This window comes from Aplidium turbinatum, chromosome 1, assembly GCF_918807975.1.
Source record: "Aplidium turbinatum chromosome 1, kaAplTurb1.1, whole genome shotgun sequence".
NCBI classification, from domain to species: domain Eukaryota; kingdom Metazoa; phylum Chordata; class Ascidiacea; order Aplousobranchia; family Polyclinidae; genus Aplidium; species Aplidium turbinatum.
The window spans coordinates 53,774,363-53,918,541 of record NC_137472.1 but is presented as its reverse complement, the minus strand read 5'-3'; the positions used below and the strand labels follow the sequence as shown (position 1 = coordinate 53,918,541).

The following is a 144,179-nucleotide window of genomic DNA, read 5'->3' as shown; positions in this document are numbered from 1 at the left end:
CGTGTTTCTTTAAGAACAATAACATAATTATCGTATTTACTGATAATTTCAGATAATTTTTTTTGTTTTCTTTGTGAACACCTTCATTAAAGCAATGGCAGAACGCTGAGTTGTTGAGATAAGAATTACAATAGGCACTGTATTAGTGGGAATAAAAATATTTGATTGAGGTAGGCTAGGTCGCATAGGTAAATGAGAAAGGTTATACTGTATTTAGCATAATTTTACCACGCAACTCGATGCGCCTATTGTCATGCAAAAACTACTACAAGATGCAAAAAATGTGATGTCGGTCTGCGTGTCAATTATCAAATGCTTCAAGCAATATCATATTCCGCAATGACTTGTTTCAGTGATATTGTAATACTTTGCTAATTTTCATCTTCAAATTTTTTGAACTTCTATTTTAATAAAATGCTCGATGACAATAATGACATGACAAGACATAAACAAGACATTTCCCATTTATCACTTTGAGCGATAAGTAAAATGTAATAACGCTTACGCATTACGCACAAGAAACTTGTGAAATTTGATAACGGATTTGCCTAGCGTCTTATATATAGGACGGTTTTTTCTCAAAAAGTACAAACACAATTAGGAAAAAAATAATTGTGATATGTTCTTTAGGTCATAATTATGCAATATTTAAATTTTCCGAAAATTTTTTTAAGTAGCCTACTTTCACTTTCGGCACAAATGGGTTAACGTTTTAAGTTAAATGGCACTTACGAATTTGGTTATTATTTTTGGATTAAAGTTATATCGCCAAGCTAGAAAAAAAATTGATCTTATAGTCTATAACAGATCTTGTGTTGTTATTGTGTGTGAATTTTGTCTTTTAAACTGAGTTTGTGACATAACCGCACGTCTCAAGGCAAGTTCTTGCAATTGCGCTTAAAACAGTTAGTTTCATGTTTTGACGAGAGGGATTTTATTTTTTTATGAATATTACTAAAAACTAACACTTCCAACGAAAAAAAAAAACACAAGAATAAAATAGTTGATCGTGAGGTGGCGCGAAAGACCGTGTTTCCGATGTAAAAGCGGCCTCGTATTGCGACACTTTCACAAACCACTTGCCAATTTCTTTCGCTTCGCTTCAAAGGAATCTGTATAGCCTACTGTCTGTGCGCTTACATTTTAATTGTAAAATTCACTCGCGATTGCCGATTGCAGCAAAACAACAAGAGACTTGTTGCATGCATTTCATTGCATTGCAATTTGCAACTCTAAAAATTATTGTGTTGTCAGGGCCGTCGCTGCAGGGGGCGTGCCCCCTCCCTTGACAACGACCTGTGCACACACACTTCAGCAAGGGCGGGGGAAGTAGGGGTGCTCAAGGGGCTGCAGCCCCCTCTAGAGCTATTTCAGCCCCCCCTGGAAATTTCGATAATTGCTTCAGCCCCCCCTAGAAAATTCTGACAATTTCAGTTACATAACATATTTTCAGTAATCGTGTTGCAAAACGTTTTTCTTGGGTTTTATAATGCTCCCGATTCGAAATCGGAAACGTTGTTTTCGTGTATTACCGATTTGTTTTCCCTGCTGAATTTGCCGATTGAACGCCTTCAAGGCTACTGTCTTGACGGTGCAGCAAATATAGTATGTCTGGTTGCTAGAAGTGAGTGCGGGCCAAACTTAAAGCATTATGCCCTGGATCGGTATACATTCACTGCAGTAATCATGCTCTCGATTTGATTTTGCAAGACGTTGTAAAGGAAGCGAGGCTTATTGCCGATGCCTTAAACTTCGTTCAAAGTGTTGCAGTTGTAATTCGTGAATCGTCTATGCGTAAATCTTCATTCATGTCGCTTTTTGGTTCCGATGAAGTTGCCTGCAATTTGCTGGGTTTGCGTCCTACTCGTTGGTGCTTTTGCCTCGCTCGTGTTGTTAAGTGCTACCCTACCCTGTCGCAATGACTGACCGACATGACAGAAGATATAGTGCAATGCGAGGAGACGCACGTGCAAAAATATTCGGCTTTGTAAAACAAGTACGCACGATGCGGCTTTATATTGCGATTACCTGCAGTGGTGAAGTTTATCAGCCTGCAGAAGCCGTCGCAAGACAGCTCCAAAACAAGAAGATTTCTGCTTGTTCAGTTTTGGAATCCATCACCATTCTCCGCGAACGGATCAAAAATCTCAGAAAAGATGAATCCATTTCCAAGCTTATGGATGCAGCGAACGTCTTTACGTTTGCCGATAACCTAAAAACGCCAAAGGATCCCCGAGTGGGCAAAACTCCAGCAAGGTTTCGAAACACAGAAGAATCCGATGGTTTGTCGTCTGCGGGAGAAAGAGCGTGGAAACGGTAATAGGCTACATTGAAGCCCTTGATTTGGTTCAATCTGAGCTTGATCGAAGATTCGACCAGGCGGATCTGCTTACAGCAGCCAACAGATAGAAGGCCCTTCTGAGCTGTGCAAATGGTGAGGAAAGATCTGATAGGCTACTGAGAACAGCTTATCCGATGCCATCAGAAAAGATCGCCTAAAAACGGAACTTTCCTTGTTCAGCGAAGTTGTAAGTGGAAAAACCGCAAACTCCGTTCAAAAGGTTGCTGAGATACTATCACAACTAAATCCAGGACCGGATTTAGATGATGGGGGGCCCGGAGCACTTTTACATCGGGGGGCCCCCGGCGAAAAACTACTACGTCTACAGTAGCATTAATCCTGCACTGCACAGAATTCTGTAGAAACATCAAAGGCTAAAAGAAAAAAATAACACAAAATCACATTTTTTCCACGTCGGGGGGCCCCTTCATCCTCTGCCCCACCCAAATCCGGGCCTGACTAAATCCTCAAACACTAGATCTTTTCAAAGAATTGCGAAAATTTGTGGAGCTCTGCCTTTGCCTCCCTGCATCACCAGAACGTTCTTTTTCTGCTCTAAGACGCTTGAAAACGTGGTTGAGAAGCTCAATCACACAAAAAAGACTTAGGCTACTCATCTTGCGTTGATGCATGTCCACCAAAACATTTTGGACACTGTCGATGTCAAAGAACTCCTGACACAGTTCATAGAGAAAACACCTGAGCGAAAAGCAATCTTCGGAAGCGTGTGAGAACTCACTTCCACAAACTATCGTTTTCAAATCACTTTCTAATTTGTACGTTTTCATTTGAATTTTCTGAACAGTTGCTTTGTTGTTGCCGTTTTTCATTTGTCATAATTTACAATGTATGTGTTTTGGCGTCGTATCTTACACCGGAGGGGACCGAATGCTTATAGGCTACTACCACTTTTAAATGCTGACCCATATAAGGGGGGTCTGGGGGGCGAAGCCCCCCAGAAGCTGACAACACTACGGCATCTTCAGCCCCCCCTAGAGAAAAATAGTTCCCGCGCCACTGCACTTCAGGCACTGAAGAAGAACTGGTTATTAATTTTAGTTTCATTAACTAGGTGGCTAGTAAAAATATTACTTTTCATGGTCTTTCCACTTGTGCGTTGATTCGAAATAAAATTTATCGGCGATTAATTATCGGCGATAATCAAATATTGCCTTTGGCGATAACGATAAACGATAACTGAAAAAATAATTGAGCGATAACGATAAGCGATAAAAATTTATCGCCGATAATTATCGCCGATAATGCCCATCACTGACTGTAGGTGCTACTGAATGGAGAGCACTATAGAACACTGAGCATTCCTGAAATGATTTGGTCAAGCGCATAGCCTACCCCGAGCACCGAGTGCTTAATATAACTAGGCTACTGATTACTGAATTAACACGAAAAACAGTTTACTCCAAACAAGGCAACTTTCCAATTCAGATGAGTGGGTAATTAGTTTTGAATCTTTATCCTCAAGCTGACAAAGCTTCTGATAGATTAATTATTGTTGGCAGTTTCGCATTGCTACTCACAGAGACTTTAAACCACCGACGCAAGCTGAGGCGGATCAAGCAGTAGCGCACCCAGAAAAAAAAAGAGGGAGGGGGCTAATTCAGAAATGTCGGCCGAGTGATTTGCGACAATAGTGACAGTGACAAAAAGCCTATGCCCATTGCCTATCCCTTTGATTAATATTTGAAGGCAATCACGGCCCACAACTCACCGGTTGCCGATAGGCTACATCAAAATTTGTTCTCTCAATCAGATTAGAAGTTGGCCTAGTGGACCCCATGCCACTAGCACTATCAGCATCCTCATCCCTACGTCCATTCACGCCATCTTTTATAGATCTCGACTTTTTTTATCATGTATGACAAAATAGAATTAGCTTTCCGTTTGCCAACACAAATCACTGCGAAAACAACAACTAGCACGAAAACAGTTTGAAACAAAACACTAATTTTGTAAACAGGAAATTTGATGTGGACGTTTTTCCTACTTACAAAACATTCAAAATTAGTTCGCATTTTCAACTAAAGTCCCAACTAAATGTCGTATGCAGTTTTACATGTCCGTATGATTCGGCATTGATATAGCCTACGGTAAATCGATGTGTCTACCAGACATTTGACCACGAGAGTAGGCTACGGGAGCATCTGAACTTTAGAGAGTTAAAGAAAAGTTCCATTAAAGACCATATCATGGAGCGTTCTTTTTTGCACAAGTCGAAAATTCTCTGCTGACTCATTTAAAATGTTACGCAAAGGCAAATCCCAATTTGACACCAAAATTCAGGAAGCACTGTTTATCAAACGCTACAACTCAAATTTAGACAAACAATTATTTGCTGGAGACGCGTCCATTCTCCTCAACATTTAGCCTACTTGATGTAGGCTACCGGTATCACTTTCCCTGTGGTGCAAATTTTTTTTGTAGTTATTTATGTAGTTGCCTTTTCCAAATGTAATTTTACTTTCAAGAAATTGAAACTCATTGCATTTTTATAAATATTTTCAGATTCCTGATGAGGGCTTAAGTTAAACCGAAAACGTTCGACTGTTAAAACTAGGTCTGTTTGTAAATATATAAAATATATTATTATAATGCTCAGCCCTGTTGTATTGTTTTGTCTTTGTCTTATTCATATCTAACCTGCAAGCAAAAGGTATCAATGGGCCTTGAGAAACATACAAAAACTTCATTTTTGGCGGCGGGTTTGGGAGGCTTGAACCCCTTAGCCCCATGCTGGGTGCGCTACTGGGATCCAGCAACTAGTTTCAGGCAAAGTTTGGCATCCGTTACTTTAAAAGTAACGCGCTATCTGCTCCTCGGGCTAAAGTAGCGCTAGCTACCATTACCCGCTACCAATCGATAAAAGCAGCCCGCTACCCGCTATCTCTATTCGAGCTAAAGTAGCGCGCTATCGCTACTTCTCCGGCTTCTTTTGTCTTAATTGAATTGACACACGAAGCACTTTGTGACATCAAAATGACCTTGAAAACAAATAGGCTATCAGTCGTGTAGCCTACAAAAGCAGGTTTTGGAGCGGGAACGATTTTTGACTGTGGTCACAGCGGTAAACCATAATCTCTTCGTGGGAAAATTGTAACATAAGATTCCCGGATCCGTTCGTCTGTATGTAATGACCGAAAGAAACACTCTTTTGAAACCGTCTATTCAAAATTTTATTTCTGTAAAATTAGCCACCTGGCTGTCGAAATTGAGATGCAACACCGTACACCACTAAAACTTGTCACTACAACAAACTACTTAAATAAAAGACGGAAATTTTGTCCAGCTGGCAAGCACTAAGCAAACAGTTAAATATGCGGCCAACTTTCAAGCAACCATTTTACAAATGAGAGAATAAATTTCAATACGTATTTCAAACGCACGTAGACAGTTATGTGACGCAATAATGAAAGGAATTGTGAAGCAATTCAAACAGGTGTTCAAAAGTGATGATGCAATGTTTCATCAGGTCTTACGAACGATGGTGCAATATTGGCTCATTTTTTAGGAAAAATTCCATGACGTAATACGCTAAGATTCAGTAGACCTAAACGGTTTTATATGACGTTTGATTTGGTGAACAAAATTGTCGGGAACAGACTGGGAGTATGATTATGAAAAAAGGGCACTTTTGTTGCTGATAAAGCCATATTTTTTAAGTTTTAAGATAAGATATAGCGATAATGCTGATCTATCAGCTCATTATCGAGTAATGATACAATGTTTCCGTTTCCGTTATAGGTTACATTGCTACAAAGAACAATGGCACGAAAAAGCATCATGTTAGGTTATAATGATGTAACCTACTGTGATACAGAATTTTGTGTCGTGAATATTATTTTGAGGTAAAAATTAGAGATTATAATTATATTAATAACAAATAGCAGAAATTGTTATATTGCAAAATGTGCAGTAGCTTGCATGAACTTAAAATGGCACCATTAAGCCTACCCCCTTGCCCTCCATCCACAGAAAAGTTGAGGGCAGGGGATTATCCGCCTCCCTGCCCTCAACTAGAAGGAATGGCACCTTACATGGTGTTTTAAATCGGCACTGAGAAAGCTCAAGGACTTGCTTCTATCAGGAAAAAAGGCCTCCACAATTGACTTTTTTCTGTACCGACATGCGACGTTTCATGCGATAGCTCCAATTAGGCTACACAGAAAACATTCATCCCCAAACTTTAAATTCAGATCCAGAAATTACATTGTAGCAATCCTCCTTTGAATAAACGGTTAGCATATTTTATCCTTGCATTTCCTTTTCTAAACATTTTTTTTCTTAGTGTAAATTTACTTCTTGTTTGTGATTCAATACCCCCCTCCCCAAGCATAGATTTTGCTTAGCCTAATTGGCTATTTGTGTTTCTGTTGACAAGTTACTAGGCTACACTATAGTTAGTAGGCTACTGAGTTGTAACTGAGTTATTCAGCTTACGTGCAACTTTTTGTGGCTGAAAGTAGGCAACCATAGTTTTATAGCTTGCGACAATTAAACTTCTAAGTTTACAACATGTTCAGATTCTTTACGAAAGTACCCAAATCTAGAAGTAGTTGGACATTTTATAAACATTGAACGAAACCGCATTTTTTAAAATGAACATTAGGCGTAAGATTTTCACTCAGAAGCTAATTTATTGGGAGAATGTTTTTTCTCGGAATGAGAAAAAGTTTTCGATAGCTTGGAAGACGTATTCGCATATTTGCAGAGCCTTTAAACTGCTGACGCTATCGTCATAGATTCTTTTGTTGAACGGTTGTTGACTGCGAATATTCCATCCACATGGTGCCGCTGCATGAAGAGCTGTCCTGAGATTGCGCTGCGGTTATTGATCTTATCGCTTCTTTTTGCAAAATGTGCAATTGGTACTTAAATGACTGTTAAAATGGGCTGTTAATTGAAAAGTGATTTTTTTTTATCAAAATTGAAGCCAAATTCTTAACAAACGAAAAGACATCAATAGAACAAAATTTGTTTTTAAACGAAGCAAACTATTTTAAACATTTAGCCTAAACCTTGATAAAAGTCTTTTTTGTGTTGGGAATTTGTAACTCTCAGCAAGTCAAAAATCTTTTGTGTGAATTTCATTTTCGTTTGGAGTTTCCGAAAAGCAAAATTGCTTTTTTCGAAACTAAGCTAAGGCAAAGACTTTCCAACAAAATTTTTTTGTTTAAGAAAATTCCCATAATAATAAGTAGCTTCCCGGAAGACGTTGCCTGTATTTAAAGTTTAAACACTGTTACTTTACAATAAAGGATGCACTGAGTGGTGTGCACGAAGCGCTGTACATACAATGTAAAACAACTGAAAAAGTTGCGTCGTGATGGTGTCCATATAAAATAATATAGCCTACAGTTGCTTTCAGCATCATTTTATGCATTAACATGTGAGTTTCAAAAGTATTTGATGAAGCGTCGAGTTAATAACGCATTTAATGATTTACTTTCTAACTCTTGTAATCACTTGCACGTATTTTCAAAGAAACTCAACTTTTTCACTTTAACTGGTAAATTTTGCCATTAGCTTAATAATAGAAACGTGTTGTCGCACTTCTAAGAAACACGTCATTAACTTATTAGCAATCAACCGTATTCAACCGTATTTACAACATGCTGTGTATGTGTATCGTACCACGACAAGCAACCAAGTAAGAAAATTGAAGTGGTAAAGCAAAGTGAAGACACTTAGCTTTTATTTTATTTATTTAAGTAGCCTACAAGTTTAGTTAATGGTATGGTATTAGTATTAAGTATTGATATGTTAATACTTTGAGCCTTAGCTTCATAAATGATCTGCTTTAATGTCTCAACTATCTGTCAGATGTGGATATCAATCAGTGGCGTACGATAGCGAGTTGTTTCATGGAACAAATAAATAACGATTCGATTGTAATTCAAATTTCGTCTTTTAGCTGAAAATATCCAAACTGTGATTGTTGATTTGATTTGCAAGTGTTGGTTTTTCTCGGTATCAGTAACAATCACAAAATAAATTATACCAAACAGCTACCTGTCTTTTTGAAAATAAACCCAATAAGTAACAATAGTAAAAAACGTTTAAATTTTTAAAAAAGTGGATAAAACGATTTTTTATCTTCGATCTAAGTTAATATTCCTTTCCTTTTACTTGGATCCATCATTAGGCTATATAATGCGGTAATTTAGGACTACGGTAGACCAAATAGGTGAGTAGGTTTGATTACACATGGCCTACATATCTTGTGAGTTCATTTCTTGTGAGCTACTGCTTCCGATAGCAGGACATTTCGAATCAACTTAATTTGATCTTTCACACGTGAGCGAACTACATGATGAATTACCATGCAAATTCTGTTTGCAGACAATTGATCTATGCCTTTCAGAAAAGATTCAGAATATCTATCGGTAGATTCGTGATTCACGGACGGCTTGGATTATGGTAATAGCTTAGATTCAATGCATTTAGATGAATAAAAAGAATCTACTGTGCAGTAAGTTACCAAAGTTTGTTTGAAATATTTTTTTTTAAATATATGAGTTCTGATAAAAACAGTATGATGGTAGTAGTTCGGGCGTACGTAAGGTAGAGCAATCTGGATGTGTGGTTTATTTTGCATTTCTTGCCTAAAAACTTGGCTGTCGTAAACAACAAAATAGATCAAGGATACCGTATAATAAAGTGGTTTGACGTTCCAGAAAGTTATAACAAGTTTCATCCTGGTTTCGTCAGAACAATTACACAAGATTTGAAATTTAAAGAGGAAAATAAGACCACAGCTTAGAATTAGATTTACCACAGCTATAGCTATATGAGGACGGATTCTGAAATTATATCAGGTAGAACAGCTCCAACACGCTCTTTTTTGGTTTCTCGAAGATCTTACTGATGGATACATATTACAATATGCAATAATATCATTAATTATATTTGTACCAATGTAACGTCATCGAAATTTCACGCAAACTCGAATTAACACAACAGAAGTATTTTCAGTTATTTTTTGTTGCTGTAAACTTTTCAGCGTTGAAGTTTATTGTCCAACAACCGAAGTTACACACTGCTTAGCCTACAATTAGACTAAATGGCAGGTAAGAGTTTCAAACCAGTTTATTTGTTTAAAAAATACTACTTCTGATATGGCACTAATCTAATAATTGCTATTTTTGGTCGCCAGTTTGCAAAGTAGTTCGCAGTTTCACTTCGAAAACATGATACAAACAAGTTGCAGAATTTAAGCCGGTGTATTGCGGCTGAAGCCTGGAGAGCTGCATATGAGATTTACATTTTGTATAACTTTGAACCAAAAATCTCAATTAACCGGCAAAATATACAAGACCGATAAAACGGGAGCACCATTGTCGGACAGTTGCACATCGAGGGCTGCAACAGCTATAATATAGTTATAGTAGGCCAATAAAGAGGCAAAACTTAAGCAACTGACATGAAAAATAAAATTTAAAATAAAAGTACAGTATATTGATAAACTAATTTGCAGAATGTGGTATGAATGGAAAAACTGAAAATCTATTTTTTTTAACAGCATTTATTTATAGTGAAAACAAGTTTGTTTTTTTAATATCATTTATTTATTGTTTACTCTAGTGTAGAGCAGTTTTGACAACTCTTATTTATTCAAGGGAACTTGATCTTGGGTTAAAGAAATACTGTATAATTAAGCTAATAGCATTAGAAAGGATAGTAAGTATAGGTTAAGTGTTTGTATAGAACACCTTTCTTTTATGGTGGAAGCTGACTTGGTGACCTCATAAGGTCTTTCGCTTCCTTCCTCTCTCACTTCTATGTAATGTACCAGTGTATTTGTCGTGATATTTTGAAAAAAAATATACTAGTGATTGATTCCACCATTGTTGGAAGACTGGGTTCCGAGCTAAAAAATTTGCCTTTTCTCGCCGAAATAGGCAAAAGAGAATCTCTGGACCCGTTCGAAAACAAATTGTTCACTTGTTCAGTAACTTTCTGTAGGTCAGTGCAAAAAATATATATTACAGTAAAAATACGACCAGTAATGCCGGGAGAGAAAAAAATATATTGAGAACAATTTAGCGTGGAAAATAACCACAAGACTGATACAGATATCTTCATACTTTGCTCATTGTGGAGTTTGCCATGATAGATCCATTGGTTAGCGCGCGACTTTGCGAACGTAGAAGCTTCAAGATCACAAGGCGCTGGTTCGATTCTCAGAGTGTGCGCTTGCATGAGCAACGCATTCTAAGAACCTCTCCATTCCACAGCACTTAATTGATAGAATAATTCTCCGGCAACAAGATTTCAACAATCGGAAACTTTACTCCGTCAATCTCGATAACCGATTACCTCTGCGTCAAAAACCTTTACAAGTTGGCGAAACTACCAGGAATAACCTATCAAGGCTTTGTCAGTCCGTGAATAAAGATGCAAAACCAACTAAATCTATTGAAGTTTCCACCAGCTCAAATTCCCAAACAATAGACGTTAAAGAAGTCAAACTTACAAAATTTTGCAAACTTGGAAATTGAACTCGAACAAAAACTTTTCGAATGCTGTAAGCCTATAGTAGCCGAGCTAAACAGTTTGAGGCGACACACTTGCGTCATTTGAAAACTAATGTCAATAAAAACGTCAGCGAAAAGTAAAACAGGTCGTTGAGAATTGATGTCGTTTACGCACAACTGGTGATCATTATTCAATACATTGCACACCTCTACAAGGTAGGATCTGTGGGTTATGTTTTATACTATATTTAAAATGTTGTGCTATGCAGTATTCTATAAATTTGTAGTTTATATTCTTTTTAGTAGTATCACGCAAACGCTGTTAAGAATATGAAAACCGTCTTAAATTTTTCAAGATTGAGATGATATAGCAAAGCATTTGTTTTGCATAGTCCACATTTTCGTTGAAATAATAAAACGTCGCGATGGGGAATTTTGTCACCTTTGTTTCACTCTGTATCTGCAGATTAATTATTTAGCTATGCGAACAATGGTAAAACAACATAATTGAAGAGTTCGCGAAAAAAACAGATTTCTGTCTATTTACGTATAACTTGAAAAAAAATCTTTCAAAGCAAAAGGTTGCAGCCCATTATTGTGTTAGGTGCCTGGTGAAATGAGTTTACTTTACGACAACTCATACAACCGCTTTTGTCATAAAATGGTGCCGCAGGTCAGCGGTTCATAGTTTTGTCTTTTGGGAAAAAGAATGACATAATCTAACATTTTCAACTAAATTTGCAGCGGGCCTAATAATTTAGCAAAAATATATCGCACCCAGGTTTAGCATGTTTACTGGTAGAAAATTTAGATTTAGGCTAAAGTAGACTGGAAGGCAATGAAGACAACCATCATGTCCATCTTCAAGCATGTCATATAAAGGACCTTTGGCATTATAAAATGGTGAAGGATGTGCGACTCTTATGATTTCTCATCTGCTTTTAAGAGATAAGTTGTGGCCTGTTTCATAGATGAGCTGTAATGAAAAAGATGATAGAATTTTTATAATCAAGTTAAGAACAATATTGGTTTTGGCTTGCTCGTGTTACTTGTGTTACTTATAAGCTTAACAGGCAAAAAAACATCCAATGAAAAATTTATATAGGCCTACCTTAGCAATTTTAATTTAGGTCGTATTTTTGAGCAAAAATTTAAAATCATAAACCGTTCTTCCGTTGTAAACTAAACTAAACAACTTTAAGACATTGAAAGCAGAAGACACTGAACACAGAAGACATTGAGCACAGAAGGTCAAAGCCTAAAGGTCAAAGCAGTGGTGTGCACAGAAGGTCAAAGGGCTACTTTTGGATCGGGCTGGAATGATTTTAGTTGCTTGAAATTGAACAAAATTGGACTGAAAGAAAGTGATGCGATGGACAGAACGAGATGGAAAATAAGAGCAAAGACAATCGCCGCAAAGAAAAAATCGGCCATCCCCACTAGTGGGAACAAAAAGGAATTTAGATGATGATGATAATGAGAAATTTTTGCAGAGACCTAGAATATAAAGAATCATTACAATTGTTCTTGTTTCAGGCAAAATCATCTTAACGGCCACCGTTACGAATGATAACTTACAATATTTACATTTGTTCCAACATTATATCAGTGAGACCCAAGTGGTTTCTTAAAGAAACTACAGTAGATCAGGTATAAACTGTCTGTCTAGCATATAAAATGCAAATTGAAAACCAAATGTCGCTTACAATAGTTGGAAACATGCTGGAGAAAATAAAGTTAAACGTTATGAACTAACGTGCAAAAGGAATTGGTAGAAAAGTGGAACCTCTGAAAATGTCATATGACGATAAGAAAATAAATAACAACACAGGCTGTCGGTAGATTACATTCTAACGTGACTGTTTGATAAAAATCTCATTTCCGTGGAATTACTTGAGTTGACTTCCGGTAGACTTGTTTAGTTTTATTAGGCAAAAACACTTGCAAGCAGACTACGTTACCACAGTTGTAAAGGTAAATGAGGTCTCATACTCAGCTATTGAGCTTTGGAGAATGAAAAGAAAGGTTTTCATCGCACTACTATCCCTTTGGCAATAACGAGAGTAGGTCAGCCAGTTCCTTTAATCCTTTCTTCTCTCGGCCGCTTTTTCTTCAAAAACTATGCCCACCCAATTTATTACATCATGGGTATAAAGGTGATAGAGCGAGAGCCAGGTCGATTTATTTGACTGTCTGGGTCAGTAAGGTTTGACAAGTGTTTCTAGACGGAAATTTTGTGTAGATTTCAAAAATAAAACTCTTACTTGCACTAGCCTGACCGTTTTTGTTATATTAAGCATTTTCCGAGATGATACCTGTCAATATCGCTATATCTGACTAAGGGTGCACCATTTGCCCCGGATCTTTAGCAAAAACCCCGAACATTTTTTTGCTTAGGAGGTTATCTTAGAAAACAACTTTTGCAAAGTTTCATTTTGATTGGACAAAGTTTAACCCCCCCACCCGGCCATTTTCTAAGGGGACTAACAACATTTTCTTTACATTATCGCTACTAGATGTAGCTGCTTACAAGATACAACTGCATATTTACTTTGAAAACATACCCCTCTTCATTCTGCATAATTTAAAACAAAAATTATCTGAATTGGCCAATGGGAAGCAGAAATATGGGCAGTTTTGTACTCTCCCCTAGCGCAATACTGCCTCTAGTGGCCAAAACATAACAACAATTATCTCCTTAAATGTTCATCCGATTGAAGCAAAACTGGTGTCTCACCCCCCATTTTCAAGGGTGGTGAGTTCATTTTTGCTGCTAGTTTTAAAGATTCTAGCCACTAGGTGGCAGAAGACCTGCTTTTCATAAGTTTAAGCTAACGTAACCGCTTGGACTTGACTTCAAATATGCAAAGTCTCAACAAATGCAACTCATTGAGATGTACATCATTGAAAACAAACAAAGAAAAAACAGTGCAACATCTATTGTAATTGTGATAGATATTGTACAGCAATAACCTTACACGAATTTCACATCATAAAGGTCACACAGGTAATGAAACAGTAAACTCGCAATTAGATTGTCAGATATCATGACGCTGAATCTATTTTCCTATTTCTTTGGTTTGGTAATTTTTTTTGGGAATTCTCTACTACTTGTAAAATGTTTTGGTATCGTTCTTCCTTGAGAGCAGTCCCATGAAAATCCAGGACCAGTTTGACTCCTCGCTCTGCTGTGTCATTAACCACACTGATGTTATTCACAATTTTTTTTGCAATTTTGTAAGTCTCATTGTCATCCCAGCTTTCGATAGGTTCACTTAAAAATGCTGAGTCAATTTTCAAGATTTTAAAAAATGACCAAGAGTCTTCTCCAATATAGTCCTGGAGATCCCTGGATGTGTCTGCTGGGAGTTCAGGGAAACAAGGTTTTCCAAATCCAGAGCCAAACCTTTTTGTGCACACACCGTCATTTTTAACTAAGATCATTTTTTGTGCCATCAGTTCTTTGGTTGAAGTTTTCACACTCTGACTGAAAAAATCCAACGGTACAAGCTCTTCTGTCAGATACCACATAATGTTTTCCAAAACTTTTCAGAGCTACACCCGCAATGACACCATCAATTGCTTGATAATTAAGGAAGGAGTGAATGAACAGTTTGTCATTTTTTGGAGCAGTTGATCTTCAGGAGCAGTTAGCCACCACAGGATATAACAAAATACAACAAATTTTTTAAAATCTTGAAAATTGACTCAGCATTTTTAAGTGAACCTATGGAAAGCTGGGATGACAATGAGACTTACAAAATTGCAAAAATAATTGTGAATAACATCAGTGTGGTTAATGACACAGCAGAGCGAGGAGTCAAGCTGTTCCTGGATTTTCATGGGACTGCTCTCAAGGAAGAACGATACCAAAACATTTTACAAGTAGTAGAGAATTCCCAAAAAAAATTACCAAACCAAAGAAATAGGAAAATAGATTTAGCGTCATGGTATCTGACAATCTAATTGCGAGTTTACTGTTTCATTACCTGTGTGACCTTTATGATGTGAAATTCGTGTAAGGTTATTGCTGTGCAATATCTATCACAATTACAATAGATGTTGCACTGTTCTTTCTTTGTTTGTTTTCAATGATATACATCTCAATGAGTTGCATTTGTTGAGACTTTGCATATTTGAAGTCAAGTCCAAGCGGTTACGTTAGCTTAAACTTATGAAAAGCAGGTTTTCTGCCACCTAGTGGCTAGAATCTTTAAAACTAGCAGCAAAAATGAACTCACCACCCTTGAAAATGGGGGGTTAGACACCAGTTTTGCTTCAATCGGATGAACATTTAAGGAGATAATTGTTGTTATGTTTTGGCCACTAGAGGCAGTATTGCGCTAGGGGAGAGTACAAAACTGCCCATATTTCTGCTTCCCATTGGCCAATTCAGATAATTTTTGTTTTAAATTATGCGGAATGAAGAGGGGTATTTTTTCAAAGTAAATATGCAGTTGTATCTTGTAAGCAGCTACATCTAATGGCGATAATGTGAAGAAAATGTTGTTAGTCCCCTTAGAAAATGGCCGGGTGGGGGGGTTAAACTTTGTCCAATCAAAATGAAACTTTGCAAAAGTTGTTTTCTAAGATAACCTCCTAAGCAAAAAAATGTTCGGGGTTTTTGCTAAAGATCCGGGGCAAATGGTGCACCCTTAGTCAGATATAGCGATATTGACAGGTATCATCTCGGAAAATGCTTAATATAACAAAAACGGTCAGGCTAGTGCAAGTAAGAGTTTTATTTTTGAAATCTACACAAAATTTCCGTCTAGAAACACTTGTCAAACCTTACTGACCCAGACAGTCAAATAAATCGACCTGACTCCTGGTCTATGAGCGCTGTTTATCAAAAAACCTGCTTAAGCCAGGTATCGAAAAATTTGTTTGAAAGCTTCAAAAAATTTTAAGTCCGTAGTTACAGTGCAAACACATAAATAGTTTAATTAGGTGGAATGAACAAGCTTTTGAAACGACTATAGTAGCCTGCAGTCCTTCTCACAAAGGTTTGTTAAAAAAGTAACACGTTTCAGACCTTTAGCCGTTTAATGTATATCAGTATTGTGTCAGGTATTTAGAGAGCTGAGCAAAACAACAATCTTAAATTTCCTTGAATGTAGTCTTGTCTAGACCAGCGATATTCAACTTAGGAAAATCGTTTTTTCTCAACGATATGAGGTTCACACGAGCTTGTCCTGTTGTCTGATGTTAATTTGCATTGAATTTTGATGACTGACCATAAGAAAGGAAAAAAACATCAGGTAAAATATTGTAAATTTTACACACTGAAGATGTTTAGTAAGACATTGCCAGAAAAGCGATTATTATGGCGATTGAGAGAAAATTAGAAAAAATGGCCTAATAACTTTCTCTATAATTGTTATCAGTTTAATCACGGCTAACATATTAATACTGCTTGTTTTTATATAGCGCTATATCTATCGCAAAATGCATTGCTCCTCAACGCTTCCGAAAGCAGACAGTGTCAGTGCTGCCGTATGAGGCGCAGCCGAATATTATTGAAGATATTAGTGAAGAAAAAATTTATATTCCTGCTAAATATAATTTTCTTTGTAATTGTCATGTGGAAATGGCCTATTAAGTTTTTTCTTTTGCTTGAGCATGCCAAACAAGAGCGAATTTGCAACAGAAACAATAGGCCACTTATACTAACAAGTAACAATAACTAAATTGTTATCAGATATTCTAAGTGATTATAATTATTATTTACAAATTATTATTTACGTTATTGTATTATAATTATTAATAGAGCATTTACCACGCAAGTGTGGTTTCTTCAATATAGCCATACTGATTTTTCTGATTTAGTGTGATACTGTCTACTTTGTTTTAAATATTTTATCACACTACATATCCTATTGGATCATCAGTTAAATCATAAGAAGATTTGATAAAAAGTTTAATAACGAAGTTTTGTTTTGGAATATCATTCTATTTGTTTGAATTTAGCCAGCCATTGCGTGAAAACGTTAAAGTATAAAGGACGTGATCCACATGGACACGTACTGTCCAGATGCGTGTTACGTTTGAAATATGCCACTACAAAATTTGTTTTCAATTCTTAAGTTTCGTGATAATGCGGCCGACGCTGTTAGAATAAACACAATGACAAATCATGTGCTATACCTTTATGCATAGAAGCAGAGATCGAAGAATAACGAACCCTTCGAAACAAAAATGGAACGTTAAAAAACGAAATGTATCTACTTGCCAATATGTTGCATGCATCTTGTCTCTTTTTACTGGTGGTGTTCAAAGACCATTAATAGGAAACGGTTGCAATTCACGCAATATGCATTTTTTCGATGTCGGGTCACGTCTTAGCTATTGTTAGAAATACATCGTTTTCTTAAGATTTACTCTTGCTCAGTATTTTTTGTGGTGGACTGTTATAATTAACACAAAGTTATTTGCAGGTTGCAGTAGTAGGCGGTGATTTGTGCACTGCATCATAAAATAGTAAGTTTTAGCAAAATTCAATAATATTCTGGATTTTAGAATGATTTTTCCATCTGATTCCGACTTCAGCAATTTGAATGGTAAGTGAGACCGATTTTCATTATTTGTCTAACTTAAAGTTTAGAAACTATAAATTCAAAATAGTCAAATATTTTTTGAGTGTTTGTTTGTTGAGTTAGTTGTTTAGAAGCCGCATTAGCATGCGGTGTTAAAACATGTTTGATATATGCTTGTCATGCGTTGTACGAAGTAGCCGAGCTCTGTCTGCGCAAGTTTGGCACCGGTTGTTTTTTTTTTGCACCATCAATCATTATTACCAGAGATAAAATAGTCTTCATATTCAAGAATGATGATTGTCAAAGAAAAACGAGTAAATCAGTGACTATTCAGTAAAACGCTTCTCGAAATCAACAAATAACTGCCTAAACTGAGTTAAAAATCGGTTAAATGTGTTACAAAAGTGATGAGCTATGGTCTGATAAAATGCGTAGAGGCTAAACTCATGTTCAGCAAACGTTTCGAAAACTGAAATTTTTCATCTTTAGTGGTTTTTAATGAAAGAAGTCCATGGTGCCTCCTCATTTTATAATTAATTGCCCTTGATAATATATTAAAATTCTGTGCTGGCTGATATAGCCTACATATCAACGGTTGCATCTTCATACACCGGTGCCAGTAATTTTTGTAACAGCAGTGTGGGTAGGCAAAATAATCCAATCAAGTTCTTCTGTCTTAAAATATCCGAAGCATGAATTGTCGTTTTTTTGAAAAGCTGATTGGAAGTTTGTAAAGACTCCAAGATATTTATGATTTTATCACAAAATGAGAGAAATATGTGCTTGCTCATGAACCTGTTGTGCAATTGACACGTTGCTATAAGTGTTTTAAATAATATGATTAAGCGTGCTGGTGACCATTAAAAGAAGATGTGACAAGTAAACTTTCTGTTGTCCTGACTGTACCACTTTCACCTTTATACAAAGCCAGACAGCAGCACCAAACGTTTTCCCCTCGGACGGCGAAAACAGTCAGAGTCATGATGACTTTGAAATACAATTATCAAATATGTTTCCAAAGCACATGCACCCAAGATAGATAAAAAAACATAATTTGATTGGTTTAAAGCCGAAAGCACGCCGATTTAAGCATTGCACATAGCCAAATAAAATATAGCGTGCTTAGATTTCAAATACTTCTGCAGACAATTAAGACATCTTCCGGATATAAAGGATATTGGGTTTTTGCAATGACTCATTAGATTTGCTTGGTCTTTTCATTTATTTGTGTTAAGATTTAGCGCATAATGTCAAACAAATGTTTTTTATTTTGTTAACTGCACAGTGCGGCGCTGAAAAGCAGCCCACCTACCTTATGGGTAATCGCGTCTATAGGGTGCCGTTTGATGACGTCTGTGACAGACAATATAATGTAAAACGCATTAATCGAGACATATGCTCTACGTAGTTCGGTATTACGTATAAGCATCTCGCAGAAGATAAAATAACCCCCGGTCGTGATTCGGCTAGTTCTTCGGTTTGAAATCTTGTTTACCCGTTCTCGCGTTAAACACGGCAAGATTATGTTTTCAATTCTGTTTTTCACCTTTTGATAATACTAAATGCCTCAAGACTAACGCTCTCAATAGAAGTTATGAAAACGCACTTTAACAAAACAAAATCATGGCCTGGTGCTTTGTTTATCGATCACTTTGTATTACTTCATGCAGATAAGCAGAGATATTTGCTTCGTTACGTTGAGCAACAGCTCTTGGTTTCCAATAATTGTTTTGGTTTTAAATCCGTGATATATTTTGTTTATAGCGTTTTATAAGAACTTGACCTTTCAGAGAAAAAATTAAAAAAATTTTTTTGTAACATTACAAAAATTTGATATAGCCTATATTCTTTGCCGTTTTACAAAATAAACTTCAAAGAAATAATCATTTTCAAAACCAAGCTTCAAAAAACGTAATTTTTTTGAAAGATTTACACATTCAATTCTCTAACATCTCATTAATCAATTTTCTTTGTTTAGGTCTAGGGTCGGCTGCTGGTGGACCAAGACTCCCGGGCTATGGTAAGATGATAAACTTATTTTATCGTTTAAAACTTATCATGAGTTTTAAAATTGAAAAAGTATGAAGCTTAAATGCATAAAAATGAATATCCTATGTTAAAGTATTTATTTATCTAAAAAGCATGTAAAAAGCATTTTAGTTTGCACTTTGTGATTTTTGGAAGATATTATGTGATATGCTTTGTTGTAGCATGAACCTACAAATTTTCTTGTTTTTAAGCGTTTTAATAAACATTTTGTACTTTCCCTGTCACTGAAGCAGCGTCTTCTCAAAGCGATATTCGAAATTACACTAGACAATTTAGAAATTTCCGCGCCAAATTAAACTTTAAAACTTCCATCGAAAATCTCTATGTGTAACAAAACACTCATCGATTTTTTTTTTCTGCTTCGCTTCGAAGAACCGCGGAGTAAAATTCGTGGATTTGCATCGTTCACGAAACACGTAAAATACGCATATGTACGTATACATACACACGTAGGTAGAAGCAAGGAGTTCAAATGACACTACCACAAACCAAGAAAATGGTTATGAGCTGTTACAGTACCTTTAGTATAAAAAAAACATGTTTCTGTTATTTCAGAGCATTAAAAATAATGTATTTATCATAACCTGCGGAATTGGTTTTAAAATTTTATGCATTGCACATTGACATCAACTTTGTGTTTATCTTCAAGTGTATTTCACATTATGTCAAAGCACTTTCTTCAGAGGTTTTGCTACCAATACTTACTGTATTACTTAGTGCAGCTAACAAACCTCTTCACAGATTTGTTTAAAACTGTTATTGCTTTTTTTAATCGTCATATGAGGTGCCAGACGTTACTCACTTGTTAATAATACTTTGTAGTAGACTTCCCTTCTCTGGTATATTGACATAGCTTTTTATGTTCAGTCAGTATGCAGGCAATTTGATCTGAGAGTAGAAAAGAAAATGAATAACAACAAAGTAATGTTTTTTATCAACAAGACAAATTTATAGATATTTTTAACCGCTTGCATTTGTAGCTGATAAAAATACACCATCCTTAAATATTCAACAATCATTAGTGAAATGTTAAAAAAAAACTCATTTGTTGCGTGCCAAGGCATGCTAACTGACCAATTAAATATCATGATCTTTGAGAACTTACATTAACTAATGGAAACACTGCATTCTTACAAAGCTCTTACGTGATGCAATTTCATAATTTGGTGATGCATCAGCATTCTTTATTTTATCTAAATCCACATCTGAGCCCAAATCAAATTAACCTGATCGATGCAAGTACTTCGCAAGACAAACATTACAAAGAAAAATGAATTAGTTGCGGCAAAAAAATCTTTCTATTACCATGTCTGCAACAATAGCCAACAATAGCCGCTTTTACATCATTTCAACGTCTATAGGTAAATTTTTTCTGATTGGATGACCGGTGGTCCTCCTGGTAGTTGCACAAATAAGAGAATATTGATTGTATCTGAGTATTTGTTTTTTGTGCAGGTTTGACAGCAGTCTGCAGGACCCAAACCGAATCACAGCCGGTATTTGCAGCTTTCATTATTGCCCTTGTTGTTCTTGGCTTATTTGGTAACCTGCTAGTGTTTTTCATTATCATGGTTTTGCAAGAGTACAAAAAGTCTGTCACTAATTGGTAAGTACGCATAGTCTTTTGCACATTTGAATGACAGAACCATAATTATATAACTTGACCTTGTGAGCGCCACTCCGAATTGAGAACATGTCATTAACTTTCCAGCAAATTGTCACTATTTTGCAGCAACAAGGTTATTTTGACATGACTCAACGTGCTAAAATTTTTGGAAACACAAAACAAATAAAAAGATTTCAAAGTCTAATTGGGTAGACCGGGAGCCGAAGCGTGCTTTTTTGTTTGTTGTCAATTCAGTTGCAAATAATAAATTTCCAATTAGGTAAGATTAAAAAAAATTCTAGGGACGTTCTCAAGAAGGCATTGATATTACTTTCTTTGAATTAGTTTTTGGTCTGAAAAATTGTAAATGCTTGTCTGCTTGATCTTTTCAGGTACATTCTCCAGCTGACATTGGCAGATACATTGTTTCTGCTGATGCTACCATTTACAGCTCACAGTGAAATTACAGGAGGTTGGAAGTTCAGTGTTTCTCTGTGCAAATTTAAAGAAGCGGTTTTATTTATCAATTATTATGCAAGCATCTATTTTTTAGTGGTAAGAAAAAGTGTTTTTGAAAAGCAAAATTACCTTAAAACTAAACTGTTGTAGGCCTAACATTAGAGCCCTACAAAAAGACACATAAAAAAGAAAAATCAAGAGATTTTAATAAAATATTTTCTTGTGTTCTTCTGGTGACTACAGGTGAAATTTAAGATATTGAAAATGATAATAACCAGTTTTGGTTCTGACGTTTTGTCAGTCAGCACTATACTATGAAGTAAAAACTAGCTGTTTAGCAACAAAATGACACTGGTTATTGAAGTTGGTTATCATTTTCATCATCTTGGGATAACTTAACCTGCAATCATCGGAGGAGCGCAAGAAAATCTTTAGCAATTAATGCCTGGTGAACAGTTTTCATTTGGTATTTCAATTTAATTCATCGCAAACAAACATTACTGTGTCTTTTAATTTAATTCTTCTGTCTCTTTTATCTCAGATAATGAGCTTCGACCGCTACCTTGCTGTGACGAAAGCTTTGGCGTCAAGCTCATGGGCCCCCACACTTCGCAGCCCAATTGCCTCTTACGTCATCAGTATTCTTGGTTGGATACTGAGCATGTTGCTGTGTATCCAACTGTTTCAATACAGCAAAATAAACCATTGCGGTTTTTGTGGTTATCAATTTCCTGTTGAGAACACACAAAGTCTTCGAATTCCTGATTGCGTAAAGGTATTTTTCTAAGATGTTTAAAAATGCGATCATCGGCATCATAAACGCAACTTGTAGTAATACAAGTTATGTAGTGTTCTACCTCGATAACAGATAATAATGATATTTTATACTTGCGAAATTTTGCAAAGGTAATTGCACTGGGAAATATGGAATACATTTAAAAGTAAAGGGAATTGAGTTAAAACTTACCATTTAAAAAATTTAAAAAATTCATACTCAATACAGAAAATTTTTGGATATTCGTCTGGATAAATATCATTTCTACCACTAATTGCAACGTTCCTCTGTTGTTCATCTGATTGGATTTTGTATTATATTCACTCTGAGGATGCGCATTGTCATCGTGTGTGAAACGTTAGTAAAGTAACAAATCATCTTAATTGTCTTTTGTTTTAATTTTCACGTTCATCAGATGAACGTTGTAACTAGTGCTAGAAACGAAAATTCATACTTAGTGCAACTACTAGTCTGACATCATACTTTTGCTGTGAATTGATAACTTACTTGTACCTAGACTACGGTGAATAAAAGAAAATTGTAAACCCCTTCTGTATGTGCAGCATCTAAATTTCAGTGTTTTGTAACATGAGATTTTGAATTATTAAACTTTCTGAAATATTTCCTTTCAGGAAAACTCCACAGGTTGTTCCATTGGCAATTTTGATAGAATTGAACAGGAATTAAAAGACGTGGAAGAGCCGGATATGTATTATGGTGACATTGACTATGGCGACTTTTCATCGGAACAACTACTTGCTATATACAGGAGTTACATTAATGAGTTTAGTGTTGTCGATGCTGAACAGCCAAATTCCAACCATTCAAATGGAAGTGTTCGGAACACCAGTGAAGGCGTAAACGCCAGTTTCATCGCGCCTTTTGAAACAGAAAGCTTGTGCAGGTATCACATTACTTCACATGGTGTCATGTACTTCTTTTGTTCATTTAACAAAATTTCTTATCAAAACTGGGAGTGTGAAAGTCTGAACATAAATAGTCTTTCGACGATTCAGTGTTCTAAATAAATTTTCTAGAATCTTGTAGAAAATCTTGTCAATAGAAGATTCATATATTTTTGTTTGATCACAATGAACAATACATATATATTACATATACAGTACTGAATTAGTCTATGCAATATTCCGTTCATTCCATGATCGTATTTCTAAAATCTGAAGTCCATGAATGCCTTAGGGGTGCGTGGAAAGCATGGCTGGATTAACTACGGTACAAATTTTAAAGAGAAGGTTTTGAAAGATGCTTGGTACTATCAGAATTACTATCAGACTATCAATACTATCAGAATCAGAACCTCTGGCTAACAGTTCAATCCTAAAAATTCCGTATGTAAAACTAAGTGGTGCAAAGCAAGTGTTTACAGTTATCAGAGTTGGCGTCATGAGAAACTGATTTTTAGCAAACGTTTGACTTAATCGGTTTCGATCCAGTTGACTGTGCTTCCACATGCGATAGATCACTTGGTTTAGGTTTACGTGTTTAAACGTTAGTTTGAGAAAAAGATGACAGCGACTATGTTGCTTTCAATATCAACAAAAAAATCAATAAAACGTCATCATTAACGGGCAATGTTTTATTTAGGGGTCCTAACAGTCGCACTTACTTGATATGGATTTACGGAAATTTTCTTGGTGCATTTATTTTACCCTTTTTGTTGATCTGTTTCTTTTACGGAAAGATTATGAACACTATTATTAGCGGAGGTTCCGTAGGAGACAATGCAAGACAGGTGAGAACAGATTTCATTCCTACACTGCTTTGTTAATTTAACCTGGTGTACTGTTTTTATTAAGTTATATCGATTTTGCAGGGTGGTTTGACTGTTAAAATGAAACATTCAAAAATAAAATACGTGAACCATGATGGCCCAACAGTGGTCAGTGGGTCATACGTGGCTCCATCCAACCACTTTGTAAAAACCATTCACATCATCAACTATAGCATCATAATAAGGATGCAAAAAAACAGGACGAGGGCCTAAAGCGGCTCTAGTTTGCGACCCGGACAACATGCGTTGGAAAAGTTGGTATATTAAAGTTAGACAACAAGGAAATCACGAATATTAAAGTTCTTAGTAACGAGGTTAGACTGTGGCCCATTGATCTACCTGTGCCTTTTAATTCTTACTAGGCCTACGTCTTTTATTTCTCTTCTTTTTTTTTAGCGAAAATACAGGAGACGCGTCACGATGATTGTAATCGCGCTGGTGACTTTATTTGTCGTCAGCTGGTTGCCTTGGTTTGTGGAAAAACTTATCAAAATTAATGGGATCTCTCTTTCTTCCTCGGACTGCATCACACTCAACAACGCAGTTAGAGGAATCGCGTACTTGAGCAGCGCTTTAAATCCATATTTTTATAGGTAAGGCAAGACAATAGGAGAAAAATATTGGAATCCACCATTTGACAATGTAAATCTACAATAATCAAAGTGCTATGGAATGATTTTAATAATATAGTTTACAAAAATCGAGCAATAAAAATTATGTTACAAAGAATGTTCGATAGGCTGCGAGCTTATTAATGATTTGATGGAAAACACAAACAAGTGCGATATATTCCGCGTTGTAGAAAGAGCAATGTTTCTAGAAAAGATGGATCTAAAGAACTTCTACATAAAAATTACTTAAGTTTGTTTCATACAACAAGACCATATCACACAACTCTTTCGGTTTAACACAAGGACATGTTCCAAGATTGTAGGTTTGAAACTTAGACTAATACCTTCAATGACTGACATTTGGTGGCATTTTTACTGAATCTGAAATAATAATTTATAGGCCTATAACTGTTTGTGATCAAAAAGCGGTTATAATAACGAAATCATGTTACACGCGATACTCTATTAATTCTTGTCCAACAATCAAGATGAAAATAGAACCACAGTGTGCTAAAAAGTCGAAAATTTGTTCTTGAAAAGATGTTGCCAGAAAAAATTTAAATATCACACCAAGGAGATGTTTTTCTTGCAAACCTAACCACGAAAATACTATAATTACAATGCACGACTTGATGGCTGGTTCTTGTGCGTAGGTCTAATTAATTAAAAATTGAGCATTGCCTAGAAATCAGTTCCTCAAAGCCTGCATGATTTTTCTCAATACAAATATAACTGAAATTTACACATTCTTGTATCGCAAACGTAAATTCGTGGTGAACAAATCGCAGAAATAATATTCTATTAATAGGCTACTAAACTGACGAATAACCATGTTTCTTAATGAGATCAATGATATTTATTTGATGCCTCATTTTGATTTTGACTCACATCTGTTGAATTGCATGAAGCCCAAAATTTAAGTGCCAAAAAAGAGTAAAATCTTTCCCGTATTTTTTTTTTTTTTAATATGTTTAATTATAAGAAAGCGAAGATAGCTTATGTTTGTATTGATTTTCTAAATGAAATGTCTTTGTCTTAGTTTTCTTGGATTTAATTTCCGTGATCGTTTAAAAGAAGCAACAAGCAGAGTCATCATGTGTCGGTCCATGCGCTCGAAAACCAAGCGAGATATCAATAAAGGGAGAAGACGAAACACGTCCAGCAACAGCATTGTCACCAACCACCACCATCAACAGCAACACAATCCTACCGTGGTGAAAAACCCACTGGCAGGGTTTAACCGCGATCAGACTGGCTCCGGTAAAAGCGAGAGACAAACAGAAAAGATCCTTTTGTAAACTCTTTGAAATGAGAATCTCAAAATGTTGAATTGTTTGTAATCTTTTTTTTTTATCTACAAACAAACCAAATTGAGTGATCATACAGGAATTGTGATGACGCTGGGTCAAGCAGGTTTGTTCGAGAAGTGACAGCTGTGATACGCAATTACGTGTATATTTTAAAGTAGCCAACGTAATAAAGAAATGTTGCCACAAGATTTTTCGTGGCGTGATTAAGTCGATAAAATGTGTAGGCTATGTATGATGCATTGCATAAATCGTACGGTACGAAATAACATACTGCTCATGTCCTGTTATACTGTAAGTAAGCAATTAAGCCGTAACAATAACAAGACTTGCGTTTTCTTAATACGTGGCCTACATAGTAGGCTAACCTAAGCCAGGCGAAGAAAAATAATGTATGTTGCAGCACAGGGTAATAACTAAATTTGTTTAAAACTGAACTGGCAATGGCATAAAATAAATTTTGCAAATTATGTATTTAAAATAATAAGATTGTCATTTGTTTTTTTATTTTATGATTCGGAAAAAGCAAACAGTAAAAATTTAACTTTTGTAAAACAATCTCCGCTTTTTAGATTGTCCCATCGAAATATCCAAATCATGTTTGCAAACTTTTGCGTGTTTTTAGCACAGAAAATCATAACAACTGAAACCAGAACAAATTTAATCTCATATCTTGAACAGCAGCAAAGACTCTAAAGGGATCAATTTTTTGTGACTTTGCATAAAAAAAATTGTGCTCCAAACTTCCCCTGGTTGTTTATGAAGACATGAATTAAAGAACTACTGTTGGTCGAAAATATGACTTTTGAGAGAAATGAAGTTAAAATTTTTTCAATGCTGTTTAACTTTTTTTATGCAAACACCAGCGTGTGTTATAGTAAAATGAAGCCGGTTTTTTAAATCAGATTTTGCTCGGGGACAGTTCTACAACTCTGGTCTTCAATTTTTCTCGCTCATGTCAACATAGTTCTCGTTCTCGTGTGTTCGTAGGTTTGTGAAAGTAACTTGCCTCACATAGTTATGCTAATTTACCCGATATGTTTATTTTTTTACATTTAGAATACGGTGGACGCTGTTAAGGCTATATCTTGCTTGGCCTGTCTACACATTCTCTGAGCCTTGTACAAATGTTATCGTTTTTCAATATTGTAACATTTAAGCAGCTTTTTATTCTTTGAGGAGAAAAAAATTATTACATAAAGTGTAAGCTTTAATCGTTGAACAACGCTAAAGCATAGAGTAAATAAATTAGCCTATTCATTTTTTCGCAATTACGCATTAGTACAATTGAAATCGTTTATCAAGCCTTATAGGCAACTTTTGTAATTGCTATATAATTTTAAAACCATATTTCACTTAGTTGCCAAAATTATTAAATCATAAGGCAGAATTTTACTATTTGAGCTATATGAAAAATGCTTAAAACTTAACTAATTTCTAGAAGTGTGAAATTCTTAATTGCTGTTCAATAACACATTGCTGATATATTCCTCATTTATCATTTGCACACGGAGTGTCCATAAATTGTTTTTACAACATGTGAAATCAAGCTTGTCGCGTTAGTTGTTTTGTTGGGGCAAATAGGCTGATCAGCACCAGAAAAGATTTCGACTAATTTAATAAGATGCTTACTCTCATTTAGAGTTGATCGTCCCATCATATCAATCTTGACAGATGAAAATTTGCTCTAAAATTGATGCTAGATCAATGGTTCCTATGTACAGGATATTGGGTAATCAAGGAGATAATCTGTTATTCTATTTTTCAAAGAGTTTACTTTTGTCTCAACAACCCCATCGTGCGGTGATTTTCAATCAGTGTTCGGTGGAAGATTGTCTTGTGTTCTGCAAAAGTTTTTCCTTTCACGCGATGGACTATTGTCATCGAGATGAGGCTTTAGTTTTTCAACTAATAATGAAAACAAGCTGCTAAAGAAATGCATTTAAATTCTCACTTGGTGCCATCGTTAAAGAATTTGCTTGGTTGCTGGTTTAAGTACAATAAGTTTCGGAAAAGTATTTTAAGCCTTATTGTAAACAATTACTTTGCAGTGTTCACTTTACAGCAACAACAAACAATCCCACATATTGCATTCAAAAAATATAAATTTTATAGCCTATAGCTCACACTGAATGATTTTACAATATTCTACTTTTTTGCTTGGTTTGAAATTTTTCAACATTTACTTCAACGAGAACAGTGTTTAATGGTGCGATAAAGTTTGAAAAATACTGGCGCAAGAATAGTGCCCTACGCATAACCTGCAGTTTAAATGGGCTGTGGTCGACAAATTGGGCATATATTTATGTTCTACAGCAAACGGCAGATGCGTAAGTCAAAAAGTGATTCATATCAACCGGATCGGTGGATCTTCAGAGGATCTCAGTTGGTAGATATAGGTTTGACGCTCGGGGTAAAAGGTCATGGCTATTACAGTTTTGTCGCTTCTACATTTTTTTAGACCTCTGCTATGTTTGGCATACCGTATATTGTTTTTTGTTGTGATGGTCAGAAATCAACATAGCAGTTTTACGCAGTAGCCTGCACCTGTAGCGCACCCAGCATGGGGCTAAGGGGGCTCAAGCCCCCCCCCAAACCGCCACTAAAAATGAAGTTTTTGTATGCTCCTCATTTAGCCTATACATTTTGCTTACAGGTTAAGTATGAATAAGACACAACAATACAACAGGGCTGAGCATTATAACAATATATTTTACATATTTAACTTCAAAATAGTTTTAACAGTTGAACGTTTTCGGTTTAACTTAAGCCCTCATCAGGAATCTGAAAATATTTATAATAATGCAATAAATTTCAACTTCTTGAAGGTAAAATTCCATTAGAAAAAAGCAACTAAGTTACATAAATAACTACCTACGAAAAAACTTGCTCCACAGGGAAGGTGATAGGCTACATCAAGTAAATGTTAAAGAGAATGGACTCGCCTCCAGCAAATAATTATTTGTTTAAATTTGAGTTATAGCGTTTGATTAACAGTGCTTCCTAAATTTTGGTGTCAAATTGGGATTTGTCTTTGCGTAAAATTTTAAATTAGTCGGCAGAGAATTTTCGATCAGTGCAAAAAGTACACTCCATGATATGGTCTTTAATTGCACTTTTCTTTAACTCCTTATAAAATTCAAATGCTCCTGTACTCTCGTGGTCAAATGTCTGGTGGACATACGTACCGATGTACCCTACGTCAATACCGAATCACACGGACATGTAAAACTGTATACGAGTTTGAGCAAAGAGACGAAGGCGTCTGGGACTTTAGTTGAAAATACGAACTAAATTTGAATGTTTTGTAAGTAGAAAAAACGTCCACATCAAATTTATTGTTTACAAAATTAGTGTTTTGTTTGAAACTGTTTTCGTGCTAGTTGTTGTTTTCGCACTTATTTGTGTTGGCAAACGAAAAGCTAATTCTATTTTGTCATACATGACGAAAACGTCGAGATCTTTAGAAAATTGCAAGAGTGGACGTATAGGGATGAGGAAGCTGATGGTGCTAGTAGCATGGGGTTCATTAGGCCAACTTCTAATCTGATTGAGAGAACGAATCCTGATGTATCGGCAACCGGTGGGTTGTGAGCAGTGGCGTAGCCAAGGGGGGGATTTCAACAACCCCCCCCTTTGGCACGCGTGTTAAGTCACGATATTGAGAATAATGCTTTCAGTTTCTTTATGTCTTTAAGACAAAGTTTGCATAATTTTAAGCGAAACTGCATTAAAAGAGCGAGTTTTGCCAATACTAAACATTCAAATATCTCAGCCAGGAATTAGCAACAAAAAAACATAGAGACTTAGTTTTATTTCGGAAAAATGCCAAAGAAAACATGATCTTATCCTTTTGCTATGCCACCAGACAGCACCATTTTACAGGAATATTCATACCCACATTGTTGTCGAAAATGCTCTTAGAATGCACCAATTCAAAGTAATTTTTCAAAATTTTCTGGGGGCCCCCCCAAACTCCCCGCCGCTGGGTGTCGTCTTAGGCGAACACGCCGTCGGGCTTCGCCCGCCGGCTGTCACCCCCCCCCCCCCCTTTCAACATTCCTGGCTACGCTACTGGCTGTGAATGCCTTTAAATATTAATCAAAGGGATGGGTATTGGCCTATTGTCACTGTCATTATTGTCGCAAATCACTCGGCCGACATTTCTGAATTAGCCCCCCCCAAACTTCTTTTCTGGGTGCGCTACTGGCCTGCACACTGCTGGCATGAGGATATTTATTTTCATTTTTTATCATGTGTCCTGGCTGAGAAGAATAACAGTTAGTTTGAATAAGCAGCATAACGGCATACCAATAAATGGACAAATGTGGCAAAAAATTGAAAATTTTAAAACAGAGGTTTTAAGCCAGGAGTAGGCCTACATTTACCTCATAGTCATGCGATTGCCATTCAATTATTGGGAGGAAAAACTTGTTCAGGATAAAAGATTATGAAATGTCCAAATTCTGATAAAGCTACTTTAAGCATTCAAAAAAAAGTAAACAGGAGTAAAAAACGACAAAAGAAAAACAGTTGAATGTTGGCATGGTCCATGTTTGCAATCAGCACGATTAAAAAAAACGGTAGGTGAAGACAAAGAGTTTAGAAGTCATTTCCATCAATGACAAAGAACTTTCCACGTTAGGCCCATCCCAATAAGGCATAGGCTTACTCTCAAGATGTTTCAGGAAGTTTATGGTAGAACTACAGCAAAATAGCGATTGCTTCGGCTTCATCTGTAAAAAGCTTTGATAGAGAGTTCGCTTTGTTGAACCATAGACAAACAAAACAAAGTAACTTTAAAGTGATACTAAAGGAAAAACCTGACTTGGCGATTGTACACGTTCTTTGTGTTTAAAACATGCTACCATAAAACAATTTTCAATAAAATTTTGCCCCATTGCGGTCTGATCAGCATTCCGCGCATGCTTTTGTCAGAGCTTTCAAAACGGGAATAGGCGTGAGCAGCGAAGCGTGCGACTGTGCAGTCTACGTCACTATAGACTAGCAATCAACTGATCAAGCAATAGTTGTGACTGCAGGAGATTTAACTGTAGGCTATGTATATATGTACATCAAAACATCAGATTTCAAAATCAAAACATCAGACAGTTTGCTCAAAACATCATATGTGGTAACGTGGCTTTTGTTATTGCTGTCGACAGTGACGTATTCTCGAGCAGTGTTTCCACTTTTTGGTCATTTTTAAAAAATTAAAAATAAATGAAACATTGAACTTTGAGCCTTGCCAGTGCCATTGAAAACAAATTTGTTTCGGTAATTTTTTTTTGAAATGTATTCTTGAATGTTCAGTTTACGCATTTTAATGCTCAGTTCCCGTTTGAAAATTTTATTTAGTATGCCTTTAACAGGTTTAACATAGTTTATTACAAAGAGGTATAATATAATTAAAAAATCAATTTAAAAGTTTTTGACACGTACGTGTGCCCTCATCAGGAATTACTTAAATCTTCAATATACATAAAATACGGTACGGCGGGAAACAGTTTGCCGCCATATAATTTATTCGTAATCACTCTTGAATCACTTGTTCAGTTTGTGCTTTTCAGTCCAGAGTGTCGTTACAGTGCATAGTCAGATTTATCTTATAATTTTCACTTTATGTATTATTGCAGATTTAAATAACTCCTGATAAGGACACACGTACGTGTCGAAAACGTTTGAGTTAATTTTTGAATTATATTATTATCTCTTTGTAACAAAGCATGTTAAACCCGATACAGTTACTTTGTTTTGTTTGTCTATGGTTCATCTGTAAAACTTGGAAGGAAATGTTACCTCACAATGTCAATAACGATAGTTATTTTCCTTTTGGACATTCAATGAATATTACAGAATATTATAAATACAGTTCGAAAAATTTCTTTTCGTATTCAGTATTAATTCGTGGTGATTTAAAAATGATTTTAAGTTTTAGTAGGCTACTTGTGTAGATTTTAGTAGGCTACTTGGGTTACAGTCTTACAGATCACAGTTACACAAAGCATCCATGTTATTTGTATCTGTAGGACTCGAGGGTTGGCGGCCGCCGTTACGTTTACATTGTATCATTTAATCTTTCATTTTAATCACATTTAAATTACATATTGGATGAGAGATGCCATGCAAACTTTCGTCGTATGGAAGAAATACGCTAAGGCTATTGAAACATACTTGCTAATTGCTGTGAGTGGTTTAGAGATCTTCACAATTTCAAACAGTGGGCTACAATAATTGACAACATGCATCAGAAAATCACAGGTCAAAGCACAACAATGATTAAATGTAACTTAGCTAATACCTGAGAACAAATATCATTGAGAAAAAAATTGACCTATCAAACAATGTCTGCTCCAATTTTGAATTTACAGCAAAATGTTGATTTAAAAGCAACGAAGTAATTTAAACTGGGCGAAAAAATGTCAAAAACAGCAATGTCATTGCTTTTTTATTTTGGTCACTCAAAAAGAATTAAAACAATATCCATTTTTTTAAACTACAAAAGCACCATATCAGAGAGAAGAAATAAATTAAATTGTGCAGTAGGTTTTGTAGCTGGTGGAAAATATTGTTCAGAGTTGTTTGCAATAAGCTACATCACTTTATAGGACAAAAACTTTTTAAAAACTTTTAAACATAAAAAAAGTAGCTAAATTATTTCTTCCTGAAAAAGGTTTAAAATGAATGCACTTTGCAATTTAGACAGAAAATACTTTTCACTTTACGCATTTGCAATGACTTGCCTGCCAAAAGTTTTACTGGTTGTCTAGAATTTTATAGTAAAATGACTTACCTTATTTTTGCAATTAAACTTTTCGGTCACACACAAGGCTAAGACACTTGAGTTGACGCATTGCAACTGCAATCTTGGCAATATTTGGAAAACTACGTGAGTATCCAATTTGATGAAGTGCTCGGGTAATTAATTTGAAGTGCGTTTTGCATGTTGTTAAACTCTATCAAAACAATTTTGATAGACTACTTTCCAAATATAGGTTAGAGTATTGGGGAGAGCATAATTATGAAAAAATCTTTAAAAATTTGGAAACGTTACGCAAAGCTGAAAAAGATATATTCACTTCAGTGTAGGCTTCTTCGTTTGAATCAATTTAAAAAAACAATAAATTGCCTTTATTTCAGGAGTTGTTTTCCTTTAACTTTGAGATATAAATCGAAAACTGTTGGTTTTGCCTTGTCCTTATTTTTGAATGCAAATCGGTGGTAGGCCTATGCCTATAAGGATAGTTTTGCAAAAAAACGCAGACATTGATGATGTAATCGGCTGCCATCGCTCAGCTCCATAATCGCAGGAAGTAAAACTTTCCATTCCTTATTTAGGCGTGGTTAGGCGCAAAATTGAACACCAATGGAAAAACGAGCAATGTAGTATGCCAACGACTGTCCCGACAGGCAGGGCATGCTGTGAAACAAAATTGTCCTGCAAGGCATACCGATACCCTTACTCTGTTCATAATCCGATTCTGATGGTATTATGTTGTTTTGTTATCGGGAACATCAAGTGATCAATAGTGTAGGTTTTGTATGGTACTTTCCTGAATTTTCTACATGAATGTGTCACACATGTAAGCTACCATCATTTAAAAGGTGAGTGGAGTCATTTTTATCCTCCCACTTACTTTCTCATGCAGCAAAGATTCTCTTTTTATACTAAAATAACACTGTGTAAAAGATTTGACAAGAAGAAATAAAACAGCAATAGTAGATTATCTTTATTGCTAACTTACATGACCAGGCAATAAATGTTTTGAAGACCAATACCAGCATATAGCTTGATGATTAGCAGCCTTTGACATCAATTTAGTATATCATTAATAATTTTTCCGTAACACCTTCATTCTTCATGTGGAAGAAAACAGGATGGTTTTAATCGGGAAATTAAGTTTATGAGCTAAAATATTTATTGAGGAAATAGTTTAATGACTGCTTGGCAGTTGACGATCTTTATTTTCTGTCTTGTAATTGAACAGGGTGCTTAAATTTCAAGATTAAGAACTTCCGGACATGTTGTTTTCAATTTCGTGCTCAATCTGACAAAACTTTTTTGGCGCAGTTACATAACAACGCATGGCAATGCAAACTACTAAACAACAAGTCAAATACCAGGAAATGCAAAAAAAAATTACTTTTATACAGTGACCAACAAGAATCTAAATATAGTAGTTTGGTGATTTCATAAAACCACTTTGGCGGAGGATGTAAGAGCCTATCCTATAATCAACAAGTTAGACATCTATCGTTGTATGCCCGTGGCACATAGCCGTCAAGCAAGAAAATAATAAAATAAGTCAGAAAAAGTTATCCTCGTTTTTTGTTTCAGCCTTTCCAGACGTAGGCGTATGCATGTAATTCTATTGTGGAATTTACCCTAATTTCTTTTATTTGGATGCCATTTTATACTATTCTGTTTAGAAATTCAGCTTCTTCAATCCACAACCTTAATTCCAAAGTAAATTTCATTTTATTTTAGGTTATTTTCATTGTTAGGTTAGAAGTGTTTGTCAACGTCGCGTCATGGAAAAATAACAAGTAGGCTACTTTCTATCATCCGTCATTTCCACAATGTCACTGTTGGATGTGCCAGCATGTCAATTAGTGCCAAAAGACAAAAAAAATTGTTTTGAAGCTTCATATCTGCATGTTTATCTGTTAGGCAAGGAAGTAGCTCACTAGCTTGTCTGAAGCAGTCACGACCAAAACCAAATGAAATCAGAGTAGCCACTAGCCATGCCTGCAGATGAATTTCACCAATTTTACCAATGCCGCTTTAAAATTTTTTTATCTGCAATACCATTTCACTAGCAAATTTGTCATTGCTGAGAGTTTCAAAAAAGGTCTTAAACGAGTTTTGAAGCATTTTTTTGCCAAACTTTATGTGATCTCTAAAGCGAAGTCTTGCTTTTTTATTCGCCGGTTTTACCAAGTGCAAACCGCTTTCTCTGCTCTATTTTCTGGAATCTCAACTTTTTAACCTTATCACAAATTTTTGTTCCCGACGACTTTAAATTTTTTTAAATTGAGGAAGAAATTTTGCATTTTGCTGATTGAAGTGAAGGAACATAAAGTTGTCAGAATTAGAATTCAAAAAAGTAATTTTACAAATAAACAACCTGAAAAAATCGAACAGTTGCAGCTTAAATGAGACGAAGCATTCTATTTTCAAGAAGGCAGAACTAAGCAACCTTATGACCTCATTGCGTGGATTTTTTTGTAAATTGATCTGGTTGTGTTTCTTCGAAATTCTTAGATTAAATGAATGTGAAAGGTTGCACTCAATGAGGTGTTGAGACTGCTGGTAGTCTTCTTGTGATGCGTGGTATGCTTCTTAGGCTGAGAATTTAGTGATGCAATAGCTTCTTCTTCGTCGTGTGAGCTTTATTTTGGACTATAGTTTGAGCATGAAGTCATCAGCCACTCGACAGTCTCGTCATGCAGGGCTATCAGTCCAAGCGTTCCATGTGGTGGTTGATGGATTGGGCAGTCATGGACGACATGGTCTACTGTCTGGTCTGTGGCACCACACTCGCATCCCGGTGAGGGAGCCAGGCCCCATCTGCTTTAGCTGAGTTTGGGTAACCCAGCACCATCTCTTTGCGCCCTTTGATGACAGTAGAATAAATCTCAAATCTGCTCCAATTTTTAAATCTTTGAACAAACGTGAAAGTCCATGTGGATGCGTTAAGCCAGTGTTAACTTATTACCAGTCAGTCTTCCCTTGAAAGTAAGGCTTTATCAACGATGTGACTAACCTCAAAGTTGCGAAGTTTAGGCCATAAATCGTGGAACAGTTGTCTTGTGTCTTGATCACTTGACATATGTTCAACAATTAATCTTTCAACCAACTGACATTTCTCACTAACTAGGAAACATTGGTCGTTTATCACGTGTTTGTTTTGCCGCTCAATGCAGCACAAACGGTGGCATGCAAGTTATTTACCGTCGCTTTCTAGAAGCAAACAAATTTTTAACTTTAGGGCAAGTTTGATTACTACAGAACTCATGTCGCCAAGACGTGTTGTTTTGTTTCTGATGTGCATTAAAATACAAAAAAAAGTGAAACAATCGCAAAATCAAGGAAAGTTTCGATCAATTTGCAGAAAGCCGCAGTTGTGTTACATGCACCAGTGTTTATGGTCGGAAATTTTACAAAAGCTTGTTAAGACTGATATGACTACCTGAGAGCAAAATTGATAAAATGAAACTTTTTGGAACTAACCTAAAAAACTAGCCGGCAGGCTATAGTCTCAGCTAAATTTGCGAGATCAAACAATAATTAAATGATAAACCAAAGTAGGTATTGTTTTTTTAAAAACAAGATACGAGTTTAAGGACTCTTATTTTCCATAATTCTCTTGATAAACGCTTATGGTAGTCTAATCACGGAAGTTAATCTGGAAGTTAATCATGTCTACATGCCGTTTTTGATGATTTAAGCATGCATCATCCAGATTAAAAATAGTTATATAACAGAATAAGAGCGAAAGATGCTCTTTCAATTCAAGAAAGGTGTTCATTGCCAAGAACGTATTAAAAATGGTAACAAAACACTGGGCTAAACTTTTCTTCCATTTAGCATCAAACACGGAACATTTGCAGCAAAAATGTAGCCAGTGGATGCTTCTTAGGAATGCTTGCCTCATACCATGGTATAAAACTTTCATTGCGTCACTGCTCATTACTCAATTAGCCTAATTAGTAATTAGTGACGAAATAAACATTCGACAATTTTCTTTTTCCTATGCTCTTCCAGAGTTGATATTTCAGATTGTGTTGTTATCCGAAGTCGTCAAATGAAGAAGAAGCTGTACAGCACACTGAGCATACGATGGAAGTAGGCCTAGTTTTCACATTGAATGATAACGTAGTCTACAGTTTGCGCTTCATCTCACTTCATGAATCAGGTCACGTTTTACGGTCTTCTATTACCCAAAAGAGGCAGGCCGATAGACGAGGCCTATTATTATTAATAAGCAGTATAGGCCTATATAAAAGTGTGGTATTCAAATGTACTTTTTTATTTTAGCAATTGGCTTATCATAGTGTACTTTGCTTCTAAAAAATTATTGGAACGTGAACTGGACGCAATGGCATTTGCGGAGTTATTATGGAACGCGAGTGAGTATGGTGATTTTTTGAAAGCTTTGAGACGTTTCACGTAACCTCTAACTCAGTCAAAACTGCCATCGAAAACGAACTGTGGTTCTGACATTGTTACGTGTAACTTTATTGTCATTTTTGCGGGTAACATATTGAAACCTACTTTGTCATGTCTCTAAGATACATGGTGTAGGCAAGTAGCCTTAGCTGGCAGGCATATATTGTACAACTCTCTAAAACTTGTGGTTTTCACCAATCGTCACTGCAAAATTAAAATACGAAAATCGGTTTGAAACATAAGTTGGCCGCTTTCATTCCCGTGCGCAATTGCACAAGTGGGGTTTAGTTCTTCCAGCGTCCGGCAAATGCGGTGCGGAGGAACAAACTTCTGACTGTGGCATTCTTGAGTGTCCCATGTACAACACAACATTTTTATGAAATACGTGGTATTGCAGTACGAGAGAGAGAGAGAGAGAAATAACTTTTATTTGACACTGAACGAAACTACTTTGACCTGACTTTCCACCACCTGCCTTGAAATTTATTCAATCTGTCTCTTACAAACGAAGAAGATCAATGCTAAATACTTAATTTATAACTTTCCTCCCTTACAATCAGTTTCGCTCAAAAAATATCTTACCAATCAAAGGCATAATCAAGTAAAAAGATATAATAAAGAAGTAGTTTGAATTTGTTTTGGGCAGTCACAATTTGTATGTTTCGTTCTCGCAGCTAACAGAGAACTTCAATGCAGTCATGAAAAAAAGCAAATATTTGGTGGAATAATAATAGCGCTGGTTGTAATTGGATTGGTTGGAAATCTGTTGGTATTTTCTACTATTTTGATCCTTCGTGAATACAAGAAGTCTGTGACAAACTGGTGAGTAGTTTTGTAAAAATTACGTTTTCTTCGAATCAAAATGGTTGAAAAGGGAATCATTTTTTGTTCATCATTTCTAAAATCCGACGACAAACAACTACAAACACTGTCAAAACAAACTAAACACATTCAAAGAGGGGATGGATTTTTTTTAGTTTTTACCAAAAATGTAAAAAAGAAAATTGATTTCTCGTTAGCCGATTGTAGCAAGAATTGACAGCGATAGACACCATGTTTCGCCCATGAGGCTGGTTCGTCAATGTCGCACCACCAATTCTTGCCACAAGGCTATTCGACCGCCGCTTTTATAAGATATAATTGATTGGATGGTTTAACTGGCTAACGTGGAAGCTACACGTCCGTTATGGTTAGCGAATCACAACTGCTCACTGTACTAGTGAGTGCTCAGCCTTGTGCTGATAGCCAGGAAGAAAGCTCCTTTATTCACAAAGAAAATTGGTTTAATTTTCATTTTACATTTTGTATTGGTTATGATTTTCATCACCAGCTTGAAGTAAATTATTTATCTCCAGCTAAATTCAATTTCAATTTATTCTTTATGAGAAGCTATTTTTTCAGGTAGTTTTAGTCTTTCTTTCGTTTGGTTGGTAAAACCTAATTCAATTATTTCCTTCCATTTAGGTATATACTACAACTGGCCTTAGCAGACACCCTCTTTCTGATGATGCTCCCTTTCACGGCTCAAAGTGAAATTTCTGGAACATGGAACTTCTCCACGAGTCTTTGCAAGTTTAAGGAAGCCGTTATTTTCATCAACTATTACGCCAGCATTTACTTCTTGGTGGTAAGAATGATACTTTTTTCGCTTCCTTTTCGACGGCGCTAGTTCGACTTTCGGGGTGTGCGCTTGAGCAACGCATTTCAAGACTACTCTATATTCAGCGGCACCTAGTGAATGGAATAATTCCCCGGCTACAACACTTCAACAATCGCAAAACTTCACTCTGCCAATCTAGGTATCCGGCCCTGTGTCAAGAGCCTCTACAAGTATGCGAAACTACCAGGAATACCCAATCAAGGCTTTTCCAGACCGAGAATAAAAATTCAAAACTAACCAATCAATAACTATATAGGTAAAGCAAAAGTTTGCCCATCAACGTAAATAAATATCGATGGCAGTAGCTTGTATGGGCTGCTTTCTTCTTTTGTCTCCGATACTGTATGATGAAAAATGAATTTACAATACGGTATATGATATATGAATAATGCTTTTTGTATCCAAGTAAACAATAGGCCTACGTGACTTTTTTTATTTAAAAATTTCGCCAACATAATTTACGCTGGCTGAAATTGTAACATGTAGCAATTGTAGCATTCCTACACAATAACGCATGTTGTTTACTCGCGTAGAGCGCTTCCATGCGTTGGTTTAGGCTACTCACTCTAAACCTCTATAAAAGCTCATCTATAGTCAAACACTTGTTTACATCTGCAAGAATAGAAATGCCACCATCTCGAATCATAGTTAAGGTTTTACAACATCATTAGACCCATCTTTATCATTGGATAAACCTGCATTTTGGTGTAGCCTAAAGAAAAAAAATCCATTAAAAGAAGCAAAACAAATCGAAAGCATCTGTTATCATAAGTTTCATCACAACAGGCAACTAATAAATATTATTAGTCCTTTATAAAGCAACAAGCCTATTTTTTTTCTTTCAGATCATGAGCTTTGACCGGTACCTTGCTGTAACAAAAGCATTTGCTTCCAAGAAATGGGTCACGTCTCTTCGTAGTCCCACTGCCTCGTACATCATCAGCATTGTTGGGTGGATGCTGAGCGTTTTGCTTTGCACTCAACTTTTTCGCTACAGCTCAATATCTGGACCCTGCAAAACATGTGGCTATAATTTTCCTACCGTAAGTTGATGGTTATGTGTCGTCATCATCATCATCACGTGCCGTCTCCGTTTCGAAGGTTGGCTGCCATTTTCTTCCACATGTCACGTTCTTCCGCTACTCTTTTTGCTTCTCCAACGCTTGACAAGTCAGCCCACTGTTTTATATCATCTCCCCAAGTTCGTCTCCCTCTTCCCCTGCACCTCTTTCCTTCCACCATACCTTCAATATTCAATTGATGTATCTGTCCTGCCGATCCTTTCAAAATGTATCCCGCGAATTTCATCTTTTGTTTTCCTACTGTAAGTTGATGGCTATGTGTCGTATAACTCTCAAAGAACTCTACAGCTTCTTGTGTCGTTTCGTCATCGTTTCGCTTACGTAGATCCTAGCAGTTAAATGAGTAACCGCTGTAGACCCAAAGCATAAACGAAGTGGAATGATAGCCTATAACACTGTGTAGTTAGTCCAATGAATTTCTCCGCTCACTGATAAGTTTAACCAAGTTTCAATAATAAGCATAATTTACTACTTGCTTTATTCACTCTAACACTGCTTTGAAAAATTCTTGTCTCTCACTTCAATTTTTTTGCTGTTGTTTTTAAGAGAACAGCCACCTATTTCACAAACATGCTGAAGAATTATAAATATATTTGCATTTAATAAAAGTCTTACGCTTGGTACGAACGTTTAACCGTCAAGATGCCAACTTAACATTTTTTTTCTGGGCCATATTCTCCGAAATACCTACAGCTCATGCAAAAAAGAAGAAAATTTTTATAAAATTTGGACGTTTCGAGCAGTGATTGCAGCAATTTTGGTGTATTTCAATGACAACAAAACATCCTAAAACGATTCTACGACAGACATAATCAACTACATCTTTTTAACAATTGTTTTTCAATAGGATCACAAGAGACGTGAAGAGATATACGGTGACTACCGGGACGTTAAGGTGGAGTATTTGGAAAATTTAGTGAATTTTTATAGATTACAATTTCCACAGTAGAACGGCTCAAACCATTTCGAATTTTCAGGCATAAATGTTATGAAAATGATATTGGCACAATATTATAGTTTTATATTCGATAGACCCATTAAGTTTGGAATTATTGGAAACTAGAGTCAAGCCTACTTTATAAAAGTGAACAAATTTTGCTATGTCAAAATATTTTTTTCCGTACACCCTCTTTAAAAGTCCGATCACGCATCTCCAACAAATCGGAATTCTTTGTACAATTATGACGTAGTACGTGGAGATCATAGGTTAGGCTAAAAACGTGTGCGCGTGTGTATGCTATACTAACTTTGCTACCTATCCCTGCACTAACTTTGTTTAAAAATTGTTTCAACAGGAACTAGCACCACGCGAAGACACTTACGGCGAATTTGGAGAATATGATATGGATTATCTGCAGATTTACTTGCGTCTTCAAAAGTCACATCTTCCACAATTGAAAGGATTAAATCAATTTGAACTGCCATGCAGGTAGGAGATCGCAGCATCAAAGAATAAAACAATGAAATAGTGATTGCACTACGTTTTTTGATGTCTGTTTTTTTGCCTGCAATTTACTTTGATGCTTGTGTAATATTTATAAATCAAAAATATCGTTTAGATATAATTATCTTCATTTTTAAATATTATTATGTTTACAGTAGAATTCGCCTATAACGGCTTCGTTTATAACGTCAATTCGCCTATTACGTCACATTTCGCTCGGTCCCGGCAGAATTCCTATATTTTACGTACATTGTAATTCGGCTACAACAGCATCGCCTATAACGTCAATTCGCATGTAACAGCACCCTTTATTGGTCCCCAGACGTCTTTTGTTCGTTTATAACGTCACTTTAAGCCATCACCTTCACCACGAACGGTCAGTCTTTTAATCCAGTTAGCGCTGCTGCTTGCAAAATGTCTTCCCTTTATTTTGCTACGTCGTTCTCAGCAGGGACTCTGAATTAACTTTTTTCCCGCGTGAAAAACTATCACGTGTAAAAAGCAGCTCTACAGCTGACCTTTAAACAACTCAAAGCAACAGTTGTTCGTGCAGTACTGTATAAACTAATTAACTGAATTAACTTTTTTTTTCCCGTGCGTGAAAAACTATCACGTGTAAATGCAGCTCTACAGCTGTGTCAAAACCGAAACAGCTCAAGACCAATGCCTTTTTTGCTAATAAACAATGAACTTCTCTACTACTGTATGTAACGAGCTGTAAGTTATTGCGCAAATTTCCTGTACCTTTCGCTGTAGGTTATTTTTTTTAAACAATTTCTTTGTTTACTGTATTTTCTGCGTGCCTTTTGTCAGTTTGGTGGTACACAGTAACCCTGATTGGATTATACACCCCTTTCTTTAATCAAAAGACAGTTGTGGAATAGTTTGCGGTAGTTCGTCTATAACATCAATTCGGCTATAACGTCAGTTTTTGCAAATCCCCTAGAGGTGCCGTTATAGGCGAATGCTACTGTATTATGGAACAAACCTAAGCAACGGAGTATGAGCGACAAAGTTTCAGGGGTGCATCAATCATAAAAGTTTCAACGTAAGTTGTTACTGAAAATTACCACAGGAAATGGCCTACTGGCAGTGAGACCAAAAATGTTTTTGCAAAAATTGATAAATACGGCAAAATACAAAGGTAAAGAATCAGTTCTAAAATTAGCATGCATAACGAGCCAATGAAAGAGCTTTGAAATGCTACCAAGAACTAATTTTGGAAAGGTTAATTACTATTGCACGATTGAGAGCTGAACCATTTCTTTTGGAACATGAATATATATAATCAAGAATGATTAACGTTATAGCGTGGTATTGTGCCAAAACAAGATTTAAGAAAGTCCTGTATCTTGCAAGCTTGCCCACCGATAACCTGATAACAGACAAAATGATATTGTTGTGTTTTCACTTTGTACAACCAGATACATACACTGAAGTGAAGTCATTTGTTCAGCTACCGAAAAGTGAAAAACTTTTATTAAAACCGTTAATGGAATATATAGTGCAATGAAAATTCTTGATTTAGGTATAACTAAAGAAATGGCAAATAAGTCGAAACGCTGCAGCATGTCTGAAGCGTAATTAGAAACAACGCAGGTGGAGAGCTACATAAATCTAACTTTAAACGTAACTGAAACAAAACACATACGGTAGCCTACCTATCAAAATTATCGTTTAAAGGTTACAAGGCCATTTTGTTTTGTCGAAGATAAGCACTGCCTCTGATTGCTAATGTTAGTGAGCTTATTCCCAAAAGTGTGAGACAAAGGTCTTACCCTTATTGAATGCATACATTCATCTGATTTTTTTGCAAAATAAAACTCTATCCTTGTCTAGTCTAAGATTTTTAAAACTCAACACAAAAGCTTACATTAGACTGATAAACCAGCCCAAAAGTCTTCTGTACTTTTCATCCATGAAAATCATATTAATGATATAGAAAGTATGTTTCAATTCCCAAATTATCTTTTTGTGCCTTTATTCGGCCCTGTGGTTTATTGAATTAAGATAGTACAGTACCCACTGTTCAGCACCTGTTACGTTATACTAAATACTTTATCAAAAATGCATTGAATCTTGTTCTTGCCTAGAACTCAAAATTTCAATTAGGGTAAAAAAGTAACCTACTCGGCTGTGTTTCTATAGGGTTAAGCTGAAACGGTCTACTTTGTAAAGCGCTAAAACAACGTAGGCTATATCTGCAATGGATACTGCGCTAGATGAAAATACACATTATTATTATGACAATCCACTACAATTTGAGTTGCAAACACATTTGTAATAACTATTTGAATCATAAAAAGGTCAAATACTTTCATCACTCACAGTGTAAATAACATGTGCATGACTGCTTGATATTTAGTGATAATAAAAAATAACTTGTCGCAATGGTATCGCCCTTTAATCGTCTAAAATCTAACTTAATAGTAATAACGTTATGGTTTTATTTACTGTCGCTCTACAACAGATAAGGTCTTTTAGCGACAGCGCTTATTTTTAATTGTATATCAAGTTAACGATGTCATCACATTATTACCCGACTTATTTTCACTTTGTTTTGCAAGAAAGAACACAATCGTTACCGTTTTTGAAATCTTCGGTTCGACCCGATCTGCAATTGATCTCAGATCTACCAGCACCAGAGCCGAAGATGAAACCACTCGGCCACTGAACTGTCTTAAAATCTAACCTTGACGCAGTGCATATTTTGAAGCCAGTTAATCAGTTTCAATAATATTCTACAGGCTTCCCACTAGCCAATCTTTGACCATTTGGTTTTATGGAAACTTCTTCGGAGCCTTTTGTCTTCCGTTCATTTTGATATGCTTTTTCTATGGAATGATAATTAAAACTATAATATCCGCCAGAGGGGTTGGAAATATTGAAAGACAGGTAAGATTTCTTCTAGTTTTGGTAATCTTATCTTCTTTGTTACAAGTAATTTGGCCTAGTGATAAACAAAACAGCAACGTTTAAATATACTTTTGCAAATTTGTCACTAACGCCAAAAAATAATGGTGATTGTAAAATCAAATGGATTTTTTTCAAGTTGGAGTTTTGCAAAAGAGTCGAATATTGCGATACCGCAGTCCTTAGTTTTCTGTAATGACAACTTCTCTACGACTCTTTTGAGTGCGATTATTGCAGTTTACCAAACGATGAAAGCCCTGGCAAAATAACAAAAAAAGAAATAAAATTTCCTGACCAGAAAACAAAATAGAATGCAACCATTTGACACAGAAGTGAAAACATTTTTGTTATTCGCATTTGAATAAAGACCAAAGTTTTAATCTCTTTGTTATATAATTCTTTAGCGCTCCTACAGACGGCGCGTAACCATGATCGTCCTGGCTTTGGTCTTGTTATTTTTAATCAGCTGGTTTCCTTGGTACATCGAAAAATTGGCAAAACTGAACGGACTAGCACTTTCATACAAAGCCTGCCAAGATCTTGGATATGCTGTCAGAGGCTTGTCTTACTTGAACAGTGCGCTGAATCCATATTTCTACAGGTATGACACTATATTTAATGCTATTGTTTTTGAACCTTTATTTTTTATTTGATTTCAGAAAGAACTAATGGTGGAATAGGCAATATATCAGGCGTTTTAAATTTACTAAGTTAATGACAAAACTTTCGTTTGGATATTCTGTTTTATTCAATGATAAATTCTATTTAAAAAATTTAACAGTTTTTTTCTATGTCTGACTACTATCTCATATAGTCAAAATTACCATATCTTTTTATACGACAAATAAACTAACAAACAAAAGCTACAAAACTGAGCAACAACACAACATTTAACATCATCAAAACAAAAACAAAATAGCTAACGTTTTCGGCTATGCATATAGCTCCTATCAAGCCTTTAAAAGAAAATATATAAAAAATTCTACAGAAACATACAATAATTTATTTAAAGGCTTGAGAATGGCTATATGCATAGCCGAAAACGTTCACTATGTCTGTTCATGGTTTAAAAAAGTATCCTTTCTACCCAAATAAACCAATGTTGGTGGACTTTGATCTTGAAGTGAACAGACAATTTTGACATGAACACAACGAAAAAGTTTATCCTCGCCCTGAGAAAGCCAAGTTGCAACCTCAGCTCTGGCTGATACGAAATTACGCATAGGTTGCAAAGGCACTGAACTTCTGCCATAAAATCGGTCATCGAAATTGACAGAACAAAGATTTTAATGAAGCGGTGCCTGCTATGAATTAGTGCATTTAGTCATCGCTTGTCAAACTCATTTTGCTGACTTGTGACATATTCCAACTTTCGGTTTGCTCAGTTGTTAGCTAATTTCAAAGTCGACTTAGGCGTGTTATACTGAACGTAGGAGTCGCAAAACAGAGCTGAAGAGAGAGTAAATTGATAGCCCAAGCACACATCTCGAGAGTTGAACAACTTTATTATTGCTTGATCTCCTTGTTTTCAAAGTTAAGTGTCAATCATACAAAGCTATCTTTGAAAAAAACAAAATTCATCGTCCCTGGGTGGGCTCGAACCACCAACCTTTCGGTTAACAGCCGAACGCGCTAACCGATTGCGCCACAGAGACAGATGCGATAGTTTAAGAACGTTTTTATTGACTAAGAAAACTGGTCATATTAACTGTCGGAAAAAAAATACCTTGTTTGCATAACCACTTTCATTATTTGATAAGATGCAAAGTTTTTGGAAACCTACAAGTAGCCTAAAAGTTGTTAAATTATAAGTAGAGGTTAGGCTACACAGTATACAGTATATTGTCTATTTAAAAATACAGATGCGACTGAGCCAAATTTTTAAACTTACTAAAATTTATTTATTTAGCACGTCTTAATGTTTGTGTTTTGTCGTTTCTTCGTTTTTATAAATCTTCTATATGCTGATATGTATTGATTTTACGTTGATGGTCAGAAATAAAAACAACTGTACTTAAATGATGTAGGCCTATAAAAAAAACTAATAACCATGAAATACCGACTAATCATGTTGTTCACTCAGCTTTCTGGGGACCCATTTTCGTGATCGTCTGAAGCGAGCAACCAACCGTGTCGGACTGACGACACTAAAGTCGAAAGCAAACCAGTCTGTGGGAGGAAGCGTTCACAAGAAACGTAAATACAGCACCAGCAACAGCGGAGGAAGCAATCGATGCTCAAACAAGCAATGCAGTGCCAATCAAAAGCACGACGGAGAACGAAACCACGATGAGTTCTGCGAAGAGAAAACCATGGCTCAGAAAACTGAGAGAACAGTTGTGTAATATTTTGTCTGATAGAGAACTTCTTCGTTTTCCGACAAAAAAATAACACTTTGTAGCCTTTTCAGGGTCTTTGTATCGTGTAGATTTATTTCTAAACTGAAAGCCTATTAGCGGTGAACATTAAGGCACGAGTTAGTCGGTGGAGGGCGTCAATGGTTTCCACTCGTTTTGGAAATATTGTGATAGTTGAAACTTGTATGAACTGAGACCGTTTTTGAAGTTTCTTGTCATGCTCAGCTTACCCAGACACCATGCATAGAAATGTTAAACAACAATCACTTAGCATCACTTCGTAACTTCTGTATCAACGTGGGCTCCCTTATCCATAAAGGCTTCAATTAAATAAGTAACATAAATAGAAGTTACTTTACCAATATGTGTGAATCTTAATAAACCTTTCTTTGAAAATAAAGTACAAGTCGTCATTGTGGCTGATCCAACGCTGTCTTTGACGAGATCACATGAGCACGCGTGTTATCAAGCTCCGCCCCACAGTGTTTTTTTGTTGTGTAATTTTTTTTTTGATATCTGTAGCCTAAAGAGAAGTGGCCTAATCTTTTGGTATAATTTTTTTTGTTGCAACAGGCATGCTTGTCGAGGCAATAGCAGCTTCCGCACACATTTTTTGTATATTTCCTCTGTGGTTGTTTGTTCAACAAATACAAAAAGCCTAATATTCAAAATAAAAAATTTAACCCAGCTGATAATGCGCTGATCCTTGTCGAATGTCGAGAGACGATAAATCAAGTTGTGATTGATTGACAAGCGACATTTTTTTCGCACTTTCTACGTCACAATTTTCAACGTACAGTACGTTTCTAAGCATTTTTAGTATTCTTTTAGGAATAGTCATGATTGAAAGTCATGCTGCAAAATGTAATTAGTTTTATCTTTGCTCATGCACCAACTTGGTCTTTTTGCGTTTGTAAAGTAGCAGGCCACGTTGTTGATTCCATACTTGTGTTGACTTTTTTACATCTCAGGTTGAAAAGGTAAAATCGTTTCATGCATGATTGCAAATTGATTTGTCTGCAACAATGAAGATTTATAGTTTTAAAAATTCAACATGAATGCCGCACTTCATATCTAGTAACTGATGTCATGTTGAAAGTATATGTAGGCTACAGCATCAAAGCCAGGGGGTCCAAACTTAAACACGCTGGGTAACTCTAGCCTGCGTTGTATTTTTATGACCTCGCCTGGCACTAAAACTGCAACGTCACATGGTTTGTTAGCCTCCTTGTAAGATAAAATTGTTCAAAAAATTTTTTTTTAATTTTTGAAAAGTTACTTGAGCTAAACAGGTACAAGTGTTATTCCAATATCTTTGTTTGAAGCAGCCTAAGTATTACACATTGATTCACACTAGTAAACGCACCTGCATAGAATTTAGCTCGTCTTCAGTTTTCGTTGTAGCAATTACTAGTTACAACTTCGGTTAATGTGCTTTTATTTTTTCAGTTATTTTCTGCGTCTTAAATTGTAGAAAAGAAATGTGGCTACTTTTGCTTTCAGTTAATTCACAATCAATGAATGGCAATATCATGTAGCCTTCATATTTCCTCTACACGTGCAATCTGTAAACATTGATATTCTAACTCCGCTGCTATTGTATGTATGAGAAAGGTCAGTCCCAACCGCTCTTTCTTGTGAAAATCATCCAGAACGTTGGTTCATTCTGGGGAATGTAACCTTCAGAAATATTTTGAACATCCATGATTTAAGCAGTTTGTGTTTGTACAGAACGTCAAATTAATTTGCTTGTCCTTTCTATTTTAACGTTGATTTTGTTTTTAAGATCTGTTTCTTTGTAAATTTTGCAATATTCATTTTTGAGTAAACAAATACAGCCTACTAGTCTGCGTTATGTTTTTTAGCATGAATTTTATGCTGTCACAAAGAAAGTAATGTTACCCTAGAGCAGTGTTTTTAATTTTTGATAGCTTTTTTCTCTCCCCAGGCAACTTATGGACGACCAAACACGTCCGAACAAAAAAATCGAATGTTGGTATCACTCATTACTCACAATAGAGTTATTTACCAGCTCAGTGGCCGAGTGGTTTTGCCTTCGGCTCTGGTGCTGGTAGATTTTAGATTGACTTTAAAAACGGTACCGATTGTGTTCTTTCTTGCATAACGCAGTAAGGATAAGTCGGGTAATAATGCGATGGCATCGTAAACCTGATATAAAACTAAAAATGAGCCCTGTCGCTAAACGACCGTAGCTGTTGTAAAGCGACAATAAATGAAACTATAACATTATTATTATTAGTCCAGTGAGACGAAAATCTTGGATTTCATTCGAGAAAAAAACGGTCTTACATCACCCAATCTAACCACATGTGCAAATGGTCGATTACGGCATCAAACAGACCATCATTCCATCAAGGTCGATCAAGCATAGATCGGAAAAAGTAATGGAAAAACTTTTGATTCAAATGCTGTGCGTGAAAAGATTCTTTTTCAGTTTTATTCAATGTCCACAAGGATTGATACAAGTTAAGCGAATGAACTTCGGTTTTAGTTCAAAATTGCTTACAATATCATAACCTCCTCTGTACGAATTCCATGTCTAAGGATGTCACTGCGGGCGCATTTCGTATAAAAAGGAATGGAAGCAAAAGGTGAAGTTTGATTAAATTACAGTAAGAAAACTAGGAGTTATGATAACAGCAGGACCAACAGAGCAGGAGATAGAGCAATAACCTACAATACAAATAAGTGGGTTACGAATTGAAGAAAAACGGAAATTTGTAGAAAAAGATATTCAAATAAATTATACCATGGCACTCTTTCTATAGTTAACTTAATTATTGTTCATGTTTCGTTGAGGCTTCCACAGTGGTTCAAAATCTTTTCACATCCGCTAAGCAAAACTGCCAAGATAAGCTTTTCCAGTCCGAGGATGAAGATTTGTACAATCAATCACATAAGTTTAAGCTTTATTAAATTCTCAGCTTGTCCAAAGTTCACTTTCACCAAGAAACCTAGTTTGCACATTTACATTACAGTCCCAAGTTTTCATCCCTTGTATTTCTGTATTGACAAAAAACAAATAAAGCATTTGAACAAAGAGGCGTTTTTAGAAAGACAAGCAAATAGACCGGACATTTAACGTCATTACAGACATTAACAAACCACATGAAAATGAACGCACAATAAACTCAGTTCTTATAAATACTGTACATTTACGAATAAATAACAAGCCACAGTTTACATAACTAGATCAAGAGCAAATATAAATTATGGTGCGGTTACCCACTCAGTGTCAGTACAATATTTGTTAACCAACACGTTTTACTTTACAAGGCACTGTCTTGGAAACACGAAGACAAAGCTATATTTCAAAATATGATCGTGATCGCGAATGGCTAGGGTACTGCGTTCCGAGATTATATTTCAAAGTTGCACAAAAGGCATTTGCTCGTGATCGCGAATGGCTAGGGTACTGCGTTCCGAGATTATATTTCAAAGTTGCACAAAAGGCATTTGCTGACAAAATGCCAGACGAGCTTTTCATCAAATCTAAACTTGATGTAACTTTTAACCTTTGTCGTTTATAGTCTTATAACTATATTGATTTATTAAAATTATTTTTTTTTTTGTCACCGAAACACAACTTTCGCAGCTTTGAATTATTGCTTTTTGTTTTCAATCATGAAGGGCTAACAATACACCTGGCCTACTATGGACTTGTAAAATAGAGTTTAGTGGATATTTGGCCCGAATCACGTTGTCTTGCTTTCCGATTGCATAATCTACCCAGCCTACAATATGCTGAATTATGCAAACAAAAGCTTACAGCAGAGTACCGTGAAAAATAAAACAAAACAACTTCTGACTGAATGTAATTTTTTTACATGCTATTAGTGGCATCATGTAGGTAAATTTTGAAACGTTTAGCATTGTCTCAGAACTTAGAACCAGTGCAATATTTCATAGGAAAAGTTTAATGAGACAGTTAAGTCATGCTGGCCCTTCTTTCAGTCCGGTGAATTCTCACAGCATTTGCTACTCCTCGTTTAAGAACACTGAGTACACGATCAAGGTCATCAGACACTTGTTGAATTCCTTGAGCGTTGTGCGGGGAGTTGATAGTGTCAAGATTGCGCAGATTGTTCTGCACTGGCTTCACATCGGACAGAAATGCTTTCAACGCTCGTCCCAGTTCCGCTTGAACTTTGCTACAAGAAGCCGATTTTTCTTGCACGTGAAGTCGAGAATTCTCTTCTTTAGTTGGTGCTGTGAGGAAGTCATATAGTTATTATAACACATAAAAGTTAGTCTATACGCAAACGCGCGAGCTGGACCAATGAATCGTGCTGTTAAAAAGAAGATGAAAGAATGTTGGATCATGGCAGCAAAATTACGATGTGAAGAAACATTACCGTCAATTAAGTTGTATAGGCTACAATTCCGGTTGAAGCTGATAATAAAGACACCATTACAACATCAAAACGACATTTTAAGCTCATGATAAAAAATACTTTTCAAATAGGTCGTTGTTATATTTGTTTATACCTCTTATAGCACCTATATAGCACCTTTAGAAACAAAGCCGACCTACCAATGTGCATTTTGGTTAAACAAGAAGAGTGCTACTTAACCCTGAATTGTTGGTAGGCCACCAAGTCTGTTAAGCAATTTCTCAAGTTTTAGCGTCATCGCAACTAGGCCTGCATGCAATACGTTATAAACTTTTTAAAATATCCATCAAAGTTTGTAATTGCAAAGGTTGTAACTATCGTATTCAGTAAACAACATCGCTCACCTTTTTGTGTTGCTTTTTGTAGTTTGGTCTTCAAATTGTTATTTTCTTTCTTCAAAACCTACGACACAATACAAGCAGCATTTGTAATGAAATTTATAGCCATCAGCAACAAGAGGCACATGGTTGTCTCTTTGTTTGTTTTTTTATTTAAACTAAGCTACAAACTAGAAAAAAAAATTCTGAAAACTAGTGCTAAACAAATACTTAATTTATAGAGTTTACAGAACTGCAGTTGAAGGAACTGTGTATGCTAGAATCTATACTTTTCGATATCACATTTTCATATGGTGGAATTTCGTAAAAAGCAAGACTTGAGGTCAAAATAAACAATCCGAACAATTACATTCCCAATGACTTGTTTGGTCAAAAAATCCAACGCAATTTTAGCGAACCACACCTTTACAAAGTTACAACTGTATGTATATTTATCAAATGTCATGGAAACACTTACCCTGCAAATCTTCTTCAAGTCCTTGTGGTTGTCGTTAACTTCTTCAAGTTTTGTTTTTGTTTCCGTTAGTTCTTTTTCCTGTAACAAAGCAAAAGCTATTATTGAAGAAGTCATAGGCTAATTTTTTTTTGGCGATTAGTCAAAAGGATGGCATATTTCAAAGTGATCTCGTTTTTCAGTTAAAAACAACCTTCCCAACACATATGATAGTTCATAAAATATTTGTATGTTTTTTTGTTTATATTCAGTTATGTAAGGCCTGTCACAAGTGATCGATGGACAATTCCGAAGGGTTTGTCTGTTTCGAAGAGAAAAGATGACGTGACACTAAACTACAATCTGTTTCGAAGATCTTTCATATACTGTATACATTCAATAATGGGTAAAGTCAAACGCTATTCAAAATACCCTCAGTTTTCCGGAGCACTATGTATTAATCAGAAGTTTTAAAGCCATAACCATAACACGAATTACCAATGCCTCAACATCACTGCTGTCTGTGGAGAATGCTGGAGATGGAGGAGGTAAAGAGTTCTTGTTTATGGAAAATATCCCGTTATCTTGAGGGGAGCTAGGACGTTTTATTCTTCCAGCTGAAAACGAAATAAATCAGGTAAAATTAATACTTGTTCACATCGGTAACAAAACATGTATGCTATTTTAACGGCTTTAGACGTCCAAAGATGTTGAAACAATGTAAAATGGTCAAATTTTTGGACAGGAATTTACAAACGTAAGTTCTTACGACGTAAGGCAATATTTTTTACCTTTAACACTGTTAAAAACTAACTAAACTATGTTTTTCATTTTCAAAGGTAAGTTACTTGTTTTTACCTTGCAAACCCCACAGTTCTATTACCAGAGCAGACGTGTGCAGGTACTGTAAGAAGAACCTGTCCACCCTGTCCACAGTGATGCGTTGTTTCATTGATACCTTTGGATTCAAAGAGTGCCACGCAGATCGAGATTGATGGCCATATTTTTCGTTGTAAAACTTATATCTATAATTGAACAAAATAAAATGGTGGCTTTTGTCGTCAACAAAGGCTATAAACTAATATCTACATCAAGGGTCTCAAACTCAAATTACTCGGAGGGTCAAATGAACACTTGCAAATTTCCCTAGAACCGCAATAGGCCCTTGCAATAAGAAGTCAATAAACAAAATAACACCGTTAAAAAGCAATAGAAGTATAGCAAGAACATTCCATCGTAAGAAAAAGTGGAAAAAAAGCAAAGAGATTGAAAAACACTACACGAACCCATAAAAAAGTAAACGAAAAACAAAAAACAACAAACAAAAAAGAACGCAAATGAAAGACCTGAAGAGGAAAACTCTAGCAATTAACTTTCAAAAGCGCGCAAAAAACTAAAACTTTGAAGAACTGACTTCAGCAAATACCAAGGTTAGCCTACTATTGCGAAACGACACAATAAGTTAATAGGCAATGAGATTGTGATGTGACAATACGAGCTTCTCGCACGCAATAAAAAATGGGGCGACAGTAGTGCCAAATAGTCGTGTGAAGTTTGGGTGGGAATTTTCAAATTTTTTGAACAATTTTAAAGTTCATTTTATTTTTCTAAATCTATAGAAAAAATATTTGCAATGGTTAATTATTTTACAGTTTAAGAATGCATCGCGAGCCGAGTGTTTGAGACCTTTGATCTACATGTACGCTTGATGGCGCAAACAAAACTAACGACCACTTACTATAATACCAAACAACTTCGAAATATTAAATTATGAACTTGAAGCCTCACTTTCATTTGGTTGAAAGCACATTCCAATTTCACTTCAGAGCAGTCGATGTCTTTGTCAATCGAAACTATAATTTGCCAAGAAATGTCAAGAATTAGTGAAACATAAAACCAATTTACCTTATCATTACACCCCTGGTACTGTTTTCCTTTATCCAGTGCAAACCGAGACATTGTTGTAAATCGATGATCAAATCAAACCTTTGTCCTAAGAGCTCGCTTGGATCAATTACCATTGTTTCTTCTGGTTTAGCTCTAATCAAAACAACAGCTGCTAGTTTAAAAATGAAGTGAATTTGAATCCGTAAAAAGAAGCAATTAAGCTGAATCTGTTAAAACATTTCAAAGTTCAGAGGGTTCATAAACTTGCGTTCAAATCTGTGCCGTAGAATGCCATTCTCCACTGTAGACTCCAGATTTTACAGCCAATAAACGCATTCCTGCTGCGACCGCCTGCGCTATTTATTCACTTAAATTGTAGCCTACTGCAAATAGCTGTTGACACCACACACAAAGTTGGTTAATAGGAGGTCGGTTTGAATCTTTAACCTCGGACTGAGAAAGACTTTGATAGGTTACCTAGTAGTTTCGTATACTTGTGGAGGCTTGTGACGCAGGGCCGGTTACCGAGATTACAGTAGCAGAGTGAAGTTCTCCGATTGTTGAAGTGTTGTTGCCGGGGAATTATTCCATTCACTAGTTGCCGCTGAATGGAGAGCAGTCCTGTAATGCGTTGTTCAAGCGCACACCCTGAGAGCCAAACCAGCGCCGCTTAATCTTGAACAATGTCATAACCACAGACTGCTTTATTAGAGCACTCCATGGTTGGAGACCACTGATAACTTAAGGTTTGCTCAGGCTATAATGAAACATTTTAACAGTAATTAAACCTTTAGTGTTAATAAACCTTAAGCAGTAACACTGTTTATTCAAAATGAAAATAAAATATGTATATTTGCAATATCTAATAAAACGTTTATTGAAAATAAAAAAGAAAATTATGTATTGACTTATTGATACTGCTATTAAATGTATTGATTAAAATAAAAATGAAAAACATTGCAAATCTACATATCTACAAAAATCAGTAAATCCTCAAATCTCGTATATTGGTTTAAGTTATATTGATTTTATTTAATCTCACTTACTCTCCGGTCGATGTACAAATTGACACAGAAACTTGGATCAAGCCTTCTTCATCTCCGATGTGGTTGAGTATGGGAGCTTGGTCCTCAAACGACATGCAGTATGCTAGGCTGTGCAGCCAGACATGGGCACTGAATGAAAATAAACACAGATGAGTAAACAAAATATTACACCTTTTCTGCGGGCACGACACTAAAGATAAACTTAAAAACCTATCTAAACAGTAGGCTACAAAAGCTAAAGAATTAGTTGGAGTAGTCCGGAGGTAACCTTCACCTTTTCAAAAATATAAAAAAGCATAAGTGAAGCATGCAGAAAAATCATAAACTTTATAATTTGCCTACTCACTTCTTACTATCATATTACAACGTATTGTATATTATGGAAATTACAAACACTTTCTCGGTTTAACTTGCTTATAATGTGTCACGAACTTGGGTAATGTTTTACTACGTCAAAGTCTCATTGCTTTGTAATCACCCACCATCCCACGTAGACATCCTCTACAGGGTCCCAGAAAGGATCTTGTTCCTGTGATAAATGGTCAAGCACAGTGGAATCTTCTTGGAATTTCATGTACAACTCCTCTATCAAATAGCGACGGTTGATAAACTTGCTTTTTGACCATATCCACACTTGATGTGTGATCTTGATTAAAAGAAAGGGTAAAATCACAACACTGCTAAAGCAATAGTTGAAATGTTTTGTTGCTTTGAAGAACGGTATAAACATGAAAAGAAAATGATCGAAACAGAAATGAATGTTTTGTGCAAGCACTGCGAATTTGCATGTATAGCTTTGTTTCTAACCTCGGGTGTGTGTACACTGTACAGTAATCTAATTTATCGCATAAGAAACCATTTCATTATGTGTAGCTGTTTTACTTTAAGCTTATTCAAATAGAATCCAGCCAAGCTACATAAATTTAAATCAGTCACGCTGAAAAGTTGCGTATCAAACCAAATAATCACCTGATGTTTCACTTGAATTGCCACTTCTTTGGTCATCATTCTGCCTTGTGCGTCACAAGTGGCTAGGTTCTTGACAAACAAGGTGAAGAAAATATTTCGTCTAAGTTCTCCGCTGATTGCGTTCACTCCAGCAACCAAGGACATCAGCTCAATATATTCCAAGTAGACAGGATTTGTTGTTTCCTGAAGCAGAAAAGCAAAATATCATGATGTTAATTTCTGCACTGCAGTAAGTTTCGAGTGCAGCATGGCTTCTCCGAATAAACTTAGCTCGAATATCCCAAGAACTTGAGCTATAGTCAAAGTTGTTCTTCAAGTATGAACCGATTGAAACCCATTCTTATAACCCTAGCCAGCGTACACTTAAGTAAAATCTCTTAGTCAGAGTACGTGCGACTTTTCGACTGAGCTAAATATAGTTATGATGATTAAAAGTGCTATTTATGCATTTTGTTTTATCACCGTTTCTCATAGATTGTATATATCGCTGATACGACATAGGGTAGCAAATAAATATTTGACAGTTTTTTACCTCACTCTGGGAATCTTTACCAAATCCATTGATGTCATCGTTTGTTGAAAGGAGTTCTTTTTGAAAATAATCATAATCGTATCTTTTCCTGACGTCATTCTTATTACTCTGAGGAGTTCTTTCCCGAGGAAAGCCAATGTAAAGAAACAAGGCATTTGAACCAATTTTTAATCGATCCTGAAAGCAAATATTATTTTTGACAAATAAAATAGACGAAAGCAAATATGAAAATGGACTCAGAGATGTCGTAAAAATGCATAGTGGATTAACAAACATGTAAATCTAGTTAAAAATAGTTTTTTTGAACGTTAAAAAGCAAATGATTTGAACAATCGGTCAATTTCTCTCTTTGGCTCAATCTAAAAAAAAGAAATCAGTTTAAAAATGTTAAAAATAGAATCAGTTTAGTATCCAAAGCATCTGTTGAAACCACGAGTTTCTACATTTAGGGCATAATTATTATTACACAAACTGTGCGAACAGTGTTGAAATGCTCACGTATAGCCTACCATTAAGCTATGTTTGGCGTGTTGTTGCTTACGATTCTCATACAGTGGAGTCTGGACAAGGACTACTTTTACCAACCGTGTACCAAACACATAAAATGGATGCTATTTTCTCTATAATACAGTAGATACCACATCAGGTACCGGTAGGTAATTAGTTCATTAGTGATGTGTGAATTGTCTTTTGAACAGTTTAATCCTTTTTATAATTTTCTAATCTAGAAACATTAGTTACATGATAGAGCTTTAAGTACACGTCAGCTTAATCTAGTGAGCAATAAGTAGGCTATAACGTACACCATGCTTTAAGGTCGTTTTATTCTGAATCTTCTTTCCATTAACAAACACTTCAGCTTGCTTCAGAGGTTCAATGATTAAATTCTGGTCAGCTGTGCTTGAAATCAAGCAATGCTCTTCTTGTACTCTACCAAAAGAAACATCATTGATCAAAAGACAATAACAAATTATTATGTTTTTTAGACTTAAATTGACCATCCTTTGCTTTTAAAGTAGCTTGCTTTTATTAAATACCAGTATCATTGACAAGGGGTCCAAGAGATACTTTTGGACTTGGGCTCACCGTGATTTTATTGGCCCTTAACCTTTCCAATTGGCCGAGAAACGACAAAAGTACTGATTGATCGATTGAATCTTTATCCTCAGACTGGGAAAGCTTCTTTGAGAGCTTAATCCTGGCAGTTTCGCATACTTGTAGAGGCTTTGAATCACTGACGCAGGCCCGGTCACCGAGTTTGACAGAGTGAAGTTTTCCTATTCTTAGGATATAACAGTCCGTTTTTTTAAAATGTCTTGATTTGGGGCCCGAAGTTCTCATTGGTATTGGGCTTAAATAATCCCCTCAACGGCCCTGCTGGCAATTACACATTAATGGCCACAAATAAAACCCTAAATAATAGAATCATTCTGAAAGTAATTAGTTGATAGTAAAAGTATGAACTGCTGTTTATATATTGGTGAAGGCAAAGAGACCAAATCATTCGGAAGTTCCGTTCTTTACTTGTTTAAAACAACACGAAGGCTATACCGATTGTTCTGAGTTTGTTTTAAATGAATTGTAACATATTTCATACTATACAGTAACTACGTAGCCTACTAAGTAAATCTTCTATTTTTGACAAATAATATCTGCTCTTGCCATGGATAGGTGGAAAACAACATAAAAACAACGTAAATAGAGTTAATTTCACAGTTGTTGATAAAAAAAGAGCTTGTTTATTACAAGTTTGTTCAAAGATTGGCTGAAACATTTACGAAATTAAGCTTACTTACCCAAGTCCGCGCAATGTAATGCAGTGGACCCCCACTGTGTCTTTGCTTACGGAGGAAGAGCATCTTCCTATCAGTGTCTTTTCATTGTTGATGATGTGCTTGATGATACCGTTTAGTTGGGGGTCTTCATTAACATTCTACACATTAAACCAGAGATATACTTTTTCCACATTAAATAATTTGTCTCCTAACAAAAGGTGCAGCTGCACATAAAGTAGTTGCATCTTTCAATTTGTAATCACATATCATTTTTTTGTGTTATCAAAATAACATGTAAGCACTAGCACTATCAAATCCCTAACGTTCAAATTCTTGTAACTTTAACAGAATGACACTATCGTTAATGTAATATCCACTTATTTCCAGGGGTGTAACTGCAATACGAAGGTGAACCAGCCACACATAAACTTTATGTAAAACATGAGCCCTTCACCTTAAATTTTGCGCCAAACATATGAAATTTTCATCCAAAATGGGGTTAAAAAATTCACTTGAATTAAATTCTTTGGTCAAATACCGTAGTTAACTCATTTGGCATACCTGCAAATACGGAAAGAACTGATCCATTAGTTGTTCTCGTTTTTCTGATTTTCGGAGTTCCTCTTCCCATTTCTTCTTCTCTAATTCAAGCTTTTGCTCCCACGACGTCGTCATCTCTTTCATTTGAATTTCATTTTGAGATATCAGCCGTTTCACTTCAGCTAGAACGAGAAATTAAGCACCAGGGATAAAATTCCTTAGTTACTCAAAATCGGTAATAAAAAATTTTGACTGGAGCTTTCGAGGTAGGCCTACCAAATGTTTTAAAGTGATCGAGAGTTTTGTATTTATTCTAAGCAGACAAAAGTATGGTAAATTATTATAAATTATGTTATTATGTTAACCACAATTACAATGTGGTTTCACACAGTTGAACATGATGAAGATGTTGATTTTATGCAACATGTAATTTGGGTTTTAGGGCAATTTTTACATGCTTACAACAAGATAAGTCCACGCTGCGGTATATCAACAGTTGGGAAACGCAGTATCAGCAACACAATTACAGCACTACGTGTACAACTGTATCCTACATACCATTATCTACAATGCCACCAGTCAACGAATGCCCTGACAATTGGGCCAATAGCTTGGCATTTTCCGCCTTCAATTCTCGAATAAGCTTGTCAGTTGGACTTTCATTGACAACCGCTTTGTTTTTTATCTTCTTGGCCCGATTTGCATACCGCAGTGTCGATAAAGTCTCACTATAATTTATGTCAGCGGGACTCAGTGCGGCTATCTGTTGAGAAATCAAAAACAAAACTAGATTTAATTTGATTTAGATCACATTTTTGATTTTTTTTTTTAGCTCTGAAGTTGTTCTAACTTGTGATTTGGAAGCAATCGGGCTAATGTAATCGCCGTGCGAGCATGCCATTTCTCTGATCGTTCTTGGTGGCAATCGCTTTCAAGCCCAAATATTTTAATGCAAACACTCTCAAACACAAACAAAGAAAGACTACAAATACTTTATAAATGCGTTGTTACGTCACTATAGGACATTTAAGTTCTTCAAAAAGTGTCTATAACTTTTATTTTTTTGCAAAGGACAATCCATATAGCGTTTATGAAAATATAAAAGGCACTCACCAGTCACCAAGTCAACCAAAATACATCATTAAATAAAAAATTTAGGTCATAAAAACTATGTTTTTGTTTTACGTACCATGACAGTCTTGCTGTTGCCTCCGAGTGCAGACTTTAGCAATTTTGTTAAAACCGAGGCACGGTATGGGATGACAACACCCGCTTCATCTGCAGCCAATTTCTCAATTACACTTCCAAGCATCAACAGACTAGTGTTTATGGCAGATCCTTCTTTTAATCTGTCACCTGTAAATAAAATAGTGGGCATATTATACCAAGGGATGTAGCAGGTTGCTATAAATTTTGAAAAAAAATAGATGAAAAGAGTAGAAAGGTAGGTTAATTTTTAAGTCCGTTTTCAAACATGCCATTAAAAAATGTCTTAAAGTGTGTTTTTTAAATGCATGATTTTGCAGGTATTTAAAGGACTATCATTAAACGTCAGGTGTATAATGCACACCAAAGCATACATATAAGTGGTGTTCTAATATACTGTACATCCATATTAGTGGGTATCCAATTTAAAGTCGTTGGAATCTCAGTTACACACCGTCACATTTGGGTTCCTGCACCCAACGCAACGACTCAAATGACGTTTCATTATAACAATTGCCACAGAATGTGCAATTTTATTGACAAAATGACAGTATAGGCCTAGGCTATATGTTGACAAGACTAAGCATCTTTTAACCGACCCAGTCATCACACATATCCAAAAATTAACCAAACCTTTCATAAGGTATCAGTGTCTGAGCTTTTTTATTCTTGTCACTCTTTTTGGAGTGAAACAAGTTATCAATGAACCATAAACTAAAGCATCACCTGTTGCTCCTGTTGAATCAGCTCGCTCGCTACCGGCCAAATCAACTAGGTTTATTTCGCTTGTCTTCGTCGTACTTTCTCCAACGTCGTTGTTGAAAATCTGTTAATAAACATTACGTTTCACATGGAAGAGTTCACATGATCTTAAAGAGACTTTTAACTAATACTGATACAAATAATTTCTGAAATTTCTGAATCCTTCTTTGATTGATACGCTACTATTAATGACGAGAACAAGATTTTCTAAATAAAGGTTCAACATCTTATTCGATTTACAATACCTGCTTAAACTTTATGGTGATAACCATGTGGGACCTGCTGCTAGTGGCATTCATATTAGTAGAAGCGGTGGTTCTGCTAATTGCTCCGGCTTCCATCAGCCGCTCGATGGCGCTGTAGCCTCGACATGGATGTTGACTTAACCCTTCCACATAAAAGCCAAGGTTGCTTTTTTCGCGAACCTGAATAGCCATCAATAAATCTGTTTATTTGGTTATAAACCAGTAAATTATGTCCTAAAAGATACAGTTTCAATTGGGAACAACAAAAATTAATCACACAATCAAATTCAGCAGCAGCTGTCTTGGCCTACGTTTACAAAAAACATGACAATTTGGAAAAAAAAAAGTTTATTCATCATTATTTTACTCTTAAAAATATCAATATCTGTGTCTTCTAAACTGAAACTTTTTCTTGAGCACGCATAAGCCTATTGTTAACTTCAACTTTATTGCAGCGTAGGTGGTTTTTAGGTTAGGTTGCAGAAAATATTAAATTCATAGACAGATGATAAGTCATCTGGGACATTATTTGCTTGACAATGCACAAAAATAAAACTTACAGTTCTAGTTCTTGCTTTTGAAGACAGTATTTTTTTATTTTACTTTTCATGTTTTTTTAGTGACTGTGATTGAAAACATCTTTGATAGATTAGCTTTCTCACTTTGGCTATAATTATTAAATCTTCTTGCATTCTTCAAAGCCATAAAGATTTTATTTGCAATCTTATGCTTTCTGAACTGCGATCCAAAAAGTAAGATCACGTCTGAACAATATTTTTGTTGCATGAAAAAATTTTGCACTTTTAAATATTTGAGAAAAGGAATGAAAGTTCATCATCATCATCATCATCGGCCATGCCTGAATAAGGCGTCGGCTACCGTGAGTCTCCACAACGATCGATTGTCCATACTTCTAATTAGGTTTTCAAAATTTTGGTTTGTCCATGTTGAAAGATTTTTGAAGATTTCCAAACGTGGACGTCCCCGGTGCCTCTGACTAGGAAATCGCCCCATCATTACCGAGTGTTCAATTCCGCGTTTGCGGTAGACATGCCCGATAAATGTCATTTGCCTTTTTTTGATAGTTGTGATGAGGACGCCAGGGGTGCACCCAGAGCGTCTCCACACTTCTTCGTTAGTGATTTTATCCATCCAGTTAATTCCCATCATTCTACGAATGAACCAAATTTCAGCACTGTTGATCTTCTTCTCTATCCTCGGGCATACAGTCCAGGATTCACAGCCATATAGCAGAACTGACCAAATGTACACATGTAAAATTCTTATTCTAGTGTTTAGAGAGATTGAATTAGATTTCAGTATTTTGTCCATTTTGATGAAAGCTTGTTTGGATTGTGCAATTCTTGATTTTACGTCGCTCCAGCATCGACCATTCGAAGTGACCATAGAACCCAGATAGTTGAAAGTGGCAGTACAATGAAAGTTACTATGGTGAAAAACATTGGTAGCGTAACAAATTCCAGTATATAAAATATTTAATAAATATTTAATAATTTATGTGAAATATTTAATTGATATTTAATTGAAAATAAATATTTAATTGAAAATAAATGTTTAATTGAAAATTGAAATATTTAATTGAAATATTTATTGAAATATTTAATAGCTATGCGTGACGTAATCACCTTCAAGTTTGCTCCTTTGCCCTGGGATTTTTCTTGCAGTAAATCACGGATCTGTTCATTGTAAATTTCAAGCATGCTGAAAGTTACCTAAGCAACAGACATAATAGTTAAATCCCAACAGTTTAGAAAATTTATGAGTTTGCTTACCACTAAGAGTAACTGCTTCAATTTTTCATAAAAACAAAACAAAAAGTTCTTATAAAATCATTAAACAAAATACAAAAATCCGGTGAGGTTCGAAATTGTTTTGATAAATGTATATTTTTGTGCAAAAAAGATATGCTTTTTTGTTTTAAATCCAATAAAGTAAGTGATAGAAAGTGAAACAATGCACTTTTCGAGACTGCTCATGTTACGCCTTACATGATACAGCGATTTTAAACGCAATAAATTTCAATTAAAATTTTAAAGCGCTAAGGGGTTATGTACACAAGTTGTGTTCAACAAGCATTTACTTAAAACACACACAATTCTTTTCGAAAATTACCACGACATAATGTTTTTAAAACGGTCGTAAAATTATAACCTTCAATTGGTGTTTGTTTTACTTAACAGCTTCGGGGTGGTTAAATCATTCTGGATAACCTTATGTTGTCGGCAAATAAATAAAGCTAATTAAACTAAAAGAGAAAAAGATAAATTGAAACAAAAAGTGCAATAGTTAAATTTTTATTAACCCCATAGCGCCACATGTTGCACAACAAAGAATTTTGGAAGCACGTGATTATGGGAGAATAAAATAAACATTCCTGAAAAAATGAAACAAAAAAATACTCTCATTTGACCCTTTTATAGCCCAAATGTTGCAAATTGCAATAAGTTGTAGCCTACTGCTGACTATTTTGTGTTGGCTGTACGACACTACTCCTTTTAAAAAAATCTGAAAATTTGATTTTTTTCTCAGGCGCTACCAGGTTTTAAGTACCGAAAATAAAAGTAATTTAGTCGTCAGAATAGTTTTGAATCATCAGTTTAGTCTCCACCTTTTTAAAATGTCTCTTTTAAGTTCGTTCCGATATTCACGCTTCTGCAAGTAATAACCACGTTTGTTTATTTCGAAATACATTTTTTATACATCGTAACGCGTTGGCGTAAATGGCCTATCGTAAAATGTTATTGCTACTGTATCACGAAATCAATTCTCAGAAAATATATGTTGTTTACAGTTTTTGTAAATACCAGCAGTCAGAAGGAAAGGGATGACTGCAAATTACTTTGGCCATACTATTGCGAAATAATGTTGCCATTTCCATTCCTAACATATTACGAGGTAATAACAAATATAAAAATGGCTCACTTGAAGTTCTTTCTGGAATTTAACTTTTTCAATGGCGGCAAATAATTGTCCACATGTGATGGGAACAATTCCTTTATTATTGCCAAAGCCAATCATGGAATAGCTTTTTCCACTTCCCGTTTGTCCGTAAGCAAACAGTGTTGCATTGTAGCCGTCCCAAGCATTTTGCAACACGCCTTTACCCAAGTCGTTAAATACAGTTTTCTAAAAAAGAACAAAGTAGTTAATTCACTGTATACAGGTTAACGTATCTGCTTCCATTGTCTCAAGCATCAAATACGAGTAACAAAAGGCGTAATAACAACCAGCCAAACAAGTAATGAAAATCGAAGATGTAGATTGTGATATAGTGGCAATACAAAAGTTTAGAATATATGATAAAAAATGTACCTAAGTTATACCACAAAAATGCTAAAATCTCACGTTGTATCTACAAAATTCAATGATCTCGGTTTTCAGTTTTGTTGAGTAATTTTGCTGTACAAAGCTCGACAAAACGATTAATAGTGTAAGATTTGAAGTAAAGAGTAGGCTATACTCACACCGCCAAATTTCAATTGCATTAATAATTACTGTATTTATGGTAGAAATTGTGACGATATTGCAAAACAAGAGACATGTAAAATGTGCATCACACAAATGAATTCATACCAAACATGGTGGATGTAAAACGGTACCAATGAACGTATTCGAAGTTTGTATAAAAGGTAGACGGCCAAATGGCAAGTGAATAAAAAGCAATATTTAACGATGAAAGCAATTTGTTGTTAAATTAAAGAAATGTCTGTAATTAAAGAAATGTTTTTAAATCTTTAAATTAGGCGTAATAATATATATGAGAATGTGTGGAAGAGACTAAAAGACTTGGCAAGAGACCGAAATCTTTAAATTTAACTATTAATCAAGACGAATAGTAATTTTCGTCTACTTCAACAGCAATTTTTTTTTTTATTTACCGTAGGCTAGGTAGGCTGCAGTAGAACAACAAAATCTCAAAAACCATCTGAAAAGGGGGAACAACATATATACTCGACAACGGGATAAAATATGTTTTCATGAAGATTTTTCACTTTTTCCCCAGATTTTGAAAGATCGAGAACTTTTTAGAGTTGTTGTGAAAGTTGGAAATATGTCAATTTACATTGCGCTGCCGCCAGGGAGGTTGTATCCTGCTGACAGACTGGACGAGTCTATTAAAGCTATCTTGTCACATTCACTCGCTTTTTGTTTACTTTCGCTTTTCATTGCTAAAAATGTTGTCTGCTGCTATACAGAACGTAAGAGGTTAATAGGCTTCAACAATTTTAAAACGGCAAAACAATACTTCAACAACACGCAATAAATCACCATCAACAAAAGCGTATAAAAAGTATCTTTACCACTTTCTGCTCAGGGTACTACATAGCTGTGTCGGCAAATTGTGTTTAAAATTTTAATTCAGTGAAGGTTGTTTATTGACAAAGACAACCGAGTTATAAATTTTCTGCACACTTTACGCCCGTTGTTGAGCAAATAACATGTAGATGTCTCATTATTTGTAACACCCATTTCTCATTAATATGTCAAAAAATAGGTTGGAAAATATATTGAAAAGCGTTGTACACAATGTACAGTACCGACAAAACATGCCACTATGTGAAGCTTTAAAAATGTGGTTTAATATTAGATGACTGAACAATAGTAAATAGAAGAACAACACCTCAAAGTCAGGAAAACAACATGACACACATATGAACCATTTAGAATCTTTTTATTTTCTTGGTACGCTTTTATTTTCTGTCAAAACTGTGAGCTAGTCTACTTTATAGCTGCCACTGTCAGTAATTCAATCTTTTTTGCGTTGACTCAACGTCTACAGACGTTAAATCAATGTAAAAAATCACTGGCAGGCTGGGATGACATTTTGTTGTGTGGGATGAAAAGCTGGTTGCCAACATAGAAGAAAGCAGATATCTATTGATATTCACAAATATTGCGACCTTGAAACAGCATACTAAAAATAGTTTCTCTAAATTTGTGTAAAAATAATTTCATTTTCTCTTGCAGGCGTTAAAAACTTATATCAAATAAAAACTTTCCTACCTGATCGGCATAGCGACTGTTGCTGTTGGTAGCATCCAGTCGTCCATCGGGAAGCTCAGTGTAGCCGTCATGTGACCAATAGGAATAGTCAAAAGTGAATTGCTTTTTATCACCGGTCAATGGATGAGTTATCGTCGTCGCATTGTCTTTCATAGACACCACAACTTTGGAACCTTTCTTTCTTTCCCTCTAAAAAATCAAAAACATGTTTCGTTGAAGCCGAGCAGCTGAAGTTGCAAGTTTTTATTGGTAGATTTTATTCTGAATTACGCATTTTTTGAAAAACTGCTTCTTGTTTTAAAAATAGTTGAAAGTATTGTCCTAGACTTGAGGCAAATTAGAGTTTTTTTTATGGTATTTGTGGTAATTATTTTCTGTAAAATCTGGATTGAGTCTCAATTTGAAACTGAGGGAAGTGTTTGACGTTTCCAAAAGATTCAATTTTGAAAAGTGTTGAAGAAAGCTCTTCTTGAAGTAATCTTGGTGGCACCAGATGAGGTTATCCCGGCATATACAACAACCTATTTTGACAGTCATCTACTCAAAGCCGTTGAGAGGCTAATTTGGTCCGCCCTGTGCCGATGTCCTTTTCAGGCCCCAAAAACAAGACGCCTCCAAAACTGCACTATGATAAAATTTAATGCGACGTGATGACGATAATGACGACACTTCCTATGGTCTGAAGAAAAGTTTCGGGCACCGAAAATTTTTCCGGTATGAGTCCAAAAGTACCTCTGAACCCCCTGCCAAAGCTAGTCATCCACCGACCTACATTAGCAATTGATCGCTATCAGATTACAAGTTTCTGATATTAAAACACAGGCTTTAGATTTCCTACCGTGAAGGTACGGAAAGTACCAGAAACGTGTACAGTAATGTATTACTGATAGCTTATCAATTGACCTTTTAAGATTGCCTAGTACAAGGTTCCTCTACAAGGCAGACGCTTGAGTGGTTAAAAGTTTATACAAGTTAAGGAAATAAGTATTAGGCTACTTTTAGAACCGGATACAAAAGAGTTGAATACAGTATCATTTCTTAGCTGAAAATCATATCACAAAATACGTCGTGCCAACGTCCAGTTAATGTAAATTAAGGCGGTATGGATTTGACATCATAGATGAACGCTGAAGACTTTGTGTGGACATGAATGTTGTTTGTTCAAGCATCGCTCTTGATGGATTAAACACAACTTATTCCGTAAGCTTCTTAGACAACAGTGTGAACCAAGTTCAAAAGAAAACACAAGAATGACAAGCCAAAGCTTAACCGAACACAACCTTTTTTATATCAAATCCCAGAGTTACAAAATTTTCAAGCACCATATTGATATTCAAAGTAGTCAATGACGTAAAGAGGTTGTGACAAAGAATCCATGCTGTGAGAAAATCGCTGTTGTATTTTTCTCGGACAAGCTTAATGTTGAGAGTTTTGCTTCCAAAATGTCTTCGAACTAAGCTCCGAGTGCTTTTATGTTTTTTCACGTTGGTAGCATGTTTTTGATGCCCCGCAAGCACCATTAGAGCTTTTCATGACGTAACAGTTTCTGTTTTTTAGAATATTCAGGTTAGTGAGGAGCATGAAAATTTTAAAGCAACTCCTAAACATGCACCTCACCGGTGTGTAAATTTATATTGTTTTAAAATCTACAGTTCTGTTTAGAAGCGGTTTAATGATCACGTTGAACCCCCATTTTTATTTGCAAAGTCCCAGTGTGGTTCCATTCAGGCCAATGTCCATTTGATTTTTTTCCAAAAGGACTTGAAACATGAGAATTAATTTTAATGTTTTTTCAATTTTTCAGCCCCGAAAGGTCGGTCTAAATGAAGACCAATGTCACCAAACAAAACAAGCAACGATGTCTTATTATTGCCAACAAATCCTGAAATATCCAATTATACAAAAATGTAGTCTTTGAGTTCATTGGCCATACGATTACGTCACAAGCAAACTTCATTAATTCGAGCTTATTTTATGGCAAAACTATTGTCAGTATTTCTGCCAATTGCGTTTCTTTTATTAAAAGTCGGAATTTTACTGTTATTGAAACTTGTAAACTTATTCTCAAAAAGCAGTGGTAATTGCTAACACAAAAATTAATAGAAAAATAACAATAAATTGGAAGTTGCAGTTATCGTTAGACGCCTGCTGTCGCACCCAGGTTTGCTTAAACTTTAAAGAATAATTTGGGTAAGGCAGGCTATTTATAACACCTCGGCCCCCAAATCAAAACACTTGTAAAAAAAAAAACTTTTACTGCATCCAAAAAATATGCGGCGGTTTCTTTAAATTCCTAGGCCTTTTGGAAAGGTTGCGGGATACGGGCCTTTGAAATCATCTCGGACCTGGGTCAGCAAGTACCTCTTGAACCACCCCTGTCAACGCCTAGTCACACCCTACGACATGGTCTTTGAGCTTATAGGGCAATGGTCTATCCTTTCACCTCTACGATTTCCGATTTTGCTCCAAATTACAACGAGAAAATACTAAATAGCAGCAAGGGTTTGGTGTCATCGTCCTAGACTAGACAGACAAGCTTCTCTTTTTGGTGAATGAAGGATAGCATTACAATGATAATTATCATTGATATTGTTGATGATAATGTCGGCTTTATTACCAATAAACAACTAAATTGTACAAAACTAAACTTTAAACTGAAGAGTAAAAGGCCAGTGGGAGACGATATATCGATCGGCATTTAGGCATATATTTTATACTCTGCAGACGAAATCCATTGCTCATGCTAAAAGCTACGATGAGCGGTAGACAGATAACTTTGTTTGCTAAATTCATGGCTACGGTTATCATCTGCACACATGAGATAAGTTCATTAAACGCAATGTCAATGACTCTCAGCATGCCTTGCCATCATGCCGTACAGTCAAAGTAGGTCTAATCTGTTATGAGCTGCCAGAGCAATGCAAAACCTTGCCATCGTGACACAGGATAACAAAAGCAAATTCTTGCCACGGTAAAGCATCGCAAGGCGAATGCAAATTGCAAGGGAAAAATTTAGCAGAAAAAGGCAATAAACACTTTTTGGATTCTTTGAAACATATTATGGGCTTTTTGTTCCTTTTGTTTTACGATCAATAAAGTTGCTTTGTTCCTTTGAGTTGGTTCGGGTTTAACAAAAATTTGAGCCACCAATAAGTTCCAAATACATACAGTACTTTGTAGAAACAATGTAAGAAATCTGTATGCTACTGCATGGTACTCTTTTTATATGGTACGATAAAACCAATTATTATGAAAACCCTTGTTTTGAATCAAGGTCATCGTTATTTTACGTCCGACAGACGAAAATAATTCTAATGCGATGATGGTTTTCAACAGCTTTCGAAAACTAGATTTAAACAATTCAACAAATAAACTACCGCTTGCTCATAATCTTACACAATGAAGCTATTTTATAGCACAGCGTTTGCCGTCAATTACACAAAGACTTGTGTATGCGGTAGCCTATGTGGTTTGTTTTCAATATAGTTTCTGTAGCAACTGTGTAAATTCACGCCGAAGCAAATGCCTACCACAAAATCCTTTCAACAACTTCACATGAGAAAGTTGATGTTTAGTTTAATTAACACAAATTTTTATGTTGCACATTTTGTGTAGCCCAGACCAAGAAAAAGGTTAAATTGTTGACTAACTCGTCTTTATCACTTGCTTGTTTCTATCAGTAGAAACCAAAAGTCAATACAATGAAAACACATTGTGAAAAATAAACGTTCTGACCATGGCCAGCTCTATATGAGGCATAAACATTATACAAACAAAACGGAAAAACCTATGACTGATGAAAGGTTTGCGTGAGGTCTATCAGAAGCTGTTAGTAATATGCCACGAATGCAAAAACGACACTCTTTTACGGTTTTCAGTTTTAAGTAACTTAGCATCTGAGCACATATTGAATGATTGAATGCCCTTAAATTTGAAGAAAGTTGATTTGTGAAGTTTAAACTTTGCCTTATAGACATATTTTTGCGTTCATGTGTGATGTGTCGCTCTCTACTGCAATAACCATCACATTGTTTCAATACAGTGGTGAGATCCATCAAGCCTTTGTGCTACCAAGCAGACGACAATGCGAAGTGCGGGGCCGTTGAGAGGCTAATTTAAGCTCTGTTTCTTTCAACTTTTCAACTTTTTGGGTTCTGTGGAAAGGTTTCGGTCCCTAAAGTCACCCTGGGCTGAGTACAAAAGTCGCCTGCTTCCTGGACCACGCTGTCAACGCTACTGGTAGTGTACCTGGTAGAAAGCATACAAAATCGATGCATCAGATCGGCTATCTTTCCATAAAACAATGCTTTCCTAATGGCTTATAGCGGTTTCTGTAAGAACCGGTCCTTTTGGTTTCAAAAAGAGAAACTTTTGCTGACGTAGGCTATATTGAGTTGAATGACACAACTCTCTGGCCATCGCATGTATTCCTACTCTAATTGATTTCATGTCATTATCAGCGTAATTAACGAAAAAAATATCTTTTTTTCAGTAAAGTAAACTACTCCTTACTGAAAACAATGCAAAACCAATCTACTAACCTCGTTGAAAGGCCGCACACGGACAGCGACTTTCAGGCTGTCGCCGGTGGATGTCATCGCTAATGACTGCTTGCAAATGAACACAGCCAAAGTGTTACAAAGTGTTCAAAAATATTTAAACTGGCTTTAAAAGATAAATTAAGCAATTTACTTCAGTCGTAAATGAGACATGGGATTAGCTTACAGTCCATAAACTTGCCGTTCGTATAAACAAATAATCCGATGAACAAAACAAACAAATATGACAGCTTGAAATATAACTTTGGTCATAAACTCCACCATACGCGGCATACCCATCAAATAAGTCAATAGTAACTGGTCAACTTGTTGTAAAAATACGTTTTTCGTACCTACCAACCACGACGCCTCAGCAAGGGGAAGGCTACAGTTGAACTTGCATGTTAAAAAACGTATTGAAAGTAAAAAGGAAAATTTAGTTCGGTCATAAGAATTTAAACTTGAAATTTTAGTTGATTTATACTTTGAAATTTTTTTAAACGAAAATAATTTTTTTTTAAATCTTGTTGGCTTTTTCAGCTGAAAGTTATTAGTAAGTCTACTAAGCGTTTTTTAAATGTTTAATCACAAGAGTCACCTTGATTTCATCATTGTAAATATTTGATGTCATTTGACATGTCGCTTTTCCTGCACTTTTGCATGCTCAAATATGCACATTTTTGTTGAAATGTTCCAGAAACGCTTTTCGTTGTCACCAGTGTGATAAATTTAATTTAATTGTAAGTTATAACGATTATTGCTATCTGCCCATGCAACAACAGTAAACACTAAATTTTCAAATAGCTTTTATTGCATAGCGGCATATTTCCTTGCCAACCTCGCAATGATAAATTGTAATATTCATTGCAATCACAAGCATTTGTAGCAAGAGACACTCCAAAAAACACATAACTCACAACAAATATTTACAAAATTCACTTAAAAAAGAAACAAATTCTTTTTGAGAAATTTTTGATCGAGCAAATTTTTGAAACAGCTTTCTCTTTTGGTCACGGTGTAGAAAATGTAAACAATATTTTGACCCATACAATTTGTCATAAAATATTCCGAGCAACCGAAACTAACGCGTCAGTGGCCTGCTATGCATTTGATTCTGCTGACTATGTCATTCTTGAATGTCCCATTTACAAGACACCAAGTGGAATGCATGGAAAATCGCTTGATGTTGACAACTAATTAGCCTACCAAAATGAACGGCAAGACAAAGCGGTTATACTATGTCCGTTTTGTCCCACGGCCGAGGCAAAAGAATAGCCTACCTAGAATAAAAATCATTTTTTTGGAAATAAACAAAGAAAGAAAAACACATTACGTTTCATACTCTGGGCAGTTGTTGCTACGTGACATGTTTATTCAAAACAAAATGCAATATGTCCATGACATCTGATTTGTTTGCTCAAACCGAGCACTTCAAAGTTAGCATGTCCGTTTTGCCAAGCCTTCCCTGCACTTTGTTATTATTAAATGTTCCTTTTCCAATGATGTTATTATTGCAACAACTTCTTTTTATGCAGCCTGAACCAATTCTAACTTCTTAAAAATATTTGTACTACAAAATTTGTAATGCTTTTGCAATACCATAGGCCAATTCTTTTATAACTTAATTTGACGTATCTTCTTTACAAACTGCCCATGGCATACTGTCGCACGAAGTCGTTCGTGCTCGGAGTTTTACGCAACTTTCTCTTGCTCTGTGGTGTTTTCCCTTTCAAGCGCAGAGAAAGTCTCTTTATATCGACCTCCTTTTTTTCCATTTCACAAAGAGAGTAGGCCAAGCCTTGGCAGTAAAAACAATCTTGTAGGATTGGGAGAGTTTAACATACTGCACAAAACCCTAGGTGAATTGTATAGGCTTATTGTTTCACCCCATTTCGTAGCCTACGTATGGATAAAACATTTATAAATATTTTGCGAGGTAGGCCTGCAACTTAATAATGCCTTTTTTCTGACTACAAGATTTTTACGGTGTTCCTCATCGTTTTCACAAATATAAGAAGAGAACTGACAATATTCTGTTTTAGGGTATTACCGCTTACGTTGACTTTTATCCGTAGTCTAAGGTTTTATTGCGCTATCAACCCACAAAACAATATGCTACTTTGAGGTATCTGACTACATAAAATTTTATGTTGGAGCATATGGGCTACCATTTTCATATCTTCTTTACTACATTTTTCATCATTTATGATCATCACTTTAATATCATGTTCAAACAATTAACTTAGTGTATATTCCTGAACCCATCAGTTATCGATTCCCATTTTAAAACTGCACCAATGTCATTGCTGCGAACACTTTACTTCATTTTATTTAAAAGCGAAGCACTGTACATAGTTTTTTGTATAAGCTCACAGTACGTTTATTCTTAAATGCTCGTATTTTTGATTTTTCTTTTTTTGTATTGGTTGTAAGGTTCAGTCGTCCCCGCATGGCTTCATCAACTGCCAGACCTCCAGTTGCTTTAGGTATGTGGAGCCAACTGATTATTTCAACTATTTTAAACTGTTAGGTTTGGTGGCCGTGCTTAAATTTACTTTCATCGACGTATCCTTTAGCCTAAATTTACATCGCATGCACGTTTTAAACTTCTTTGGTTTTGCCGCCGTTTCCTTTTGTTGGTTTTATTCCCGTAAACTGTTGGTAACTTTATCATTGCTGTTGTTTTCCGACAAGGAAAAATAAATTGAATTGAACTGAATTCCAACGCAAAACTCGATATTGAGAAAGTCTGGTATGAGATATTTTCATCCCTTTGATTGAACCGACTTTTTATTACTTCTAACTTAACAATGCCCTCTGCTGGATAATCAGATTGTAAGATATTCTAAGTTAGTCGTTGGCAAGCAATTGTCGGCTGCATAGCCGAGTGCTAAGAGAGCTCTGGTATGGCGCTCGAAAGAGCGCTGGTTCGACACTGCTCAAGAGCATGTGGCTATATGTTTGACAGTAGGCTACACGTAGACAAGCATGAAGTTGGACAACAAAGGCTGGCTTCCTTGCCTTTCCAATAAATCCAAACCTTTTACCGCCGCTTTAACCTGGATAAGTAAAAAACGCAACTAGGCATGACTCATTTCAGACTCAAGAAAGACGTATGAATGAAATAAAGATAGACAAATGATGCAACTGAACCTGAAGCAAAAGACAACATCTTGCATTTAGGGAAAATCACGTAGGCCTACGTAATGTGGTTTCACAAGCTATGTTAAGGAATGACCATCTTCTCAACCAGATTGTTTTAAACTCGCGCTTACAAAGGCCTCTGCACTTGAAATCGCGACGCCTTATTTTCCACCATGCTACAACTCCAACTTCCACATTTCTGAAGTTTAGAATAGTAAATGAAAAGTCGCGAGATCAATTCAATTCACAGTCCTTCCCAATAACAATACACCACCACATAGCCGTACGAGCCAGGGGGGTAGGGGGGCATCCGCCTCCCCCCTGTTGTTTCAAAACGTCACGAATTCGGGCAAAATCTTGCAATTATTAGGGCAAAAATTGCTATATGAAAAGCTACAAAATTGCATGAATTAAGTAAAAATTATAAATTAATATCTTTTACCTATCAAACTAAGTACAGCCTCTTATTTGCACAAGAAATGTGCTGCAAAATGCTCATTTGGCACACCCGTGTTGATGTATTGTATTGCATGGTGATCAAACTGTAGTACGAAATGCATTTAACCAACTGCATCATGCCAATTTGGGCAGCCACCAAAATATGTCTCTAATACTTTTGTGAAGCTGCCCAAATCAAAACGCAAAATTTGCTACATAGCTAATTTTATTAATTTTTAAAAATGCATCGTGTTGATTTGGGCAGCTGAAACCATGAAATTATCTGATGAAACTGATTAGTTTCTTTATGCAACTGCCCAAATTAGCGTGAGGCAGTTTCCCCAAACTGAACAAATTCACTAATTTTTCCCATTTACATAACTGTATCGTTTAGATTTGGGCAACAAAAAATATGAAATTATCTGATTATGGTCTACTTATAAAACTGCCCAAATTGGCATGATGCAGTTGCCTCGCATCAAAATTTACAAAGTCTTTAATTTTTTTCATAATATCCATAAATGCATCATTTTGATTTGGGAAACTAAAAAATGTGAATTTATATAAATCTGGTGAATACTTTTATAAAACAATTCCGGTGGAGAGGTTACAGTACTTTTTTAACCATAAACGGACATAGCTAAGCAACACCACAACATTTAACAAAAAAATGTTATACCTGTTAAATGTAATGTTAATATGTTGTGGTGTTGCTTGGCTTTGTTTGGTTACTTTTATAAAACTACCCAAATTAAAATGATGCAGTTGCGCTCCAAAATAAAAAAATATATTTAATTTGATGCAACTGTGCCATGTTAATTTCATCAACAATTAAAATGCTATTGCTGAAATATATAATCTCAAACCAATCATAATATATCCATTTATTGCAAAGCTTTCCAAACTCAAAACCTGCCATGCAAGCTGGCAAAATATTTGTTTTGCAAGATCTTGTGTGAAACATGGCAGTTCCACTTTTTTTCATTAGTAGCCTATCTTGACTTAAGATAGTCAGTCTCTTTGTGTGTCTCAAGGCCGTTGCCTCAAGCATCACGTATGGTTTGCTCTGTTGTTGAACTTGGCCAAGTCTCAAGCCGAGCACTCTGCTTTCATTCAAAAAGATGGCTTTAATTAGGGTGAGACATCCTAGAATCTAACGTAAAATGTGCAAACTTGGGTTTTATTATATTATCATGAGTGCATTTATATTGTCCAAATACAAATATATATAGGCCTACTCAATGTCAAAATTTCCTTTCAGAGAATGCTGGGTGTAATATTAGAAAATTAGGTGGATATATTTTCTTGCCTGTAATTCTCATAGGATTCTTGTATGTATTCCTACAGTAAATACAAACAACAATACATAGTACATTTTGGTCAGATTTTGGTAGGCCCAAGTACTAATATATTTCCTGTTGCTGATTTTCATGATATGATTTGTGCAATCATATAACTGCAGACAGGCTCCATTGTTTCAACTTCAAGGTCTATTAATCAGTGCACTTGGTCTATGTAGGTCTAATTTCAACCAGTAGCCTATCTTATACTTTTTATACCGTACAGATCATTTAAGTGGGGTTGTTTTTTTATTTGTGGTGTGTAAAACAATATTTGTTACTCCTACCTACCATGCCAAAGTGCAGAAGCATCGAGCAACGCACAAGCAAGGCATCTTCAAAGATGAATTCAGTTGTTCTATCTTGATTACTTTGGTAAGAAATTCTAGCTAGTTGGTGATCTTGTTATGTTAGTTTTTCACTGTCATCATGCACCGCATACATTATATTTGGGCAATTTCTATAAAACGGTGCAGATTTGAGCAAATTTACGTTCTGCCCCCCCAAAATGGTTTAGTCTCGTACGGCTATGCACCACCAGGAGCAGAACTACCTTGAAAGAAATGGGTGAGGCTCAATCTCTTGCGAACTGGGGTGGACCGTTTCAACAGTAACATGCTGCAATGAGTAGCCACTTAAATATGACAATTCTTTGTAAGACACCGCCAACAATCAGAACATACGTTTAAGTGACTACACACCCGCACACCGACCCAGGATAGATAGGTGGACTTGAAAACGCTCGATGAATACACAATCTATTGGCTGCTGTACCTGAATTTAACATGACCTGTGGCGGCCATACCGTATCGGTGCTAGTTTTACTCGATGATATTTGTGTTCATTTAGGGTGGAATTCAGATTTGCGTCTCAAAATAAGTCAGTGTTATGCGTAAGTCAGACTTATATAGGCCAGGCTTATACGAGAAGCTTATTTGCGATGCAGAAACTCGACTTACGCGCGACTTATATAAGACCGTATTAAGCCTCTTGTTTTCGCGCGAAAGAGAAATTGCTATAGCAACTCTTTGGTTGAGGTAATGGAGCGTGAAACTAAAGGCTGTAAAGCTGAGCTACATTCCTGCTGAACCACCAAATAAGGCAATGTTGTGCTTTAAACTCACAACTAGAAAAAAGCACTTTTTTTATGATGTTGAAATACGTTATAGTTGCATCAGTAAGTCGTTCGTTAACTAACGTAGATGCCAAGTAATCCATGACGCAACAGATCTAGCACAAAAGTTCATTCACAAGCAAGGAATACTCATTTAACAATGAAACAACGTAAAACAAAGTTATGCCAATATGCACATGGCTTTCGTTTACAATAATTCATAAATTTGAAAGAATCAGGTTACTCAAGTTATTTTTGATGCCTAAATAGGAAAGTTTTGACTTTGCTTGCACAATCATGGCCAGGATTGACACATGATGCGCGGATTTTTGACAACAGCATCATTCGAGATAAATTTGAGAATGGAGAAATTGATGGAATCTTACTGGGTGACAATAGGTATGCACCGAGAAGTACGCGCTACAATTCTGCAAACAGAACTTTGACTAACCCCGGCCAAGTCGCCATCGCTTCTCTGGAAATGGCCAGTTGCAAAAAATCGAAGGCTTATCAATAGCTGCAGTATGGGCGGTATTGCATGCGATCGGGCTGTCAACGTTTCGTCATTTTTAAACAATTCAAAGAGTTCCATAGTTGCAGTTTTGCTAAGACGGAAACGTTGACAATTAACTGCTTGTCGCTAAGTTGATTAAAAGGATCTGCTTGATCGCGAACAGGCCTTTCAATGTGAATATTTGCATACTCTTCACCGAAGAGTTGCCTGAAAGCAATGGTTTGCAAATTTGTGAGAAAACGAAAATACAATTATATGCAATAATATACTGTGACCTAAGTATCAAACCAAAACCTGTGTCAATAACGCCAAGTTTCAGATGGACTAACTAACCCTAACTTTTTCAACTGATCTGTGCCCAGACAGCAAGATTCGTCATTTTAACATTGATTCAACGCCTGCAGACGTTGAATCAATGTAAATATAACGGGTTTTGCTCTCTGGGTGGTCCTTTCAGTAGAGTTGTTCGCGTTAAAAACTTTATAATACAATTTTAAAAAGGTTTAAAAACTGGTTTAAAAACTTTAGTTAAATCATTCCTCGCTTGATTATTTTGGAAAGGCTTTTTTATCATTTTTTTATTTATTTTCCACCACTGGAAAGTCTTTGATGAGGTCAATAAGCAGTTGGCGTTCAGAATCGTTGTAATTAAATCCTCTTGGTATTTTTATTGAAATAAGAAATGATAATGCAATTTACATTAAAGGGTTACGGGAATTTGTATAAACTATGTTTATCTAAAAGCGCAGTAAACTCCATCATCAAGTTGCTCACTGAATTTAAAGCAGTACTAGTTCATATCTTAGCGATAGTTAACTGACGCGAAGAAGTGTTTGCGTATAGCTGAGCTATATTCATGCTAAATCAACAAATAATGCAATGTTGTGCTATTTAAATCTACAACTAGAAAAAAGTCGTTTTTTGTGACGTTGAAGTAGAAACGTTGTAGTTGCAAGGAATACTCATTTAACAATGAAACAACGTAAAACAACGTTATGCCAATATGCACATGGCTTTCGTTTACAATAATTCATAAATTTGAAAGAATCAGATGACTCAGGTTATTTTTGATGCCTTGAAAGTTAAAAATAGTACAATTGTAGGAATACTGTTGCCAGTTTATGACTAAAAGGGCGGGCGCATAGACTCCCTTTGGTCTGAAAACTGTCAAATGTAAGATAGTTAATAGACTTGTTTTTTCCTGGCATTGCAGACAAAGGAAAAAGTATGACCAATCACAATTGTATGTTTGCAAAAGTGATGTTACAAGCAGTATTACTAAACTGCGTGTCAGCGTCTGGTTATTCAACAACACAAAATAGGCATTTCAAAATTTACACCACCAGCAATAACACTAGTAACCTACTATTGTCAGCGTCTGAAAGAAGTCTAGTTATTCAACAATCAAGCCAACTGTCAGACCGAAACTCTGCCTGCAACCAAGCTAAGATAACAGGCACACCTGCTTCACATTAAAAACTATCAAAAAAGTCTCGTGGCCTTTGCACCAGACGGTCTATTTAAAAAAAAAATGCTGTAACAAACCTCCTACTTTCAATACCTCCAGTATTAGCCAAACACTTTTCCTTCAACAGAGGCTTAAACCACCTCCGCAGGTGGCTTATATCTTTCGGCTTTTAAGCCGAGTATAAGCCTTGCTAAAGCGTAAGTCTGCTTTCTGAATCGCAAAATCGACGCTTAACGCAGACTGTGTCCAGACAGACTTAAGCCGCCTTAAGTCTGGTTTCTGAATTCCGCCCTTAGAGTTAGACCAAGGGTTCCCAAAGTTTTTTAGCCACGGCCGCATATTGACATTCGTGAATCATGGTGGACCACATTACATTTTTACACATTTTCGTCCTTAGCTTCAAAACGGTATATTGTAGGGAAGGCAGTCACGAAACGTTTTCAGTTATAGGCTACAATTAACCGCGCTTAATTGACCCGCGTTTAATCGGACTATCCGCTTAATCGGATCGTTTTTCGCTCGTCCCGAATTTGCTTGATTTTTCTGTGCAATTTTTCTCACTTAATCGGACCATTACTTCGCTCAGACGGACCACCCTTCCACTAAAAATAGGCTTTGTAGTTAACGCTTTTTTTTACATGTTTGGCGAAATTACAAAATAATCATTTTTCTACCGGGTTTGAAATTTTCTATACCCAGTTGTTTATTTTCGTTTCTTGAATGCTGCCATTTCTGGTGACTGGCGGTAAAAGTTTTTCTTTGCTTAATTTTGTTTAGTAGCGGGAACAGTTGCGAAGTACTGTTTAGATCAGTGGTTCCCAACTTTTAGTGTTGGGAAATGTGTTGTAACATCACCTGCAAGCTGCGTTTTCCTTCAGATTTATCTTCAGATTCATTACTAAACTTGAACCCTAATTATTACAATTAGATTTTTTATATTTTTGTGGGATTTTCAGGGGTCAATGAGAGCCGCAAGAAGGCTAGCTTGGAGCCGCATGCGGCTCTAAGAGCCGCGGTTGGGAATCACTGGTTTAGATCATTCAATGGCTGGCTCCATCAAGGGTTGAAAATGGCCAGTGCAACAGAGTTGGGCTCAAGCTTCTTCTGCGGTCCATGTTCAATCATATTTTTAAAATTTGTCGCGAGCCAATAAAAACTGGACGCGAGCCGTAGTTTGGACACCGCTGCTGCAGGTTATTGCCATTTGTTGTTTCCGAATATGTATTTTGCTGTATTTGTGATCCCATTGTACCGTATGTTGCCACAATAAAAACAAAGAAAATACATTAATAGTTCTGTAACAACAATTGTCACTTGACATATCGTCACCCTCATAACAAAACTGCCTAACTCACTTTTTGACAATTTTGAGAATTTCAGCCCAAGTCACTGGTTTTAACTTTAGTGATGCCTGGAAAAATGCTCAAGACGCTTCACACTCACTAAAGTACTGTAGGCTAATTTTTTTGCAAAAATTCGTTAATAAAAACATTATCTTTGCGAAAGTTTTTTGTGTTTTTCTCAAAAGCTAAAAAAATGAGTTAGGCAGTTTTGTTATGAGGGTGACGATATGACAGTCGGGATGAAGACCAGGCTTTTTTTGAAGCAAGATGGAAAGAGAGAGTCTTTATTTGACATACTGTGGCCCAAATAATTAGAAGTTCGTTCAAGTAGTTTCAACCCCTTTTCGATTCTGTATACACGGTAAGCTGGCTGAGACCTCAGGTAAGTTACCAACCGCTAATCAAGCCCGCCAGTGCGGCAATTTCAAAAGCAAAATCATTACTCCATTTGACACCTTTGCTTTCCTGGTACTACCGTAATTCATGGAATAAGCTTTTCTTTCTCCACCCGATCTCTAGTTTCTGTGCACGCGCACTGCCTGGTTGTGACACCAAGTTTCGCATTAGTTTCACAAACGCTGCAGCAAGTCGTTTTTCCATTGCTTCGGCATGATGAACATACCAGAACTAACTGGCGACAAACTAATGTTGAGCACAACTGATAGTCACTACAATTCGCTGCACAATATATGCAAGTTGAAACAACTTTGCTGTCAGGATTGCTGATGCTGTAACGATTATCAAAAACAAACAGCTTTCCTTCGTAAAAACCATCGGTAGGATATTTTTCCAAGTACCTGAAACAAAAATTAAACACAGAGATTTAAAAATAATAATATAACTCGACCTATTAGTATGTAAAAAAAGGTAAATGTGGTCTCATACTTAATCCAAGTGCCGGGAATGAGAAGATAACCTTCTTATTGTACTCAGCCTTCGGCACTAAAGAGAGTAGGGTGGCCAGTTGCTTTCTCTCGGCCGCCTTTTCTGGAGCAAATATGCCCTCAGTTTATTACACCTTAGGTGGAGGTGAGCGGTGTTTTCAACAACCAACTTAAGCCGGGAGTCGAATCAGGTTTACATTATTAGAAAGCCAACGCTTTATCCGTTGCGCCATCTCACCGCTGTAGTAGGTAAAAAATTAAAACGTTATGAATATTTGATAGTTATTTCAAAGCTCAGTTGCAATGTCAAATAAGAAAAAAGCGACGGAAAATTTAAGTTTATGGTTTATCTACAGCTGCTGTGTCTTTAGGAAAAAATTCCACGTCATAACAAATTGTGACATTTTGTGAGATCATACTTGTGAATTCCTCCGCGTAATTGGAAAACTTTTGTGCAGTTGGTAGCTTTTTTCAAGTAAGCACTGGCTCTTTCACACCGAATGCCGCCTGTGCAGTATGTGAGCACCTCTCGACCGTCAAAGATTTCACGATTTTCATCAACATACTCGGGGAAATAGCTGAACTTTCGAAGATTTGGCTTCAAAGCATCATCAAAATAGCCGATTTTGCTTTCGTAGAAATTGCGACAATCTAAAAGAACGGGTACATCCTAAATGCAACAAAACAATTCATTCAACAGTAAATGGGACTTATTGAACATACTGTGGTACTAGCAACCAAGTGTATTGACACAAAACAGGGACATCCCTGACACAAAACATACAGATCAAGCTACCTGTGCTTAGATAACTTCGCTACATAAAAACACTATACGGCAGAAAATAATTGTAAATTTTGTTATAGAATTGTTAAAAGTAATTTGATTAAAATTACATTTATTGAATTACAGTTCATGAAAAAAACAGTTTATTTCAACTTACTTTGAATATCTACTTTTGTGTAATACAGTCAATCAGAAATGAACAACAATTGCCCTTAAGCTAAAAAAATTAATTTCAGCCATTCAAGAACATAGAACAGCTACATAAACAAAAACATGTAACGTCAATATCTCCACCTTGTTTCTAAGATTTAAAGAAAGTATCAAAAACAAAGTATATAAGTCAAATCAATTCTATCAAACAACGTTTACACACAAATCTACACAACAAAATGACACTAAGCCAACCACAAAACACAATAGATTGAGTTTCGCTTTCTTCAGCATGATTGTTGCTTACTTCACAATGTAGATATTAACGACCTGTTTTAGCCTGATGCTGTGAATTTGCTGTGGTAATAGCGAATTGCACTAGCTTTTGGAACACAGTTCCCTAGTCATGTGCTATGAAGATATATATTCGTTAACTCGTAGCATCAGGCTATAACAGGTCGTTAATATCTACATTGTGAAGCAAAAACTAAATCTTCACCTCAGAATGGCCACTTTCCTTTAGATGTTGCCTTGTTCTTAAAGCATCATGAAATTGCTCAGGGCTCAAATAACTTCCACCATCTGATGATTTCAGATCCGATGGGGAAATGCCAAGAGTGCAAAGCTCAGAGCATTCAGATACAGTCAGTTTGTCAAAACTATGACCTGTTCCTGGACTGCATTTAAAATCTTCTTCAAGCATGTCAGCAAATGCAGCACATTTTAAAAAAGTTATTTTGTAAGCATCTATAGCACACCTACAGCCTTCCACAGTGCCATTTATACCTTCGGAAGCAACTCTAATTTTCCCTTTCAACTTGAGATTCTCACACAATATTTTCTGAAACATACAAAATTTTATTTCAAAATAACCCAGACAACATGATCCTGAATTTGTTGTCTGGAAAGAAGTAGGCTACCGTTTAACACAATTAAAACTAGAAAATCGTCCTTTTTGCAACTACAGTATAGGCTATATTATAAGCCTACCTAATACTGTAACTACAAAATCATAATTCTTAAAGCTGACTGATCACCATACTTTAAGTGCATTTCATTTTCTATGCCTTGTTTGTGCAGATACAAACATAAACGGACAACACTAAAAGGCGGAAATGCGGAAGGCGGAAATAAGCCGGGCGTGAAATGGCGTATTGTCCGCAGAAGTAGCGATTTAATGCCGATGTAGAAAACGCGGAAGTACGATCTTGGCGTCCATATTGTTTAACATAGCGATAACTTCATCATGAAAGAATGAAATGCTGCAACATGGAAAAAGGCGGAAATGCGATTTTTAACAACAACTCACCACCGAACTTACTTTTATGTTGAAATATCATTGAAAGATATTGTTTAGAAGCAATTGTGAGGTCATTAAATATTTTGACTGTTTTAATTCCACAGTTATTGGAGTAAATTTCGAAATTTTAGTGGAATTTATTGAAATAGGAAAAAGGCGGAAATGCGATTTTTAGCCACAACTCAATACCGAACATTTTCTTATGTTGAAATATCATTGAAAGATATTATTTAGAAGCAATTGTGAGATCATTAAATGCTATGACTGTTTTAATTCTAAAGTTATTTCGACTTGTTTCCGCGCTTCCGCATTTCCGCCTTTTAGTATTGCCCAACATAAACCTTAAATAGAGGCATTCTACAATGTTATTTATAACACAGAACACACTTATTTATATTAATAATTTGCGCAAACACAACTAAAAACTACCAATTTGATAGATTTAGGGAATAACATTTACAGCAATCCACAAGAATGATCATAATATAAGCCTGAAAGTTCTTTATTGTGAATGTTACAGCTGTTGTATATCAAAATATTAAATTTTGACTTCAATTATTAATTAAACATTATTTTGGCTTTAAATGAAACATTATTAAAACACCCAAATAATGCTAACTACTAGCATCATGCCTCATGCTGCTTGTCCTATAATTATGTCTCTTTGGTGCATGATTTCATACCACAAGGGTGTGTTGTCACAGAGCTGTGACAACAAGCCCCATGGGCCATGGTATATTTTCACTACTAGCATTAAGAAACATAAAAATTTATTTATATATACTTATACAACGAGGTGATATATGTATATACATATTTGTTAAAATACAACGCTTTTCAAGAAATAAAAATTAGTATATATTAGACAATGATAGACGCATATATTCAATAGTGACACATACTTCTCTAATTAACATTTTTATCATATACAGGGTGACACAAAAAAAACGTTCATCAGTAAAAATTGAATAACTTCCAAAATTTTATTTAGATTAACACAAAAATTCAGCTACATTAGGTTAAGTGTATGTAGCAGACATCTTCAAAGTTTCAAGTCTATACCAGAAAAACTCTTTGTTTAACTGGCGCTCAAAAAATGTGCTCTAAATGAGCTCCCCGTTGCTGCAAGCACATTTGGATCCGCAGGCAAAGTTCTCGATGACCCTCCCACATTCTTCCCTTGGGATTGCTTTTATTGTTGCTGTAATTGCTGCCTTTAGATCAGGAATAGTCTAGGGGTTGTTGCCATACACCCTATCCTTAAGGTAGCCCCACAGATAAAAATCTGGGGCGTTCAAGTCCGGTGAATACGGCGACCACTCCGGGTCACACCTGCGGCTGATCAGTCGGTCAGGAAAACGCTGCTGTATCCATGCAAATGATTCGTTTGAGGTGTGGGAGGTGGCACCATCCTGCTGGAACCACTGGAGGTCCCTGACGACCCCTCTTCGTCGACCAAGTGCTGTCCAGAATTTGCCAAGCACCTGAACATATCAAACGAATCATTGGCATGGCTACAGCGGCGTTTTCCTGACCGACTGATCAGCCGCAGGTGTGACCCGGAGTGGTCGCCGTATTCACCGGACTTGAACGCCCCAGATTTTTATCTGTGGGGCTACCTTAAGGATAGGGTGTATGGCAACAACCACCAGACTATTCCTGATCTAAAGGCAGCAATTACAGCAACAATAAAAGCAATCCCAAGGGAAGAGTGTGGGAGGGTCATCGAGAACTTTGCCCGCCAGATCCAAATGTGCTTGCAGCAACGGGGAGCTCATTTAGAGCACATTTTTTGAGCGCCAGTTAAACAAAGAGTTTTTCTGGTATAGACTTGAAACTTTGGAGATGTCTGCTACATATACTTAATCTAATGTAGCTGAATTTTTGTGTTAATCTAAATAAAATTTTGGAAGTTATTCGATTTTTACTGATGAACGTTTTTTTTGTGTCACCCTGTATATTGTTTTTAACAATGAACATAAACTCTTTTCTAATAAGTTAATTTTTTTTGCATTTTGCATATCCTTTTATTCTATTCAGCTTGTATTAAACCATTTTTATTGGTTTCTGTCATATTGTAACTATCAATCATGTGCAGAAGTTTTGTGACAACACACCCCGGGATGGGGCGTGTTGTCACAGCTCATCTACCTGCATTTATTAAAAAATGAAAAAGCCTGAAAAAACTTTAGCTGTTGCAGTGTTGCTAAAAGAAATCGAATGATAGCCTATCTCTTTTAACTGCACTATCTAGCATCTCAGTTCTATTGGTACAGTAGGCTAGGAGATAATTTGTAAAAATTGTGACAACACCCCCTGGGTTGCCCTACTATAATTCTATAAATAAAGTTTAAAACAATTCACCGTATTTTGTTTAACAACATACCTGCCATTCTTTTATTTGGCTGATCTTGCCACAAATGTTTACATAGTGATAGAAAAGCAATACAACAAAAATGTTTTGAGAGCAGGTACAGGTAAAATTCTCAGCTCTTAAAAGGGAAATACAATCCCCAAAGTTTTCTTGAAGTAACCACAAATCTTGATGTGATTCATCAGGTTCCTTCTTTCTTTGCTGCAATTCTACTTTTTGTTTCTCAGCAAGTTCTTGGACTTTTTGTGCATGATAGCATGCTACATGCTTGTGGAGATCCTTTAATAAGAGAAATGCAAAACCGCAACACTCCCATTTGTTTGCCTTTTCAGGATTATCTATTGCACTTCTTGTTTTAACCATAGAATTTACATACTGGGAAAATGCAGCCTTGTGCAAAAGTTTATCCACTTGTTTATCAGACATGCTAGCTACATTTAACTTTTTCATCATCTGTATCGGCTATACTTCTAACAATGCAAAAACAGAACTTCAAAAATGTGTTAAACTGGTTGGTTGGTTTGGCTTTTGAATCTTTATCCTCGGACTGACAAAGCCTTGATAGGTTATTCCTGGTAGTTTCACATACAGTATATATATACTTGTAGAGGTTCTTGACGCAGGTTCGATTACTGAGATCGCCATAGTGAAGTTTCCGATTGTTGAAGTGTTCTTACCAGGGATTTATTCCATTCACTAGGTGCCACTGAATGGAGAGCAGTCCTTAGAATGCGTTTTGCGTTGCTTAAGCGCACCCCCAAGAGTCGAACCAGCGCCGCTTAATCTTGACGCTTCTTCACTCATGAAGTTACCGGTATGTGCTAACCAACTGAGCTATCGGGGCAAACTGAACTGACACAACTACCAGCCGCCATTCATTCACCACTATTTCTATTTTCATTTGGTGCAAAGTTGTCGGATATTTTCAAAATTTCCAGCCCAATAGTCGGTTGAAAAGTAGCTCTATCCTCAAAAGTGATGAAACAAGCCCAAAGTAGCCCATAATATGATAAATTTGCGCAAAATATAGCAGCCTAAAAATCAAAAAAGTTAGTGAAATGGAACGAAACTAAAAGAAAAAAACGCGACTGCAAAAATTTTCCAGCAATTCCTATAGGCTACGTTATTAGCTATCTCAATTCCCAAATCGGCAAGTTTAAAAACCGAGGATCTGGCAAGTGGCAATTACATGGCAATTATGGTTAAGTAACTTTCACAAGAAAGGTTATTCCCCAACACAGAGATTTTATAAATGCTTTTTTTTCCTGTATTTCAACGAATTATTTAGTCTTACTTTCCAATTTCAGACATGAAGTTTCTCCCAAAATTTCTCAACAGAATTTATGAGACAATGGCGTAATCAAAGAAGAGGTGTAAACTAAGAAGAAGGACGTAAGGATGACGTAAAGATGCTCTACATGGCATTCATCAGAACTATGTCCAACAGGTAAAACCAACCTCAATGGAAATCCCATCATAAAACCCACTTGTGTGATTTCGTAGGCTACAATCAAGAGATGGGGGAGTTGATCGTTCAGATCAGCTTTCAGCAACCTGCCGCTCTGTAAGAAAGCACACAAGGTGGTACAAAAAGTTGTTTTTTTATATAGTGGATATAGCATTGGTAAATTCATTTCTGCTATTCAAAATGCTCCATCAAGAGCACGGACGATTGACTTTGCCAAACTTCAAAGTCATGCTAGCCCTTGAGATGTTGGAATCAGCAGAAATTCGAGAGTACCTAAACCCTGGTCGAAAAAGATCTTTTTCCACTCCTGACCGTCTCAGAGCTGAAGATGGACATTTTTGGCTTTTATTTTTCCAAGTGTTCGTTTATTTCGATGTAAAATCAAATGTCAATCACTAACAATGTTCGCCTTTATACAAGACAACACTGCTGTTTTTATTTTTGAAAGTGTTCGTTTATTTCGATGTAAAAACAAACGTCAATCACTGAATGTGTTTGCTTTTATACAAGACACCACTGCTGCATTCATTTTACAAAGCTTTTATTTTGATGCAAAATTAAATGTCAATCACTGACAAGGTTTGCTTTTATACAAGACACTACTTTTTGTACAAGACAGTCAAAATGCAGAAACGCGAGAAAAAAAAGAAAAAAATGCCGTTTACCGAGTCACGATCACGGCGCGCGAATGCCGATGGGAAGTGGTTCGTGCTGGTAGGTCTATATCGATTTTTGTAGTTAGTATCTTTTTCGTCCGTTGGTGATTTTTTTTACTTTATTGTTTAGTCCTTTATTTTTATATATTTGCATGAGACCATCAGATAAGAACGTCCACATCCGAATCAAATATAAATGCCAATGTGGGGGTTTTGCAGAGAAACATTTTGCTTCGGCACAAAACTCATTTTGCTGCCTTTTTTTCAATACAATTTTTTTAAGAATAACTAGGCCAACCGTACTTAAGTCAAACGTAATTGTTTTGATAACGCCACTGATGGATTGAGTAAAACAAGGTCTAGGTTTTTTTTATCGGAGATAGGAGCGAAAGACCGTCGGCGGTCATTGAGTCAGCCTCTACTGCATAATAACAAATCGAAATATATAGCCTAACAGAGTAACAGGTATGCAGAGACAGGCAAACTTTCTACTGAAAGCATTTTGATCCAAAAGATTTTTTTAAGACAAGCAGATCTAAAACCAAAGGTCAGATACACTTAAGTCTAGGCATAGACATTTACCATTGATTCTCATCATCACCAAGTTCCTTCTTATGTTCCTTCCAGGCGATAATAAAACTGGTTAACTCGCAAAGAAAATCAGACCACAACAACACAATAGGTTCGAAAAGAATTTTATTGTGTTGTTATTATTACGTGACAGCAACGCTACTCAAGTCAACATTTTCCGATATCGAATTGTTTTTTGTCACCTCATTGCTCGATGAAAGAATTTTATTTAAAGAGTTCGTTACGTCATTTAAGTCATGCGAAATGGTTGATGACGTGATTTCATTATTTGGTGTGCAAAAAAGTGTTTCATCATGCGAGGCCGATGTGACACTTTTATAAATTGCTTGCAGCGAGCACCGAATAGATTCATCCAAGTCGGAAATAGCTTGACATGATATCACGTGCTGCTCCGCACTATGGCGATGTGACGTCACAGTCGACGGGTCGGTGATGCAAGCATGCAGCAAAGCGGCAGTGAGATGAAGAGAGATCTGAAAATAGAATAACATGAAGAATGGTTCTCAGGGCTAAATCATTTTCATACGCCCACAGCAACCTACAACTTACCCTATATAATGACTGCTTGAGGGTTAAACCAACTGTTGATGACGTCATCAAAAAGGGTTCGACGTGGCGCAGTAAACCGACGTAGAAATCAGGAGAGGAACAATCAAGAATGTGACGAAACCATACAAGGAGGGCTTGCTTCCCAAAACTGTCACCTGTGCAAAAGAGGGCGTGAGTAAAGTCACATGACTAACGTTTGGGTAAAAATAAGCACATCCTTGGAAAAGAAGCCTGGATCATAGAACTAACCTTTGACACTTGCACACTCTGGCCATACGTTGCATACGTGGTCAGTGAAGGTATCATTCAATGAGAAGTCGGAATTGTTGGTGGAGAGGCAGATGCACAACAGCTCGTGGAGGCAAAGAAGCAATCTACGTAATAAGACGTCACAATCAAGAATAAAAACGAAATGTCAATACATTTCATTCTTGTGACGCCAACTTTTGAAAGCAAGTGGATGTTGCACCGAGCAAGCAAACAGGAAGATGCCTTGCCTTTCTGTGCATTAGATCCAATAAAGTGACTTGAAAGTTGAAATGATAAAACAAAACCACTCAATTAAGCGATCGTAACCAAGGTCACGTTATGACTATAAACATTCCAGATTTACTTTGAGATGTGATGTTAATTAAGAAACTTCTCCTCCCAAATTATAAGTAAAAATGACAGCCAAACCAAACCTGATTTCGGTGAGGTCGGAATTGAAGCTACTAGCGGCTACTTGTCCGTCTTTCCACCTGCCACTAAGAGTCGCAATATCCAAAATAGCGGGCTTAGCAAAAAGATGTGAATCTTCTAATCCAGCTGACTTTGCAAGAGCTGTGGCGCAGAAAAGGGACCGCATGTCATCTTTGTTCAATTGTGACGTCTTCGTGCTAGCTCTCTCGGCAAGGCACTCTGCCGCCATCTTGTATTCTTTGATGGAGACGAAACATTTAGCAGCCATTTCCAACGAGCCACCTGCAATGCATTCAATGGCAGTCAGTGGATTGTAAACTGCCAACTATCAGTTTTTATTCCGACTAGCAATCAATGACCCCAAAGCAAAGGGTGCAACAAGCCTCCAGGTTGCTATGTTTGCAAGTTGGTAACAAGTCTGCGAAGGTTGTTATCAAGGTTTAAGTGTGAGTTGGGCATTCGTGAAAGCTCAATAAACTCGATTTGTTAGCTGACTAATCGTGTTCCAATTTAAAATCATACCCATAGTTCTGTTCAAAACCAGATTAGAGGTTTATTAGAGGTTTAGAGGGTTTTTTTGCAGATTAAATTACAGTTGTAATATTTAATATCTTCTCAGGAAGTACAGATTGAGATTTTTTTGGCAGATTAAATTACAGTTGTAATGTTTAATATCTTTTCAGAATTATCGATTCTTTACTGTTTGCATGTTTTTTCAGACCTTCTGATGATCCGTTAGGTGAAACAATTTGTAAAGGCTTCAGATAGTAATAACTATATTTGATTTAGTTTTGTTCATATGTTTAACAAATCTTTTTCGTACATTCTTTCATTACCAAGCATGTCAGTTTACCATCGCCTCGTGACAAACCTAAGAAACAAGCGGCAAGCTTGGTGAAGAAAACAATAAAGAAGTCACTGAAAGTACAGTAGACTAATGAAGCCCTCAGATGATAATGCAAGCAATAGGGCAAGCAGAAGATGAATCATCTACCCACCATTCTTTAATCGGTGCGCCCACGTTCTTACGGTTGATAGAAGGAGCTCGTGGTTGTCGGGGAGACGGGCCCGCGCCATGGCAACAGCTTCTCTATAGTGCTTATTGTCACGCAACAAACTTATCGCTTCCGGTACCTAATAAAGAATGACAATGTAACGTGAACTTTGTTCTGAACTTATAGCAACAAGATACAAAGCGATTCAACTGCATCAATGATGAAATGACAAAAACTGACTTGACGAGGATAAAAATAATGGTAAATTATGTCTTCGTTTGATTTTTCATGATTGATTTTAAGCATCAACCAGTTGCAAAAATTGTTCATTTATTAATCAAGAAAATTGAAATATTTTGGCCACATGATTTGCAGTAATTCTATTCAAAGACAACTACTAGAAGGAAAAATAATCAGAACAGGAGTGTGATCAAAGAAGTCGTTTTTTGAAATAACATAAAAGCACAAATCACGCATTTGCCTAAACTACAACGCAATATTGATTAATGTGAGTTTTTTACATTGCTACATCCATCGTGAATATGCATCGATCTTAGCGCTTTTACAAAGGGCAAACGAAATAGAGGCAGACCACCAAGAATTTGGACTAATGATATTGAAGACTGGTCGGGACTTCATTACAAAACTGCAGTAAAAGAATCTCACAACAGAGAAACTTGGCGTATCATTGCCTCCAACCCTCGACGAGAGAAAGGAACTTATTGATGATGATTAATCTTTGCCAGGCGGCATAATTTTACAACGTAACAAGCGGCGTAGATAGACTGCATTGTACCTTCATAGATGTTGCATTAAAATTAGCGTGGGTATACTTTCTGCATGGTTCTTATTGGTCCGAACGTTTTAATATACTACTCAGACATATTATAATTGTTGTATAATTCATGAAATCATTAAGAATGAGGTTATTACAGTTATAGGTTACATTAATCTCACCTTGTTGCAAGCCAATAGGTAGTTGGCGGCGTGGAGATGCAATCCTTCTCGAGACAGCTGATCGGCGAATGATGCGCATGCGTGTAACCATACGTCATAACCGGCCATCGGTGCCATGGCAACCAGTTGGTCGGTCAGATCGTTCCGCTCGATTGCACTCTCGATAGCGCCTTCAAGTGATAACAAAGTATAACAAAACTCATGATCGGAAACAGACAGTGGCCAATGCTGGCACTCGTTGGCAGAGCTTCAATGCAACGCTAAACCCAGCAACAAACAGATGGAGTTCGTCTGGTGCTAAAAGAATATCATTTCTTGGGCGATAACAATGCAGAGACTTCACTGGACCGCACAGCATGCCTGACGCTTGCATTTTGGCGCAACCTAACCAGGAACTAGAGCTTCGTATGTGCCTGAGGAGCGCGCCCTAATGCCTATGAGGCGTCTCCCACATAAGCTACAAAATAACGCAGGCAATAAACGCTTGCTCACAAACAGAAAGCCCATGACGGCTCAACAAGTTACCTATGACGTCGGCTCTCCAGAGTTTGAGTGCGTAGCTCCCATCGTAGTTACCCATTTCCACCAGTTTCTCGTCTTCTTTGTGCAACATTCTGCAAGCGGTTAGCAAGTATTGAACTTATAGAAAACAATTGATTGAACAAAAATATTAAACTTCGATCTTTCACCTTTTTACTTAAAAAGTCCATTCTAAATTCTTGTTTCATTAGCTGGTAAAAGTTGATAAAAAATACTAGCATTTAAAGTTAGCAGCATCCAGATTTGGTTTTGTCTGCACTAGTGGAGGTGGCCGATTCTTTCCTTATAACGATTTAAAGTAAATGACAACAGATTTTTCAAGATTTTTCCAAGAATTGACCTGTATACGGACCGTCTGTCCCCATACAATCCGATATTGGGCCTGTCGGGAATATGACGCGATAGCTGATCATTGTTCCACCTCACAATGTCGATACAGTCTTCTTGCTGCTTCTCCTTGCTTTGATTGTCCTGAGGAAGGTCAAAGATTAATGGATCATCTTCAGCAGAGACACTTCATATAAGAGCATGTCCAACTCACCAGAGCGACTGACAATGGAAATAAATTCTTGAATCGTTTTCTTCGGTTGTTATGACTACTGGCAACGCCGTCGTCGTCTTTCGTTTCCATGGCAACTTTTCTAGCAGCAGAAAGCTCCATCAGTATCTCGTCACTAGGAGTAGCAGCTTTCCAGGGCTGGGCGTTCGGGTTCAGCCCGGCCAGTTGTGGGGCGTGGAGACCGTTCCGGGTACTGCGCAAAGAAAGCGTTGCAATAAAAATACTGTTTAAATGCAAGGGGTTTGACAAGCCAATTGAAATAAGAACACTTCCTAATGGTACACTACAGTGATGGGATGGCGCATAAGGAACTTGCCTTCCAATTATGCAATTCTGATTCGACTCCCGACTTTTTGATTGATTAGCCGGTTGTTGATAAATACCGCTCAGTTCTACCCAGGATGTAATAAATTGGGTGGGAGAAGTTGCGGAAGGGTAGGCGGCCGAGAGAAAGGAATTGGTCACCCTGCTCTCGTCAATGCCGGCTTAGCATTATGAGAACATTATCTTCTTGTCCTCAAATAATTGTCATGAAACCACCTTTATCTACACGACTTCAAGTTGAAGTCTTCAACCTCTATTAAATATTGACCGTAGAAAATCCATGGCTTGTGCTACACACTTTTATTGAGAACATGGCGAGCACTTTTGGTCGAAACTAAACGTCGCGGGCGTTGATGTGGTAAGCAGATCTCGAAAAACAAAGACATCTCAGCTGCAGTGGTGATTGTTGGTCAGATGAAGTCCAACGGTTTGTATTATATTGAAACGCAGTGAGGTTAACTTTTATCGTGAATCTTAGTAGGTTAAAGTCTTCAGAACATCAATTAAGTAGATTAATCATTCATCGTGTTGTGAATGAACCTACAAAATCCCACTAACAGCCACTTGAATCACCAGTCTTGAAACGAGCTATCACTGAAATATAATACTAGCACATTTGCTCTGTTCGGTTCATTTTGTTTAATGGGCGCCACATCGACGCGCCATTCCACCTACCTATAAATCGGTTCCTTATCCAAGACTCCGTCTGTGGAAACAACAAGTGGCGTAAATGTTGCGTATGCTAGATGTTAGCATAACGTCTGTGGCAAACAAATGTTTGATTGTCATGTAACGGTAATATGCGGTTGTACAGATGACATAGCCAAGCCATTGTTTCCAACGAGTAGAAGCTTATAAAACGAATGCAGCACTTTGTAACACAAGCAGAACCAACCATGCAAGTCGATATCCTTCAATAGTTCCAACTTCTTACGTTCCAACAGCTGATCGATATCCAAGCAACCGTCACCATGGTTACTGATCGAAACTGTGACATTATAATGATCCGATTAGCAGAGACAGGATAAAAACTTACCAGGCGTTGCACACAGATTGCTAACAAAAATTATTTGAAGCAATTAGTCGACCCCAATATCGCAACCGGTTTAGCTCTTCATTTGGTGCATGAAGAAACGGCAACATCAACAAACGATTGTTCGGCTCCTAGAGTGTGCGCTTGAGCAACGCATTTCAAGGACACATTAATTTCCATTCAATAGCACCAGGTGGATAGAAAAATTCAAAATAATCCAACACTTCTGCAACAAGCGGAAACCTCACTCGGTCAATCTCAGTGACTGGGCCTGCGTCAATGGTTCAAAGCCTCCACTGTCTACAAGTGTGCGAAACTGCATGGATTATGCTTCCATAGAGGTTTTCTAGGCTAAGAATCCCACGGCCAATCAATGTTAAATGAAATACGCGTGAAACAGGGTCGGTAACGATAATACGGTGACAAAATCATTTGTTTAAAATAACAGCTTTGTCTTGGCTACTTGACAACTACTCCGTCACTCACCGGCAGGCGGTGCACTGGAGCCCTCCCTCTGCTTCTTCTTGCTCTTTCTTTTCCATTGAGAAGTTTGCTTCTGTGTGTAGCCCACCAACTGGTTTTCTACGTAACAATTACATTAAAACGACGTCACAACCAGATGGACCTTAAATATTCACCTTTGATACACCAGTCGCGTAGGCGCCACCCGCCACTGGTTGCAACACGCCCTTGGATCTATGGGCTTAACAACTACTCAGACAGCCAAATCTGTCATTTGAACATTGATTGTAAAATGTAAAAATGACAGATTTTGCTGTCTGGGTAGTGAAACACCGATACGAAATCTGTCAGCCCGCTACACAAAGTTCCATTCAAGCAAGCAAGCGAAGATCTTTAGATCACCAACAAAACAGGCTGTTTTACATGAAGCATTCGTAAGCGCAAGCCGAAAAATGTTGCTGAAGGGAAAGTCAGAGCAGCACTCAAAATTGTGACAGTCCTCTGTGAGGACACGTCCTCTTGTAATACATCACCTACCTTTGGGCGGCATCTTGTTCTCTTGCTTCTCGCTCCTCCAAACGTGCACGGAATAATCATCGGCGCCGGAAAATATGCTTCCGGTGTCCGTATCCTTATCCGGTAGCGCACTCCATCCCACGCACAGCACCCTCCCATTGTGCTTCCGGTAGTTGGCCGCCCCCTCACCCCGTGGTACATCCCACACCTGGATGATTGGTAACAATCATTTCAGCGGCACAGAATGACTTGGATAAAATGGCAAAATTTTTTTAACTTGTAAACAAAACAATGAAGATGATGAGAAGTAAAATTACATGGAGCGACGCGCCTCATTGATTGGCATGACAGACAATACAAACACATTTAATAAAACTTGCTGAAAACCTTTTGAACCAAACGCTGCCGAAAACTAGCAAGCCCCGAATGTAGATGATAATGTGTTTACTTCGGACGCAGGAACAACCGAACAACTACAACAAAAAGAGGATACTAGGGGTCATAAATTAATGTAATGTACCCTTGAACATATGAACCCCTCGTACCTGTAGGGTGCCATCGTACGAAGCCGACACAAGTTGCGATGGTTGGATGGCGTTCCATGATAGATCAGTTATCTTCCCATTGTGACCGCATAACGTCCGATATGCTTCACTGAGCACTCGGGTGGATGTGTTGTCTGTTAACAAAATTGGGAAAAAGGCATTCAACGAAAGGGGATGAAAGCTATGAGTAACAGAAAAAAAAGTGACCCAAATAAAATGTTAGGCATTTACAGCACTATCAGCCAATATCTACACACCTTCTTCACCAGGAGAAGGCGGCATGGCTTCGTTAAAAGCTTGGAAACTTCCGGTGAGGTTTGTGACACAGACTTGAGAAGTATTGGACCCGGATGCGATCATATTGTGAAACTCTGCAACAAAACATTGCAGTTGTTCGAAACATGTTTTTTTCCAGTTTTAGTGGGTTCTTTCTGCAATTGCTACTTTGCACACAAAGACTCACAACACCAAATTTGGGAGTATTCAATTTGGGACTGACACCCAGACAGCAACTCAGTCGTATTTTATATTGCTTCAAATCAATGTAAAAAAATGACGATTTTCTGTCTGAGAAGTGCAACATCGAAATAACTCTGCAGCTTTTGACAAAATTTTGGATAAAATTTAACAATTTAACTTTATTTCTCTTTCCGGAACGTGTTTTCTAACTTATCTAATGTCTACAATAAAACAATAAAGCGGGGATAAGACGAAGCCATGAAATACCATGGTCAAATGGCACTGGGCACCAGCGGAGACAGTTTATGAGCTTGTTGTGAACCTTGACGGTGATCACGTGACGCAGGGAGGGGCCGAAGTAGACATCGAAGCTCCTAAGAGAAAACAAATTGTTAGGGAACAATTTTGAGATTAAAGAAGATAAACAAAAGTTTTTAAGCGCAATAAAAGTAAAAGCTTTTTTGGAGGCGATAAGACAAAGGAACTACCGGTAGATTATCCGTAATGTTCGATATCTATTTTATTGCTTCCGTTTCCTTTAGTGGTGTAATCACTTTGTTTTCAATAAAAATGTTACCGAAACGTTTCAGTGCGACAGAAATTGTAAAACTTGCAAACAAAAGACTTCGCTTCAACCGTGGTCTGATATTGAAGTGACACTAAGACAGTTTAAAATTAATACTTCAACTTGTGCTTGTGACATGAAAAGTTGAGAACAACCTATTTCCAAACATAGCTATCTAGAAAACTAGCATCCAAAATGATGGACTCACCCGTTATCGTTGCCCAGAGCAACCATATCATGGCCGGGCCGCCATCTGACCTCGCTCCGTCGTCCAGGGTGGTGGGCGGGATTGGTAGTTGCTATGACGGTTGCTATGTCCACTACCTCCCCTTTCTGAGATTGATAACAGAAGGATTATTACCTCACAATGTCACAAGATTTTCAAGTTGCAACAACAATTTGGCTAATGTGTGGTCAGGCTGCACAACAAGGCGACAACTACTGAGATTAACATCAGAGGTTGTCACAATGAACAGAAAAAGTTAACAACGTCACTAAGCTCACCAAGGACGGGAGGTGCATAAAGACGACACCCTCTCCCCCGCATGTGTACAAGCAAATGTCTGATAGTCCTCCCCCATCGGCGCCACAACGCGGGCCCCAAGACATGGCATAAACCGTCTTCGCATGGCAGGTCTCCGACAGAATAGGCGCACGCATCGACAACACGTCATATAACCCAACCTGGTGACGTAAAGTTAACTCGAAGTCATAAACATGATGTAATCTTTACAAATTCATCTCGATTATTAGTAAATTTAGTTATGATGATGATTATCTTTAATTTAGTAATACTAATACTGTATGATTAAAACCATAACTAATTTCCAAAGTAGTGGTTTTTAAACTTTTGTGGACTAGGGCATATCAAAGCATTTTGGTATCTGCCGCGGCAATGAGTTTGGGAAACTCTGTATCTAGATAATATAAACTATAGGACATGTCTGTTTCTATGGTGGCTTGTGGAAAACGTAAAAAAACACGACAAATTTGTGCAAATATCCAGGGGTTGATGGCAATAACACAAACAGGGCTCTCACCTTTCCATCATCTGTGCCGAATGCGAGAAGACCGTCATTCTTTGGGTGCCACGCTAACGACATGACCTGCAACGTCAGATTTGATGACAAAGCAATTCGTGACGTAACGGTTACTGAGGTAACGTGAAATTTAAAGAAGCTCAACTTGCGAGAAAAAAAGAGTGAAAACAAAGTTGTGGATGTGGATTGTGGAGTTTTCACAAACAACAAAAGTTGGTAACGATTACAGCAGTTTCAGAAAGAGATTATGATCTCCTCACCTTTTCTTTGTTGATGCCTTGCCAGAGAATGTTGATGTCAAATGGATTCCTAGGATTCTTAGTCTTCCACACCATGATGACGCCATCAACACCGACGCCCACTGCCACCAAGCTGGGGTTGACGGGCGAAACTGGAAGCATTGAAAAATGGTGAGATATCGAGGGATCGGCCGAGCATTAGGCAAAGTAACGTTAACATCTTCAACGACATCTTAAGAAACAAGCCGACAAAAACAATGATAACAAGCATGAAGGTAGTTACGAAATACACAAAATAATCAAACGCAATCACATAAAGTTGCCACATACTTGCTATCGAGTACACAAATCCACCAAGTGTCGGTAACGAGCAGACCGGGGGCGCTTGGGGAGAATTGAGGGACCACAACTTGATGTGGCGATCCATAGAAGTGGATATCAGGGTCTCGGGAGCCATACCGGGATTTATATTGAAGACGATTCTCTGGTGTCCAGAATCGGGGGAATTCCCAGACAAGACCTTTGCAAAAACCTTATAATTTTTTTGTGCAAAAGGAAAGTTGTGTGTCACTTCTAGAGTTGCAACGGAAATCTGTTCAACTGTTCATCAAACGCACAAGATAACGTTTTGCCCTATGGCCACATGCGAACCTGGTACATTTCCTTATCCCCCTTTTTCAGGTCCCACAGAAGGATGTCACCATTATAGGATGACGACACAATTCTTGATTCCGAGTCCTTTGGCCAGTGAAGCGTGACGTAGAGATGCCCACCGTCACCACTCACTCGTCTACCTACAAGCATGACGTCATTATCACCATTTCGCGGTGACTTTGAACAAGATTTGGAGCAATAATAGACTGAGCAACTGAATTGTCCATCGTAAAAAATTGCAACAGACGACCGATATTAATTTATTTATTACCAAACAATTGGTGCTATTCGAAACTCAAGAATGTGTGCCTTTTTGCATATAAGCTTTTTAACAATGGAGCCAAAATTATGTGTTCTTGCATGGCTTGTATAAATTTAAAATAGTGTTAAAAAACATTTGTTGAAATAATAATGAAGTAAATTCAACAACTTGATTATTGAATATATGAAACGTTTCGTTATACTCAGGCACGGGTGGTTGAGCAGAAATACCTTTTGAAGGCTTCGACGGAATTTTTAAAGTTTTGACTGTTCTTCCTTTCGATAAACTCCACAGCCTGATAGTTCTATCTTTGCTCCCGGTGGCAAGAATGGCTTCTCCTTTCCTGCAGCAACAAAGCACAGTGTATGAACGCAATACATTCACCACCTCTTTCGCTCAATCATCGAACACGAAAGATAAAATCCAATGCATATTGCATATATAATAAATATATTATTACACATCAATGTTGCCAGCTGTGAAATTTTGTCTCCAATTTGGTGAAACGTCAAAGCAGTCGAGAATAAAAATTGAAAAAATTTTTGATTCTGGACAGTTGAAATAAATGAGACCTGCATCCAAAATTTTCAGAGATCTTGATAAAATCGACGAAAAAAAATCACCTCAAAACTAGGTGAAAACTTTTTAGAGATCACATTCAGCTTAGCAGAAGAGAAAAAGTGTTAAAGACCAGTGCTAGGCAGCTTGGAGAATTGGTGCAGCAGCCATAAACAAATTAATCCGGCAGAGTATGGCAATACTGTTGCACATGGCTTCGTGCAACTGTGAGAAAGAGAAAACTTTTTATTTCATCTGTTGTGAGAATAGTACGGTACAAGATAGCTATGGTACAAAGACTGCTACATAAACAACAGCTGCCGCTTTACTTACTCAGTTTGCTGTGATGGATGCCCTGTCGCTCTATCATTTTCTTGGTCAGACTTGGAAACATTGAAAATATTTTCTTGAGGATAAAATGACCACACGATTGATTGCACTTCATTGCCATGTCCACGGAGCTTTCTATATACCTGCGTGGAAACAGATACAACACCATGACAATACATCATCATTACAAGTTGCGACAGTAAGTGCGAAAAATTAAATGTCGGCCAGCGTTAACTTATGGTACACAGCTTATGACTCTATTCAATTAATATTAATAAAAATAATTTATTTCACACCAGTAGGGTGCAAAATAGAGTCAATTAAAAGTCTCCATAATTGGCGATTTTCAGCCAACTGTAGCAGTCCTCGCGGACTGTGATCTGTGAGCAATCGAACCCTTCGCATGAAAGTTTGTACTTCTTCATCGTGTGTCACAAGGCCGTAGCTCAGAGCCTCACGCAAGCTCTTGCTCTATCGTTGAACTCGGCTAAATCCTGTGCAGAGCATCTTGGTTTTAGGACAGGGCATTCGAGGAAATGTTGCATCGTTTGCTCATGTTTAAGTGTCTACATTTACAACTTGTGCTACCCAAAGAATATCCTCTGTGTCGCATCAACGTCTCACATCTTTCAATGCCAGTTCTTAAGCGATTGAGGCATCGCCAATACTGTACTTTCAGGGTTTACGCTTTCCGGGAGGAAGGCCTTCTGTGGGAGAAAACTCCATAGGCATAAAGTTTGTACTGGTCTTCCTTGGCTTCTTTTGCCTTGGATCAGTTTTGATAATAGCAGAGTTTCACCGTAAACTGGGCTTATTGGATGTCGTATTCTATGTCCCAATCAGAGAAGTTGACGTTTGTTGATTTGTTGAAGTAGGAGAGTTTCTCCTACAGCAAAGCACCATATAACAGGTCAATTGTGAATATGTTCATTGTTCAGTCAATGAAAGTTTGAAAATTCTTCTTAACGATGGTGTGTTTAATGTGTATTTTGAAGTTCTAATGTTAGTTTCCATGTTTCACAAGAATTTATTATGTAAAAACGGGAAGAACAAGCGTTTGATATTATTTCAGTTTCAAAGATAATGACAAAAAGTGCTGTCCCATATATTGTGCAATTTTCTGTCTGAGACAATTTCACGACGGTAACAAACGTTGAAAAGACCTAAGGTGAAACACAAAGCGCTACACTGCATTTGCTTTGTGTAGTCGATCTTGAATGTCTGAGCCAGGTCTTCCAATTAGTGATCCAAGATATTTAAACTGATTTGCATGTTTAGTCCATTGATTTGTAATGAGTGTCATGTGAGAATATTAACAGTCAATTACTTTGTTTTCTTTACATTATTTAAAAGTCCAACCTCTTCAGTCTTCACTCATCAGCTTCTGCAGTCTTTCAACGTGGCTTTGGACACTTTACATGTTTTCTTCCAGCAGAGCAACATCATCAGCAAATACCACATATAATTAACAAAAGAATGCTTATTTGAAAATCATTCGTTACACTCCAAGATCCTTTCAGTATGTAATCCACTACTATTATGAATATACTATATATATGGAGTCAAACTATCACTTTGTAGGATTCCTCGAATTGCAGGGAATTCAACTGCACATTAGCATTAAGTCTCCGGATTTTGAAAGTGGAATTATCAGACTGTTTTTTTTCCATTCATTTGATGCTTTACCTGTTTACCACACAGCATTACATAATTTTAGTACAAGTTCATGCATTGTTTGGCCTCCATATTTTATAGCTTTGTTAGTGAGTATTACGTTTGATCCGGGCAATTTGTTGTTACGACGAGTTTTGATAGCTGCCAGCAAATCAAGCATTTCGAATGGTTCAGTGTTAATTGTAGAGGTTTCGGTATGGCCCGATTTGTCCAGTGTTATAGTCAAGTATATAATAGTTGAAAAGTTTTTTTGTGTTCAACAGATTAAAAAGCAGTCTTTCCAGGCTGAAAGCATTTTGTTTTCTTCTTTTAAAAGTTCTCCATTTCTCCTTGAACTAAATGTAATTTTTGTTGTTTATCGCCACCTTTGAGTTGTTTTAATGCAGCTTGAAAAACTGTTGTAGTTTCATTCTGTTGATTTAAACTTTCTATCCCTTCACACATTGTTTCAAATATACTTCTTTGTCACATTCTAATTCTAAATAGAGCAGATAAATATTTGTTGTTCAACAAGCAACCTTTTTTTTGTAGGAGAACTTCACAGTACCAACTATTTCAATAGCCTACATTAAATGAACTAGAACGTCATCTTGTTATCTGACATAAACCAGATTAAAGCATTACTCGTTGCATTATTAAGTCAATGCAGTTTATGCTTGATGGGAATTATGAGTAAGCCTACAAGCTGAAATAGAAGATAATATGCTGAAGACATGCATTAGGTTCAAATACTTTCATTAAATAATATATACTCATTATCACTGGCGCCGACTTACGGGGTTACGGGGTGGCCACGCCACTCCGTAACCGTTGTGGCGGGGTGGCAGCCACCCCGTTTAAGTTACATTACTTACATGTAATTTGAACGGACGTTTAAATCTTTTTTTGATCATTGGTTTTCGCATCAAGTCAACGTAAAGCAAGAGGTGAACCAATACAGTATTGCGAAGAAAATGATTGTTTTTGTCACAAGCATGATACTTGCGTAACATCAGCAAGCTACGTGAAGATTACGCAACACGTGGCTACGAGTTTTTCCCTGGTTGTTGTTGCGATCGTTTTATTTGTTACTTGTCATAAGTCATTGTTACATTTGTTAGGTTTACAATGGGATTTATTAATCAATAAAATACGATCTTTCCATTGCCTCCCTCAAAAATCTTTTTTGAAAAATTTTAAACTGCTCATAATATCGTTATAAATTATGACAGCTATAAAATACTTGGAAATAAAATTATCTCGATGATTGATAGCTCCACCCCCTAAATGAATATCTATTTTCAAATTTCATTAAAAAAATGCAATTTTCGAAACTTTTTGAATTTTATTTAAAAAGTGCACTTAGTAAAGTAACAGTTTTAACGTTCTGCAAATTTACACGTTTACATGATTCTATTCGAGGAAAGCTACATCCCCTGCCAATTCCCAATAATAAAAGCAACCTTTTTCGATTACTCAAGATTTATGAGCAGCAACAGAAAGTGAGGCATCTGCGTTGTTCGACGCATGTAAAAAATCAGGTGTTGATATGGGTTTGCAGTTGCCATCTTTGCCGTGTACTGGCCGTGGTAGACGTAGCCTACTGCAAGATCTTTCGATGACCAGCAACAGCAACCGTTTTTTCTACCATAGATGCTTACTACCAAAGCATTTATTTAGACATATTTAAACAGTGTTCTTCTTCACTTTTGTCACGTTATTCACAGCAGGACATGAAAACGATCAATGACATGGAAACAGTTCTGCTTGCCAAGGATCAAGCATCGGAAGAGAACAGAGCTGCTTTTGAAAATGTCGCTGCCACATATAAAGATGACATAAACCCAACGCTTCTGCGTCTGGAATTGCAACAGCTGGAAAGTTTTCAACAGCTAAAACAAACTTTTGTTTCAACTAGGTCGCAACTGCGTGATCTATTTGCAAGCAATGAAACAATTTCATTAATGCTTCCAAACGTGGTCTGCATTGTGAAAATATACTTATCGTTGCCTTCCACCACCTGCGAGGCGGAGCGATCGTTTAGTGCACTCAGGCGCATAAAAATCTACTTGCGATCTACCATGACGCAACAGCGATTGAACCACGTCCTAATTTTAAATGTTTATCAAGCTGAAGCTTCACGGTTACAACTTGACCAGTTGATTAACAGTTGGATTGACAGAGCTGCTGTTCGCAAAAATACTTTTGCCAAATGTTAAGTGTCAGAGCAGCAACGTAACAATAAAATTCACGACATACCTCCTGTGCTTTGTTTTAAAGTTGCTTTGTATGGAGCTACAAATCAGGTGTGAAAATAAAATTGCATCTACGAAACACGCTTAGTAAAAATCAAACAAAAACATGCAGTTTTAAAGTTTTTAGGTTGCCATATTGTGCTATCCGCCACCCCGTGCAAAAATAAAAGTCAGCGCCTATGCTCATTATACTGTATATATTATATAGTCAACAAAATAATTCTAACTATACCATGCCCTTGTTGTTGATATCGATGATGGAAACAGCTCCACTTTTGTACCCAACAGCCACTAGGTGAGAATAATAAGGTGAAAAGACCACACATGCTATTTGTTGGTGTCCTCCGTCAGGAAAGTGTTTATTGGAGACACCTTTATCAAAGTCCCAGATTACTAAGCATCCTTTGTCGTCCCCGAACGCTATCATGTGTTCTGAAACTAACAACATCATTGGAAAATTGAAATTCAATACATTTTTAAGATTAATTTCCAGATTCCAGAAAAATATACTGGTGGAAGCAAAAACAAAATTAGTTGCATGATTTACAGTAGTGGTATGTCAATCATTGAAACAACGCAAGACTACAGTAATAGAACGTATCATCTACTCTACTGTACGATACCTCTTAAAAAGCAGAGCGCGCTTTTCAGGTGCAGACAGTTACATGCCTGCCAAATAGGTGCGTGCACTACTGCAGGATTTCCCAAAGTTTTTTGGGCCACGAAACAGATTCACAAACCACTATTTGTGAATCTGTTTATTTGCGGACCCCCAATGCAAAAGCAAAAACGAATAAAACCGAATTTTGTTTATTTAAAAAACTGATAACATCAATGGGACGGATGGGATTGCTTCTTATTGCATAAGTCATCAATTCTCGGAGTTATTTGTGAGGTTTAGTTACATTAGAGTCCAGGGGTTCTTAACCTTTTTTGTCTCGTTTACCCCTTGCCAAATGAAAAAAGTAAAATTTACCCCCACCGTTTTGGTGGCCCCTTGTGATGTCATCGTGTCCAGTCAACCATGCGAAGAAATGCAAAACATCCTTTTTTGTCCGGATTTACCTTGGCATATATCAAAAACAAGCTGTTTATTTGCCGAAGACACGATTGTTCTTGACGGGGTTCTGTGAAAAATAATGTCTATTCCAGAGGTGACGAACCTGCGGGCCGCATGCGGCCCGTCAAAGAATTTTGTGCGGCCCGCAAAACAATTTCACAATCGCTCATGCATTCAAGACAAAAGACATCTCAAAGCTGTTTTATGCCTTCACTGTTATCGTACACCTTTCCTTTGCTGTTTTCCAGCTTCCATATCTGTTTGGTTGGTTTTGAATCTTTATCCTCGGACTGACAACGCCTAGATAGGCTCCTGGTAGTTTTGCATCAAACTTTGTTTAGAAATCATGTTTTTTGCTTGACTTGCAAGCAAACAAAGTTCGATGTTCAACAAACTGTTGCCTAGATATCATGTTAGGCTTTTCTGAATAAAAATTTGTTGCCACCAAGTTAGTCTAAAGCAGTGGTTCCCAAAGTTGGGTCGCCTGATAATTTTTTTGGGTCGCTTGTTTTTCAGGCATATTGTATCTTGGGCGAAAAAATAACAATAAAAAAAAATTAGAACGTGAAGAGATCGATCACAAAACTGGAAAATATAAACACAAGTCATGAAGCGTTTCATGTCGAGACATCGGAAAGCTTTGTAGCATGATCGTAGTGCAAGAAGATTTAACAGCTTTCGCTTTTACATAATTGTTATTATTATTATTAAATGTAAACCCAACAAAAAAATTTCAGTCTCAAACGTAAATTAACTTGACAAAATTACGGGATATATATTGTAACGTGCACTATATGTCACGAACGCTATGTCGGACAAACCATGACAAAGTTTTCCACACGTTGGGCGACACATAGTCTAGTGTGGTAAAACGCTTCAAAGACAAAGCCCCAAGTGCTGTATGGACTTATTGCTTTCTCCACAGAGAGGCCTTTGCTGCAAAAAAGCTGTCTCAAGAGCTGCACGAAGTGTTGAATGATGCGAAGTGTGTAAACTTCATCAAAACAAGTCCACTTAATAGGCATTTGTTTTCCTCTTTGTGGATTCTGATTATCAAGCATTGCAGTTGCACACAAAAGTGCGATAGTTGTCACGAGGTCGTGTCCTGAAGCGAGTTTGTAATTTGCGGGAGGAGATTGCTATCTTCCTGAGGCAACAGAACTGTGTGAGATTAGCCGAGAAGTTTTTGCAAGAAGACTTCAAGGCAAAAGTTGCTTACCTTGCCGATATATTTGATTCTCTGAATTCTCTAAATTTATATATGCAAGGCAACGGTTTTACGGTGATTAATCGCGCCCCAAAAGTTTCTGCTTAACACAAAAACTCATATTTTGGAAAAGTTATGTCACCAGAGATGAGTACGATATCGTTCCTCAGCTAACGCAATATATTTGTGGCAAGGAAGTTGATTTTAAGCAAACCATAATTGGACACCTGGAACAGTTTGCCAAAAAGTTTTTGCACTACTATGGAGAATTTCTAACACTTAATAACCAAAATGATTGGATAATTGATCCATTTGTTGGAAAAGATCTGCCTCAACTTTCCATCCATGTTGCAGAACAGTTTATGGACAGAAGTAGCAAATCGTATTTCTTTTGCGTCCTACAAAGACAAATACCCCAAAGATTCTGCATACATCCACTTTTGGGGTTCCATGTAGCCTACAAAGTGTATAGCCTACCACAGTTTCACAATTAGTGATTCAAAAACAGATTCCATTTGCAACAACTTGGCTTTGTGAGATTGGATTTCGCACCATGTGCATATTGAAAACTGAACAGCGAAACCGGCTAGAAATTAAAGCCGACATGCGGCTATGCCTAAGCAAAATAACGCCTCGATTTAAAAAACTCTCTGACAGCAAGCCAGCACAGCTATCTCATAAGTGATTTGATAAACATATTATTTTCGGAAAAAGTTACTGCTTTTGTAGTGTTGTTTGTTTGCAACACAATCTTGTATGGCTTTTAAAATATTACGAATTTGGGTCGCAAGATTTTACCGAACTGAATTTTTTTTTAAAAAGGGGTCAATTTAAAAACGAGTCGGGAACCCTGGTCTATAGGCTACGATTAAAAAGTTGTGTGGCCCGATAACTCATGTGAAATTGACAAAGTGGCCCGCGACTGCAAAAAGGTTCGTCACCCCTGGTCTATTCAAATGACTTTTGTGCTTGCTTTCCACGAACAATTTTGGAGATTCTTGGAACAGTCGTTGAAAGAGCTACTCGCATGTCGTCTTTGGAGACTAAGCGAGATCGATGTTTTGTTTTAATAGTCAACAATGAAGAGAACCCTGCTTCACACGGATAAGTAGTTGGAAAGGTATAATAACTTCAAATGCATGCTTAGTCAGCGTAGGAAACTCTTCGACTAATCCACACCATAACTTGGAAAAGTCACCATTGCACGATAAGAATTTGGAACAAAGCGTTGTTGAACATTGAATATCAATCAATTCATCTTTGCAAAGATCATCGTCAGCAATACTTTCTAACTTGGCTTCGAAGGGAGGAGTTATCCAAAGAGCAGTACGGTACTGTTAAAACTTTCACCTTCGAAGTAACCTTCAAAATTCTTTTTTAGGGCGGCAAGGTGCTGGCGTATGTCGACTTCGAAGTCAGAAATCTCGTTGCGACTTCTACTGACTTTCCAATCATCAAATGTTGGAAAATTTGCGTAAATATGAGTACTAAAAATTTCCTTTTTGAACTCTTCTACTCTACAGATCTAATTTTGTCTGAAAGCCCTGAATTTTATCATGTACATCTATAATTAATGGTCACACTTTTCCTTGCATTTGCATATTGAGCTGGTTTAAACTTGAAAAAATGTCCGTTAAGTAAGCCAATGTACCAATAAATTTGTTGTCGCCAAAGTGCTTACTCAACGCGGATTTGCGTTCTCGAAGAAAAATCTCGATTTCACCATTTAATTCCAAAACTCGTGACAAAACAAGACCCCTATAGAGAGCCACCGAACTTCGGTAAGATAAAGGAGAACAGAGTGTTCTGATCCCATCTAATCACAAACCACTTTGAAAAGACGATGATTTAGAGCACGTGCCCTGATAAAATTCACACATTCAACCACGTGCTTCAATACTGCTTTCAAATATTCTGGAAGGATTTTACTTGTCAGTGCATGTCGATGAAGGGCACAGTGAGTAGAAATGATGTTCAGTGCGCGTTTTTTCCACCAGAGTTGTAAAGCCAGACTTAGTACCGAGCATAGAAGGGGCACCTTCTGTGCAAAGTAAACCCACATGATTCCAGGATATATTATTTTGTTGAAAGAAATTATCCATTTTTTCCAAAAATGTAACACACATACGCTGCTGAAATGAAACTGGCAGTCTACTTGCGTGGAGATAAAAGAAAAAGACGAAAACTTACATTTAGCATAAATTTGAATCAAAATCGAGTGCAACACTACCAGTATTATAATAACTGAAAAAATGAAGTTTTCTTTAATTTATGAGTCAGTAAATTTACCCCCTCGGTAGGTAAAATTTACCCCCAGGGGGTAAATTTACCCCCGGTTAAGAACCCCTGCATTAGACGGACATTCAATAAAGCCAAACTTAATATACTCCTCATTGTATCTTCGTAAGCTTATCCTCTTCTTCTTTTTGGACAAAACATGCTGCTGGAATACTGAACTTAACAACTAATTCAATGGCAGTATAATCACACAATTAAATTATCCGACAACTTCACTTGGTTTCTCATCTCTATCTCACAACAAACTTTTCTCCCACCAATCTTTGTTTCACTAACTTTTGCGTAGGCAAACGGTTGAAGTGATCTCAACAAAACCGCAAATCCCGAATGGCGATATGAATATATTACTACGTCATAGACGAGGAATACGAGATTTTTTCGTAAACAACTTTTTAACTGCAATAAAGGTGCGACAAGTAAGATTTATGATACTGGATAGCAAAAGGTTTCGAAATCATTTAAGTTGTAAAAAACTAAGGCAATTATCTTTGACAGGGTAGTGAGGGTACGCACTGTACAACGTATGATATATAAGTGACTTTTTAATTTCTTGTCATATCGCCACGGACCACCTGTGCAGTGGTCCGCAGACCACAGTTTGGGAAACCCTGCACTACTGCACTGTGGCGTCAAGGTCTTAGGTGTGGCGCCCGGTCATTTAGGTGCTATTCCAAGTAAAGTCTATTTCATTAGGTGCTTGATGGTAATACTGCAGACAGTGGCATACGCAGGATTTTCTCAAGGGGGGGGGCATTTGAAATGCTTTTTAAATTGAATACAGATTAGAGCTGGGCGATATTACGATATTTCGATACGATATTTTTTCGGCAGCGATATTTATTCACAAAGCTCCGATTTTATCGTTTATAAATGTACTGAAATTATAGCAACATTTTCGCATGCGCAGTGACACAGACATCGCATGCGCAGACAACCCAGTGTGTGTGTGCATTGTTTACGCATTGCGAGCAGTCTGACATCGCATGCGCACACAACCCTCAAGCGTGTGTGCATTATTTACGCATTACAAGCAGTCTTTGTGATTACGCAATCCTGCTTATTGATTCCCAGGTGTTACGTTGTTGCGAAGGATGAAGTCCGGTAAACACGATAGGAAACTTGCAAGCTGACTTAATTAAGCCACCAGTGTTAGTAGTGAAAGGGTGTTTTCACTTAGTGGCTCAATTGTTTCCAAGAAGAGATCGTGCCTAAAACCCTGCAATGTCAACATGCTGACATTTTTGTCCAAAAATCTTTAGTTTGCGACAGTTAAATCGCAGCATTGTTTGAAATGAATGTTGTTCATTTCAGTACCAGTGCTCAGTATGTTTTTCATGCAGTTATAGAAAGCCGTGCTTTGCGATTCGCCGTAAAATATCGAAACTTAGATAATATTGTTTTATTTTTGGTAATATCATATCAAAATTATTTTACGAATATCGCCCAGCTCTAATACAGATTGGATAGATTTTGTCTTTAATTATGTAACTTGTATGATATTATTATGAATGTAATTTGACACACTGAATAACACCTGAAGGACTGGGCGCAACAGGGCACGCACCTATTGGGCAAGCATCTAACTGTCTACACCCAAAAGACATGGATCCTTAAACATGACTTACTGTCATTGCACAATGCACTAGAGATGCAGCAAACCCAAAATTTCTATCCGCACACTGCACCGCAACTCACTCATCTATCCGCGCACCACACCGCACACTGCAATTTATCTGGAACTTTGACACTGTACCGCACCGCACACCGCAAATTACAAAAATTTTAAAAAATATTTTAACGCGTTATTTTTTAGAAAGTCAATTGTAGCAAAAAGCACCAATGGCATATAACTGGTTAACCTACCAATACAGTTGTGCACTAATTGGCTAAGGTAACCATCAATCATTTTATTTTTTGTCATTAATGCGTCTGGGCGAGGCCACCGAAAGTAGGAAGGCCTGTTGCATCGCGGCGGTTTTCTGCTGACGTCATCACGAGCGATTACAATTAGTTATATCGGCGCTGCCAAATAAGCGCTTTCATCGCAGGCTTGTATTTTTGTCTCGCTTGATCTGTTTTTCAGCGCACTTTCAACTACAATGTAATGTAATTGATTGAGTTTCGCTTTTAGCAGCATGATCGTTGCTTACTTCACAGACCACAGTGTAGATTCTAACGATCTGTTATAGCCTGATGCTGCGAGTTCGTTTTGGCAATATCGAATTTCTTCACATCGAATTGGACTAGCTTTCGGAACACAGTTCCCTAGTTATGTGCTATGACGAATGGTGTTGAAGTCAGTGAATGGTTCTTTAATGTGGCTCTTTGGTTTAGCTTGAGGCTGCCGGCTGTTCAGTTTCTGTAATGATATCGACGATTTTTCTTGGTCCCCACAAAATTCCTATCTTTTACATGCATTCTACTGCTACCAAATCCTGCTGTATTAGAAAGTCCAAGTTTAATGTAGTAAAAGATGGTTTATTTTAATGGGAAAGAACAAGGAGTGCTTATATGTACTGTATACTACTTAAAGGTTAGAGTAATGCAGTGGACTACAGCATATACAGTAAAGATAACAAAACAACAGAAGAAAAGCAAACCAAAAATCTCCAGTTCTGAAGTTTCGCTGTCATGATGTGTATTATGACAGCGAAACTTCAGAACTATTAGTTCCCTTCTCTGATTGGTTGTGTTTAATTGATCTCGCGTGCTCTGTGCACAGTCGACGTGTTTGGCTTCTGGCATGATTCGCGAAGCTCTTGTTCAACAGTTCTCTTTGTCCACTTTTCAGTTGTGTTGTGAGGGTTGTGTAAAGTTAGGTGCTAACTTTATGTTTATGTTTAGCTATGTTTTATAAAACCTTTGTTATGGTAATCCTATTAAGTAAATTAAATATGTCAATTTATAAAACATAGCTTTCAAAGAGATAAATAGAAGAAATGGATAAAGTGTTGAGACCAGACAAATTGGATATTGATCCAAGCGAGAAGGAAACAGAATGGGCATGGCAGCATTGGATAAGGACTTTTGAGACTTTCTTGGCGGTTTTGCCCCAAGAAAATTTAAACAAGTTGAGTGTTCTATTCAATTATGTATCTCCACGAGTGTATCGCTTTATTAGCAATACCACTTCGTACGAGGAAGCTAAGCTTCAACTTGAACAAATTTTCGTTCAGCCAAAAAACGAAATATATGCTCGCCATGTACTCGCAACTCGAAATCAACACAATTCCGAAACCATTGCCGCATACTTGCGTGCATTACAAGAGTTATGTAAAGACTGCAATTTTCGTCAAGTCTCAGGAAAAGAATACGAAAACGAATATATTAGAGATGCTTTCATAAGAGGAATACATTCTTCGTGGATCCGTCAGAGGCTCCTAGAAAACAAAACGCTTACTTTAAGTGAGATGACGGATCAAGCAAAATCCTTAGAAGCAGCTATAAATGATTCGCAATCTTATGCAACTCAGAACGCTATTAATGCCACCTATCCCGAAGAATCAGTCGTGGAAGATGTTTCTGAAAACACTTTGTCGACCTCTATCAATAAGGAACAGTGTATGTTTTGTGGGAGAGCAAGACATTGCAGATCTGTTTGTCCAGCTAAAGAAGCACATTGCTTTAATTGCCAGAAATTAGGACATTTTGCTAATGTGTGTCGTGCAAAGAAAAGTGTTAATGTTATGAAAACTAAACCAACTAAAATATCTGCTTCCATTTCTTATTCTACAATCGGAGCAAGTTTCAAACAGTACCCTGCACCAAGATGTACATTGGGATCTGTCAAAGGTTTTGTTCCTAGTTCTCTTTCAAAGGCGGCGGCCCCTGTTGTACTGAGCGACAAAACTGTTTCTGCGTTGTTTGACAGCGGAAGTTCTGAGAGTTTCATTCACCCTCGCATCGTAAAGTCCCTCAATCTCAATTTGGTCCCACAAAGGAACACTATAGCTTTGGCGTCTTCGAAATGTTCCGCTGAACTTTTGGGTTATGTGACAGTAGACGTCTCCTACCAGAACCACGTATACCCAGGTATGAAGCTCGGTGTTCTTGACGCCTTATGCGCGGATGTCATACTCGGATTAGATTTTCAATCTCAACATGAAAGTGTGATATTTCATTATGGAGGGAAGAAGTCCAGTGTTTCTGTGCCTGTGTGCAATTTTACCTTTTTGAAGATTAATCCCCCAGAACCATTTAAACATCTAACCCCAGACTGTCACCCCATCGCTACGAAATCACGAAAATACTCTCTAGATGATCGGACATTCATTCGCAGAGAAACCACTCGTTTGCTGCAAGAATCAATCATCGAAGAAAGTCAGTCACCTTGGAGAGCTCAAGTCGTGGTTGTCAAAGGACAAAACAGCAAAAAAAGGTTAGCAATCGACTACTCACAAACTATAAATAAATTCACACTATTAGATGCTTTTCCGTTGCCTAACATGGGAGAATTAGTGAATGAAATTGCTCAATACCGAGTTTTCAGTACGGTCGATCTAACTAGTGCGTACCATCAAGTCCCTCTTCGAATAGAAGATCGAAAATTTACAGCGTTTGAAGCAGATGGCGGGTTATACCAATTTACAAGGCTGCCGTTTGGAGTCACTAACGGAGTAGCTTGTTTTCAACGAGTAATCACTGAAATCATCAAAGAAGAACACTTAGAAGGGGTCTACCCATATTTAGACAACATAACTATCTGTGGACACAATCAAAACGATCACGACAAGAACCTCAGGAAGTTTATGGAAGTTTCCAAGAGAAAAGGAATCGTTCTCAATGAAGCGAAAAGTATTTGGACCACAAGGAAGTTACCAATACTTGGCTACGAAATTTCTGAAGGTGAGATCAAACCGGATCCGGACAGACTGGAACCCTTACGTCAAATGCCTGTGCCAACTAATGCGAAAGAGTTAAGTCGTTGTTTGGGATTTTTTTCTTATTATTCAAGGTGGATACCCCGTTTTTCTCATCGTATACAAACACTCACCAAATGTAAATCGTTTCCTTTAGATGAAACAGCCGAACAAACATTTGAAGATCTTAAACGAACTATTGCCGAAGCTGTGGTAATAGCTGTAAACGAAAAAGCAACTTTCGAAATTGAGACAGATGCTTCAGAGAACGCCTTGGCTGCCACCTTGAATCAAGAAGGAAGACCTGTTGCTTTCTTTTCACGGACACTTAGAGGCTCAGAACTAAAGCATCCAGCTGTGGAAAAGGAAGCACAGGCAATTGTAGAAGCTGTTCGCCATTGGCGCCATTACCTGGCTTGTCGTCATTTTGTTTTAAAAACTGATCAAAAAAGTGTTACTTTCATGTTTGATCAACGACACAAAGGTAAAATCAAAAATGACAAAATTATGCGATGGAGACTTGAACTGGCTGGATACCATTTCGACATCATGCATAAACCAGGAAAGGACAATGTAGCTCCAGATGCTCTCTCAAGGATGTCGTGTGCTCTTCCTTCAAGTGAAACCTTGTACAAAATACATGATAGCTTGAATCATCCTGGAGTTACAAGACTGGCCCACTTCGTGAAGGTGCGTAATCTGCCTTATTCAATTGACAATGTAAAACAAACTGTAGCTGATTGCAGAATATGTAATGAACTCAAACCTCGTTTTCACCGCCCAGACGAACGACACCTGGTGAAAGCAACGCAACCATTCGAACGTTTGAGTATAGATTTTAAAGGACCTCTCCCATCTCGTAATCGTAACAAATACTTCTTGTGTGTCATCGACGAATTTTCTAGATTCCCATTTGCCATACCCACTCCCAGTATGACCACTGAAAGTGTAATCGAAGCGTTAACTTCATTGTTTACCGTTTTTGGAATGCCTGGTTACATACATTCTGATCGAGGGTCTTCTTTTATGAGTCATGAACTAAAACAGTTTTTGTTGGAAAGAGGAGTAGCCACAAGCAGAACCACGCCGTACAATCCTGCTGGAAACGGACAAGTCGAGAGATGCAATGGCGTTATTTGGAAAGGTATTCAACTAGCCCTAAAGTCGAAACACTTACCTACTGAGTGCTGGCAGGATGTACTTCCTGATGTCCTACATTCGATGAGATCACTCTTATGCACAGCTACTAACGTCACTCCACATGAGAGACTTTTTAACTTTGTTCGCAGATCTACAAGTGGATATTCAATGCCTACGTGGTTGTCGACTCCGGGCCCGGTGCTTCTTAAACGCTATGTACGAAAGTCTAAAAACGACCCGTTAGTTGATGAAGTACAACTAATTGAAGCTAATTCACATTACGCTCGTGTAGAATATCCAGATGGACGAACCTCAACAGTAGCTACAAAGCATTTAGCACCGTATGGAGGATCTTCCGAAAAACTGGAGATCATACCCAATTGTGACAAAGTGTGTGGTCCAGATGATGAAGATGCCCATGAAGAAAATACTACCAGTACTAGTAAAGTCGCCGAACAAACTGACTTCACCGAAACTCCTCCAAGAGCATCGGAATTGAACAATACACCGATTTTGTCCAAAGAAGCCGTCTCTCCAATTACTGATAAACGGTCTGACACTGTTACGGACGATCTCACAAAAGAGCGAAGTGATGTCGCACCAGAAACATTACGTCGATCTACTCGTGAACGACGCCCCGTGGATCGTTTAATGTATTATTAGTTATTGTCAAGATTTTGTTAGTATGCATTGCTTTCATTTTAAAGTTTGGGAGAATGTTGTAAAACTATTAGTTCCCTTCTCTGATTGGTTGTGTTTAATTGATCTCGCGTGCTCTGTGCACAGTCGACGTGTTTGGCTTCTGGCATGATTCGCGAAGCTCTTGTTCAACAGTTCTCTTTGTCCACTTTTCAGTTGTGTTGTGAGGGTTGTGTAAAGTTAGGTGCTAACTTTATGTTTATGTTTAGCTATGTTTTATAAAACCTTTGTTATGGTAATCCTATTAAGTAAATTAAATATGTCAATGTGTCAAAATGTATTTCTTCTAAACGAATTGTTCGGGCAATCATTCAAACTTTAAACGTAACTTGAAAACAAAATAAAATTACTAAAGCGCACATTACACAAAGTTATTGCCGCACAACAGTAAAACAATATAAAAATGACTGGCTGTCATCAAAATGTTGCAACCTTTGCTGTACATCTAGAAATGATCAAACGATTACATACAAGGGATGCTTACAAGGGTAGGTTTGACAAAAAAAATTGTAACTATGCGACATCTACCAGCATATTTATCAATCAACAAAGTGCTGTAATACCAATTACACTTCTATGTATATATCAGCTGATTGTAGGGTGACATTTTTTCCTCTCACCTTGCTTTGTGTCAGAGCGCTGCAACAGGTAAATTCTAATGCATATGGCAACATAAACAAACATAAACAACATCAACTTTTCCATTATGTCATTTGTGGACTGGCATCTATCTTTTTGTTCCTGGTTTTGAAACTCTGCTTCGTTGCAAAGCCGTAGCAAGATTACTTTGTTCTTTCTTCTCCATCAGTTCATCTTTGCTTGGGCGTGGTGTCACAGAAGTTGATGATAAATACTTGGGACAATTCGGAAATACTGTTGGTATTGCTTCAGTTAATAGTTTTGGCACTTTTAAAGAATATGACAAAACTCTTCCCATTTTTTCATCAAATGCAGATGATTCACGCAAAATTTCATGAGGCTGGAAAAGCACTTCACATACCTAAACAAACATGTACAAACAATTAAATAAAACATATTTGAAAACAGTGACTGAATAATTTACTGATTTAACTATTATACCCTTACCCTTTACAGATTAGACCTTTGAGCATTTGTCAATTATAAGGTCCAAAGTTGCAGGCATGAAATTAGTGTTACATCACTTGTATATCAGGACCTCATGGGCAAAACAGTAAAACAAGTTTATGACAATACACACATTAGCGAGACACTGTGCATCTATAATTATCAAATGTAAAATTTATAAAGAGAAAGTTTCTTAGCTTAGATGATAACTAAGCACCGTAACTAGTGACCACTGCAATTACCATCAGTCATTATGGTAGGCTATGATTTGAAATCTGGAATATTTTTAAGTACCAGCAGGCCTACTGCTTTTTGTCAAAATAGTTTTCTCTAGGTCTTCAGAATCTTTTACAAAACATGGTTAAATTGCATGACGAAAACTTTTGATTTTTAAGTTTTACAAGTTAAAGCTGGAAAAAATTCACTTAAAATTAAATAAGCTGGCACAAAATAATTTAACTGCAATCTGATTAGTTGAACACATTATGTTTCCAATATTTGCAAAGTCTCATTCCTTAAAAATGTTTAGGCACAAGGTTTACAGAGAAATAAAAATGCCATTACCAGTACTATAAAAAATACTTGAAGATTCCACAGTACATATTGTGTTTCAAATTTGTATTTAGGAAATGCTTACTCTGCTGGCTTGCAATGGAGTGAAATGTTTTCTTTTGATAGCATGTATCCACTTCTTTAAATTATCATCTTGGGGAAATTGGAAAACGGTTACTTTTGGACCATTTCTGTAATTTCCCTTGCAGTTGGGCACACAAACAACATTATGGAAAGCACTGTGCAAAGATTGAAAATTCACAGAAATATATATATTCTTTGGACAATGGATTCAGAATGATGCTGTAATAGAGCATAGCTTGAATTACCATAACTGATTTTCTCTTAGAACAGTGGTCAACCTTAGATCATGAATTTAGCTTACTGCAAAAGTTAAACTTGAATACTTTCTTCAACCTCGTTCCCTCACAACAGGAGCCCATGTCAAGTAATAAATTGTGAAAATAGTCAAAACACAACATTTCATATCTCCATAGTCTGGCCAAAACCTTTATTTTTAATCATATAAAATGAAATCAGTTGAAATAGAGCTTTTTTTATATATAGCTTTTACTGTTTAGCTTTTATGGTACGGACACCACAGTTATCGCCACTGTATAACTTTGTTTTGCAGCTATTAGCCTATGTGTCACATTATGTCAATTTTACCTTCCATTGGTGCTTCCTGTTTGTATCTGTGCCCTGCCTAGCTCTCACACATGTTGGCTGTATAGCCAATTGTTAGGGGCTGGGTTATATCAGTCATGGAAAGAGTTTGGATATTGAATTGAAGAAAATTCTATTTTTAATTTATTTCTGGTTTATGGGACTACAGTACTCCTTCATGCAGAGTGGAATGTTTTAGACTGTCTATGCCAAAACAAAGTTTTGGAACTGTTTATAGTTGCACTGATGGGCTTTCAATAAGCAAAAACCTGGTTCTGCAACATCTAACTTGATTACAATGCATTGTATGAGTTTAAATTGTTAATTTCACATAAACTTTTCATCTATCTACCAGTAGGCCTGTGTAGCTAATCAGCAGCTTGTTGCTGCAAAGCTTAAATTCACCAGGTGCTAAAGACATGCTTTATTTAAATGCTCTATGGTTATGCATTAAACTCCTTTCAAAGGAACTCTCAGTTTCACAACACAAAAACCAAAAAAGCTAGTCTAATCTTGCCTCCCTAACCTAACCGGCTGTAAATCGCATCTGTTTCTTTTCAAAGAACCGCAACTGCAGTCGTGCAGAACGGCGCGCTTGTAACCGGCTGTGATGACGTCATTTCAACGCACAGGGCCTTGCTACTTTCGGCGGCCTCGGTCTGGGACGAAAAAGATACTAACTACAAAAATCAATATAAACCTACCAGCACGTTAACGAACGGGAAAAGGTGGCAAAACCTTGAAAGGTTTAAAACGTGCCTGAATGAAAAATTATGTAGTAGGCTATATATCAGTAGTTAGCAAGGTCACAAAACCCAAAAAACAAATATCCACTACCAGGACCTGGATCCACTACCAGGACCTTTGAACACTTTTTGTAAGCAATAATGCAATTTTAATGTCAGTGGCTACTGTACCGTATATGAACTACACACACAAGAGTAAAACTAATAGCCTAAACTCACAGGGCTAACTGTTATAGTAACTAATGCGGTAGTTGCACTAAGCCTATAGCCTGGTAACTGGGAGCTGAGCTTATCAGCTAGGCTATTAACCAAAAACATTCGTACAGCTTTCCTGACAAGCCAGCCCCAAAACCCTGTCAACAGTGTCAACTGCAAGCCATTTGCAATTTGCAATTTTGCATAGCTTTCCAGCTTAGGGTTTGCGAAGGAAAAAAAAACTGATCTGTGTTTCCAATTTAAATTTGAAGTTTCATAACTGATTTTCTTGAAAAGTTGAAAGTTTACGTTGACAAAAATTTAATTTCTTGAAAGTTTACGAAAGAGAGAGAGAGAAAAGATTACGAAAAGTTTAATTTCTTGAAAGTTTACGCGGCAAGCGGAGCGGCTTTATCATTTCAACCATTCCACGTGGCGCGGCACGCGGCAAAAAAGTCAAAAACGGCCGCGTACGCGGCGCGGCACGGCTTGCATCACCACAATGCACATCACTAAGAAACTGTGTTCTGAAAGCTAGTGCAAAGTGCTACTACTACAGCAAACCGGCAGCATCAGGCTAAAACAGGTTGTTTGTATGTAAATATGTGAAATATATAATACTATCATTCATTCTGTAATGATTCAGATGGAAACCACTAACTTGGAGACCAATGGACAGCAGAAATTTTTCCGACTCCATTAGTTCTGTTTTCATGTGCAACTTGTTTAGTGAAAACATTCCACACTTTCACAGTTGAATCATCTCCACCAGATGCCAAGTACAAGACATCACTGCTTGGCTTCTTGGAGCAAAAACAGCATGATGTCACTCTTTCCTCATGGCCACCAAGAATGCCTAGAATAAAAAATATAAGAATTTCTTTGTTTAATTTCACATGCACTGAAGATGAATGAGATTGAGAAAGACATACAGTACAGTATACCGTACCTTGCTTTAAGTGATGTGAGCACTTGGAGACATATATACCTTTGAAACCACAAAGACAAATATAGTTCTATTACCAAATTTTGAAAAAAACTGACACCACCAATTTAAACCAACAATTGAAATCCACCAGTAAATTTCATTACCATAATGTCGAGGGATGTCCTCCTGAATATCCAAAATGTAAACAAGATTTCTTGAAGCGAATGCAAAATATCCATCACTAGAAGTGTCAGAAGCTTTTGTTTGATACCAAACAGGTGAAGAAGGCAAAACTAGTTCCATTCGGTTATATGTCGATCATACTTGCAAAATACATTTCAAAAATTATTGTACAAAAAAATCTGCATCAAATACAACATAAAAATTTATGTAGAACAAATCCCAAAACAAAATACCGGTAGGTAATAATGAGCAATTAATATATCTAAACAAACTTATTTCAATAACAAATTGTAGCAATTGCATTGCAACACATATCACATTAACAGTGGCTTAATGTTAGTAGTTGCCACTAACTACCGTACTTTGTACAGTACGAGTTCTAAAAAAATGCCTCTATCTAGTAAGTAAACTTCAATTTCAAAGTGATCTTGATCTTATTGTTCTTCAAGATCACACAAAAAAAGTGATCTTAGATCAAGATCACCAAAAAAAAGTGATCTTCAAGATCAAGATCACGCCCATCTCTGTGTACACTGTACAGTCTTGGGTGCTGGTTTAGGATCGGCCGCCTTGGTTAGTGACGTCACAAAAATCTGTGACGTCATGCAAAAAAACGCAACCACTTTTAGGAAGGGTGCAAAAACGCGGAATAGAAGTAAAAGCGGAATGCCTATTGATTTTTAATTATTTGTAGGCATTATTATTGATCTAGCGCTAACTTAAACTGTTACTATTTTGTACCAATTCTCAGCAATTCATTTTTACAATAAAAATACTTGCTTTATTAACGTAACAACTTTCACGTTTATATGTTATCTACAAAACGAGCAATCGTGGTTCAGTATAAGCCGCCCACAGTTTGCTGTGATCGATGAATACTGCCTCCACCAAATATGCTGTAGCTTTTTCATTTCTGCTCGGATTCTAACAATTTTACTATCGTTGGATGGCATTATGATTCATCTACTCGAATGGATTAATTGCCAGTCTAAAGTAGGCATTACATTTATGTAGTGCTAACTTAAACTTTACTATTTTGTACCAATTTTCAGCAATTCATTTTTTACAATAAAAATACCAAACCAACACAAATTAAAAGAGTATGTCTTGGTTTATTTATATGTTAACTTTCACATTTATATGTAATCCACAAAACGAGCAATCGTTGTTCAAACGTAACCGCTCGACGAAGCTTTTTACCAAAACAATGCAAACACAAAGCGATCAGTTTCGAGTGTTCAATACAAGCCGCCCACAGTTTGATGCGATCGGTGAATAGTGCCTCCACCAAATATGCTGTAGCTTTCTCATTTCTGCTCGGATTTTAACAATTTTCCTATCGTTGGATGGCATTATGCTTCATCTACCCGAATGGATTAATTGCCAATCTAAAGTAGGCATTATATTTATGTAGCGGGTAACTTAAACTTTACTATTTTGTACCAATTCTCAGCAATTCAATTTTTACAATAAAAATACCAAACCAACACAAATTAAAAGAGTATGTCTTGTTTTATTAACCTAACAACTTTCACGTTTATATGTTATCTACAAAACGAGAAATCGTTGTTCAAACGTAACCGCTCGACGAAGCTTTTTTCCAATGCATTTTTCAAGGCGATTCGATCGTGGTTCAGTATAAGCCGCCCACAGTTTGCTGTGATCGATGAATACTGCCTCCACCAAATATGCTGTAGCTTTCTCATTTCTGCTCGGATTCTAACAATTTTACTATCGTTGGATGGCATTATGCTTCATCTACTCGAATGGATTAATTGCCAATCTAAAGTAGGCATTACATTTATGTAGCGCTAACTTAAACTTTACTATTTTGTACCAATTCTCAGCAATTCATTTTTTACAATAAAAATACCAAACCAACACAAATTAAAAGAGTATGTCTTGGTTTATTCATATGTTAACTTTCACATTTACATCTAATCCACGAAACGAGCAATCGTTGTTCAAACGTAACCGCTCGACTAAGCTTTTTTCCAATGCATTTTTCAAGACGATTCCATCGTGGTTCAGTATAAGCCGCCCACAGTTTCATGTGATCGATGAATACTGCCTCCACCAAATATGCTGTAGCTTTCTCATTTCTGCTCGGATTTTAACAATTTTCCTATCGTTGGAAAGCATGATGCCTCACCTACACGAATGGATTAATTGCCAGTCTAAAGTAGGCATTACATTTATGTAGCGCTAACTTAAACTTTACTATTTTGTACCAATTCTCAGCAATTCATTTTTTACAATAAAAATATCAAACCAACACAAATTAAAAGAGTATGTCTTGGTTTATTCATATGTTAACTTTCACATTTATATCTAATCCACAAAACGAACAATCGTTGTTCAAACGTAACCGCTCGACGAAGCTTTTTTCCAATGCATTTTTCAAGGCGATTCGATCGTGGTTCAGTATAAGCCGCCCACAGTTTCATGTGATCGATGAATATTGCCTCCACCAAATATGCTGTAGCTTTCTCATTTCTGCTCGGATTTTGACAATATTCCTATCGTTGGATGGCATGATGCCTCACCTACCCGAATGGATTGATTGCCAGTCTAAAGTAGGCATTACATTTATGTAGCGCTAACTTAAACTTTACTATTTTGTACCAATTCTCAGCAATTCATTTTTTACAATAAAAATACCAAATTAACACAAATTAAAAGAGTATGTCTTGGTTTATTCACCTAACAACTTTCACGTTTATATGTTATCTACAAAACGAGAAATCGTTGTTCAAACGTAACCGCTCGACGAAGCTTTTTACCAAAACAATGCAAACACTAAGCGATCAATTTCGAGTGTTCATTGTAAGCCGCCCACAGTTTCATGTGATCGGTGAATACTGCCTCCACCAAGTATGCTGTAGCTTTCTCATTTCTGCTCGGATTTTAACAATATTCCTATCGTTGGAAAGCATGATGCCTCATCTACCCGAATGCATTAATTGCCAGTCTAAAGTAGGCATTACATTTATGTAGCGCTAACTTAAACTTTACTATTTTGTACCAATTCTTAGCACTTCAATTTTTACAATAAAAATACCAAATCAACACAAATTAAAAGAGTATGTCTTGTTTTATTACCCTAACAACTTTCACGTTTATATGTTATCTACAAAACGAGAAATCGTTGTTCAAACGTAACCGCTCGACGAAGCTTTTTTCCAATGCATTTTTCAAGTCGATTCGATCGTGGTTCAGTATAAGCCGCCCACAGTTTGCTGTGATCGATGAATACTGCCTCCACCAAATATGCTGTAGCTTTCTCATTTCTGCTCGGATTTTAACAATTTTCCTATCGTTGGATGGCATTATGTTTCATCTACCCGAATGGATTAATTGCCAGTCTAAAGTAGGCATTATATTTATGTAGCGCTAACTTAAACTTTACTATTTTGTACCAATTCTCAGCAATTCATTTTTTACAATAAAAATAAAAATCCGAGCAGAAATGAGAAAGCTACAGCATATTTGGTGGAGGCACTATTCACCAATCGCATCAAACTGTGGGCGGCTTGTAATGAACACTCGAAACTGATCGCTTTGTGTTTGCATTGTTTTGGTAAAAAGCTTCGTCGAGCGGTTACGTTTGAACAACGATTGCTCGTTTTGTGGATTAGATATAAATGTGAAAGTTAACATATGAATAAACCAAGACATACTCTTTTAATTTGTGTTGGTTTGATATTTTTATTGTAAAAAATGAATTGCTGAGAATTGGTACAAAATAGTAAAGTTTAAGTTAGCGCTACATAAATGTAATGCCTACTTTAGGCTAACAATCAATCCATTCGGGTAGGTGAGGCATCATGCTTTCCAACGATATGAATATTGTCAAAATCCGAGCAGAAATGAGAAAGCTACAGCATATTTGGTGGAGGCAATATTGATCGATCACATGAAACTGTGGGCGGCTTATACTGAACCACGATCGAATCGACTTGAAAAATGCATTGGAAAAAAGCTTCGTCGAGCGGTTACGTTTGAACAACGATTGTTCGTTTTGTGGATTAGATATAAATGTGAAAGTTAACATATGAATAAACCAAGACATACTCTTTTAATTTGTGTTGGTTTGATATTTTTATTGTAAAAAATGAATTGCTGAGAATTGGTACAAAATAGTAAAGTTTAAGTTAGCGCTACATAAATGTAATGCCTACTTTAGACTGGCAATTAATCCATTCGGGGAGGTGAGGCATCATGCTTTCCAACGATAGGAAAATTGTTAGAATCCGAGCAGAAATGAGAAAGCTACAGCATATTTGGTGGAGGCAGTATTCATCGATCACAGCAAACTGTGGGCGGCTTATACTGAACCACGATCGAATCGTCTTGAAAAATGCATTGGAAAAAAGCTTCGTCGAGCGGTTACGTTTGAACAAAGATTTCTCGTTTTGTAGATAACATATAAACGTGAAAGTTGTTAGGTTAATAAAACAAGACATACTCTTTTAATTTGTGTTGGTTTGGTATTTTTATTGTAAAAATTGAATTGCTGAGAATTGGTACAAAATAGTAAAGTTTAAGTTACCCGCTACATAAATATAATGCCTACTTTAGATTGGCAATTAATCCATTCGGGTAGATGAAGCATAATGCCATCCAACGATAGGAAAATTGTTAAAATCCGAGCAGAAATGAGAAAGCTACAGCATATTTGGTGGAGGCACTATTCATCGATCGCATCAAACTGTGGGCGGCTTGTATTGAACACTCGAAACTGATCGCTTTGTGTTTGCATTGTTTTGGTAAAAAGCTTCGTCGAGCGGTTACGTTTGAACAACGATTGCTCGTTTTGTGGATTAGATATAAATGTGAAAGTTAACATATGAATAAACCAAGACATACTCTTTTAATTTGTGTTGGTTTGATATTTTTATTGTAAAAAATGAATTGCTGAGAATTGGTACAAAATAGTAAAGTTTAAGTTAGCGCTACATAAATGTAATGCCTACTTTAGACTGGCAATTAATCCATTCGGGTAGGTGAGGCATCATGCTTTCCAACGATAGGAAAATTGTTAAAATCCGAGCAGAAATGAGAAAGCTACAGCATATTTTGTGGAGGCAGTATTCATCGATCACATGAAACTGTGGGCGGCTTATACTGAACCACGATGGAATCGCCTTGAAAAATGCATTGGAAAAAAGCTTAGTCGAGCGGTTACGTTTGAACAACGACTGCTCGTTTTGTGGATTAGATATAAATGTGAAAGTTAACATATGAATAAACCAAGACATACTCTTTTAATTTGTGTTGATTTGGTATTTTTATTGTAAAAAATGAATTGCTGAGAATTGGTACAAAATAGTAAAGTTTAAGTTAGCGCTACATAAAAATGCATTGGAAAAAAGCTTAGTCGAGCGGTTACGTTTGAACAACGACTGCTCGTTTTGTGGATTAGATATAAATGTGAAAGTTAACATATGAATAAACCAAGACATACTCTTTTAATTTGTGTTGGTTTGGTATTTTTATTGTAAAAAATGAATTGCTGAGAATTGGTACAAAATAGTAAAGTTTAAGTTAGCGCTACATAAATGTAATGCCTACTTTAGATTGGCAATTAATCCATTCGAGTAGATGAAGCCTAATGCCATCCAACGATAGTAAAATTGTTAGAATCCGAGCAGAAATGAGAAAGCTACAGCATATTTGGTGGAGGCAGTATTCATCGATCACAGCAAACTGTGGGCGGCTTATACTGAGCCACGATCGAATCGCCTTGAAAAATGCATTGGAAAAAAGCTTCGTCGAGCGGTTACGTTTGAACAACGATTTCTCGTTTTGTAGATAACATATAAACGTGAAAGTTGTTAGGTTAATAAAACAAGACATACTCTTTTAATTTGTGTTGGTTTGGTATTTTTATTGTAAAAATTGAATTGCTGAGAATTGGTACAAAATAGTAAAGTTTAAGTTACCCGCTACATAAATATAATGCCTACTTTAGATTGGCAATCAATCCATTCGGGTAGATGAAGCATAATGCCATCCAACGATAGTAAAATTGTTAAAATCCGAGCAGAAATGAGAAAGCTACAGCATATTTGGTGGAGGCACTATTCACCGATCACATCAAACTGTGGGCGGCTTGTATTGAACACTCGAAACTGATCGCTTTGTGTTTGCATTGTTTTGGTAAAAAGCTTCGTCGAGCGGTTACGTTTGAATAACGATTGCTCGTTTTGTGGATTAGATATAAATGTGAAAGTTAACATATGAATAAACCAAGACATACTCTTTTAATTTGTGTTGGTTTGGTATTTTTATTGTAAAAAATGAATTGCTGAGAATTGGTACAAAATAGTAAAGTTTAAGTTAGCGCTACATAAATGTAATGCCTACTTTAGACTGGCAATCAATCCATTCGAGTAGATGAATCATAATGCCATCCAACGATAGTAAAATTGTTAGAATCCGAGCAGAAATGAAAAAGCTACAGCATATTTGGTGGAGGCAGTATTCATCGATCACAGCAAACTGTGGGCGGCTTATACTGAACCACGATTGCTCGTTTTGTAGATAACATATAAACGTGAAAGTTGTTACGTTAATAAAGCAAGTATTTTTATAATTGCTGAGAATTGGTACAAAATAGTAACAGTTTAAGTTAGCGCTAGATCAATAATAATGCCTACAAATATTTAAAAATCAATAGGCTTTCCGCTTTTACTTCTTTTCCGCGTTTTTGCACCCTTCCTACAAGTAGTTGCGTTTTTTTGCATGACGTCATAGATTTTTGTGACGTCACTAACCAAGGCGGCCGATTTTAAACCAGCACCCAGTCTTGTAGGTACTGTAGTGTTGGGCAATATATTGAATTTTAGATACGATATCTTTTCAATATCAATATTTATTTCAATTTCCTTTGATATTTTAACTATCACAGCCCTAACTCGTAACTGCAAAACAAAATAATCTGGAACAATTGCAATGACATTTATATTAGGCAAAAGTGATACAGAGGGAAGCTACAGGTACGGTACTGCTCTTCCATCAGCCAAACAATCAAAATTTAATTGGTCATCTTTTTTTATTCCAATGATTTGTCTCCTCCCACCAATCTTCCATCCAATGCACAACTTCACTACCAAGCACAATTAAAAAATGAGCTGAGACTGCGCGTGTCATCAAATACAGCTCATAAAGACAGTTGCCCATGAGGAATGAAAGAGGGGAATTTTCCCTTCCTTGCAGCCTGCACCAAGGTTGCCAGATTTTGAAGTGCTAAATATGCAAAAAAAAATTCTTAAGAATAAGCCAAAAATAGGCCCTATGCTAAATTAGAAACGCAACAATTCAACGTCAAAATTAGATAAAAACAATTGAAAATGCAAAGAAACATTTGCAACTATCAAGAATTCAACAACTAGCAAAAATTCAAGGTCAAAATTAGATAAAAAAAAAATTGTGAAAACTGCACCAACTACAAATAATCAACTTCAAAAAGAACACAAATTTATTGACGTAATGTGTGATACATTTCATAATTCAGAGCAAAGAGCTCAAAATTATTTATTTTCATTCAAATCAATACTTTCACTCAAAATATGCCAAATTTACAAAAATACGCCAAACAACAAAAAAATATACCAAATTGCCAAATTGGCAACAGTTGGCAAAACACATTTTGTGCTGGAAAAACCTAGAACATCACACAACTCAGGCGAAAGGGAAATTGAAAAAAGAAAACTAATCGGGAAAAAATGATGGTTTGCGAAAATGAGAGAATTGAAAGTAGTTACTTTTAGCGCCAAAAAACTCTCTTTCGCAAACCATCATTTTTTCCCGATTAGTTTTCTTTTTTCAATTTTCTCTTTCGCCTTAGTTGTGTGATGTTCTAGGCGTTACCTTTGTGCTTACAAGCCACGAGTGTTGTCAGTGAGAGAATATTGTCACTGAGGCCCCGCCACTAAAAGGCGTTGTCGTTCAAAACCTGAAAAGGTTAGTAAATTGGCTTTTTAGCCAAGAACCTCTAAAACGAATAATATCTACCTCTGCAAATTCAACATCTTGTTTTTCTATTAAAAATTTTAATTGTTTACTTTACGATGGCTGGTTATTTTCTAGTTTTGTGTTCTTTTTCTAGTTGATGGAAGTTGAGAACCCCCTGTTGTATCTGTAGCCTACATGCTTTTGTGCTGATGTGATGTTTTACTTACAATTAATACAAATTTCTCTCCAATACCCTACCTTACTTTTGGTAGGCTATTACACTTTTATTAAATTATTAGCTTACTAACTGTTGTCTAAGTTTTTAGTAACTTTTTAACATCATAAAAGTCTAATTACCTACAAAAAATTTATAGTATTGCAGCCGCTGCATAGTTGAGTGGTGAGAACGTTTGCGCGACGTTCGCAAATGAAGTCGGTTCGACACCGCTCCAGAGTTAGTGGCTGTGTCTCGGCAAAACATGCTGAAGAAGGCAGCAGCTGACTCAAAGACGAAACTATAATTATAGGCCTACGGTGCAAGTAGCCTAACCTACGGTATCTCTTTAGTCTTTACAGCTTCTTGTTGTGTTGCATTTGTGATCGCAGTGCAGGCTACGTATTACGTAAGCTACTCTTTATGTTGAGCTCAAAACGCAGCTAAAACATGATAGGCCTATAAGCTATATGGTAACAATAAATGTTTTTTGGCAGCCGATTGTAGTAAGAATTGACGGCGATAGAAACTGGTGTTTCGTGGTAACAATATTAGCCTATGCACATAAAAAACGGATGCCTTATAATTATTGCATCCGGGCCCTACTGAAGAAGTTAGGCTACGGCAGGGCCTATGAGAGGGGGGGTACGGAGGGTACGGCGTACCCTTGAGGGCCCAGGCCTGTGTTTGTTGGGGGGCCCGAAATTGTGGTTTTATAGTTTAAGCGCAAAAATGTTTGGTTAAAACCATCTTAAACGACTGATTTCAAGCATAAAAGTTGTTATTCTTTAGTCCTGGGGGGCCCGTAATCTAACAAATGGGCCCAGAAAGGTAATCGAGTGCCTTTCGAGGAAATTAGTGCCCCAAAGTGGTAATTTAATGCTTTACGTACAAAAATGTTCTGTTAAAAGCACCCTAAATTAAATCATAAAAGTTAGTTATTCTCCTGTCCTAGGGGGAGGCCGGGAGAGGCATAGTGTAGCAAAACCAATTTTGAGAAAAACACGGGCAAAAAGCCCGGGTGTTTTTGTTTTTTTTATGTTTTGTAAAACTATTTGACAGAGGTAGTTTTGGTAGTTTGAGGGGGGAAGTACAAGCACCTTCTCGTGGTCCCTCCCGTCAGTACCATATCTTCAAGAAAAAAAGATATGCGAAGCGAAGCTTGTCATACTCGAGAAAACCAGGCCCAGGTTCAGCGCAGGGTGGATAGGGAAACGCCATTCTCAGGGCGCGGCAGCTCCTCTGTCGAAAAGTACCGACGACCCACCGTACTGCAGCTGAACACCGAGGGCATTATGGCCAGCAAGCTCAGCATCATCGAGTATCTGGCCACAAAACATCAGGCCCTCGTCATTCTCCTCCAGGAGACCCACTGCACATCTGTGGATAAGTTGGTATTACCCAACTTCACACTCGCAGGCACAACCATCAGCAGGAAACAAGGCCTATCGCCACGTTTGTCCATGAGCAACTGAGCTTGACGCCAATTGACCAGTCCAGTGCCCAATCGGAGATAGCGTTTCTATGCATAGACATATCAGGCTATCACATCATCAATGTCTATAAGCCACCACCCTCACGCTTAACACCAACAGCTATCCCAGTGTTCCCCCAACCCAGCCTCTATGCTGGCGATTTTAATTGCCACCACGTTGACTGGGGCTACAACACCACCAACATCGACGGAGAAAGCCTGGCCTCATGGTCAGCCAATAATAACCTCACCCTACTGCACGATCCCAAGGGTGCAGCGAGCTTCTTCTTCGGACGCTGGAACACTGGTACAAACCCCGATCTGGCTTTCGCAAGTGATGACCCCGATAATTGCCAACCGGACAGACGTGTGCTAGAGAAGTTCCCCAGGTCCCAACATCGACCCTCGATTATCACGGCTCCAACGCTCATAATGCCTGTCCCGAACAAGCCTGTTAAGCGATGGAACTTCAGAATGGCTACCTGGGAGTACTATAGCCTCCTCACAAGTGAAGCCACACAGTATCTCCCATCCCCTCACACCAACAACGTGGAAAAAGCCTACCAGGACTTTTGTGATGCAATAACATCAGCGGTAAAACAATCCATCCCCCGCGGCCGACAAAAGACCTACATACCGTGCTGGGATAAGGAGTGCGAAAGCCTCTACTCCGACTTCCTCCACGCCCCTCAGGGCAATGACACCAACAGCTCAGCCACAGCTCTGCTGGCAAGGCTGAACTCAAAGAGGAAGGAGTGCTGGACAGAAGCCGTTGAATCAATCGACTTCACGCACTCCAGCCGCATAGCATAGAGTACACTGAACAACCTAACTGGCAGATCACGTGCCTCTCGTCAACAATGTCCCGTTTCAGCAAATTCCATCGCCTCACAACTTGTGGAGAACGGGAAATACAAATCGAGAGACCGTGAATCGGATAGATCCGTCTTGCAAGAAATGACGGACCTCTGGAGGGTAACAACCCAAGACGGGGACAACATCTCGGGTGAGTTCACCCCGGAAGAGTTTTCCGCCGCCCTCCAGCACATAAAGCCAGGTAAAGCCCCGGGCCCTGACCACCTTTGCCCGGAGCTGATACTCCATGCTACTGCCTCCTTAAAGTCCTGGTTAAAAGACTTCCTTCCTGCTGTTTGCGCCACCTGAGAATTCCCAGAATCTGGATAAGAGCCCTTGTGGTTGCAGTTCCTAAGCCGAATAAGCCCCCAGGGGACCCGAAGAGCTACCGTCCAATCTCACTGCTCTCCATCCCCTTCAAGATCCTCGAGAAACTCATCTACGCCCGTATCGAACCAATAATAGATCCGCAGCTCCCCCGTGAACAAGCTGGTTTCCGACACGGACGATCAACCGTAGATCAGGTCACACTTATGACCCAAGACATTGAGGACAGCTTCTCGGCTAAGAAGAAGGCTGGCGCCGTGTTTGTTGATCTCACGGCTGCCTATGACACCGTATGGCATAGCGGCCTTACCTGCAAGTTACTCCGTCTGCTCCCTGACAGACACATGGTCCATATGATGATGGAACTTGTGCAAAACCGCAGTTTTACCCTCACAACCGGTAGCGGTCGTCAAAGCAGACTACGCCGACTTAAAAACGGCGTCTCACAGGGCTCAGTCTTGGCTCCTCTCCTGTTTAACATATACACCTACGACTTGCCCCCCCACCATCTCCAGGAAATGTGCTTACGCAGACGACCTGGCACTCCTGCACTCAGCAGGAAACTGGCAGTCAGTGGAGAGGAACCTCAGCCAAGACATGCAAACACTATCAGCATACCTCCAGAAATGGAAGCTACAGCTCAGCAAGTCAAAGACAGTGTCGGCGGCCTTCCACCTTAACAATCGGGAGACACAGCATGAGATAAAAGATTGATGGGGAACGCCTGCCCTACTGTGCCGAACCTACATACCTCGGCATAACCCTGGACAGGTCACTCACGTACCGCCGGCACTTGAAGTCACTGCGCAAAAAACTATCTACACGCGTCGCACTTTTGAGGCGATTGGCGGGTTCCGGCTGGGGAGCAGGTGCTAAAACTCTTCGTACAGCTACCCTAGCCCTTGTTCATTCCACCGCTGAGTACTGCGCGCCGGTCTGGTGTCGTAGTTCTCACACCCACCAGATTGATACCGCCATTAACGACGCACTGCGTACTGTGACTGGATGCCTGCGTCCCACTCCAACGGACTGCCTACCCATCCTAGCAAGCATCCAACCCGCTGAGCTACGCCGTAAAGGAGCCACGATTTCTCTCGCTCGCCGCGCTTTGGACCCCGACTATCTCCTCCATGCAACATTCAAGAGACCACCACCTATAAAGCAGCGGCTGAAATCAAGACGCCCCTTTGTGCCTGCCGCACAACAACTACTTAAGAACGCAGAAGAACTTGGTTTAAGTGCGGCACACTGGACAAACCACATGTGGAACACGGAGTGGCAAAATCACACCTCCACGCTCCGTGACTTCATACCCGACGCCGATCCCCGTCCGCCAAGGATGTCCCTCGCAAGGCTTGCGTGGGTCAGGCTTAACCGCCTGCGAACTGGCGTCGGCCGCTTTCGTTCGGACATGCACAAGTGGGGCCTGGCTCCTTCATCAGAATGCGAGTGGTGGTGCCACTGAACAGACCGCAGACCATGTCATCCACCACTGCCTAACCCACCGGCCTCCACACGGTGCGCATGGTCTGAGGGTCCTGGACCATGAGACTGCTGAGTGGCTGAAGATTTCCTGCCCTCCAATCTAGCTTGGAAAGATCGCTCATACGCCATCATCATCAGAGGTAGTTTCACGCTTATTTCACTTCAAAATGAATTTCGGAGTTAGAGCAGGAGCTGGAGAATACTTACGGAGCAGGACCGGAGCCGGTGTCAAAAAAAGCGACTTCTCTCGTTCACCTCTGCTAGTGCTGGGCATGTGGTGAATGTAAAAGTTAATGAAGAAAGGTTAGGATTGGTCAGATGATTAACTTGATTATGTTTTAACAAGATGTTATGTTTGAGCCATGGTAGAGAGCTTGGCTTGTACCAGATACATATAACGCTCAGTAACGTTAATGGATTTAACATTAAACACACAAAAAAAAACATGAAAAAACTACTAAATCCAACATTTTCGACATGACATAGGCTACCGGTAGTGTCCTCTTCAGAAATAATTATAAGCTACATCTAAGAGAAATAAAAAATGAATTTAAAAACTTTACATTAAAGATGTAGGCTACAATAAGCGACACCTCTCAACAGCAGTACAGCACCATCAATAACTGACACACGAACTCAATGCAGGATACAGAAACTGGCGAGGGTCAGATCACATGATATGCACAACACAAAATAATAGTTTTATTGCAGCCTGATACTATTATTGCGCACAGATGTCCAATTCTGCAGTAAAATGTTGTGTGGTGTGCAATACGCCTAAGCAAACATCACACTTTTTGCCCAAGACAAAGAGGGCCTGGAGTGAGATGGAGGGGCCCGGAATGACTCTTCGTACCCCTAGTGAAAATTTCTCTCAGAGGCCCTGGGCTACGGCCCTGATTTAATGACAGTTCAGCTCAATAAAACATTGGAAAACTCTACAGCTGTGATAGCCTACCTCAAACATAATTTTATAGCCATTATCTATTGTTCTTTTTAATTTGTTTGATTTGACTAAATAGCCTAAACGAAGTTGGTGAATGGCATTCTTAAAGTTATTTATGTAGCCCACGTTTAACAAGGCTTATTAGCCTACTCCAATTGAATCATATTCAGTGCAAGTAAGACAATTATTCTCATTTATTATTATAAAGACACAATAACGCTGGATGGAATTTCAACTCTACCAGTATTGCAGACTAACGGCACTTTGCTTTGGCACTAGCACACTGCAGTAGCGCACCCAGAAAAAAAATTAAGGGGGGCTAATTCAGAAATGTCAGCCGAGTGATTTACGACAATAGTGTCCAGACACAATTGATGAAAATGGCTGTTTTAATGTCTATTTTAGTGGCTCTCAACCGAGCGTCCGCAAAGCGATTTCAGGGGGTCCGTGAAAGTTTCCGAGTTTGCAGGATGATTGATAAATTACGAAATTTAAAAATTGGTTGGTTGTGCTTTATTTGTGTGTTGCCGTGATTTTTAAACTGTATTTCACAACGAACTGGTGCGATGTCCTTTGAAAGTTCAAAGGTTAGTGGTCACAGCGGTAAACCATAATTTCTTCGTGGGAAAATTGTAACTTAAAGTTCCCGGATCCTTTCGTCTGCATATAATGACCGAAGAAACACACACTTGAACTTCTTTTCAAAAAGTGTATTTCTGTAAAAATTAGCCCACGGCTACCGAAAACGAGGGGGTGCAACGCGTACACCACTGAAAACTGTCACTACAGAACAGATTACTTGGATAAAAGACGGAACTTTTGTCCAGCTAGCAAGCACTAAGCCAACAGTTAAATGTGCGGCCAACTTTCAAACAATCATTTTACGAATGACCAGAATAGATAGCAATATCTCAAATTCACGTATGCAGTACTGTGACGCAATAATGAAAGACAATTATGAAGTCATTCCAACAGGTGTTTAAAGCTGATGTAATATTTCCTGTTTAAACAGGCCCAAACAGGCCCAAACAGGTCTGACACAAGTCTATGAACAATGGTGCAATTTCGGCACATTTTCTAGCAAGTTCCATGACGTAATATTCAGTAGACTTGAACGGTTTTTATATGACGTTTGATTTGTACAGAGATTGGCCGTAACATAGCGGCCCCTAGTTATGACAGTCTAACATGGCATAACTAAAAAAGAATTGAAGGACAATCGTGAGCCAATGAATAAAACACACGATACACAAATTTTTTGAATCACTCACGTTTAAGTTAATACGCAAATACAAAGGGCATGCAAAGAATGAACAGCAATAAGAATAAATACGACGATACATGAAATTGGTACCATAGGTACACGCTAAATGACGCTATATACAATAGTTGCGATAATAACCGACTGTTCCGGGCTCAGACAAGTATCGGCCACCGCAGACAAACCAGGCTCAAACCCTAACACTTAGGTGTTCTTTACGGGGGCGAGGCACGAAATATCCCTCAACACGTAGTCCACTTTTACTTTCCCCGTACTCTCATCATAGTTGCAGACGGCAACTTTGGCTCTACGAACCACAGGCTTCCCTTTCCTAATTTGTGGAACTACCTCATGCACCCTCCCAAGTTGATACTTCCCACGTTTACCAATGTCTTGGAGAGAACCTACCACTACAAGTTGACCAGGCTCCAAATTCTCGGCCATTTTTAGCCATTTTTTCCGGCCCTGAAGACCTGGCAAGTAAAAATCGATCCATTTACTCCAAAACTGATGAGAAAGTGACAAATTGAACCGATAATCCCTTCTTAATTGGTCACGATCATGTGGTTGCCCAACAGCACAGTATGGGTCTAAGTATGGGGTCAAAAGTGAGGCAGGGGTGATGACAGTAAAATCCCTAGGGTCGTCACTCAAAGGTACCAAAGGGCGTTCGTTCACGATCCGAACGGCACTGCCTGTGTACGTAAGCAGTTCAATAAAATTGGGCTTACGAATTGAAGAGTCCAAAATGTGAAAAAAGTACTTGGTCATATCGGCCACGAAACCAAATCTACTCAGCCGAAATCCAGCCAAGAGATCTGCCAGAGGATTTAACAAATCAGGACGCGAAAACATTACCTCATTAACACAAGTTCCTCGAAATTCAGATTGTTTTAAAGCCTTCTTCCTTAAAGCAGCAGCTCTATCTGACGCCAAAACAAATTTGTTAGGTAAATCAATATCTTCCTTCAACGGTACAGGTATCTCAAATCGACCATCTTTCAACTCAATATTCGGTTCGACAAGTTCTCTAGCCAAATTATCATTGCGAGACAATTCACAGGTTTCATTTTGCAAAGTCAAATCCTGAATGACTTTATTCAGGTCTGCTATTTCCATATCGCGAGACTCAATTTTACGCTGAAAGCCAGAGATGACATCCGACTCTGAAGACGTCTGCACTCTGCACACTTTAGCAACGCTTTCAACTAAGGGTGACTTACCACCACAAGCCAACCAACCGAGAGGAGTGAGCAAAGCATGCGGTTCACTACGATTGTCACCAACACGCTCTTCTTTTGCACACATCAAATAAGCGTTGTCGTTGCCAATCAGTACATCTACAGTACTACAATCATTCAAATGAAACATATTCACGTCATGAAAATGACGGAAACCACTTAAATCTTGTTTATGGGGTAAAGTTTTAACATCGTCAGCCCAAGCTGGGTTAACCACCGAGGTTATATCACAAAACAGTTCATCAGTCTCTAACGACTGGATGTTGAGTTTAACAAGGTCAGCACAAGTAGGTTTCTGACCAGCCAGAGTATCTATTTTAAACGACGCTTTATCATACGGTTTAAGACCAAGTTCGCACACCAAGTCACTCGAAACAAAGGTCAACTGCGAACCAGGATCATGCTGACAATACACCAACTTCGATTTGCCAGTCATTGGATTCAAAACACGAGCAGCAGTAATGCGGTTAAAGGCTGCTTTAACATTTCCAATCTTAACATTACGCACAGGAACTCTGGCGCCAGCCTCATCTTTACCGACCGAATCCAGAGAATCACGGGACGTCACATAAAAATCATGCAGAAGAAAATAGTGTTTCCTATCGTTGTTAGGCCCACACTGACGACAGTTGTTTGCATGATTACAGTCCTTAACCATATGCTGGCGCAAACAGTTCAAGCATTTTCCAGCTTTCACAATGACATCTCTCCGACCTTTAGGTGTCAAGCGCAAAAATTCTTTACAATTAGACAAAAAATGATATTCAACTTGACCACGTGATGAACAACAAAAACATGCCGGTATGTCACTACGTCTGGCCACACCGCCGCGCGGTGCGCCAACAGCAGTCGAGTACTGCGAACTCCCTGAAATCACATTATCATGGGGTTTTACCGACGTCTGCCTAACCGGACATGAAGGCAATTTTCCTTTGCCAAACTTTTTAAATTGCTGCGACTCACCAGAGTCGCCCATTAGCATAATGCTAAAATCAGTCGACTTGCGCGTTTCCTCCCGTACTACAAAATCAAACAAACTCTGAAAAGTAGGTTCCTCAGTGCTACCATACTGATCACCTAAAAAGTCAAGATAACGCTGCTTAGCGTCAAACGGGAGTCGCTTAGCCAAATCCAAAACAAAACGTCCTTCTAATTTATCACGCTGACCATAAGCTTTCGCGTAAAGCAAACACTGCGACAATTCATTTTTAAACTCTTTCAAATCACTGGAAGAGATCGAAGTCAATTTGCTACCATAGCGATACTTTCTAATTTCTGGTTCTGCAAAAAGACCTCCACGAACCCCAAAACGCTGAGACAAGCGAGCTAACGACATTTCTATCCTGTCTTCTTCTGACAAGCCAGGGGTGTCAGAAACCAAATTAGCAATCGTTTGTGCAGCTGTTCTAACACAAGCTGCTTGCAACAAAGTCAAACGAGTTCCCTTAAAGGGCGAAGCTGCCATCAAGGCCATAACACGATTTTTAAAGAAGACAAATGGCATATTATTACCATCGTAACCAATCAAGGCCGCCTTATCGAAGAACGTCCTACTATTTTGGTATTCAAAAAAGCAATCCTGCTGTTGAGAACTCGATTTAGCGGGAGAAGACAAGCTATATCCCTTAAGGGGCTGAGTGGGCTCAGTCACATGCACAGCCCGATCACGATCCTCAAACACGTTGAAATCAGGAGACACGATGCGCCTCTCACAACCACCCAAATTACGTGTAGCTGGGCGATCAGCAACTAGCGGCGCAGAAAACTTTGAAGGGGGCAAAGCATTACTGCTAATGGCGGCCCCGTGACCTGTACGCTCTGGGGGAGGAGTTCGGTTGTAATTTGCAGACCTTGGCTCTACAGCCTTCGGAAGACCCTTAGCCGCGGCCCCGAGACCTCCTGAAACAGCTGGAAAACATGTGGATTGTACAGGTCCACTTACAGATTGAACAGGCGTCTGGAAAAGGTTAGGTAAATTAAACTGTGATTGATGTTCACTTCTGGAATGCCTAGAAGAGCCCTTCCTAGAGCTACGCCGGGAGCCCAACTCAGAACGATATTCAGCTAAAACTACCTCTTTACGTTGTTCGGCCCTCAACTGAGCGTCTTTGAGTGCGAACTCAGCAGCTCTAGCTTCGGCTCTCGCGGCGGCCTCAGCAGCTCTCGCTTCGGTCTCAGCAGCTCTCGCGTCGGCCTCAGCTCTCGCGGCAGCCTCAGCTCGTATGGCCTCAGCTCGTATGGCCTCAGCTCTTGCGGCAGCCTCTGCTCGTGCGGCAGCCTCAGCTCGTATGGCTTCAGCTCTTGCGATGGCCTCAGCAGCTCTTGCTTCGGCCTCAGCTTGGATCTGGAGCTCCTCTCGTCTTAACTGTAGGTTAATTTGTGCAACTATCCGTGACGAGCTCTCAGACATCCTAGTGCTTACATTTGAGGCGCTATCCTCAGGATGTATGTCAGCATCCAACCTATCTGACAACTCACTTTCTTTTTGTTCGAAGTTATTTTTTAACGAGTTAAATTCGGGATCTACCCTATCACGAAGTTCTGCCAAGATTGCAGAGTTAACAATTTTACTCAAAAGAGCATGGAAATGCCGTAATTCCTCTTCTAAAGTAGATAACTTAGATCTAAAAATTAACAGTTCCTGCTTATCACTCAAAGAACCTAGGGCTACAGAAAGTTTCCCAATTTGAGTCAAAATATCCCGTCTAAGATGCCGGGCCTCTCGAACTGACTTAGCCTCATCGTTAATGGGTCCCTCCCCAGAATGGCCTGCCCGACCGCAAAGAACATCATCAGGCTTAAACTCAGTCGAGTCGACGGCGGTCGAGTCCCTGTCACCACCGAGTGTAGACATATTAAATGTTAGGGCTAAATTTAACAATTAAAAAATTAAGTTACACAAACACACAAAATTACAGTAGTTATAAAAAACTTAACTGCAAAGACCGTAAAAATACAAAAAAGAATTTAAATGCACGATACCGTAGCTGTACGAGTATGTGAAGTCCAAACGTCGACAAAACTTGCTTGGATTCTTCCACTTGAATCTTCAAGCACAGATGGATTGCCTTTAATCTTCTTTCTTGCCAATAAATGTCAAAGTTATTTTTCTTCTGTACCAAACTGAGAAGAAATGTCTTTACTTTTTAGCTTAAAGTTCTTCAGTTGCCTACCGAGAAGAAATGTCTTTAATTTTCTTTGCTTCTTTAGACTACCAACCAATAAGATCTTCTTTTATTATTTCTTTGCTTCTAAGTGCTTCTGTGCCAAACACTAGACAGAGAATCGTCTTTTATTTTTTATGGTCACAGCGGTAAACCATAATTTCTTCGTGGGAAAATTGTAACTTAAAGTTCCCGGATCCTTTCGTCTGCATATAACGACCGAAGAAACACACACTTGAACTTCTTTTCAAAAAGTGTATTTCTGTAAAAATTAGCCCACGGCTACCGAAAACGAGGGGGTGCAACGCGTACACCACTGAAAACTGTCACTACAGAACAGATTACTTGGATAAAAGACGGAAATTTTGTCCAGCTAGCAAGCACTAAGCCAACAGTTAAATGTGCGGCCAACTTTCAAACAATCATTTTACGAATGACCAGAATAGATAGCAATATCTCAAATTCACGTATGCAGTACTGTGACGCAATAATGAAAGACAATTATGAAGTCATTCCAACAGGTGTTTAAAGCTGATGTAATATTTCCTGTTTAAACAGGCCCAAACAGGCCCAAACAGGTCTGACACAAGTCTATGAACAATGGTGCAATTTCGGCACATTTTCTAGCAAGTTCCATGACGTAATATTCAGTAGACTTGAACGGTTTTTATATGACGTTTGATTTGTACAGAGATTGGCCGTAACAGTTAGGTTTCTTAACTAAAAATATATCATATAAATGAATTAAATTTTTAATAAGGCTTTATTCAACTTAATTCTTTTGAGACAGCAGTCTATTGATCAATGCTTAACTTAGAAATGCAAACGTTAGTCAGCAGTCTATCACCACTCACAGTTTTGCAATGACAAAGATTATAACGAATTAATATTGACTAGAAATGAAAAAAGGAAGAAATTGTTTGTAACGGTCGCAAAATTCTATTGAATTTTTATAAAAATTTATTGAAAAACAGCAAATCAACATATAAATTACTGATTTTTGATGCTGTATGTCAACATAAAGCTCATATTATAACTTCGTCAATGTCATCAGACGTCATAAGTGCGTTGCGAGTTGAGCAATTTTTTCTAAGTGTGTCGCTTCGAAACTTATGAAACATTTGATTCCATTAGCCTACAGGAAAAGCAATATACCAAAAGTTCAGAGACATTTTTTTAAGGGTCCGCGACTGCTTCGAAGGTACCAAAGGGGTCTGCCAAAACAAAAAGGTTGAGAACCACTGGACTCTATTTTATAGGATATCGTATATGTCGTAGTATCATTGTTCATACCTGTTTTATCTTTTTTTTCTTTTTAATTGATTTTCAAATTTTCTGCCCCCCCCCCCGAAAAAAACTCTTAGATCCGTGCCTGATAGTGACAGTGACAATAGGCCAATAGGCCAATGCCCTTCCCTTTGACTAATATTTAAAGAAACTCACACTCGCACAGCCCACAACCCACTGGTTGCCGATACATCAGGATTTGTTTTTCTCAATCAGATTAGAAGTTGGCCTAGTCTAGTGAACCCCATGCTACCAGCACCATCAGCATCCTCATCCTTACGTCCACTCTCGCAATCTTCTTTAGCAGTGGTTCTTAAACTTTTTGAGAAACGCCTCCCTTTTACAATTCTACCAAAATTCGCGCCCCACTTGGTTTCAAAATCAAAAAACATTAAGCAGAACAGCAATTCATTTCCAGGTAAGTTGCATTAATGCGAAGGATATTGTAACTTTTTCGTGGATACCAAATGTTTAATTTGAGGATTAGTAGCAGATAATGCACATCTCAGATCGGCTTCACATGCGAGTTTGTTTTTAGATTTTGTCTTTATGTTCACAAGAGTAGAAAAACCATTTTCGCACAAGTAAGCAGATGAAAATGGAAGTGTGCGTATAGCCACAGCACAACACTCTTGTAAATGTGCACTTATTTCTCCCAGAACTCTGTTAGTGGCATTGCTTCAAGGTTGTCCCTTGCAGTAGAATTTCCTTTTAGCTTCAAGAATTCCTCTTGTACAGTAAATTGTTGGGAAGAATTTTCTCATTTAGACGAAAGGGATTCCTTGTCATCTGCCATTCTGGACGCTTGGTGTCACCCAAGTCTGAAAAAAGCGTTGGTCACAACGGTGGTAAACCATAATCTCTTCGTGGAAAAATTGTAACAAGATTCTCGGATCCGTTCGTTTGTATGTAATGACCGAAAAGAAACACTCTTCTGAAAATGTCTATTCGAGAATTGTATTTCTGTAAAAAATAGCCCACTGGCTGTCGAAATTCGGGTGCAACGCGATACACCACTAAACTTGTCACTACAATGCAAATTACTTGGATAAAGACGGAAATTTCGTCCAGCTGGCAAGCACTAAGCAAAACAGTTAAATATGCGACCAACTCTCAAGTAACAATTTTAAGAATGACGAGAATACATTGCAATATCTCAAACGCACGTAGGCAGCTACTGTGAGGTAATAATGATAACCAATGATAAGTTATTCAAGCACCTGTTCAAGTTTGGCTTACACCTGTTCAAGTAATTAAAGATTTAACGATGATGTAATGTTATGCTGCAGCTGCAATGTTTTACAGGTCTTGCAAGCGATAATGCAATCTGCTCATTTTTTAGAAATATTCCATTACGTAATACGCTAAGATTCAGTAGACCTGAACGGTTTTATATGACGTTTAATTTGGTGAACAATTGTCTGGAACAAGCGTTCAAATTCTTGTTTCCAAAGTTGATGGTGGCACTCCACTTCGAACTAAAGCTCGCCCTTCAGTTCAATTTGGTTTTTCTCAAGGGCATTATCACGGTTGGAAAATGAAGCTGCGTTTCCTTTTGAACTCGACGATGCAACAGCCCCAGTTTTGCTATGAAAGCCTGGATGGCATCATAGTCTTTAATGCGATTAGTATTCTTGCCTTGCAGGAGCAGGTACAAATTAGGGCTTCGAAAATGTCCACCGGCCAACTCGACGATGCCAAATTCCGAAAGACGCTTCTACAACTTCCGCCGACGATGATTGGCAAAAGCATTCGCTACTTGCAATCTTCATTTTTTTAAAAGAGTCTTTCTTGCATTGAAAAAAAAGCTAAAAGTTTACTTTGGAGGTCAAGGTGTTGTTTTCTTTTTCAAGATGACGCTGCGAACGAGTTGGTCTCAAACCGTCGTTGCTCAGATTTTAAAAACATATGACGCATTGTGGTACAACTTGGTCATTTACTATGACATCTATAAAGCCAAACTTCAGATAATTTTTGTCATATTTTCTCTTTTTCCCCTCTCATTTTATGTCAGTAGAACTGATTAATTAAAAATAAACCTTACTAATTCAATGCTAAAATTAAAAAAATAGTTTACGCATGGTACTATTGTAGAATTGGGGATACTGTTGTACTTTTAGCCTCTGTCACTTGTTGGTCAGTCGTTGCTATTATTATTACAACTAAAGCTCGAGGCTGCTGTGTCAGAAAGCCGTTGTGTTATGAGAGTTGAGATGTCGCGCAAACATTTAGAAACGTCTAAAACAGTGGTTCCCAACCTTTTTTGGCTGTTACCCTAATCTCTACCCTGAAGTGAGCCAATTATTCCCAAGATCAATTTTCAAAAACAAAGGTGTTTATTGCTATGTATTTCAATGTACAATACAATACTGAATACAAGATAACAATGCGTGGTAAACATTTAATGCGAAGGTTGGGCCTGGACTTCAGCCGCCAGCTTTGTGATCCTGGGCTTTGTGGTGCTGAGGGCGATTCTTGCGTCACTTTTGACATCCTGGCGATTGCGCTTTTTGTCTTCATTCTCAAGACATTGAAAATCCTTGTTCACAGCGATACGTTGTTGAAAAGATGTCAGGATATTTAATGCCCGTGTCGCTAATGTTGGTGCGTTCTGGAGTCTGCCAATCCAGAAGGGTTTCAAGCCTTTCTCTTGAAATCAAGTTTCAGCGCTTCGTTCATTCGGAGAGCGATAAATTCTTCTTTGGCCGGAAAGTCGTCATCATCCACCTGGCTGTCATCACGTGAAGGGCTCAAAGCACCATTGGAGACTAGCCGCGTCCAAATTCGGAAAGTATAGTTGTCTATCTTCTTGGCTAGCTGGCCTCAGTGGTCAGCTATGTCCTCCTTCAATGCCGCTGTCAAGTCAAGTCCATTACCTTCGAGGTACACGACGACTTGTCGAGTGTCTGAAACTGCGCCACTGTGGCTCTTCCAACTCGCTTGCAACTTAACCTTCGCGATAAATGCTGCTACGGCTACTGTAACAGATTAAACGATTAGGCCTATGGCGCCATCTACCATTTGTATATATGTGCGATTACCATCATTATGACGAAATATACATTCTCGCGAGTTACTGTCTTTACTGATGTATGCGCAAGACGCTAGTTTGATGAAGCTATAATTCAGTATAAGAATCAATATATCTTGAGAGATCAAGACGTTATATGGTGTCAGAATTTACTTAAACCTACGTATTAAAAGAAGAATTATCAATAATCGTTTTTTTAGTCTTAAAACATGGCATATTTTAAGCAGCCTGCCCCGATGAACTTTAACAGTTCAAGCATAGCAGAAGCATGGAAAAAATGGGAGATGTCTTTCCGAACCTACTATGTAGCCGCTGAGATCAGCAAGAAGTCAGCAGAGACGCAAGTCGCAATCTTGCTACACTGTGCTGGGACTGCAGCACAAGAAATCTTTAGCAATTTTGTCTTTCCAGACAATGATGATAATGATAGCAAATACAATTACGACCATGTACTGAGAAAATTTCGGATATATTGTGAACCAAAGAAGAACGAAATTTTTTCCACGTACAAGTTTTGGCATAGAAATCAATTTGATGGTGAGTCTTTTGATTGTTGGATTAATGATCTAAGAACACTTGCAAATGACTGTACATTTCATAATCAAGCTGGTAAAGAGAGAAATCTTCGTGATCAAAATTGTCTGTGGTATTTCAAACCAGAGTATTAAGGCGCGTTCACACTACAGTTATTTTCGCCGCAGCAAAGCGAATCTTTTGTTTGTTTTATTATCGCCTGGTGTCGCTCACTTGCGGTTGCTTTGCTTCAGTTTCACAAAGTGAGCGTGTGACAAAGATCGATCCTGAGCGTTTTTTCTGCTCAGCTGCGCTTGGTTTCTGCGTGACGTCATGCGTGTTTTTGGCTCGAAAGTTGATTTTCTGAGTCTCGGGCAGGGTTGCCAGATTGGCCTTTTTACGGCCAAATCTCAGAAATTTGGCCTTTTTGAAAAGTGTTTGGCTGGACAATTTTTGTTTGGCCGCTTGGCCTTTTTTTGGCCTTTTTTAGTTTCCCGATTGGCATTTATTTGGCCTTTTTTTCTTTTGGTTTTCATAGTTCTTTTGGTTATCCCTAGCAACAGTGAAAAGTTTTGGTGTAGCGTTTTACATCATGCCCATTTCAAAGACCTTGCTAGCTATGCTTTAACATGTCTCTGCATCCCTGTCAGTAATGCAGTAGTAGAGAGGATTTTTTCATTACTTACTGCAGTGAAAATAAACACGAAACAAAATGCAGACTGAGCTTTTGGAAACGATTTTGCGAATACAAACGGACAGGCTGCTGAATGGAAAATGTTGCACAAACTTTGATGGCAGTGCCATAATGATAAGGCGTTTCACATCTGATATTGTTTATGGTGAAACTAGCAGTAACGAAATGGCAGAGGCGCTTGCTTTCCTATAATAAGGAGTGTTCATTGTGGAAAGATGTTGGACATAAATGCAATTGATTTCTCTGATTTTGCAGTGTTGGGTGTTTAATGTAGCCTACAAGTAATTATATTGGGTATAAATATTGTATATATATATACTATTTTATATTGCATTAAGTGATATGCCAATATTAACTCCTTCTCACTAGTCACCTGGGTCTCACTGGTGGACGTTAATGGCTTTTTAGTCTACATGATGACGCTTAGCCTAATGTTGTATGCATATTTCAGTTGTATTGTAATTGTTTCCATACCTATCTGTTTGTATTTTATGGATTGCACTTTTTCAGGAATTTTACTAAGCGATTCTTCTTTAACAGATAACATGTAGAACAATAGAAACTGGGTAAATATTATCTAATTTGTTGTTGAAAGTAAGTGCAAAAACACCACTGATTTCAACAAAGAGAACAAAACCTCAGGTTTGGCCTTTTTTTCTATAATTTGGCCTTTTTGGGGGATGCATTTGGCCTTTTTTGTTTTATCAATCTGGCAACCCTGGTCTCGGGTGTCTGCTTCGCTTAGGCTGGAGTCTGGACAACTACCTTGTTTGAAGCTGGTAGTTATACAGGGATATTGAATAGCCTGGGAAAGTTTCTGTAGCAGATAAGGCAATTGCTGGGTCTCAGTAAGTTATTTTGGCTTTACCTAGGACAGTAGTTAAGGAAAATTATTATAAAATGAGTATGGTTAGGCTACCTAGGACAGCAAGCTTGTACCCAAAGTGCTCAGTTTCATGACCAGTGAATCAGGAATATATCCAAATTATTTTAGTTAGAATCTGTAGTTAGAACAGTAACTTAGAAAGGGTATCATTTAGATCATAACATTGTTGTAGCT

At 37.5% G+C, this 144,179-nt stretch overlaps 5 protein-coding genes and 1 non-coding gene across 6 annotated transcripts; 2 read left to right on the top strand and 4 right to left on the bottom strand.

Annotated features, from left to right (window-relative positions):
- The first annotated feature begins 17,353 nt into the window (after positions 1-17,353).
- On the top strand, positions 17,354-25,956 carry LOC145767205 (somatostatin receptor type 5-like). Its single transcript, XM_082578983.1, has 9 exons — positions 17,354-17,393; positions 19,348-19,389; positions 20,874-21,024; positions 21,417-21,579; positions 22,025-22,258; positions 22,891-23,162; positions 23,861-24,008; positions 24,444-24,640; positions 25,698-25,956. The coding sequence occupies exons 1-9, from the start codon at positions 17,354-17,356 to the stop codon at positions 25,954-25,956; spliced, it is 1,506 nt and encodes a 501-aa protein (XP_082435109.1).
- An 11,058-nt stretch (positions 25,957-37,014) lies between these two features.
- LOC145767194 (somatostatin receptor type 5-like) lies at positions 37,015-48,439 on the top strand. The gene is made up of 9 exons (XM_082578973.1): positions 37,015-37,098; positions 37,813-37,960; positions 38,603-38,765; positions 39,644-39,841; positions 40,728-40,796; positions 41,176-41,309; positions 44,072-44,219; positions 44,642-44,838; positions 46,321-48,439. The coding sequence occupies exons 1-9, from the start codon at positions 37,068-37,070 to the stop codon at positions 46,580-46,582; spliced, it is 1,350 nt and encodes a 449-aa protein (XP_082435099.1). The 5' UTR covers positions 37,015-37,067; the 3' UTR covers positions 46,583-48,439.
- Positions 45,819-45,892, bottom strand: Trnan-guu (transfer RNA asparagine (anticodon GUU)). The gene has a single exon. It is a non-coding gene; the product is annotated as a tRNA-Asn (tRNA).
- Positions 48,440-49,595: 1,156 nt separating the features above from the next.
- LOC145771740 (kinesin-like protein KIF28) lies at positions 49,596-70,432 on the bottom strand. The gene is made up of 21 exons (XM_082583473.1): positions 70,309-70,432; positions 65,768-65,956; positions 63,686-63,889; positions 62,389-62,475; positions 60,743-60,922; positions 60,462-60,561; positions 59,719-59,885; positions 59,088-59,292; positions 58,551-58,711; positions 58,011-58,147; positions 57,018-57,144; positions 56,215-56,391; positions 55,683-55,865; positions 55,196-55,359; positions 54,714-54,842; positions 53,686-53,820; positions 52,639-52,805; positions 52,279-52,397; positions 51,805-51,882; positions 51,354-51,411; positions 49,596-50,824 (listed from the first exon to the last, which is right to left on the bottom strand). Exons 1-21 carry the CDS (start codon positions 70,363-70,365, stop codon positions 50,544-50,546), a joined length of 3,105 nt encoding a protein of 1,034 aa, XP_082439599.1. The 5' UTR covers positions 70,366-70,432; the 3' UTR covers positions 49,596-50,543.
- A 9,441-nt stretch (positions 70,433-79,873) lies between these two features.
- LOC145777001 (thiosulfate sulfurtransferase/rhodanese-like domain-containing protein 2) lies at positions 79,874-85,698 on the bottom strand. Its single transcript, XM_082588269.1, has 4 exons — positions 85,171-85,698; positions 81,984-82,325; positions 80,970-81,220; positions 79,874-80,463 (listed from the first exon to the last, which is right to left on the bottom strand). Exons 1-4 carry the CDS (start codon positions 85,609-85,611, stop codon positions 80,148-80,150), a joined length of 1,350 nt encoding a protein of 449 aa, XP_082444395.1. The 5' UTR covers positions 85,612-85,698; the 3' UTR covers positions 79,874-80,147.
- A 2,263-nt stretch (positions 85,699-87,961) lies between these two features.
- On the bottom strand, positions 87,962-118,813 carry LOC145783000 (gem-associated protein 5-like). Its single transcript, XM_082594758.1, has 27 exons — positions 118,650-118,813; positions 118,219-118,413; positions 103,282-103,487; positions 99,145-99,284; positions 98,484-98,596; positions 97,989-98,131; positions 97,668-97,857; positions 97,359-97,489; positions 97,099-97,164; positions 96,563-96,742; positions 96,267-96,391; positions 95,761-95,867; positions 95,292-95,405; positions 95,035-95,168; positions 94,511-94,697; positions 93,998-94,093; positions 93,374-93,466; positions 93,154-93,184; positions 92,137-92,347; positions 91,936-92,066; positions 91,581-91,669; positions 91,056-91,225; positions 90,102-90,237; positions 89,106-89,385; positions 88,672-88,796; positions 88,423-88,577; positions 87,962-88,346 (listed from the first exon to the last, which is right to left on the bottom strand). The coding sequence occupies exons 1-27, from the start codon at positions 118,786-118,788 to the stop codon at positions 87,996-87,998; spliced, it is 4,038 nt and encodes a 1,345-aa protein (XP_082450884.1). The 5' UTR covers positions 118,789-118,813; the 3' UTR covers positions 87,962-87,995.
- Positions 118,814-144,179: the final 25,366 nt, after the last annotated feature.

Coding starts and splice junctions, on each gene's coding strand:
- LOC145767205 (XM_082578983.1), top strand. CDS start 17,354: ATGATTTTTCCATCTGATTCCGACTTCAGCAATTTGAATG. Junction 19,390..20,873: donor ACCAAGACTCCCGGGCTATG/GTAAGATGATAA, acceptor TTTTTTGTGCAG/GTTTGACAGCAGTCTGCAGG. Junction 21,580..22,024: donor CAAGCATCTATTTTTTAGTG/GTAAGAAAAAGT, acceptor CTTTTATCTCAG/ATAATGAGCTTCGACCGCTA.
- LOC145767194 (XM_082578973.1), top strand. CDS start 37,068: ATGGCATTTGCGGAGTTATTATGGAACGCGA. Junction 37,099..37,812: donor GGAGTTATTATGGAACGCGA/GTGAGTATGGTG, acceptor TCGTTCTCGCAG/CTAACAGAGAACTTCAATGC. Junction 37,961..38,602: donor AAGAAGTCTGTGACAAACTG/GTGAGTAGTTTT, acceptor CCTTCCATTTAG/GTATATACTACAACTGGCCT.
- LOC145771740 (XM_082583473.1), bottom strand. CDS start 70,365: ATGACATCCACCGGCGACAGCCTGAAAGTCGCTGTCCGTGTGCGGCCT. Junction 52,398..52,638: donor AGAACTGTGGGGTTTGCAAG/GTAAAAACAAGT, acceptor TTTCGTTTTCAG/CTGGAAGAATAAAACGTCCT. Junction 51,412..51,804: donor ACTTGAAGAAGATTTGCAGG/GTAAGTGTTTCC, acceptor ATTGTGTCGTAG/GTTTTGAAGAAAGAAAATAA.
- LOC145777001 (XM_082588269.1), bottom strand. CDS start 85,611: ATGATGAAAAAGTTAAATGTAGCTAGCATGTCTGATAAACAAGTGGAT. Junction 82,326..85,170: donor GCCAAATAAAAGAATGGCAG/GTATGTTGTTAA, acceptor TGTATGTTTCAG/AAAATATTGTGTGAGAATCT. Junction 81,221..81,983: donor AGGAAAGTGGCCATTCTGAG/GTGAAGATTTAG, acceptor TGTTGCATTTAG/GATGTACCCGTTCTTTTAGA.
- LOC145783000 (XM_082594758.1), bottom strand. CDS start 118,788: ATGGAACTAGTTTTGCCTTCTTCACCTGTTTGGTATCAAACAAAAGCT. Junction 98,597..99,144: donor CATCCATCACAGCAAACTGA/GTAAGTAAAGCG, acceptor TTGTTGCTGCAG/GAAAGGAGAAGCCATTCTTG. Junction 93,185..93,373: donor GAAGGATATCGACTTGCATG/GTTGGTTCTGCT, acceptor TTGTTTCCACAG/ACGGAGTCTTGGATAAGGAA.